The sequence below is a fragment of the Rattus norvegicus genome, chromosome X (assembly GCF_036323735.1).
Source record: "Rattus norvegicus strain BN/NHsdMcwi chromosome X, GRCr8, whole genome shotgun sequence".
NCBI classification, from domain to species: domain Eukaryota; kingdom Metazoa; phylum Chordata; class Mammalia; order Rodentia; family Muridae; genus Rattus; species Rattus norvegicus.
The window spans coordinates 115,766,950-115,888,845 of record NC_086039.1 but is presented as its reverse complement, the minus strand read 5'-3'; the positions used below and the strand labels follow the sequence as shown (position 1 = coordinate 115,888,845).

At 39.0% G+C, this 121,896-nt stretch overlaps 1 protein-coding gene across 4 annotated transcripts; it reads left to right on the top strand.

Annotated features, from left to right (window-relative positions):
* The first annotated feature begins 2,765 nt into the window (after positions 1-2,765).
* Il13ra2 (interleukin 13 receptor subunit alpha 2) lies at positions 2,766-74,226 on the top strand. Of its 4 annotated transcripts, NM_133538.2 has the most exons (14): positions 2,766-2,810; positions 4,446-4,618; positions 47,073-47,236; positions 47,391-47,470; positions 49,105-49,225; positions 59,197-59,311; positions 60,916-61,067; positions 62,018-62,171; positions 62,702-62,822; positions 65,848-66,032; positions 67,949-68,094; positions 69,390-69,534; positions 73,133-73,248; positions 74,025-74,222. In NM_133538.2, the coding sequence occupies exons 6-14, from the start codon at positions 59,230-59,232 to the stop codon at positions 74,079-74,081; spliced, it is 1,158 nt and encodes a 385-aa protein (NP_598222.2). In that variant the 5' UTR covers positions 2,766-2,810; positions 4,446-4,618; positions 47,073-47,236; positions 47,391-47,470; positions 49,105-49,225; positions 59,197-59,229; the 3' UTR covers positions 74,082-74,222. The 4 variants fall into 4 exon arrangements, with proteins under 4 accessions (NP_598222.2, XP_038955364.1, XP_006257489.1 ...); XM_006257427.4 differs by lacking the exons at positions 2,766-2,810; positions 4,446-4,618 and adding an exon at positions 27,720-27,816 and having other exon boundaries at positions 74,025-74,226; XM_039099436.2 differs by lacking the exons at positions 2,766-2,810; positions 4,446-4,618; positions 47,073-47,236 and adding an exon at positions 7,327-7,505 and having other exon boundaries at positions 74,025-74,226.
* The last annotated feature ends 47,670 nt before the right edge of the window (positions 74,227-121,896 follow it).

Sequence of the window (121,896 nt, the reverse complement as noted above, 5' to 3'; positions counted from 1 at the left end):
TGATGTCATTGCATACTTTCCACACAGACGTCAAAGAATCAATCTGGGACTAATCTGGATACCTCTTCTGCAAAGCCTGGACCACACGGTATTAACGTGCTATGCAGTCTGCCAATGGAAGAAAAGCAATCAATAGTCTGCCCCATTTATAAAGCCTTGGAACAGTAACAATGACCACTTTGGTACGGTGTTCACAAGGGTGCAGTAGTAGTACTTATTTCTTTTTTGGGGAGGGGTAATTACCACCCACCTAATTGTACGTAAGGTTCACTCAATAGGAAGGAATCAATTTCTGGTACTGTAAACCCAGTCAACTACCCATGCTATTGAGGCCACGAATCCTAGAGAACAAGATACTACTGCCACTTTGATAATTCATTATGATTAAAAAAACTATTTTCAATTCAGAGAAATCCATCTTGCACCCTTCTTCCAAGAAGCATTTTTTTGTTGCAGCATCTGGAAAACACCATTGAGACACATAACTGGTCAAAATGCCAAGAACTGACCATGATATATCCAGCCTAAACTGGTACATCTCATCTGTAAAACAATCCCTATACCTTAGGCTCTTAGGGCAGAAAGATTTTCACAGCAAGAACATTGGGTAATCTACTGTGAGAAGATATCTCCTTTGTAAGAGAAGTAGCATTAAAAAATGAATTCTCACAAATGTGATCGCCCAAGCAAGATCTGAAATAAGACAACTGTTGACATACCAGTACGGATTGGCAAGTTTCTCAGATCTATTTCATGAAGTGCTGTAGGCAATTAATGACTTCCAAAAGAAGAATACTCAAGTCTTCTCTAAAGAGGAGCCCCTTGATATATTATACAATATCAAGTGATCACCCCTAAATATATACATATATAAATACTAACTGGACTCAATAGCATATACTGAGAAATACCTAGTGTATATTCATGTATATCTGTGTATGTGGGGATGGGAGTGCATATGTAATGAAGAGGTTATGAATTTGAGAGGACATGTGGAAGACAAGGGAGGAATTGGATAGGAGAGAGATGAGTCAAATTATATAAATAAATTACTCATGTATGGTATTTTGACAAAAATCAAATTAAACTATTTCCTTTAATATGTCATGATTGTTGTTCAGATTTCTAAGCTTGAGATTATGAATCAGAGCAAAGAGTAGTCACTTGAAACCGAGTAAATCCCTCAATGAAGTTACCAAGAGTTGTGCAACATTAGTCAACTTGGAACCATGTCCTCTGGCCAGTAACTCATAAACTCCCCTTATATTCTTTCAGTGAGATGCTTAAAAATATAGAGGAAACATGATCAAGCTCCGCTAAACAGCTTGGTGAGTCAAGTTCAGATGCCATGGATACATGAGTTTCTGGTTAAGGAGCAGAAAGTAACGGAAATCCATGTTATAATTCTATCTGATTTATTGTGATGTGTGTGTGCGTGTGTGTGCAGCTAAGAGGACAGTAGTAAAGGTCTGCTATTGCTCTCTACCTCATTGTCCGTAATGGGATTTCTTGGTGAATCTGGGTTATACGGATTTGATTAAAATTTTAGGCCATTCATCCCTGGGGATTTGCATCTGTCTGACTCTTTAGTGCTGAAGTTAGAATTTTGTGCTCCTACACCCTGATTCTTACACTGCTGCTGGGAATCTCAGCTTATGACCTCATGTTGTGGTGCTGGTTATGGTGTTGGTGATGGAACCTGAGGTTTTGCATATGCCAAACAAGGAATTTAAAACTGCACTCTACTTCCAGTTGCTAGTTTTTGAGGAAAACCTTTAAAATTCATAAAATTTTGCTCTGATCACTGAGTAGAGTGGTACAATGGTATTCAAAATTAGACATTTGTGCTGCTCTAAGAGTTGTAGATAGGCATTGACCCTTTAAATAATATAAAGGAATTCCTGTTGTATTATTTTATACAAATAATGAACCCTGATTTTATACATACAATTAAATATGCATAATAAGTCTATACATATATGTATCTAAAAACAAGGTTATTAGAATTTTGTCTATAAGTTGCCAGAAGACCAAAGAGGATGTCATTCAACATAGGTGAAGGAGTATCTTAGAACGAATACAAGGAGGAGGTGTGGACACAAGCATCATTATTAGTTTCGCTTTGATATATTGGAGTATCTTGTATTTATATTTTTAGTTTAATTTCTCAGTGTCATTATTTACTTAGAAATAAATCCTCACACAATTGTTTCAAAAGTACTCATAAAGAATATTGAGAATTGTATCAATACACCATTAGAACAGTTTTACCAATAATGTAATCAGAGAAGGACAACCAATTGACAGTATCCTTGGTCAGCTACAAGATTAGGGTTGTGCCGTGAAGGGTTTGAGAACCCCAAAAGACTACCAAGGAGACATTTCTGATGTAATCACATTAGGGTCTCTTTATTACAAACTCGAATTTGGGCTTACTCACTGCTGGCCCACAGGGCAGTTTGAAGGAGCCCAGAACTCTCACAGAGACAAAATTTTATAGGAAGTGGAAGTAAGTGAGGAGGGGACGCACCTAGCCTGGTAGGCATTTCACTGAATGTCTATTGTAAGCCCACAGGTGGGTGCTCTGAAACAAGACTGTATACAACCACAGTCTGAAAATGCGTCTGAAACGATCGGACTGGTCTTTGATTGGCTGTTACTAGGAAGTAGCTAGGGAGTAACTCTGGCCAAAGACAAGCCGTGGCGTCCTTCTTGGTACTTGGGTTCAGCTGTGGGCCAAATTCACAGGCTTTTTTCTTTTCTTTTAAGATGGAGACCATTTCTAAGACGGAGTAGGTTTGGCCTCTCAGGTAAATAGAAATCATATTTGCAAACCATACCAATTGAATCATACCTGTTAAATTTTTCTACAAATGAAAAGGTTTCCAGGAATTGTTTAATATTTATACTCCATGTCTTAGTTAGGGTTTCCATTGCTGTGATGAAGCACTGTGAGGGAAAGGCAAATTGGGGAGGCAAGGGTTTATTTGCCTTACATTTCCGTATTGCTGTTCATCACTGAAGGAAGTCAGGACAGAAACTAAAATGAGCAGAAACCTGGTGGCAGCATCTGATGCAAAGGCTGTGGAAGAGTGTTGCTTAATGGCTTGCTCCCCATGGCTTGGTTAGTCTGCTTTCTTATAGAACCTAGACTACCAACACAGCGGTGGAAGCACCCACAGTGGGATGGGTTCTCTTCCATTAATTACTAATTAAGAAAAAACCCTTACCGGTCTACCCACAACCCAATCTTCTGGAGGAATTTCTTACTTGAGGTTCCAGTATCTCAGATGACTTGAGTCAATATGACTTGATATAAATATGGCCAACACACTATGTATAATAACAGTAGAATTAATCATAAGTTTTTATGGCTAAAGATATTAATACTCATTATGAAGTAAATGCATGTATATAATGTACAAACTAACATGGATCTCCTACAAGAGTATGTTTTAAAATAACAAACATGTTGTGATGTATTACTGAAAACCTTTGGATGCCATTGGAACCCTTTGCAATGATACAATCCATACTTACATTTCTCTTCTCTTATTCTAAGCGTACACACACACACACACACACACACACACACACACACACACACACCTTGTGAAAGAAACTGTCTTACCATGTTTCTAGAGAATGTAATACTTGATTTTAAAGCAGTAATTGATCTGCTGTGTATACTAAATGGAAATGCAAATGCATAGGCAATATTTTAAAAATACTAAGAAATAGAACATACTGTATAATTTTAGCCAATGGACAATTTGGAGGAATGTTCCATTCCCCTCTCCCCAGCATAGTTGTATGTTTTAGAAAACTGCTAACCTTCTTTTCTTTAACATAGTGGTGCTGTTTGAGCTTAGCCAATGATTTTTTGAAACTAACAAATACAAGTATAAGTATGAAATTTAAAAGCCGTAAGATTTATGATAAATTATCACTACTTAATATTTTCCCTATATAAATTGTTTTGGAGGCATGAGATCATTAAAAAAAAACAATAAGAGAAGAAAACGACAGGGCAGAATGTGGTAGGCGTGTCCTCGATATTAAGATAAGTGACTTTTGGCAAGTTTGGCACATAGATCGCTGACACTTTCCTACCATTGTTCAAGGATATAATTTATTCCTATGAATGTGCTGTTACATGTGTTTTTGAAAGGGGGAGAGAGAGATGTAGGCATTTCTGCATGTTCCTTAGAGTCCAAGTGTCAGCATTGTCTTTGTTCTCCTTTGAGCCAGTTATACTTAAAAGGAACTCACTTAGCGATAAGAAATGATCAAGGAAAGCTTTTACAGGGAAAGCCAGAGGGCAGCTCCCTTGTCCCTGCGTGGCTCATTTCCCAAGAAGTCAAAGCTGATACCCAGGAGGGCTTGAGTCTCCTGCTTCATTTCTGTCTTAAATAAAGTAACTGAACACCTTTCTCCCTTTTTAGTTTCAGGAAATGCACTCTAGCAGTTGTATAAAGGCCAGGGCATGTGAAACCTTGGAAGATAAGTCGTGTTAGCGGATGGGGATCTGAGGAATAGGAATCCAAGGACTGAGCAGTTACTTGATTGAGGCTCAGCTGCCCTACCAGGTCAACCTTAAAGTACACTAGAGATCCAGGTGAGATCTTTTCCTCCTAGCCTTTTGTGTCAACTTTCTCTCGTTTCTTTCCCTAGTTTTTCTTGTACTCTTGCATCAGGTCTCCATTGGGCACTGGCATGTCTAACACTTCACAAGTCACTCATTGTATTTCTGCTTTCCTTCTATGATTTTTCCTTTTCACTTTATACCTTTGCTTTAGATATCCATCTCCTGCTTATAAATAATACATGCGATGCCCTGCATATGAATGGGAATATCTGTATAAATGATGGTGATACGCAGCATGAACATAATGAAGTACTGTTTTTAAATAAAACATGATCCAATGGAAACATGTAACTGCATGAACTATAAATGCATCATCAGCTTATAGCTCTAATGGTGAAGGTTGGATCCAGTAGCTTATGGAAATGAAACGTGTTATAGTATCAATCTAATGTTTTTGGTCTCCTTCATAGTGATATTTTTGTTTCATTAATCCACTCAGAGCATACTTATGAGGCCGTTGATCTGTTGTAGGCACTTGAGATTTAATTAGAGAGTACAGCTATCTGCTTCCCAGAGATAAGAATGTTGAAGAGGGAGACAAGGAAGAAATTACAAACTAGTAACATTTAGCAAAATATCAGCTATTAAGAACAACGATGTGGGATTTCAAATGTAAAAATAGGAATCTGTTAGAAGAGCTGTTACCAGACAGAGAAAAGGTAACTGCTGTTGTAGATGTTGGAGCAAATGGAGCTTTTGTACTATCTTGGTGCACACATTTGTGGAGAATAGCATGGAGATGTCTCAAAATTTGCAGCTAGAACTGTACCAGAGAATACAGTGGAATCCTTACTAGATGATTATTCAAATAAATGTCGAAAGAGAGGAGACATACCAATGTTTATTATAACACTATTCATAATTGCCAAGAAATGTAAATAATTTAAGTGTCCATCAACTAATGAACAGGTAACAAAAATATGGCACATATATACCATGGAGTACTATTTAGTCCAACAGAGAAATGATTCATGTTATTTATAATAGCATTGATATATTAAAGTATATTAGTGTCCTCAACACAAAATTGTTCCTATTGGGGAGTAATGCATTACTTACCTTCATTTAATCATTATACGATACATAAGTATTTGGAAATAAGCCAATGTGTACAATCAATAGATACAATTTTAATGTGTCGATTAAAATTTAAGTCAGGTCTGTCAAGATGGCACCTAGGCACAGTTATTTGGCACCAATCTGAATGACCTGAGTTTGATCCGCAGGGCCTCTAAAAAGAAAGAATCGTCTTCCACAAGTTGTCATCTGATTTTACACACACACCACATGCACACACACACATATAAATACCGTATGTAAGGCATTTTTAAAATTATATATACTGAGGAACAATTGTAGTTGTGCTGCGGGGGGTAACAAGGGGTTGGTAGTCAGCCTGTGTTTAGGGTTTGTTCCTCAACTGTAAGCCATATCACAATTAAATACAGCAAAATCCAGTCACTTCTCTTGCTGAATCAGATTTAGGAGTGGAAGACAGAAGGCTTAAAGAGGCATCAGTTCTCTTTTTATTGAGTAGTATATAAGAAGGCAGCTTTTTATGTTTACAATACCTTCAGAAATTCCAAAAGATCAAATTTCAGATGTATAACATATGACAAGCTTACCATGCAAATGCACCTTGGAGTGCACTGTGAAATTCTCCAAAGCATATAACTTTACAGGCTGCAGTGGCCTGGAAATGAGGACGAGAATCTAATACTCAGCCAAAATATTTTTCTGGTGACATAATAATTGGGGAGCCAAGAACCACATCACACTCCAGCTTTCTGGCTTCTTCCCAGGAGTCTAAACATTTGTTTCCTGAGAAATACCACTTGAATACTTTCTTGGCCTCTGGACAGGATACCACAAGGCTAAAATCTCAATGCTCTTGCTTTTTGTTTGTAAGCTGGAACCAGGAATTTTTAATATTTTAATGTGTATTTCTTACACTTTGGTAATACAATAATAGGTCAGGTAATCTCAGCTAGAGTGCCTAATATTCTGAAAGAGCAGCTCTGTAGATTATAGAAGGTTCTATATGCTGAATATAAAAAGATCAACATTTCTTTAGGGAGATGTTACTAGAGTCCTTGAAGTAAGGCATAGCTATATACATCAGGTCAGTCACAGAACACAAGAGGGGTCTTCAGAGTAGATTGGTGAAGAATGGTATTCATTGATAAGTAAGAGGAGACGCCTGAGGGCTAACCTACTTCTTGCCTTAAAAATATACTGATGACTCAGATGTGGAAGACATTCATTCAGTCCTCTCTTTATTCTTGAATGATGCAATAGACTCAAGAAGAGTCATGAGAGATTTGGGTTAGACTTAAACAGAAATCTTTATTGTGAAACACTGGAAATGGTTCATGAGGAATGTGGAATCTTTCACTAGAGGGGAGTATAAATAGGAGAGTCTTATCTGTTGATGCTATGAGAATCACAGCAAGACCTACTGACCCCAAGCTTTCTTCTGTAGGACTAGAATCTTGTACACTAGTTCTTTGGGAATTGTGCTGTCTTCATATAATAATACATTGCACTGTTTTCATCTCTTGTTGGGTGCTTGTATGAAATAGATATATATCATCCATTTTCTTTTGGAAGAGGAGATTATAATTACAGCATGAGCCATGCCAGTCCACAAACATTCCATTATCTCAAATATTTTAAATTTTGCAAAAAGAAATCAGCATTTATTTGAGTAATTATCCTTTCACAGATATCAGGAAGTTAGCAGACTAGAAATTCTATTCTTGTTAGCTGATTTGTTTTAGTCCTTTATAATAGATCTGCATAACACTTGTAGAAGCGATTTGCAAGAAGTTCCTGGATCCCACCCGTATTTTGAAAGGTAGGTTTACATTTTCTTAAAATTGTAATGAACTCTGTAAGGTGACTGCTTTTGTGGTGAAGGCAAAGATGGTTTAAAGGGCTTTTCTGGTGAGTAATTGGAGTTGACTATGATGTTCAGCACTGCTTCCTCATGATTTTAAAAACTGAAATACTAAAGAAGAAGAAAAGATGTTATCAGGCTTATAGTGGTGACAGAATTTGGGCCAAAATCTAGGTCCCGTACCTAATAACACACACCACCGTGTCTTGCTCTGCTCTGTTACTTATCAGGAGTAGGTGCATGCCTGTTAAATGTGAGAATCTATTGGTCCATTCATTTGTAGCAGCCATGATGAAATGAGACAGAGTGAAGAAGAATGTTTTTAATGAAAGGTGCAGTCAAGGCACCACGGGACAGTGTTGTAATATGTCATATTATTTTAAAGATAGCCTTTACCTTTTGAAAATCTAGGATTGCAGGTAGGTGCTGATTTTTAATGATTGAGAATCAAAACAATTGATAAGTATAGTAAAAAATGCTTTAAATATCACAGACAATAGTTAAGGAAATCAGCAGGATAATTATTGGCTGCAAAAAATCTCATTAAATCTTATGAAAAATTATCATAGCCATTAATTTCTCTAAAATGACCATAGCAAACAACATCATGTGAATTTGAAGCCCCATCTGTGTCATTAGGTATCTGGACAACCTAACAAGTAAGAATTGTGAGGCAGTGTAGTAGTTTGAGAGCCTAGTGATAATGTAAAAGGCCAATATCACTGATAAATAATGTGAACAAAGCTGGTAAGTCATTCCTACACACCAGCAAGTGCTCTGTCCCTTTTCTTTTCCTCCTGTTTCCCTTCCTCTGGCTTTTGGATCTCCAGTAGATATGCACACAAAGATAAAATATGAAATGTGTCTTGTAGTCCTGTTCATGATACAGCCTTATGAATAGAACTTTTAAAATGACTCTGTCTGAATCTATGCTATGGGGTTTCAAACAAGGAATGATGTACGTGATAAATAGGAAGATTCTATTATCTTCTGCTTTGAACATTTTATATATTACTTTACTGGACTTATCATTAGATTGCTTGCCTTCCTACTCTTTGAGGAAGATTCTAGTTCAATGCAATAAGTCATAAGAAAAAGCAATTTAGTACTCATTAACATGTGAAAGGGGTCTGAAACCTTTATAAATACTTCAACACATAGCAAAAATAAGAGTGATGCATTCAAATCCGCAAGCTTTCCTTCATCATGCTGTTGCGTTACACGAGTTAGCAAACCATCAGAAGTCAGTGAAAGTAGTGACTGACTTTTTCTCATTCTATTTATGGAAATCTGTGCTTCTACAGTTCATTCTGGCATGTGGAGCGAATCAATAAACCAGGGAGGAGATCTGTTTATTATTTAGTGTCTGATATTTTAGGAGTTTGAATGATTGTGGATATCTATCCTGAGATACTGTTTTATTCCATTCAGAGGAGTAACCTCATATTTCAGTAGTGAAACTGGAAGAATTTTTGGTAACTATTTACAGAAGTTGATTCCATTATAGATTTATGAAAACAATTGCAGAGTTTTCATTCAGTACAGTCTATTCTGGCAGAAGGTCACTGGTCGTTTAACAGTTCCCATTCTCCCTTCTCATTCTTGTTTGATATTTCATCATTGCTTTATTTTGTCTTGTGAGAGTGCTATTTCACTGATGTATGCATTAATGCATTCAGACACTGCTCCTCACACATCATGAAAACTTAGGATGAGTGTATCTGTATCTCGTGCCCACATTCAAGAAAAGGATTTGCCCTACTGTGCAAACACGCAATTGAAACACTAAACCTACCTGCTCCTTCTCCATGTAGCCTCCTTGAGTACTTCATGTGAATGGCTTATCACGTTGAGCTTCTCAAATGCTGGAATTACAGGAGCATATCATCATACCAAGTATACATGGTACTTAGAAATGAACCCTAGGCTTCATATACACTAGGGAAGCCATCTACGAGATGAACTGCTACTCATCCTCAATTCCATCAGCTGGGTTTTATTAGAACAAATAACTTCAGCTTTGACAGAGAAGTACATTAATATTAAGTACCATAGCTTTCAGAGATGGTGTGGAGTAAGACCTGACAAATTAATGGACAGGGAAATGCTCTTTCGTTCATCATGCTATACGCCTTCAAATAAAAAACTTTCCGCCAAATAATGTCCACATAGTCCAGGAACATCATAGATGCTTTGTAGTAATTAATTTACTCATCTCTCACTAAAACCCCTTTTCATTATATTGTATTGAATTCCTTTTTTGAGGCAGTCTTTTTATGTAAGAACCAAAGCTGGTCTGGAACCCTCTATGTTCTGCTCTCTCTTCCTCCCTCCAGTGCTCGGAATAGAATGCAGGGATTTGAGTATGTTAATAAGGCATTCTGTCATGAACCCAGACACCTATGGTCACTTGATTTTTGACAAAGGAGCCAAAACCATCCAATGGAAAAAAGATAGCATTTTCAGCAAATGGTGCTGGTTCAACTGGAGGGCAACATGTAGAAGAATGCAGATCGATCCATGCTTATCACCCTGTACAAAGCTTAAGTCCAAGTGGATCAAGGACCTCCACATCAAACCAGACACACTCAAACTAATAGAAGAAAAACTAGGGAAGCATCTGGAACACATGGGCACTGGAAAAAATTTCCTGAACAAAACACCAATGGCTTATGCTCTAAGATCAAGAATCGACAAATGGGATCTCATAAAACTGCAAAGCTTCTGCAAGGCAAAGGACACTGTGGTTAGGACAAAACGGCAACCAACAGATTGGGAAAAGATCTTTACCAATCCTACAACAGATAGAGGCCTTATATCCAAAATATACAAAGAACTCAAGAAGTTAGACCGCAGGGAAACAAATAACCCTATTAAAAAATGGGGTTCAGAGCTAAACAAAGAATTCACAGCTGAGGAATGCCGAATGGCTGAGAAACACCTAAAGAAATGTTCAACATCTTTAGTCATAAGGGAAATGCAAATCAAAACAACCCTGAGATTTCACCTCACACCAGTGAGAATGGCTAAGATCAAAAACTCAGGTGACAGCAGATGCTGGCGAGGATGTGGAGAAAGAGGAACACTCCTCCATTGTTGGTGGGATTGCAGACTGGTAAAACCATTCTGGAAATCAGTCTGGAGGTTCCTCAGAAAATTGGACATTGAACTGCCTGAGGATCCAGCTATACCTCTCTTGGGCATATACCCAAAAGATGCCTCAACATATAAAAGAGACACGTGCTCCACTATGTTCATCGCAGCCTTATTTATAATAGCCAGAAGCTGGAAAGAACCCAGATCCCCTTCAACAGAGGAATGGATACAGAAAATGTGGTACATCTACACAATGGAATATTACTCAGCTATCAAAAACAACGAGTTTATGAAATTCGTAGGCAAATGGTTGGAACTGGAAAATATCATCCTGAGTGAGCTAACCCAATCACAGAAAGACATACATGGTATGCACTCATTGATAAGTGGCTATTAGCCCAAATGCTTGAATTACCCTAGATCCCTAGAACAAACGAAACTAAGACGGATGATCAAAATGTGAATGCTTCACTCCTTCTTTAAATGAGGAAAAAGAATACCCTTGGCAGGGAAGGGAGAGGCAAAGATTAAAACAGAGACTGAAGGAACACCCATTCAGAGCCTGCCCCACATGTGGCCCATGCATATACAGCCATCCAATTAGACAAGATGGATGAAGCAAAGAAGTGCAGACCGACAGGAGCCGGATGTAGATCGCTCCTGAGAGACACAGCCAGAATACAGCAAATACAGAGGCGAATGCCAGCAGCAAACCACTGAACTGAGAATAGGTCCCCCGTTGAAGGAATCAGAGAAAGAACTGGAAGAGCTTGAAGGTGCTCGAGACCCCAAAAGTACAACAATGTCAAGCAACCAGAGCTTCCAGGGACTAAGCCACTACCTAAAGACTATACATGGACTGACCCTGAACTCTGACCCCATAGGTAGCAATGAATATCCTAGTAAGAGCACCAGTGGAAGGGGAAGCCCTGGGTCCTGCTAAGACTGAACCCCCAGTGAACTAGACTATGGGGGGAGGGCGGCAATGGGGGGAGGATGGGGAGGGGAACACCCATAAGGAAGGGGACGGGGGGAGGGGGATGTTTGTCCGGAAACCGGGAAAGGGAATAACACTTGAAATATATGTAAGAAATACTCAAGTTAATAAAAAAATAAGGCATTCTGTCACTAAGTAGTGTATTTCAACTTTACCTGAACTTTGAATAAATGATATTATTATTACAAAAATATTTTTGCTTGTTTTATCTTTTTACGATCTATTCTTATTACAGGAATGCAATTTCAATAAATGCATGGGTTTGTCTGTCTCTGGGTTCTAATTGTTTAGCACAGCACTTAATACCTATTCATTGAATAAATGACTGGAAGAACAACTGAATGGTAATAACCAATGAGACAGTAGGTCTTAGTCTGATGAGAGTATTAAAATATGTTTTCAAAGATACACTGCCAGATGTGGCTGGGTGTGGTGACGCATGCCTGTCATCTCAGCAAATTTGGAAGATCCATAGCAAAAACACTGGTAAAAAAGACAATACTCAGTCAAGGCAGCCAGAGACAAAGACAGAGTTAAATAACCAAGCTATACTAGTTCACGCAATCATGGTGTTACTCTAAATGATCAAATCATCCAAATGTTATATTTTCTGGCAGTCTCGCCACCTCAATGTCAGTGTTAATGTATGGTGAATATGATCTATAACATCTGTGATTCTCTTTGAGTTAAATGAAAGTATTCATAAATTATTTTTTTTCAAAACCTTATTTAGCAGCTCATTTAAGCATCTTTAAAACTAATATGCATTGGTAAAATGACAACTTGAAAAAATTAATGCTCATTTTTTTATCATTAGTTTTCTTTGAAATGATAGTATCCCACTGGCTTTTGGGAACTTTCTGTTGCTTGTTCAGTGTCCAGCTGGACGTTCAATCCTAGAACACACATGTGCACACTCGTGTTTCCTGTTAATCATTAAAAACTTGATTATGTGCTCATTTCTGACACTCCATTGTCAAGGAGAAAACAGAAATGATCATAATGCTACGGAAAAGTTTTATATGATTATTTCCCGAAGCTCTTTTGGTTAGTAAACTGTATTTTATAAGACAGTTTAGATATTTGAAAGAGATAAATGAAATGAATTATTTTGTAATTTCTGCTATCCAAAAAAAATTGAAGTAGAAAAGATTTATATCTGGTAAAGCTTAAAAAGTAGCTCAGTTGAGTTAGATGAATTTATAGATTTAATGGTGTGCAAAGTTCCATGCATTAGTTTTAGAGGAGTGCACTAAATGAAAGAGTATTTAGTACCAGGAGGCAATGTGATATAGTTCAAATGCCTACTGAGTTCTTATACGTATAAGGCTTTGTCTCTAACTCCATCTGGTTTCTCCTTTCTGCACAGAGATTTGCTGTCCATTCAAAAAGCAGGTAGACTAAGTTTACAGGTTGGCTTCAGTCTTGTCTAATTAATATTCTATTAATAGGACCCTTCTTGATTTTTGAGGGTAGGCAGGTTAGATCTCATATTATAGCATATTGATAAATATTTTGTTCTTTCATTTTAATCTCAGTAATGAATATATAGGATTTCACTCTATAATGGAATTTCACTTTATAATATATTTTCATTTTTGTTGTGTTTGATGTACAGGACAGAATCCAGCACTCTACCAACTGAGCTCTGTATGTCTCTAGATCTGTGCAATGCCATTGCAGAAATTTATGTTTATGGAGGTGTAGCAACAAACTTAGAAATATAATTAACAAAATACTTTATAGGTAATTTGCTAGATTATAATTGATCTTATAAAATCTATTTCAAGGTTATAATATGTCTTATGTTGTGCTGTGAAATATTTATATTCTTTGGCAGCGTCACTTCCAAGGCAGTTTCCTTGCATTTTAAGTAACTGTTTCAAACTTGAACGATATTGAAGGACATCCCCCCGGTTTTTAAAGTGAAGTCATGCTCTGATTAAGAAAGCAGCTAAACCACTAACCACAGACTCCACATGGACAGACCCATGGCTCCAGCTGCATAGGTAGCAGAGGATGGCCTTGTTGGACACCAATGGGACGGGAGGCTTTGCCATGTGGAGGATTGATGAGCCATGGTAGGGGAATGCTAGGGCACTGAGGCAGTAGTAGGCGGGTGGGTGGGGGAGCACGTTCATAGAGGGAGAGGGGGAGGGGATAAGGACTTGTGGAAGGGAAACTGGGAAGGAGGATGACATTTGTAAAGTAAATAAATAAAATAACCAATAAAAACGAAGAAAAAGATGAATAAAAGAAAGCAGCAATAGGGATGTGATTATGGCTTAGTTAGTAGACTGTTGCCTGCCATGCACAAAGCCCTGAGTTCAACTCCCAGCTCTTCATTAACTGAGTTTGAAGGTGCATACCTATAATCACAGAAATGGGTACCTGGAGACAAGTAGATAAGGATTTCAAGGTCTTCCTTGGCAGCAAAGTGGGTTTAGGCAGCTTAAGTTACATGAGACGCACTGCAAAGAAGTGGTAAAAATTTACTCAGCAAATCTGAGTTGACTTGATTACTTGTAACAAATTCATTTGTTTTTAAGATACAAATGCTATTTTTTCCATTGTCCTTCTGCATGTTGGCAGGCTGTTTCTGGAAGATAGCGTGACTGATTGTGTTGGAGTGAGGAAAGTGCCTTTTGGTGATAAACATTCTTGAGATCTGTTTGTTAAATGTTGAAATTCTGGTACCCTAAAATTCTCTTCTGAGATACTTTCTCTTATCTGGGTAGTGACTTTCCATAAATTCACTAACCTATCATAAACTACTGATAAGAAAATGTGATTAGCCCACACCCGCGGATCCCGGCCCGCAGCAGCTCTCTGCTCCCAGACCCGGTGAGAGAGAGACCCAACCGCCTGGTCAGGTGGGCACTCCTGAGGCTGCAGAGCGGAAGAGACCACCAACACTGCTCACCCCTGCCCACATCCCTGGCCCAAGAGGAAACTGTATAAGGCCTCTGGGCTCCCGTGGGGGAGGGCCCAGGAGCGGCAGGACCCCTGCCGGAGACACCGCCGGACCCTGAAGGAAACAGACCGGATAAACAGTTCTCTGCACCCAAATCCCGTGGGAGGGAGAGCTAAACCTTCAGAGAGGCAGACAGGCCTGAGAAACCAGAAGAGACTGCTCCCTGCACACACATCTCGGACGCCAGAGGAAAAAGCCAAAGACCATCTGGAACCCTGGTGCACTGAAGCTCCCGGAAGGGGCGGCACAGGTCTTCCTGGTTGCTGCCGCTGCAGAGAGCCCCTGGGCAGCACCCCACGAGCGAACTTGAGCCTCGGGACCACAGGTAAGACCAAATTTTCTGCTGCAAGAAAGCTGCCTGGTGAGCTTGGGACACACGGAAGCAGAATTTCTCTAGAACCGGGCACGTTCTGTGTTTACCGGAAGTCCCACACCCGCGGATCCCGGCCCGCAGCAGCTCTCTGCTCCCAGACCCGGTGAGAGAGAGACCCAACCGCCTGGTCAGGTGGGCACTCCTGAGGCTGCAGAGCGGAAGAGACCACCAACACTGCTCACCCCTGCCCACATCCCTGGCCCAAGAGGAAACTGTATAAGGCCTCTGGGCTCCCGTGGGGGAGGGCCCAGGAGCGGCAGGACCCCTGCCGGAGACACCGCCGGACCCTGAAGGAAACAGACCGGATAAACAGTTCTCTGCACCCAAATCCCGTGGGAGGGAGAGCTAAACCTTCAGAGAGGCAGACAGGCCTGGGAAACCAGAAGAGACTGCTCCCTGCACACACATCTCGGACGCCAGAGGAAAAAGCCAAAGACCATCTGGAACCCTGGTGCATTGAAGCTCCCGGAAGGGGCGGCACAGGTCTTCCTGGTTGCTGCCGCTGCAGAGAGCCCCTGGACAGCACCCCACGAGCAAACCTGAGCCTCGGGACCACAGGTAAGACCAAATTTTCTGCTGCAAGAAAGCTGCCTGGTGAACTCAAGACACAGGCCCACAGGAACAGCTGAAGACCTGTAGAGAGGAAAAACTACACGCCCGAAAGCAGAACACTCTGTCCCCATAACTGACTGAAAGAGAGGAAAACAGGTCTACAGCACTCCTGACACACAGGCTTATAGGACAGTCTAGCCACTGTCAGAAATAGCAGAACAAAGTAACACTAGAGATAATCTGATGGCGAGAGGCAAGCGCAGGAACCCAAGCAACAGAAACCAAGACTACATGCCATCATCGGAGCCCAATTCTCCCACCAAAACAAACATGGAATATCCAAACACACCAGAAAAGCAAGATCTAGTTTCAAAATCATATTTGATCATGATGCTGGAGGACTTCAGGAAAGACCTGAACACACTTAGGGAAGCACAGGAAAACATTAATAAACAAGTAAAAGCCTACAGAGAGGAATCGCAAAAATCCCTGAAAGAATTCCAGGAAAACACAACCAAACAGTTGAAGGAATTAAAAATGGAAATAGAAGCAATCAAGAAAGAACACATGGAAACAACCCTGGATATAGAAAACCAAAAGAAGAGACAAGGAGCTGTAGATACAAGCTTCACCAACAGAATACAAGAGATGGAAGAGAGAATCTCAGGAGCAGAAGATTCCATAGAAATCATTGACTCAACTGTCAAAGATAATGTAAAGCGGAAAAAGCTACTGGTCCAAAACATACAGGAAATCCAGGACTCAATGAGAAGATCAAACCTAAGGATAATAGGTATAGAAGAGAGTGAAGACTCCCAGCTCAAAGGACCAGTAAATATCTTCAACAAAATCATAGAAGAAAACTTCCCTAACCTAAAAAAAGAGATACCCATAGACATACAGGAAGCCTACAGAACTCCAAATAGATTGGACCAGAAAAGAAACACCTCCCGTCACATAATTGTCAAAACACCAAACGCACAAAATAAAGAAAGAATATTAAAAGCAGTAAGGGAAAAAGGTCAAGTAACATATAAAGGGAGACCTATCAGAATCACACCAGACTTCTCGCCAGAAACTATGAAGGCCAGAAGATCCTGGACTGATGTTATACAGACCCTAAGAGAACACAAATGCCAGCCCAGATTACTGTATCCAGCAAAACTCTCAATTAACATTGATGGAGAAACCAAGATATTCCATGACAAAACCAAATTTACACAATATCTTTCTACAAATCCAGCACTACAAAGGATAATAAATGGTAAAGCCCAACATAAGGAGGCAAGCTATAACCTAGAAGAAGCAAGAAACTAATCGTCTTGGCAACAAAACAAAGAGAATGAAAGCACACAAACATAACCTCACATCAAATATGAATATAACGGGAAGCAATAATCACTATTCCTTAATATCTCTCAATATCAATGGCCTCAACTCCCCAATAAAAAGACATAGATTAACAAACTGGATACGCAACGAGGACCCTGCATTCTGCTGCCTACAGGAAACACACCTCAGAGACAAAGACAGACACTACCTCAGAGTGAAAGGCTGGAAAACAACTTTCCAAGCAAATGGTCAGAAGAAGCAAGCTGGAGTAGCCATTCTAATATCAAATAAAATCAATTTCCAACTAAAAGTCATCAAAAAAGATAAGGAAGGACACTTCATATTCATCAAAGGAAAAATCAACCAAGATGAACTCTCAATCCTAAATATCTATGCCCCAAATACAAGGGCACCTACTTATGTAAAAGAAACCTTACTAAAGCTCAAAACACACATTGCACCTCACACAATAATAGTGGGAGATTTCAACACCCCACTCTCATCAATGGACAGATCATGGAAACAGAAATTAAACAGTGATGTAGACAGACTAAGAGAAGTCATGAGCCAAATGGACTTAACGGATATTTATAGAACATTCTATCCTAAAGCAAAAGGATATACCTTCTTCTCAGCTCCTCATGGTACTTTCTCCAAAATTGACCATATAATTGGTCAAAAAACGGGCCTCAACAGGTACAGAAAGATAGAAATAATCCCATGCGTGCTATCGGACCACCACGGCCTAAAACTGGTCTTCAATAACAATAAGGGAAGAATGCCCACATATACGTGGAAATTGAACAATGCTCTACTCAATGATAACCTGGTCAAGGAAGAAATAAAGAAAGAAATTAAAAACTTTTTAGAATTTAATGAAAATGAAGATACAACATACTCAAACTTATGGGACACAATGAAAGCTGTGCTAAGAGGAAAACTCATAGCGCTGAGTGCCTGCAGAAAGAAACAGGAAAGAGCATATGTCAGCAGCTTGACAGCACACCTAAAAGCTCTAGAACAAAAAGAAGCAAATACACCCAGGAGGAGTAGAAGGCAGGAAATAATCAAACTCAGAGCTGAAATCAACCAAGTAGAAACAAAAAGGACCATAGAAAGAATCAACAGAACCAAAAGTTGGTTCTTTGAGAAAATCAACAAGATAGATAAACCCTTAGCCAGACTAACGAGAGGACACAGAGAGTGTGTCCAAATTAACAAAATCAGAAATGAAAAGGGAGACATAACTACAGATTCGGAGGAAATTCAAAAAATCATCAGATCTTACTATAAAAACCTATATTCAACAAAATTTGAAAATCTTCAGGAAATGGACAATTTCCTAGACAGATACCAGGTATCGAAGTTAAATCAGGAACAGATAAACCAGTTAAACAACCCCATAACTCCTAAGGAAATAGAAGCAGTCATTAAAGGTCTCCCAACCAAAAAGAGCCCAGGTCCAGACGGGTTTAGTGCAGAATTCTATCAAACCTTCATAGAAGACCTCATACCAATATTATCCAAACTATTCCACAAAATTGAAACAGATGGAGCCCTACCGAATTCCTTCTATGAAGCCACAATTACTCTTATACCTAAACCACACAAAGACACAACAAAGAAAGAGAACTTCAGACCAATTTCCCTTATGAATATCGACGCAAAAATACTCAATAAAATTCTGGCAAACCGAATTCAAGAGCACATCAAAACAATCATCCACCATGATCAAGTAGGCTTCATCCCAGGCATGCAGGGATGGTTTAATATACGGAAAACCATCAACGTGATCCATTATATAAACAAACTGAAAGAACAGAACCACATGATCATTTCATTAGATGCTGAGAAAGCATTTGACAAAATTCAACACCCCTTCATGATAAAAGTCCTGGAAAGAATAGGAATTCAAGGCCCATACCTAAACATAGTAAAAGCCATATACAGCAAACCAGTTGCTAACATTAAACTAAATGGAGAGAAACTTGAAGCAATCCCACTAAAATCAGGGACTAGACAAGGCTGCCCACTCTCTCCCTACTTATTCAATATAGTTCTTGAAGTTCTAGCCAGAGCAATCAGACAACAAAAGGAGATCAAGGGGATACAGATCGGAAAAGAAGAGGTCAAAATATCACTATTTGCAGACGACATGATAGTATATTTAAGTGATCCCAAAAGTTCCACCAGAGAACTACTAAAGCTGATAAACAACTTCAGCAAAGTGGCTGGGTATAAAATTAACTCAAATAAATCAGTTGCCTTCCTCTATACAAAAGAGAAACAAGCCGAGAAAGAAATTAGGGAAACGACACCCTTCATAATAGACCCAAATAATATAACGTACCTCGGTGTGACTTTAACCAAGCAAGTAAAAGATCTGTACAATAAGAACTTCAAGACACTGAGGAAAGAAATTGAAGAAGACCTCAGAAGATGGAAAGATCTCCCATGCTCATGGATTGGCAGGATTAATATGGTAAAAATGGCCATTTTACCAAAAGCAATCTACAGATTCAATGCAATCCCCATCAAAATACCAATCCAATTCTTCAAAGAGTTAGACAGAACAATTTGCAAATTCATCTGGAATAACAAAAAACCCAGGATAGCTAAAGCTATCCTCAACAATAAAAGGACTTCAGGGGGAATCACTATCCCTGAACTCAAGCAGTATTACAGAGCAATAGTGATAAAAACTGCATGGTATTGGTACAGAGACAGACAGATAGACCAATGGAATAGAATTGAAGACCCAGAAATGAACCCACACACCTATGGTCACTTGATTTTTGACAAAGGAGCCAAAACCATCCAATGGAAAAAAGATAGCATTTTCAGCAAATGGTGCTGGTTCAACTGGAGGGCAACATGTAGAAGAATGCAGATCGATCCATCCTTATCACCCTGTACAAAGCTTAAGTCCAAGTGGATCAAGGACCTTCACATCAAACCAGACACACTCAAACTAATAGAAGAAAAACTAGGGAAGCATCTGGAACACATGGGCACTGGAAAAAATTTCCTGAACAAAACACCAATGGCTTATGCTCTAAGATCAAGAATCGACAAATGGGATCTCATAAAACTGCAAAGCTTCTGTAAGGCAAAGGACACTGTGGTTAGGACAAAACGGCAACCAACAGATTGGGAAAAGATCTTTACCAATCCTACAACAGATAGAGGCCTTATTTCCAAAATATACAAAGAACTCAAGAAGTTAGACCGCAGGGAGACAAATAACCCTATTAAAAAATGGGGTTCAGAGCTAAACAAAGAATTCACAGCTGAGGAATGCCGAATGGCTGAGAAACACCTAAAGAAATGTTCAACATCTTTAGTCATAAGGGAAATGCAAATCAAAACAACCCTGAGATTTCACCTCACACCAGTGCGATTGGCTAAGATCAAAAACTCAGGTGACAGCAGATGCTGGCGTGGATGTGGAGAAAGAGGAACACTCCTCCATTGTTGGTGGGATTGCAGACTGGTAAAACCATTCTGGAAATCAGTCTGGAGGTTCCTCAGAAAATTGGACATTGAACTGCCTGATGATCCAGCTATACCTCTCTTGGGCATATACCCAAAAGATGCCTCAACATATAAAAGAGACACGTGCTCCACTATGTTCATCGCAGCCTTATTTATAATAGCCAGAAGCTGGAAAGAACCCAGATGCCCTTCAACAGAGGAATGGATACAGAAAATGTGGTACATCTACACAATGGAATATTACTCAGCTATCAAAAACAACGAGTTTATGAAATTCGTAGGCAAATGGTTGGAACTGGAAAATATCATCCTGAGTGAGCTAACCCAATCACAGAAAGACATACATAGTATGCACTCATTGATAAGTGGCTATTAGCCCAAATGCTTGAATTACCCTAGATCCCTAGAACAAACGAAACTCAAGACGGATGATCAAAATGTGAATGCTTCACTCCTTCTTTAAATGAGGAAAAAGAATACCCTTGGCAGGGAAGGGAGAGGCAAAGATTAAAACAGAGACTGAAGGAACACCCATTCAGAGCCTGCCCCACATGTGGCCCATACATATACAGCCACCCAATTAGACAAGATGGATGAAGCAAAGAAGTGCAGACCGACAGGAGCCGGATGTAGATCGCTCCTGAGAGACACAGCCAGAATACAGCAAATATAGAGGCGAATGCCAGCAGCAAACCACTGAACTGAGAATAGGTCCCCTATTGACGGAATCAGAGAAAGAACTGGAAGAGCTTGAAGGGGCTCGAGACCCCAAAAGTACAACAATGCCAAGCAACCAGAGCTTCCAGGGACTAAGCCACTACCTAAAGACTATACATGGACTGACCCTGGACTCTGACCCCATAGGTAGCAATGAATATCCTAGTAAGAGCACCAGTGGAAGGGGAAGCCCTGGGTCCTGCTAAGACTGAACCCACAGTGAACTAGTCTATGGGGGGAGGGCGGCAATGGGGGGAGGGTTGGGAGGGGAACACCCATAAGGAAGGGGAGGGGGGAGGGGGATGTTTGCCCGGAAACCGGGAAAGGGAATAACGCTCGAAATGTATATAAGAAATACTCAAGTTAATAAAAAAAAAAAAAAAAAAAAAAGAAAATGTGATTAAAGTTTAATATCAGGATATTTTAAGAAGGAAAGTTTATAGTTATTATGTTATTACCGTTAAATCATTCTAATTATTTTGTGTTATTTTTTTCTTTGCTGTACATAATGTATAAATAAAATTTACCATAGATATGTATATATAGGAACATCATACTATTCATAATGTGTTTATACTATTCGTGGTCTCAGTTATTTACTAAGACTCACAGGAGCTACCCTCCTCTACTGACAAGTGGGGTCTATTGTAATACTATTTGTACCTCGAGTTTTTTGTGATGAGCAAAGATCATGATGAATGAAAGAATGTGTCTCATACAAGTGAACTTTGAGTTTAGCTTCTCTTAGTTTGATAAATGGAAATTCTTGTGTGAGCCAATAGTGCATCCCATTCTGTCATTTTTAGTTCTGCTTTGGAGTTATTTGCACCACCAGAATAAACAAACATACAAAAATTAAACAAAAAGCAAAAAGGCCCCCAAAACCAAAAAATACTCCAAAATCCCCAAGAAAACCAAAACAAAAATCTCTTCTACACATGACCTTTGTTTTTTAATGTAGCAAATGTCTGCTCTAGAATTGGGCAGATAGAGGTAAGTGGCACACTACTTCTGCCCATAAGGAAATTATATACCAAATTAAGAGACACAAGGAATCCTGGTTAGGGTCTTATCTACAGAAATAACATACTAGACAATAACTGCTCTGCTAAGTTTAAATGGGAGGTAAAAACAAGGAGCAAAACCAAAAAAGAGAAAAAGAAGAAAAAGAAAAAAGCAAAACAAACCATGACAACAACAACAACAACAAAAAAAAACCCTTAGTGTCACTATGCTTAAAAGTTCATTCCCCTATTCTCCTTTTACATTTTGTGCAGTCTTTGATTTTTGGATTTCATGTGCAAATAACCTTTGGGAAGAGCAATGTCTTAATATTAATACATGTCTTCAACCCAGACATAGTTCAATGTTAGTTAAGGGATGGTAAACATCTAAAATCCAGACACATCAAAGGTAGACCAAAATGTAGGCACACAACACTGCTGTGGGTCAACAAATGTCCAGGGTCATTCTAACTTGTCACTTTGCTGTCTTATAGGATGTTGACCTTATGTATGTGGTCAAATAAGGATCCCATTGTCATATCCATGCCATATCTTGCTGATTGGGTGGAAAGGTGGGAAGAGGATATGTGCTCTTCTTGTTAAAACTTGATGAAAAGATTACACATTTTACCCTTCTGCATATTATTGTCTAAATTACAACCACATATTCACACCTATATGGGAAGGAATTGGAAAATGCAGCCTTAAGTTGAGAAAAATGTGTATTTATATACAACCTGGGGAAGAATCTGTGCCATTGGTGTTTTGTTTCATTTCATTTTTTTGTTTTTGAGGGAGGACTGTACAGCTTGGGTTGGCATTGAACTCACTAAGTAGACAAGGCTGCACTTGATCTCACAGAGATCCACCAGCCTTCCAAATCCTGGTCGTAAAAGTATCTACTACCCATGCCTGGCTTTTACCATAGTTTAAAAGACAGATTTGAATTTTTTCTAAAACACTCAGAACATTAACAAAAGTTTGAAAAGAACTCATTTATATCTTTCATGAAATTCCAAGGGATTTTGTGAGGGCACGGACCTAAAATCTCAGTGCATTTTAAGTGTTTTGCAATTGCTATTTAGTGACACTACCAGGGATCATCCTCCAAAGCCTCTGTGCCTGAAGAGCCCCATCCTCTTCATGACACAGGTAGAGTTACTTGTTTTCTCTTCCAAATTCTTTTAGAAGACAATGGTCTTCTCTGTTACAGTTTATTGGTCTTGTAATGGGGATCTTGTGACCTCTGGTCCTTTTTAATAAGAGACAGGCAGAGTCTAGTGTCAAAGAGAGGTAGAGTAAAGGAAAGCAGTGTCTGAAGCAATGGGAGTCTCCCATGGTCAAAGAGACTATTTTCTTGCCCTACATTTAGGTAGACTTAAAAAAAACTATTATGTATTTTTATGTGCATAGGCATTTTGTCTACATAGACATTTTTTATTATTAACTTGAGTATTTCTTATATACATTTCGAGTGTTATTCTCTTTCCCGGTTTCTGGGCAAACATCCCCCTCCCCCCTCCCCTTCCTTATGGGTGTTCCCCTCCCCATCCTCCCCCCATTGCCGCCCTCCCCCCAACAGTCTAGTTCACTGGGGGTTCAGTCTTAGCAGGACCCAGGGCTTCCCCTTCCACTGGTGCTCTTACTAGGATATTCATTGCTACCTATGAGGTTGGAGCCCAGGGTCAGTCCATGTATAGTCTTTGGGTAATGGCTTAGTCACTGGAAGCTCTGGTTGCTTGGCATTGTTGTTCATAAGGGGTCTCGAGCTCCTTCAAGCTCTTCCAGTTCTTTCTCTGATTCCTTCAATGGGGGACCTATTCTCAGTTCAGTGGTTTGCTGTTGGCATTCGCCTCTGTATTTGCTGTATTCTGGCTGTGTCTCTCAGGAGCGATCTACATCCGGCTCCTGTCTGCCTGCACTTCTTTGCTTCATCCATCTTGTCTAATTGGGTGGCTGTATATGTTACATATACATTTTTATGTCTGCATGGTATGTGTGTTCCTGATGACTGAGGCAAACAGGAGAGGCCATCAGATTCCTGGGACTGAAGTTGCAGACAGTTGATTGCTGCCATGTTTGTGCTGGCAATCAAAACTGAGTCCTCCAGAGCAGCCAGTTCTCTTAATTTCTGAGCCTTCTCTCTAGCACTATTTTAGAAAGACTTTTAAAAGGTAGTTCTAAAGCTTCTAGAACAATAAACCCTAAGGGACATTTTCTTCTCTGAATGACTGACAGACACATTTGCTTTGACAGTTATAAGGAAAGGGGGTGATGTTATGTCCTTGTTCACCATCAGAAACACTCCTGCTAGATAATAATCTTATAAGAGCTTGGGTTTAGATATCAATCTATTAATGGCCTTCAGAATACTTTAGTACTGGGGCAGAGAAATTGTTGGCTTCCATTCCTTCAAGCTGTGATTAGAGCTCTGCAGTACCTGATTTTGGTTTTCCAGGCTATTGGTTCTGAGAGGAGTCCAGCCCCAGGGTCTTCCAGTCCTGGTGATATGTAACTGGCTACCTAATATTCTCATACTGTGGAGTAAACATCCAACAGTTTCTAGTTTCCATTCCTCCAACTTGACTTCAGATAACATGCCATAGCTTTGAACTCATCTGTCTGGTACTTAGAACTTGGATGCCCTGTAGCCAAGCAGTGAGTGGGCGTGAACAGAATCAGGTTGGCACGGCTGACCTCTGCTGTTTGCATTCACACCTGTTTGGTCCTCATTCCTGCTTCTGAAAAGCACCTGAGAACAAGCTCCTTTTGTTGCCAACTGTATATCCCAGGTCAAGGGGTTTTCCGGGTAATGTCAGCTCTGGACTCTTGCTACTGCATCTTGGTAATGGAGGAGATTACAGATTTATTACAGCAAAATAAAACTAGATTTGAGGGGAAGTTAAGCAGCCTTGATAGACTCTGTCTCATATGCTTATATGAATGTTTAGGCATTGTTATTAAATTTTGAATTCTGTTGTAAACCTTGTGTGTACATGTACCCATATTTTGTCCTTTTTTCTTCTTTCTCTTTTTCTGTCTATTTAATACCTCTTAACCTTTAAAAGACAGTAACTCTTTAAAGCATTCGATGTAGTGAAGTCTTGTTTTCTATAGGTTCCATATCTTTGGATTGAATCAAACACAGATATTGAATATGACTAAACATAGAAAGATTTTTCTTGTCATTAACTCTTAAATCGTATAGCATAACATAGTATGTACGTAGCATGTACATAGAATTTTCTTTATATTACTATATATAGCATATAGAAATTACTATATATTACTCTATATAGGTAATACAATTCATCTAGAAATGAATGAAAGTATTTTTAGATGATTCACATAAAGTCTATGTAAACATATCAACCATTTTATGTAAGGTCTGGGCCATCTGAGGACTTTGGTATCCTCAGGGATTCTAGAAACAACTGCCATTTGAATAGTGGTTTAAAATAACCATTTCCTGCTTTGGTGCTCAACAGAGTAATTGGAATTATAGAATACTGCACAAAGAAAGAGATATATTTCCTGCCACTTAACTGTTTAATATAAAATCTACAGCAGTTCAGTAAGTATACAAAGCACAAAAAATAGATGTCAATTTTATGGAAGATGGATTTTAATTAGCCTAATTAAAAATCGTGCGTGTGCTTGCATGTATGACGCATGTGTTCATGCTGCAGCATTGCTATGCATGCATGTGCACAGGCCAGAGATTGACGTCATCTTTGTTCTATTTTTCTCCCCCTGCAAACAAAGCGAAACAACAAAACCAGGATCTCTCACTCATTACTCTTCAGACTTCTTTCTATTTTTTATCTAAAGCAGCTCTCAGGCACTGTGGTTTAATCCTATGTACATCCCTGTCACCAGAAAAGTTTGAGGTAGAATTCTTCCTCACACAAAGCAGTAAAACTTAACATCAAGATAAAAGGGACTATCTAGTACCTCCAACAACAGAAGGATTGTGTATTATTATTTAAAACAGAAGCTCATTAACAAAATTTAATTAATGCTTTCTATATCTATTATGACAGGCACTGAATTATTGAAAGATATTGAACACCACAAAGCTGGTATTGAACATGAGTTATAACATACTTCTCTAACTGTCAAAAGATTTGCAGGAAGCAGGAGGCTTGAAAGAAACTTCCTGGAGTTAATTGAAATTGCAATCTCAGGAAAAAAGAAAGGAAAGGTTGAATCTAGATTTCCTTTTATTTATTTTCCTTGTCAGCAAATTCTGATACTAAACTCTCACACAGAGTTCTGATAAGCAATGTCAGACAAAAATGACTGCAAAACAGACAGATTAGCTGATGTCACGTTCACTCTCTAAGTTGAAGTTTCTTTCTACCTTCCTAACTTCAAACCTGGAGAAACATTAGGCTGGATGTGGTGGCACACATTTTAATCCCAGGATTCTGAGGTCTACAACATGACACTTAATGAATTTTATTTATAGTATCAAACATCATATCAGGACTTTCAGAAACAGAAGGAATGTTGGCCATCCTCTATTATTTTCCATCAATTTAAAGTTGTATGTTTTGTAATGTTGGATTGCAAGACCAGGCTCTTTCAGACACATGTATGGGAGCTCCACCCCCAGCCCATAAAGGACTATTTCTTAGGAAAAGGAAGGGGCAATTTTTGTGTAAATAGAGGTTAAATGGCTTAACAGGAAAATGTGTTTGCTATTATTTACTAATTATACACAACAGTATGTTTCATTATGGCACTCTCATACATGCATGTATTTTGAACATACTTATCCCTATGGCCTTTTCTTGTCTTCGCATTTCCTAACCCTTCCTAACCAGTCCCCCTTCCATGATCAGAAATTTCCTTTTCCTCTTTCTTTGTACCTCCCTTCCTCCTTCCCTCATTCTTTTCTTCCTTCCTTCCTTCTTTCCTCTTCCCTACCTCTCTATTGAGTTTAGAGGACCATGGATAAGTGGTTGTTTTCTGGAGTATGGACACTGTGTCAGTGATTACGACACTGAAGAAAATGTCTCTATTTCCCCTGGGCAACCATAAAATGGATGGCATCTGAGGAGCCATTCAATAATTTTTTTCTTCATTCTTTTTTCTTGGTTCTTGGAAACGAACCTACTGCCATGCACATGTTGAGCATACATCGTACCACTGAGCTACGTCTTCAGCCCCTGAAATACTTATTTCCAGTTTCAAGGGAGCTTAGGAAACTGCACAAAATTCCAGAGCTGACTCTAACGCAAGTCTTCAGAATAGAACCCAGGTTTTGTAATTGCTCTTTTTCTACATAAAGGTATTTAACATTCAAAACAATGATGCCTTTGCACAGTATACACTGAGAAAACATAAACCTATTAACCACATACTTACCTTTAGATTATCATTTGATTTGTGTTATGGCGAGTCACATAGTTCAATAACACTGACATGCTAAGAGGCTATATCGGGAAGTAATCAAATGGAAAAGTCATTCAGATATAATTTCCTCTGAGACTTTTTAAGCAAATATAACTTTGAGGGCTGATTTGCTTTGAATGCAAATTTTCTCATGATGGTTAGTACTTTTTTTTGTGTGTGTGGCTAAAGCTAAAGCTCCTCCTACTTAAACACAAGCTTTAGTTCTAAGGTCATTGAAAACCCATTAAGCTTAGAAGCTCTTCCTTGAGGCAGGCTTCAGTGCTATTTCAGAAGAATTTGATTACATCTGGACACATTATTCACATTGAGTAAGTCTTGAAGTTTCATTTGGGGATGAAATTTGGTAATGAGAAGTAACTTGTTTTGCGTAATTGCTTCTTTGGCTTTAATCTTCTTTGCTTAAAGGCACATGAATCATTTGTGTATATGGCTAAGACTTGATTTAATGGAAAGACTTGGGGAAATACTGCATGTCCGAATTAGTATTAGTATGTCATGAATAATACTGTTACTCAATTTTCATTAACCTGTATTTTTTTATAGAACCTTACCTCTTTAAAGCAACAGTGATCCTTTGAAAAATCTTTGCTTTCCAGAGTCCTCTGAGACAAATTTCTGCGTGATAATTTAGTATAAAAGAGAAGGTTCCATTTTGCAGAAGCATTTCCTTCTTAAGAGACAACCATATATCCTGTCTATGAGAAATGATTTATTTTTGCTGTTTGATTCATTTCAGAGAACATGCACATCCTCTGCATGTGTGCCTTCATCTATTCATATATTCGAATTACATGACTCATAGGGTTTTTAAAAGAAAAGGTCAAGTTTCACCAACTTGGTTTTAAAGTATACTGGCCGGCATCTAATATTTTCCCGAAAGAACAAATTTTAATAGTTAACGCTGAAATATGCCAGTCACTTTCTACACTGCAGTTGTTTTCAATTAGGTTTCTTTTCCATGCTAATTTGGTTTTTTGTAACCAAAAGGGCACAGAAAACCAGAACATCACCACCAAGGGCTTACTCTGCTATTTTATTCCCTCTTTGTTAGCATTTATTATGTGAATGAAACAGTGGGTTTCACTATGATATTTTATACATGTATATACTATACTGAGATCATAGAATATTATAGTGAATTTTGATACTCAAGAATAATACTAATGTATTATTATTATTGGCATTGCTGGGCGTTCTATTAGGGATAGCACTAAACTAAACACTGAAACCACAGGTTTTTGTTTGGATCTTCCTTGAATACGCCTGTTTACTGGCTTTCCTTATCTTAATTTCTTCATTTATAAAGTAAGCCAGATATTCAACCTATCTATGCCTGGTATTATGGAAGGTCATCTAACTGTTGCATATGATTACTTAAATAGCAGGAGAAATCAAAGAAGAGGCAGAAATTCTTATAATGCCAATAATCTACTGGTGAATGAAACCTGCTCTCAGGATAGCTTGTTATTCTTGCTACCTCCTGGTAAGAGTGGAAGTGTCATAGATGCTTCTGGGGTACTTTTTCAAGGAATTCATAGAACGTGGCCCTTGAATATAGAAGAAGCAGAAGGAGAAACAACTGAATTATTATATTGAGTGTTCCAGCATTGTCTTTGTATGTATTGTTCCATTAATCATTCCACAAGCTGTATGGGAACAAATGCTATTGTTTTCCTGTCTGTGTAAGAAAATACAGATGTGGAGAGGTGAAAGACCTTGCTCAGATTTATATGTCTCTTTCCCTTATTCCATTTTGTTAGTGACACTATAACCTCTGCTGGAGAGATGGATAACGTACAGTGTCACATCCAGTGAGAATGTAGATGACTAGACACTCAGAAGATTACTCAGAAGATAGAGGCCGTGTGCATGCTGTGAATATTACCTTCATTGGGTTTTAATTGTAGCTCTGCAAAATATTTTATTTCTGGTCATTCATTTGGATGTAAAGTATGTATTCATTTTGATTTATTTATAAGTAGGGAAGTTAAGACAAACTTATGTAAAAAAGCATATAACCTTAGGAGAGTTCATGTGTCAACTTTTAATTGCCTACTACCTGAGGGCACAGTGCAGAAGTGAAGAGGGAATTCAGATTTCAGATTGATGACTGCCTGGATTGAATTCACATTGTCCTTAGTCTTGAACATGTACATGAAGATTGAGCTCTCAGAGATTCAGTCTCTTGAGTGAAACATATGTGCAGTCACTTAGTACAATACCTGTAAGATGTGGAACAAGTAGCCATAGAGAAGGAGATTACCGTTCTTTATATTTCAGAGATTGGAAACTAAAGGTTAATCTATACAGTGGCAAGTGATCAGATATGGAGTAGATAGTAATCAGACGATCTTGTGAATATTAGTATTAAAGTAAGTCACCACAGGAAAGATAGTCTGGATGTCAAAAGCATGAACCAAAGTGGCCCCGTTGTAGCTTCTGTAGGTGAAACCTCAGCTAAGATCTGAAGAATGAATTCTTACTAATCAGACACAAGCATCTACGATCCTTTTGGACTGTCTCCAGCTCCTTTGCAGCTACTTTGCATCTTATTTGGTGGCTATGGCAAATTCCCTCCTTCCTTCCCTCTGTCCCTCCCTTTTCCCTCCCTCCCACACCATTCTCCTCCAAATTTGTCCTCATCTTGTCAAGATTTCCTTCTCATCTGTGAGACAGATCACATCCCAATCTCTTTAATGCCTCACACTGGACCACAACTCCGAAGATTACATTGAGTACTTACCTGTCCTCTTGGCTTCTAAGTACTTACTACTTACCTGGAATTTTCCATTTTATTTTATAATTAGCCATTGTGTGAGTTTGTGGGACACAAACAAATGTGAGTATAAAGAAACTGCCACTTTAAAATGTTTATCAAGCTATCTTATAGTCAGCATCCTTCCAGGAAAGGAAAATACACAATTTTAGTAAATTGTTGGGGTGACTGCTGTGTTATACAACTATTTTAAGCCTTGGATGATGCTCAAATTCTGGTAAGTCCCCTTTGAATATTGTCACTAATCTCCCAGTATTTTCTTGATATACTCTCTAATCTACCTCTTTGTTTCATATGAGACTTGTTTGTTTTATATTTTCTGCTGCCAGTTCTCTTCTATGTTTATGAGATTGGGTCATTACTGGAACTGTGTTTCTTGTGTCTAAGGTCTACTACATTCAAGGAAAGCCATCTGATTTTACTTGACTTACTAACTCATTGGCATCAAATAGTGAGTGGTCATTTTTTCTGTCTCCATTTACTCTTACTAGACATCTGGATAATTATTGAACTAAGCATATGCCACTTTCTTCCCTCCTAGTATTCTATTTTTTTCTTGACCTTTTCTCTTACTTACATTCAAGCTTGTATTTTTCTTGTGAAGCTTTGATTTTGGCATTGCCAATTTGGGTTCTGGAAATAGAGTATCATGTACCCTGTTTGGTCCAGAACGATGACCCTAGTTTTCTTCTTGAAATGGGAGAATGAGAATTCAACAAACAAAAGCTCTTATCTTTGTATCTTTGTCCCAACATTTAGGTTTATTTTAGATGTATTTAGTTTTGTTTCACATGTGTAAGTGTTTTGGCTGCAAGTCTTGTCCATGGGTGACAGAAGAGGGAGCTGGATCCCCAAACCCGGAGTTGCAGATTATTAGGTACCATGTAAGTACTGGAAATCAAACCCGGGTTCGTTGTAAGAGCAGTCAGTACTCTCAACTACTGAGCCATTATCTCCAAGCTCACATATTTAACATTTGAGAAGGTTGTTCACTTTACTAATGAAGAGCTCCTTTAAAAATATTGTAGAATTCTATTTCTTTATGATTCAGTACAGAATAGAGAGGAGATGATCATACTTCAATCTGGACGAGCCACCTACCCTTAATAGAATAATTAAAAGAGACAAATAATAAAGAACAGAAAAATATTTCTTCACTGATGACTACATTTGCAAGGGGAACAAAAAGATCTGTAACCCTGTCCCACCTCAAGGCTGTCATTAGGGTTCTGACAGTAGGTTTAGCTTTAAATAGAGGCAAATGGTATGTATAACTAAGCAGCAGTTCTGGTCATGGTGTGCTCTTGCCAATTATTGATTGGTCCTTATCTTGGCTTTAGTGACTGACTCCTCAGGATGATCTGAACACCTCCCATAACCCTTATTCCCTCTCAAATTCAAAGCCTCTTCTTTAATCATTATTGTTATGTGCATATATATGTACATTTTATATTATTTTTTGAGAGACAATAGCAGCAGAGTTTAAAGGAATCTCCAAGACACTAATGTAGCATGTTTGTAATTCAAGTTATTCTCAGGCAAATGTGTTTAGATCACCATGTATCCCACAATGCTGTGCTGTAGATTAAGAAAGTCACTGTACTGATAAGGTTAGATTATCAGAAGTATGTAAAGTATCTTTCTGGGAGATAAGTTCCTTCTTTGACTGGCACCAGGCTTTAGCCTTTTCCCTTTTCAAACATGAGATTTCTGGGGAAATTCCAATCCCATGGGACAATTGTTTCCTTATTCCGACATTCAGATGGAGGGCACACAGGTGTGTTCATAATGTCATCATTAACACCAACCCAAAAATTATTCACAAGCTACATTCATTAGTAGTCCATTAACAACTAATTTGGCAAACCACAATTGATCTTTATGACACTACTTGGACAAAGGCTTAGGGACAAAACAGGTCCTATTTTTCAAAACCTCAATACTGAAGATAAGATTGAACTTGTTAGTTTGGAACTAGGAGTAAAAATCATTGATTGCCACGTAGAGGTTTTGTATGTTCCTTTTTAAAATTGTGGATTTTTTTCCGAACTACACACACAGGTATTTAATTCATATTTATACATCTCTCTCCCCTCAAACTCCTCCCATGTCCCTCATTCCATCTCAAATTCAAAGCCTCTTCTTTAATCGTCATTGTTATGTAATATACATGTACCCTGTGTATTCTTTTATGAGAGACAATAGCAGTATAGAGCTTAAAGGCATATTGTCACAAAAGAACCAGGTGACATTGCATCTCATTTCCATCACTTGCTAACTCATGGGACTCCATGCACTGATGTAGCATATTTGTAATTCAAGTTATTTGTTTGTCAAATAGGATTAAATCACTATGCCTCCCACAGTGATGTGCTGCAGATTAAGAAAGTCACCGCAGTGAGATGCTTAGAGAAGCACATCAGATGCAGAGTTCTCATTATAAATCGTTTAGTAAAACAGTGAGACGTCATTAGGAGAGTTTGTACAGAGTTGAGCTTTTCAAAGATTGCAGCAACTACAGTAGGGAGAATGGTCTGAACTTGATGTATCTCAACTTAGAATATGTATCTGCAGTTATAGTAATTGCTCAGGCAAGAGACTCTGAAGGCCAACATCATGGCACTGCAGGAAATATGCCGTGATACAGATAGAATACAGGAGATTAAATAAAAGATTAAAAACTCTTTAGCATGTGTTACATGCTGGTGAAATTGTGGTGAGGGTAAGTGGAAGGAATTTGAACTGACCTGCAGAGTGGTGGCTTGAGAAATTGAAGTATCATAGATTAAAGAGTTAAGTAAAGATGAATTGCTCTCACATTTTGAGTACTCCTAACTCGTGTTTATTGAGGCAGAGAAAATTAGATGACCTCATCCATATGTACTATTAAAATGTATTGATTGTCCTTGTGTTTTAAGATAATCACCATAGAAATTGTTCAGCCCTGCTGTAGGAAATCATGTCCTTTCCTTTCCTCTTCTTTCTTTGATAAGTCTGCTATTCTTTTTTTTTTTTTTATTAACTTGAGTATTTCTTATATACATTTCGAGTGTTATTCCCTTTACCGGTTTCCGGGCAAACATCCCCCTCCCCCCTCCCCTTCCTTATGGGTGTTCCCCTCCCAACCCTCCCACCATTGCCGCCCTCCCCCCATAGACTAGTTCACTGGGGGTTCAGTCTTAGCAGGACCCAGGGCTTCCCCTTCCACTGGTGCTCTTACTAGGATATTCATTGCTACCTATGGGGTCAGAGTCCAGGGTCAGTCCATGTATAGTCTTTAGGTAGTGGCTTAGTCCCTGGAAGCTCTGGTTGCTTGGCATTGTTGTACTTTTGGGGTCTCGAGCCCCTTCAAGCTCTTCCAGTTCTTTCTCTGATTCCTTCAATAGGGGACCTATTCTCAGTTCAGTGGTTTGCTGCTGGCATTCGCCTCTGTATTTGCTGTATTCTGGCTGTGTCTCTCAGGAGCGATCTACATCCGGCTCCTGTCGGTCTGCACTTCTTTGCTTCATCCATCTAGTCCAATTGGGTGGCTGTATATGTATGGGCCAAATGTGGGACAGGCTCTGAATGGGTGTTCCTTCAGTCTCTGTTTTAATCTTTGCCTCTCCCTTCCCTGCCAAGGGTATTCTTTTTCCTCATTTAAAGAAGGAGTGAAGCATTCACATTTTGATCATCCGTCTTGAGTTTCGTTTGTTCTAGGGATCTAGGGTAATTCAAGCATTTGGGCTAATAGCCACTTATCAATGAGTGCATACCATGTATGTCTTTCTGTGATTGGGTTAGTTCACTCAGGAAGTCTGCTATTCTTACAACTGACAAAAAAAAACTTACTGAGAAAAATACTTCTGTAACTGATAATGTGTAAGTATCAAAGATGTAATAATTCATTGGCAACTTTGTCTTACATTGGAAGTCTGATGACTTGCCAAAGAATCTTTGGGAAAACAAAAAATACCATATATAGTACTTATAGTGTGAGCATAGAACACAAGTACACTGGTTCCTATGAAGCAGATGAAGAACCAGCCAGGTCCTGTGATGTTTAGAGCCTTGAGTACAAAACCAAGAATTCTCATTCTTATTCTTGAATGCTAAAATAAGACAGGAATTATGGATATTTCTTAGGTTGGAAGTTACATAACTCAATTGAGATTTTCAAACCAACTGTGTATACTTTCTTACAATGCGTAAAGAGATGACATGAGGCATAGAGTAAATTCAGAGACATAGTAAAAAGGTATTAATCTTTTTATTAATTGGATACTTTTTGTATTTACATTTAAAATGTTATCCTCTCCCCCCCCATGGCACCTCCCCTCCCCCTGCTTCTAAGATGCTCCCCCTCACACCCACCCAATCCCACCTCTATACTCTGGCAATCCCCTTACACTGGGGAATCTAGCCTTCACAGGAACAAGGGCTTCCCCTCCCATTGATGTCAATTAAGGCCATCATCTGCTTCATATGCAGCTGGACCCATGGGTCCCTCCATGTGTACGTTTTGGTGGGTCGTTTAGTCCCTCGGTGCTCTGGGGTCTGGTTGGTTGATACTATTATTCTTCCTATGGAGTTGCAGCCCCTTTAACTCCTTCAGTCCTTTCTTTAACTCCTCCAACAGTGTTCCTGTTCTCAGTTCAATGGTTGGCTGCGAGCCTCCGCCTCTGTGTTTGTCAGACTCTGGCAGAGCCTCTCAGGAGACAGCTAGATCAGGTTCCTGTCAGCATACACTTCCTGGAATCAGCAATATTTCCTGGGTTTGGTGACTGTACGTGGGCTGGATCCCCAGGTGTGGTAGTCTCTGGATGGTCTTTCCTTCATTCCCTGCTCCACTCTCTTTGTCCCTGTATTTCCTCCTTTGAGTGTTTTGTTCTCCATTTTACGAAGGACAGAAGCATCCACACTTTGGTCTTCCTTCTTGAGCTTCATGTGGTCTGTATATTGTATCTTGGGTAAGTCGAGCTTTTGGGCTAATATCCTCTTATCAGTGAGTACATACACATGTGTGTTGTTTTTTTTTTTGTCATTGGGTTACCTTACTCAGGTTGAAGTTCTCTAGTTCCATCATTTGGGTATCTGCCTAGCTCTTTGCTCTCTCTCATTTACTTCCATGACTATGTCCATCTTTTTGTTTGTTTGTTTGTTTTATTAACTTGAGTATTTCTGATTTACATTTCCATTGTTATTCCTTTTCCCGGTTTCTGGGCCAACATCCCCCTAATCCCTCCCCCTCCCCTTATTTATGGGTGTTCCCCTCCCCATCCTCCCCCCCATTGCCGCCCTCCCCCCAACAATCACATTCACTGGGGGTTCAGTCTTAGCAGGACCCAGGGCTTCCCCTTCCACTGGTGCTCTTACTAGGCTATTCATTGCTACCTATGAGGTTGGAGCCCAGGGTCAGTCTATGTATAGTCATTGGGTAGTGGCTTAGTCCCTGGAAACTCTGGTTGCTTGGCATTGTTGTTCATATGGGGTCTCGAGCCCCTTCACGCTCTTCCAGTTCTTTCTCTGATTCCTTCAACGGGAGTCCTGTTCTCAGTTCAGTGGTTTGCTGCTGGCATTCGCCTCTGTATTTGCTGTATTCTGGCTGTGTCTCTCAGGAGAGATCTACATCCGGCTCCTGTCGGCCTGCACTTCTTTGCTTCATCCATCTTGTCTAATTAGGTGGCTGTATATGTATGGGCCACATGTGGGGCAGGCTCTGAATGGGTGTTCCTTCTTTCTCTGTTTTAATCTTTGCCTCTCTATTCCCTCCCAAGGGTATTCTTGTTCCACTTTTAAAAAAAGGGGAATGAAGCATTCACATTTTGATCATCCGTCTTGAGTTTCATGTGTTCTATGCATCTAGGGTAATTCAAGCATTTGGGCTAATAGCCACTTATCAATGAGTGCATACCATGTGTGTTTTTCTGTGATTGGGTTACCTCACTCAGGCTGATATTTTCCAGTTCCAACCATTTGCCTATGAATTTCATAAAGGCATTGTTTTTGATAGCTGAGTAATATTCCATTGTGTAGATGTACCACATTTTCTGTATCCATTCCTCTGTTGAAGGGGATCTGGGTTCTTTCCAGCTTCTGGCTATTATAAATAAGGCTGCTATGAACATAGTGGAGCATGTGTCTTTTTTATATGTTGGGGCATCTTTTGGGTATATGCCCAAGAGAGGTATAGCTGGATCCTCAGGCAATTCAATGTCCAATTTTCTGAGGAACCTCCAGACTGATTTCCAGAATGGTTGTACCAGTCTGCAATCCCACCAACAATGGAGGAGTGTTCCTCTTTCTCCACATCCTCTCCAGCATTTGCTGTCACCTGAGTTTTTGATCTTAGCCATTCTCACTGGTGTGAGGTGAAATCTCAGGGTTGTTTTGATTTGCGACTATGTCCATCTTTTACATGTGCTGGAGATCCAGACTCAGATCTACATGCTCCCACAGCAGGCACTTTACTGAGTCATCTCCTCCACCCTCCATTTTCCTTTCAATGTAAAAATCAAGGGTATATAAGGGGTGAAAGAAAATACATGTATGTAAGAGAATATACAGGTAGTAAGTTTATGAATACTAGAGTGGGCTAGTTTAACCTTGAATGCTATGTCTTGGACCTAACTTACTGTGAAGGTCCTTTAACCAACAATTATTACCTGCTCAGGAGCAAGTCCAGAGAAAATACAAGTCAGATTTACATAGGGATGTAATATATTTTATTTTATTTTAATGAGAGTAGATTCTTCATCAAATACACCGGACCACAGTTTTCCCTTCCTCCACTCCTTCCAGCTCCTCCCAACCTCCCCTCTTCCTCAGATCCATGCCCCCTCTGTTTCCTCTTCCCAAAAAGAGCAGGCCTCCACATTTTTATGTTATGATCAAACAAAGGGGCACCTGAGTTTACAGGGAGGTAAGGCTGTCTGAATAATATAAAGATAGAAATAAGGCAAAATCTGGCTCATGAATTGGGAAAGGAAATATAGGTGTGTGAACTGAAAGTTTCTCCAAGCTGAAAAATGGTGACTGACAATACTGAAAAACACATGCTGGGATGGAAGTATATTGGGAGAAGGCAAGCTTGTGCTAGTAGCTCTGCTTAGGTGCCTCATTGTCTTTCTATACAAAGTTTCAAGAGAATGAGGAGTGCTCAGGATGTCCTGAAGAGTCAGCATCCCACATTCATCTGAGGTGTGCAGTGGTTTGGAGGGGTAGGAGGCACCATTCATTAGAAAAAACTTATTAGCTACTCAGTCAAATAAGATAAGCCATACTCTCTGCAGGTGTAATTCAACTACAAGGGTTGAGACCAATGTCTATCCACTCCTCCCAAAGTTACAATGACAAACCAACATATGATTCCACCAAAATGTTTTCTAGGGAACCCATGAGTTTATCCAACTTACTTACAGATCATAAGTGAAGGTTTATTGACTGGATACTGGTAGCCCCAAAACTGGATAGTCCTCAAACAGCACAGATCATCACATCCCTATAGGAAAATAGATGGAAACCCAATCATCTAGTCTTTCACAGGCTTCTTTCCTGTACCCCTTGATTTATAACAATATCACATAAAAGGTGGCTGGGATACATGTGCAGACACTTAGATTAGGATTCAATGATGCTCCAAGTCCCTTGTAAAAGGAAACACAAACAGTCCGCAGACTGAATTATGGTGGATCTTTTCAACTAAGCTGAGGTGATCTCCTGATGGAACAGGCGCAGCCTTATAAGTAATTCTCTCTCCAAAGACAGTTTGACTTTGGTTATCTAGCATTGATTAAACTGTAGCTATGGAATGAGCTGTTTTTCTTCATCTAGCAATTTTGCAGGAAGAATAGTGTATACCATTGATAGAAAGAGCATTGCTTCACCAAGAGGAAATGAACTTGGGACATTGTGGTAATACGCAAACTACATTGGATAAGCTGAAATCGCCGGGTCATGTGGATGCCACACAGGATTAAGGCTATGTGCATATCATCATAATAACAGAACCTCCAGCAAGCCAGAGAAGCTCCTTCAATATGTATTTCCTCTTGTTTACAAACTCAAGGACTTTAAAAGCCTCTTAAAAAACCACAAAGAGTAACACTGGAGCATTGGAATATTGTCATAATGTGTTTTGTCACTTTCAGATGTTGTAGTTGTATGGTGGAAACTAAGGTTGATGGTTCTGTATGCCTGATGTATATATAGTATGTATGAGACCTTTAACCGAGAGACATGCTGTACAGCCTGATTAGATGAGGCTCTTTGCAAAAATGCTTGGCAAGGTTCAGGCACTAAGGTTATATCGAACACACATGGTAGCACTGTGTATATGATTTCTTCTTAGATTACTTGGATATTTGAGGATAAATACATCAATGTAAACTTTCAAACATTTTTATACACATTGCCAAGTTGACATCTAATTCGACTTTTAAATTACAGGTTCAGTTGAAGTACAAAATTTTGCTTTGATTTCATAGCCTAGGGTTAGTGGGGAAAGAGTTGCACGGAGAGTTCATAGTTTCATTGTCAGAGGTCAACAACTGTCTTGGGCCTCACTGGACTAGTTGTTCTATCATGCTTGAGGTGTTCCACTCATCTGCTTGATCAAAGGAAGCTCTGTACCAAGACCATTCTGTAGTGGGATGAAAAAAAGATGAGAAGGGCAGGAAAGGTATATTCTCTTTAAAGGCCAAATTCAAAGATAAGAGGTAAGCCCGCCATTTGCATCTTCTAGCCAAGAACTTTAGTAACATGGTTCATGGATCTGAAAGGACACTTTGAAATACCATTCTAAAATCTGGGGCTTCTTTTTGCCCGGTTATGTGCCAGCTGAAACTTTGTTTCCTCAATGTCTGAAGCTGATGGCATCACCACCTTAAATATGACTGGTAACAAAGGAATACCACACTTCAAAATAATAGTTTCTCTTCCTCGGCTCCATCAAATAGCACTCAGGACAGTCAATATTACGCTCTAACTGTCTTCAGCATTGAGTACAAAAAGGAAGTTGGGGAAATGACTGAGGAATGACGGTTTGGATCGATGCCCATGTGTGTCAGCAGTAGTATAGTAAGCAAAGGTGAATTTAAGGATAGATTATACAAACAAAACCTTTTGGGTTGATTTTGTTAAGAAAGCTCCCATGACATTTGGGAAAGTTTCAGGCCTAGGTTCAAAACAGCTGTCAAAAGCAGTAATACGTGAGGCATACACACCTATCCCCTAGGACTAAGAGAAGCATTTAGAGACCTTAAGTTAGGGGAGGGTGCACGCAAAACACCAGTACTTTTACATCACTGAATTCATTGCCATGATGGTATTCAGGCTGCTGAGAAATGAGGAAGCTCTTTGTACAAATGAGTAAAAAATAACTCTGAAAGAGAAAACTCCTTGAAATAGAGCTTTAGTCTTCAATTTGTATATGGAGACGATTCTTCGGAAGCCAAGGGATTAATGAAAACTACATGGAAAAGGAACATTGCACTGGGCATGGAGGTTCAGTTCTGTAATCTTAGTAGTCTGCTACCAGAGGCTGCAGGATCATGTGTCTGAAGCCAGGATGGAGTAGGTTGTAGCAAAGTAATGGCTGCTGTGTGCTGCATAGCAAGTTTGAGGACTTAATGCCTGACTGAAAAAGGTAAAACCTGGTCAGACCAATTTTTTTTTTTTTTGAGATTTACTGAAATTTTTTTCAATCTTTTTTTATTAGACCTTTTATTACTTATTTACATTTAAAATGTTATCCCCTTTCTCAAGTTCCCCTCTGGAAATACCCTATCCCATCCCCCTTCCCTCTGCTTCTATGAGGGTGTTCCCCCACCCAACCACTGACCTCTTCCTGCCTCCCTGCCCTGACATTCCTCTACAATGGGGCGGGGGGGGGGGCGGTTCAGCCTTGTCAGGACCAAGGGCTTCTCCTCCCATTGGTGCCCAACAAGGCCATCCTCTGCTACATATGCAACTGAAGCCATGGGTCTGTTCATGTGTACTCTTTGGGTAGTGGTTTAGTCCCTAGGAGTTCTGGTTGGTTGGTATTGCTGTTCTTATGGGGTTGCAAGCCCCTTCAGCTCCTTCAGTCCTTTCTCTAACTCCTCCAATTGGGAACCCATTCTCAGTTCAATGGTTTGCTGCTAGCATTCTCCTCTGTATTTGTCATGCTCTGGCAGAGCTTCTCAGGAGACAGCTATATCAGGCTCCTATCAGCATGCACTTCTTGGCATCAGCAATATTGTCTGGGTTTGGTGGCTGTATGTATATGGGCTGGATCCCGAGATGAGGCAGTCTCTGGATGGCCTTTCCTTCAGTCTCTGCTCCAGAATTTTCTCCTTATTTCCTCCTATGGATATTTTTGTTCGCCCTTTTAAGAAGAACTGAAGCATCCGCAATTTGGTTGTCCTTCTTGAGCTTCATGAGGTCTGTGGATTTTATCTTGGGTAAGTCAAGCTTTTGGGCTAATATCCACTCTTCAGTGAGTGCATACCATGCACGATGTTTGTTTGTTTGTTTGTTTTGTGATTGGGTTACCTCACTCAAAATGAGGTTTTCTAGTGCCATCCATTTGCCTATGAATTTCATGAAGTCATTGTTTTTAATAGCTGAGTAGTCCTCTATTGTGTATATGTACAACATTTTCTGTATACATTCCTCTGTTAAGAGACATCTGGGTTCTTTCCAGCTTCTGGCTGTTTTAAATAAGGCTGCTATGAACATAGTGAAGCATGTGTCCTTGTTGTATGTTGGAACATCTTTGGGTATATGCCTAGGAGAGGTATAGCTGGCTCTTCAGGTAGTACTGTTTTAAATTTTCTGAGGAATATCCAGACTGATTTCCAGAGTGGTTGTACAAGCTTGCAATCCTACCAATAATGGAGGGGTATTCCTCTTTCTCAACATCATTGCCAGCATCTGTTGTCACATGAGATTTGATCTTGGACTGTCTGATTGGTGTGAGATGGAATCTCAGGGTTGTTTTGGTTTGCATTTCCCTGACGACTAAGAATGTTGAGCATGTCTTTAAGTGCTTCTCAGCCATTCAGTTTTCTTTAGTTGACAGTTCTTTGTTTAGCTCTCTACCCTATTTTTAATAGGGCTATTTGGTTCTCTGTAGTTTAACTTCTTAGGTTCTTTGTATATATTGGATATTAGCCCTCTATTGGGTGTAGGATTGGTAAATATATTTTCTCTATCTGTTGCTTGCAGTTTTGTCCTAATGAAAGTGTCCTTTGCCTAACAGAAACTTTGCAATTTTATGAGGTCCCATTTAATCTTAAAGCATAAGCCTTTGGTGTTCGATTCAGGAAGTTTTCCCCAGTCCCATGTGTTCAAGGATCTTCCCCACATTATTTTTTATTAGTTTGAGTTTATCTGGTTTTATGTGGAGGTCCTTGATCTCCTTGAACTTGAGCGGTATACAGGGTGATAAGAATGGATCAATTTGCCTTCTTCTACATGCTCACTGCCTGTTGAACCAGCCCAATTTGTTGAAAATGCTGTCTTTTTCCCACTGCGTAGTTTTAGATCCTTTGTCAAAGATCAATTGACCATAGGTGTGTGAGTTCATTTCTGGGTCTTCAATTCTATTCCATTGATCTACCAGCCTGTCTCTGTACCAATACCATGCAGTTTTTATCACTATTGTTCTGTAATACTGCTTGAGTTCAGGGATAGTGATTCCCCCTGAAGTCCTTTTATTGTTGAAGATAGTTTTAGCTATCCTGGGTTTTTTGTTATTCCAGATGAATTTGCAAATTGTTCTGTCTAACTATTTGAAGAATTGGATTGGTATTTTGATGGGGATTGCATTGAATCTGTAGATTGCTTTTGGCAAGATGGACAATTTTACAATATTAATCCTGCCAATCCATGAGGATGGGAGATCCTTCCAGGTTCTGAAATGTTATTCAAATTTTTCTTCAGAGACTTGAAGTTCTTCTCATACAGACCTTTCACTTGCTTGGTTAGAGTCACACCAAGGTATTTTATATTATTTTTGACTATTGTGAAGGGTATCATTTCCCTTATTTCTTTCTCAGCCTGTTTATCCTTTGAGTAGAGGAAGGCTAGTGATTTGTTTGAGTTAATTTTATACCCAGCCACTTTGCTGAAGTAGTTTATCAGCTTTAGTAGTTCTCTGGTGGAACTTTTGGGGCCACTTAAATATACTATCTCATCATTTGCAAACAGTGATATTTTGACTTCTTCCTTTCCAATTTGTATCCCTTTGACCTCCTTTTGTTGTCTGATTGCTCTGGCTAGGACTTCGAGTACTATATTGAATAGGTAGGGAGAGAGTGGACAGTCTTGTCTAGTCCCGGATTTTAGTGGGATTGCTTCAAGTTTCTGTCCATTTAGTTTAATGTTTGCTACTGGTTTGCTGTATATGGCTTTTACTATGTTTAGGTATGGGCCTTGAATTCCTATTCTTTCCAGGACTTTTATCATGAAGGGGTGTTGAATTTTGTTAAATGTTTCTTCAGTATCTAATGAAATGATCATATGGGTTTTTTTAAAATTTTTTTAATATAGTGGTTTACATTGATAAATTTCCCTATATTGAATCATCCCTGCATGGAAAATGGAACCTACTTGATTATGGTGGACAATCGTTTCAATGTGTTCTTGAAATCGTTTCGTGAGAATTTTATTGAGTATTTTTGCATTTTGTTGGGTCTTTGTGTGGTTTAGGTATAAGTGTAATTGGGCTGCTTAGAAAGAATTGGGTACTGTTCCTTCTGTTTCTATTTTGGGGAATAGTTTGGACAGTATTGGTATGAGGTCTTCTATGAAGCTCTGAAAGAAATCTGTACTAAACCCATCTCGTCTTGGACTTTTTTTGGTTGGGAGACTTATAAAGAATGCCTCTATTTCTTTAGGAGTTATGGGACAGTTTAGTTGGTATATCTTTTCTTGATTTAACTTTGGTACCTAGAATCTTTCTAGAAAACTGTTTATTTCATCCAGATTTTCCAGTTTTGTTGAATATAGGCTTTTGTAGTAGGATCTGATAATTTTTTGAATTTCTTCATATTCTGTTGTCATGTCTCTCTTTATATTTCTGATTTTTTTAAATTTCGATATTCCCTCTGTGCCCTCTGGTTAGTCTGCCTAAGGGTTTATCTTGCTAATTTTCTCAAAGAACCAGCTCTTGATTTTGTTGATTCTTGTATAGTTTTTTTGTTTCTAATTGTTTGATTTCAGCTCTGAGTTTGATTATTTCCTGCTTTCTACTCTTCTTTGGTGTATTTGCTTTTTGTGTTCTAGTGCTTATAAGTGTGCTGTCAAGCTGACAATGTATCCTCTCTCCAGTTTCTTTTTGGAGTCACTCAGAGCTATGTGTTTTCCTTTTAGCACTGCTTTCATTGTATCCCATAAGTTTGGGTATGTTGTGTCTTCATTTTCATTAAATTCTAAAATGTCTTTAATTTCTTTATTTCTTCCTTGACCAGGTTATCATTTAGTAGAGCAGTGTTCAGCTTCCAAGTGTTTGCCAGCTTTCTGTCATTTTTACTGTTATTGAAGACCAACCTTAGTCTGTGGTGATCTGATAAGATGCGTGGTATTATTTCAATTGTCTTGTACATTTTGAGGCCTGTTTTGTGACCATTTATATGGTCAATTTTGGAGTATGTACAATGAGTTGCTCAGGAGAAGGTATATTCTTTTGTTTTAGGATGAAATATTCTATAGGTATCTGTTAAATCCATTTGGTTCATAACTTCTGATAGTTTCTCTGTGTCTGTGCTTAGTTTTGGTTTCCGTAATCTGTCCATTGATGAGAGAGTGGTGTTGAAGTCTCCAAATATTATTGTGCGAGGTACAATGTGTGCTTTGAGCTTTAGCTAGGTTTCTTTTATGAAAGTAGGTGCCCTTTCATTTAGAGCGTTGATATTCAGGATTGAGAGTTCATCTTGGTGGATTTTTCCTTTGATGAATATGATGTGTCCTTCCTTATCCTTTTTGATAACTTTTGGTTGAGTGTTCATTTTATTAAATATTAGAATGGCTACTCCAGCTTGTTTCTTGGGACCATTTTCATGGAAAATTTTCTTCCAGCCTTTCACTCTGAGGTAGTGCTTGTCTTTGTCACTGAAGTATGTTTCCTGTATGCAGCAAAATGCTGGGTCCTCTTTACACATCTAATCTGTTAGTCTATGTCTTTTCATTAGGGAATTGACTCCATTGATATTGAGAGATATTAGGGACAAATGATTGTTGTTTCCTGTTACTTTTGTTGTTAGAGATGTAATTATTTTTGTGTAGCTATCTTCTTCTGGGTTAGTTGACATTAGATTACATTCTTGCTTTTTCTTTGGATTTCTTTCTTTCCTTGCCTTGTAGTTTTCTATCATTATCCATTCTAGGGTTGGGTTTGTGGAAAGATATTGTATAAATTTGGTTTTGTCATGGAATATCTTGATTTCACCATCTATGTTAATTGAGAGTTTTGCTGGATATAAAAGCCTGGGCTGACATTTGAGTTCTCTTAGTGTCTGTGTGACATCTGCCCAGGTTCTTCTGACTTTCATAGTCCCTGTTGAGAAGTCTGGTGTAATTCTGTTAGATCAGCTTTTATATGTTACTTGACCTTTTGCCTTACTGCTTTTAATATTCTTCCTTTGTTTTGTGCATTTGGTGTTTTGAATGTTATGTGATGGGAGGAATTTCTTTTCTGGTCCAATCTATTTGGATTTTTGTAGGCTTCTTGTATGTTTATTGGCACCTCTTTCTTTAGGTTAGGGAAATTTTCTTCTATTATTTTGTTGAAGATATTTACTGGCCCTTTAAGGTGTAATTCTTTGCTCTCTTCTATACTGATTATTCTAGGTTTGATCTTTTCATTGTATCCTGGATTTACTGGATATTTTGGGCTAGTTGCTTTTTGTGTTTTACATTATCTTTGACAGTTGTGTCTATGCTTTTTATGGTTTTTTCTGCCCCTGAGATTCTCACTTCTATCTCTTGTATTCTGTTGGTGATGCTTGTGTCTATGACTCCTGATCTCTTCCCTAGATTTTCTATCTCCAGGTTTGTTTCCTTTTGTATTTTCCTTATTGTTTCTATTTCCATTTTATTATCCTGTACAGTTTTGTTCAATTCCTTCACCCATTTGGTTGTATTTTCCTGTAGTTATTTAACGGATTTTTGTGTTTTCTCTTTAAGGACTTCTATCTGTTTACCTGTGTTGTCTGTATTTCTTTAAGGGAATTACTTATGTCCTTCTTAAAATCATCTATCATCAACAGGAGATGTGATATTAAATCCAAATCTTGCTTTTCCAGGGTTGTGGGTCATCCAGTGTTTGCTGTGGTGGTGGACCTGGGTTCTGATGATCCCAAGTGGCCTTGGTTTCTGTTTCGTAGGTTCTTATACTTGCCTTTCACCATCTGTTTATCTCTGGTGTTATCTGGTCTTGCTCTTTCTGACATTCGTTTGACCCTTTTGTAAGCCTGTTTGTCACCCTTCCTGGAGACTAGCTTTCTCCCAGCAGGAACTGAGTACAGAGAGCTGTGTCACAGGTTCAGCTCTGTGTGCAGTAGGAAAGTGAAAGTATCTTCTCCCATAGTGCTCTTAGCCTCCTGTTTCCTCAGGGTTCCATGCAGCTTCCTCTTGCAGTAGGAATGTGAACAAAAGGGGTTGTCTTTCCTATGCTCTCAGGATTGTCTCCAGTTCTGAGAATCTAGCTCTCTACCTATGGGACCTGTGTACAGATAGTTTTATCTCAGGGTCATCTCTGGACATAGTTAGAAACCCCAAACCAAAATTTTAAAAATTGAAAAGCATCCTTACTTTCTGGAAAATAACAATAACTTATCCAAGCATATATTGGCTTTCAGTGGTGGAAAAAGGAAACATATAATTTTTGAGTACATTCTAGCAACAAAGTTAGGTCAGTGTCTTTACACAATGTCCGATCTCAACGAACGCGAGTAGATTCACAAGGCACGTTGATTTCATGAGCTTTTCTCATTTGAATACTCCTGGTTTCATGTGCATTCATGACAACCAAAAATGCAAATTTTTATTTCATTTTACTTGTTATTGTAGATAACAAATTTTAATGGAGGTTAAAGAAACTATTCGAGTAACAAAGCAAATGAAAGAGTCATTGCAAAGAGTCAATACAGATAGCCAGTAACAAATTAATGAATTTACCACAGATATTAGATTAGGGTCCAAATACACTGGAAGTAAACTGTATTGATCGAGGCTGCAATATGCTGAGCTGAATTTGAACCTAGTTGAGAATTTGTCTCTTGGCAATCTCCTAGACATAGTGTATCTCAATTACATTGATTGAGTGACCCATGGCAAAGGGATTGGTTGGTGTGCTATGGTTCACTCTACAGTGTTTTCTTTTGAAACTGGACCTGTGTATCTCCTGTCATAATTGATGTGTTTTATTTATTTGGTGTGTATAACATCTGGAGATTGTCTTCCTACTGTTTCTCTTTCTGATATATATATATATATATATATATATATATATATATATATGCGCTAAGTTCAAGTGAATCTGATTGTTCATAGCATCTAACTTTTCTAAACAAGGTGTCAAGTCATTTGACCTTGCCATCCACACCCTAAATGGAAAAACTCAAGGCAAGGAACTAATAATAGAGTGACTGATGACAAGTGTCTGCTTTATACACTTAGTAGAAAATGAGGGAAAGATAGAAGAGAAAGGGGGGATCAGAAAGAAGAAAGCAAGAGGAGTGAACCTGGAGATCAAGGGGCAGGAGGAAGAAGCTACCTTTGAGGAACTGAAGTTGTACTACTCTCCATGTTTTGCATTCCAAACAGGCTTCCAGGCTAAAGCAGAATAAGCACAATCCTGTCTAGAGGAAAGCACATACTAGAACTCTTTGGGACTGTGTTCTGCTACATTGTTTTATCCCTGACAGTTTTCAAGATAACAAAAGAAAAGGAAAAGGAAAAGGATATATAAACAGTCTCATAGAACAAAGGTACTCTCTCTTTGTTCTTATTTTATATCTTTAATTCAGAATTTATTTCGGGTGCCTCACTATTTCAGACCTTTAATTATATTTAAATCAGCAAACAGTTTTTAAAAGGATTTCTGTTAAAATATAGTTAAAATTGCTTCTCATTACTTTCTAGAGAAATCATACACAGAAGGCAACAAATGAAACTTCAGAGTGCTTCCAGAAACTAGAGATGTTCAATTTTCTGGAGATGTGGTAGGTTTATTTACTTATTCCCTTGTTTATTTCTCTTTCTATGTCCCTGTGAACACATTTCTGGGTGAATTTAAGTTGCTATGAGATTATACTGAAGGATGTTTAGTTCGTATCACAGGTGCTGTGAGCCACACTCCAGCCCTTACGATTATACAGCAAACACTCCTAAGTGCTGTTTCATTCCTTCACTCGGTTTGTTTTTTTTCTTTCTTTCTTTCTTTCTTTCTTTCTTTCTTTCTTTCTTTCTTTCTTTCCTTCCTTCCTTCCTTCTTCTTTCTTTCTTTCTTCTTTCTTTCTTTCTGTCTGTCTCTATCTATCTATCTATCTATCTATCTATCTATCTATCTATCTATCTATCTATCTATCTATCTGTATTTTGTGTATGTCTAGGTATTATGTGTGACCATAAGTACCATATTTTTATAGGGGTCACAGGGCAACTTTTGGTAATAATTTCATTTGTTCCTCTATATGAATTCTGACTAATTGAACTCTGGTCATTGTATTTGGCAGCAACTAACTTTACTCACTGAGTTATGATTTTGGCCCCAGTTTTTCAAAAATAACACTAATTAGAAATACAATAAGCTAAAAATAGCTTCACAAAAGGATTTTAACAAATGGAAAACAATTGGTAATCATTGGTGAAGCTAAACATTGGTCATTTGTGTGTGTTTGAATGTCTATATGTGTACATAAGTGTAAATACATGAGTGTTCATAATATATGTTTATGAATGATATGTGTGCACTCATGTGAAAGTGTACATGTAAATGCACATTTGCCATGGTACACAGATAGATGTCAGAGGACAAAAATGATTTTGATGCTTTGTCTTCTACCTTATTTGAGATCAGCCAATACAGCAGTCAGGCTAGCTAGCCCAGGAACATCCAGGGATTTTTCTGTCTGTCTTTTTGCAGGAACACTAGAATTAGGGAACACCAATGCCATTTTTAACATGGGTTCTGCTGATTTGATTTGGGGTCCTCATACTTACATGGCAAGCAATTTACCCACTGAGACATCATCAATCCAACCCAAAGTTGAAGAAGATTCCAATTTCCTCAGATGAATGCTTATATTTCTCATAGTTCTCTTTGACATATAAAATTAAATTATCCTGACCTGCATCTCTAAAATGTAACTACCCTGTTACTAAGCATGCATAACAACAATGTAAGGAATGGCAAGATGGGAGTAGGCCTTCCTACAAGACTTCCTATGTCTATATTTTAAAAAGAGTATAAATAAGAGATCTCATCCTATATAAAACTCCTGTAATGGACAGCTAACTTCTCAAAAAAGATATTGTGTAGTTTGAAAATCTGAAAATTTGAGGCACCTTTTCATGGTCTTTGGTCATAATGTGAAGATGGATTGAACTCATTACTTGTGATTCAATGGGACTGTAATAGTTTGGCATTATGTATTTGTCCTCAAATTTTTGTTTCTGTGTATCAATTGTATGTAGTTGTACATTTCATCATGTTACACACATGTGTATAACATGCTTTGATGCAACTCACCCTGTATTTACAATCTTCTATCCTCCCTCCTCTCCCTTTTAGTCCCTTCTATTTAGTTAATAATCATCTTTACTCTTTCATGTCAAATATTTTTTTCTGTTTTAGATTTCACACACGGGAGAAAGCTTGCCTTTCTGACTTATATGATCATTTTGATGTAAAGGATCTTCTTTGTTTGAAGATTTAATTTCTTGCAACACAACTCGTACTTGGGCTTGCCTAAGAGGTAAGCCTCATCTCCTCAAAACACAGACACTCTTGTCTCATGTCTAGGGGAAGGAGGAGAATTTGAAGGTTAAGTTGATTATCAATGGCTAACAATTTAATCATTGTGCCTCTGCACTAACCCTTTCATAATCCAAATATTTGGGTTCAGGATACTGCTGTGTAACTGAGTTTGTGAAGGTGCCTGGAGGAGGACCAGAAGCCCTGTTGCCTGTCTCACGTACCATTCATTCCACTGAATTACTTATCTGCATATTCTGTAATACTATTTATAATAACTGGAGATATTTAAGTGATATATTTCTAAGTTCTGTGAGATATAGAAAATCAGGGTAACTCAAGAAGGAGGTTATTGGAGGCCTGATTTTTAGTTAAGCTGTGCCAGCCCTCAAACTGGTATGCTTTCTGAAATAAATTAGAGGATTTCCAGATAGTGTCTGTTGCAGAATTGGTTGGTTACTGGAAGATAGAAATGCCTACATGTTTGAATGAACAGAGATGAATTTATTTGTATGGTGTTGGCTGTGTGAACATGTCTACAGTATTTTATAAGTAACTTACATTGTGCCTGAATACTTTCAGTGTTCTTGTGGCTCTCAGAATTTCACCTTTAGCAATGGCTTTTCTTTACTCTCTAAAGTCAAGTATCTAACTGCCCCCTTCCACTGCTCACTTTTGGCTATTCATTAGGCACATTAAAGGCAATGATTGCAAAGTGAACTCTTTTTTTTTTTTTTTTTCGGAGCTGGGGACTGAACCCAGGGCCTTGCGCTCCCTAGGCAAGGGCTTTAACTCTGAGCTAAATTCCCAACCCCGCAAAGTGAACTCTTAATCATCAGTCTCAGGCCCCAGAAATAATTATCTGATGCCAAAGCCAAAATTGAGGCATTTTTCTTTGAAACTCAACACCCAGTCCACCAGTGAATTATTCCTGCGTTGCCATTGCTGGCAACCTGCCCCAATTACTGTTTTCCCCCAAGTCATTGTTTCTCTCACTTCCTTTGGTAGGATTGCCTTTTAAAATATACTTTATTAGACAAAGAATGCAGTTCAATCACTGAAATGCTTGCTGCACATGCAAGAAGACTCGAATTCAGATGCCCAGCATCCATGTAAAGGGTTTGGCATGTGGGCATGGGTCTTTAATCCCAGCATTGAGAAAGCAGATAGAGGAAGATCCATAGCTTTTGTTAGACAAATGCCAAGATCCAAATCCAGGTCCAGTGGGAGATCCTGTCTCAAAGAGTACAATAGAGAGTGACTGAGGAAGATAAATGATGCCAACTTCTCTTCTCTACATATCCGTGCATAACCACGCATGTATAACCACGGACATATACACGCTATACTGATACATAAATAAATATGCCCACAGCTGTCATATTTTGCTACAAATAAATGATACATTTACTATGTGACAACCCTGCCATGGTAAATAGATGGAAATATCTTCTAACCTTTTCTGTTCCTAAACCTGGGGTGATGGTAAACAGCTCTGGTTCCAACACTTGGGAGTGGAAACAGGAGGATCACAAGTTCAAGGTTAGCTTCCACTATATAGCAAGTTTAAGCCCAGCTCCAGCTGCATGGACCTTATTTGTAAATGCAAAATGACAAACACACACACACACACACACACACACACACACACACACACACACACACACACACCTCAAATCAAAACACAGTACCCGAACCAGTATTTCCTTTTCTCTGCCTCACTGGCCTTGCTATTCCTGGAACTACTAAGCTTATTACTGCTATAGGGCTTAAGATTGTGCAATTTTTTTCTCCCTGGAAAATTCTTTCCGTGTATCTTACCCTTGTTAATTCCCTCAATGAGAATCTTAGTGTCACTTTCTCTGAAAGGCATTCCCTCATCATTCTATCAAAACTGAGCCACCATCGCTTTCATTCGTGATATTCTGTTTAGCTTTTCTTTGCACAATTTATAATTATTTGATGAGTTCACCATCTGCTTCCAACACAAGAAATGAAGGTAAATACTTTTTATTGCTCACTGTTTTATCTCCAGTACTTATAGCACTATGTGGCAGATAATAGGTTCCTAAATTAATTTCCATATTATAAATGTGCGATGCAAGTACTTATTTGTATTTGTTCACACTTGCTTCTATAACTGAAGATATAATATGATGCAATGTGTTATGAGATAGTAAATACCAGTTCCAGGATCTTCCAGTCTGTATCTTTTAGAGATGGAAGAACAAACTGACAGAATAATTTGCAAGGATTCTAAAAGTCACTGTTGCACATTATGCATTGTGTTTGCAATGAGTATTAAGGGGCTGGACCACAGCCTGTTCCTTGCCTTTGAAGTCGTTTCATGATGTGAATGTTTTGGGTACAGGACACACTATTTACAATCCAGTCTTTGAAAGCATCTGAGGAGTGTGGAGGAGGAGAAGGAGGAGGGGGAGGAAAGGAGGAGGGAAAGATAGAAAGAGAAAGAGAGAGAGAGAGAAAGAAAGATTGCTTGTTACACCGTGAACAGTGATTTCTCTCAAGACAGTGCTTTGCTCTTCTGTTAAAAGGTATATTTAAAATTAACCATTTATTGATTTTAATAATTACTTTCTAATTGATGCCTTATGAAAAAATGTGAAGCCATAATTTTTAGTGGGTTGCTATTAAAAGTGTCTTTTGGGCTTGTTGGTCGGGATTATAAAATCATAAAGATCCGATTTAGCCAAATTCATGACAAGCTTTGAATTGTGTTAACAGAGCACAGATTCTGCAGTGTGTGGGGGGATTGCAAATATATGCTTGCAATGTAGAGCTTACAAGGGAATGTCAAAGGCAAATTCTGTAGCTTTTATAAGAGTTCAGGATATTTGCTTGCTGGATGAACTCAATTACCATAGCAGAGGCCATCTAAAGGAGAAATAAATGATTGGATAAGATTTGTTCAACATATTCTGTAAATATTAGTAAACATTTATATCAGCATGCAATATTTGCATGGATGTAAATATAGTAATGCATTTTAATGATGTTAAAATAACAATCCTGTCTATATTTAATTTATATACAATAACCTTAACTATTCAACATATATATATATGTACATTCCTTATGTGTTATGTTTGATATAAGATTATTTACATGATTTGATTGATGGCAACCTTGATAGATTTGTCTAAAGTTCTTTATTTTAATTTGTGTGAAATCATATTCACAAATCCTTATGCGCTTATCTATGTAGGGCATGTTATTTACATGTTATTATCAAAACTATGTTTGACTCACCACTTGTTCAGGGGCTGATTGCAGTATTAGTGAGGCATGAATCAATCTCAGCCTGCTGTTAGGTCTCAAGACCTGGCAACTTCCAGACGCTCTGATTCTGATGCCGAGTCATGGCCATACTCCAGAAGCTATGAATAGTTTACACTGTTGGATGCTGTCCTTGAAAGATTAGTTATTCAGCAATGTGGTGCTCTTGAGTCACATCCTAAAACCATGACTAGAAACGCTGAAGAAGGATCACCTGATGAAACTGGGAACAATATCCTAGGGATAACTTGACTGGGAGACACCTGACTGTCTCTAGACTAGTTGGAAGATTGTTTTATGTTTAAAAGGTGCCTGCATGGGCTTAAGAATTAGATCAGCATCTTTGCTTCTATAGCCTGCTTGACGTTCAGGAATGTACTTTTTTCTAAACTTCAAACGGCTCATTTGTAATATTGGGGTAATAAAATCACCTATCCATACTTGAGAGATTTAAGTATGGTAATCCATATGATGTTTCTGGTACAGAAATTTACCCCTGGTAAGGGACAACTAAACTACAGTATCTATTTTGTTTTTCTAACGTCAACATCTTCTCAAGTAAACCAAATTGCTTTCTCATTTCATCTACAGAACACAATTAATCAAGGAATCACAGTTCTCTCTCTCCTTCTCCCTTCCTCTCCCTTGCTCCTCTCTCTTCCTTTTCTCATACTAGTATTTTCTTCTTCCCAAGACCTGTTTTTGGCTTATAATTTTAAATGCTTTAAAATGTGAATAGAACGTATAAAATTTTGTAACTCTAATTCTTCTTTATCCTAAAGTATTTTAAATAAACAAGCTACTTATTGACAATGTCAAATTCTATTAGTCAGTTTATTGTAAATAATTATTTGTTTCAGCAACTTAGTCATTTTTTTGTAAGTAAATATGATGAAGAAAAATAGATGGTAGTTTTAGACAGTTCAAACTATTTTTGCCAGCATAGAAAACTGATATTTTCTTTTATCAACAAAAGCACCACACTATATCTTATTAAATTAGAACAATGGATCTCAATCTAGAGGTCATATGGCCATTTCCCAGATGTTGCCCACGACTATTAGAAAACACAGATATTTACCTTAGGATTCAGAGCAGTAGTGAAATTACAGTTCTGAAGTAGCAACGAAAATAATTTCATGGTTGGGGTCACCACAGCATTTGGATCTGTATTAAAGGGTTGCAGCCTCGGGAGAAGGTCAAGAGCAAATGGCTTTGGATATTATTTAGTTTCTTCCTTCTTTCCTCATTTCTTTTCTGTAGATTTGTCATCTCTGGGGCCTTGAACCAGTCACATCACTTTGTTTTTACTTTTTTACAACATTGAGTCTACAAATCTATTGGCTAAAGTGATTCAATAAGCTACTTATAAACTATAGGAAGCTCAACAAGCACAAAAATTATTCTTAAATATTGACAAAGACAGATAATTGATCAGCAAGGGTATTCAAACCTGGAGATTAATTATGAGTGCCTACTTATCAACACTTGCATATAAAAACTTCATTTGTGGGGGAGCCAGATATATAAATAGAAGAAATTTAATTTGAAGTTTTGACAGTAGCAAGATCCTTGTAAGTAAGCCTCTTTCATTTCTATAGAGCAATTTATTATTTTTATCTTCCTTGCATGTTCAGAATCTGATTTTAACAACATGAAATCCCAGGTAGAAACATAACTCATTTCTAAGCCCAGTAGCTTAAGCACCAGTGACATATAGGTAGATATTTAAATTAGTAAACTTCTCAGCTATAAATTTATACTTTCCCAAAATAATATTGTCAGCCTTTAAACTACCTTGTCATAATTAGAAATTTGCCTAAGAAGTCATTTAGCACCACCCATAACCTTTTTTGTGATTTGTAGAATCTTTGTCCTGGCCCTCTAGCTATTTCAGGAACACCTATCTTAAGTTTTCCAGTGTTCTTTATTATCTGGGCAGGAAGGAAAACAGTAGAGGTTCAATTTAGTGTCTAATGTGGAGAAGAGAGGAGAGGACAAAGAGGTTTTGTGATATCTGCCTGTGATAAGACATTTCTTGAGAAACCATATTATTGGTAAGTACCTGGAACTTTTCCAATAATGCAAGGATTATCCAGCCAATTCTTTGTGTGTGTGCAAGTACAAGCATGAATGACTCTGTCTCTCTCTCTCTCTCTCTCTCTCTCTCTCTCTCTCTCTCTCTCTCTCTCTCTCTCTCTGTGTGTGTGTGTGTGTGTGTGTGTGTGTGGTTCCTGGGAATGGAACCAAGAGCTTTTTTTCCCTTTTTTTATGGGATATTTTTATTTACATTTCAAATGTTATTCCCTTTCCCTGTTTCCCATCCATAAGCCCCCTATCCCATCCTCCTCCCCTTCTTCTATGAGGCCACTTCCCCCCAACCACCCTCTTCCTACCTCCTGACATTTCCCTACAATGGGGAGTCCAGCCTTGGCAGGACCAAGGGCTTCTCCTCCCATTGGTGCCCAACATGGCCATCTTCTGCTACGTATGCAGCTGGAGCCATGGGTCTGTGTAATCTTTGGGTGTTGTTCTTATAGGGTTGCAAACCCCTTCAGCTCCTCTAGTCCTTTCTTTAACTCCTCCAATGTGAACTTCATTCTCAGTTCAATGGTTGGCTGCTATCATTCGCCTCTGTATTTGAAATGTTCCGGCAGAGCCTCTCAGGAGACAGCTATATCAGGCTCCTGTCAGCATGCACCTCTTGGCTTCTAGGTTTGGTGGCTGTGTATATATGGGCTGGATCCCATACCAGGGAGACATTCTATCACTGAACAGCCTCAGCCTCAGCAGTATTCACCTTAGAGAGAAGAAGTTTTGTTATTAGTTTGAAGAAGTGGAGAAGAATGGCTGTAAAGAGAAATGAGACTTTCTTTCCATTCCAAAGGAGACTGCCAATGGGAAACTGTGTCCCTAAAGAGCTACATCAAAACAAGTGGGTAGAAACAAGAAGTTGTCTTTCTTATTGCTCTTAGGCTTGGAAAACACCCAGTATTGTTCACTCTCCAGGGCACTGGCTCTACATTATTTAGATTTAAATCCATGTTTCAGCATTTACATTCTGTGTGACCTGAGGCATGTTGTTTTACTTCTTCCTGTCTCAACCTCTGGTTTCTAAGGTATCATAAATGTAGTATACCTGGCCAAAGAGAGTTTTAAATATAGTGTCAAATGATGCTTATAAAGCCAATAGTGCTCAGGATGCATTGTAGGAGATGATGATGATGATGATGATGATGATGATGATGATGATGATGACGATGATGGTGATGATGATGATGATGATTATCTCTTTGAAATTCAGATCTCCACATACCTTGTGAAAAACTACTAGAACCAGTGCACCAATGCCTGTCTCAGTGCTCTAGTGACAGTCCTATAACGAGTAAGCCACTGATAAGAATGTCTTTGTGCTCTTTTGGGAAAGTGCAGGTTGGATCCTGGTTTATATCTCAGAAACATCTGTTGAGAACTTTTCCAAAAAGGGCTCCTAGAGCTATCTATAATATTTTTTATGCCTAAATGTTTTGGATTGATCAAAGAAATTCTAGTTGATAACTAGAGTCTATAGAAGGGAATGAGACCAATGATTTTTAAACCCTCTACTTACATCTGATAATTGGATCCTAAGATTATAATAGTCAATTGTTGAAGCTTACCGATATTAGAATGTTTATGGGGAGTTGGTTGAAGAGGGTGGAATGATAAGAGAAGAACTACACCTTTCACTTAAACTGTGAAGGATAAAAGAAAGATGGTACACATATCTTTAGATGCATAAGTTTTTTAATTTTTTATTAGATATATTTCTTTAATTACGTTTCAAACGTTATTCCCCTTCCTGGTTTCCTGTCCATAAGCCCCCATTCCTTCCCCTGCCCCTGCCCCTCCCCCATACGGGTATTCCCCTTATACATCCCCCTTATTGCCCATCCCCATATAACCCCACACTGGGGGACCAACCTTGGCAGGACCAAGGGCTTCCCCTCCCCATGGTACCCCAACAAGGCTATTCTCTGCTACATATGCAGTTGGAACCCTGGGTCAGTCCATGTATAGTCTTTCGGTCGTGGTTTAGTCCCTGGAAGCTCTGGTTGGTTGGCATTGTTGTTTTTATGGGGTTGCAAGCTCCTTCAACTCTTTCAATACTTCCTCTAATTCCCCCCAAGGGGGTCCTATTCTCAGTTTGGTGGTTTGCTGCTAGCATTGACCTCTGTACTGGACATGTTGTGGATGTGTCTCTCAGGAGAGATCTATATCCAGTCCCTTTCAGCATGCATTTTCTAGCTTCATTCATCTTATCTAATTTTGGTGGCTGTGTATGTATGGGCCACATGTGGGTCAGGCTCTGAATGGCCATTCCTTGAGTCTCTGCTCTAAACTTTGCTTCCATATCCCCTCCTATGGATATTTTTCCCCTTTTAAGAAGGAGTGGGAGCATCCGCATTTTGGTTACCCTTCTTCTGGAGCTTCCTGTGGTCTGTGGATTGCATCTTGGGTAATTTGAGCTTATTGGCTAATATCCATTTATCAATGAATGCATACCAAGCGTGTTTTTCTGTGATTGAATAACCTCACTCAGGATGATATTTTCTAGTTCCATCCATTTGCCTATGAATTTCATGAAGTCATTGTTTTTGATAGCTGAGTAGTACTCCACTGTGTAGATGTACCACAGTTTTTGAATCCCTTCCTCTGTTTAATGGCATCTGGGTTCTTTCCAGCTTACTATAAATAAGGCTGCTATAAACATAGTGGAGCATGTGTCTTTGTTGTATGTTGGAGCATCTTTTGTGTATATGCCTAAGAGAGGTATAGCTGGGTCCTCAGGTAGTTCAATGTCCAATTTTCTGAGGAACCTCCAGACTGATTCCCAGAGCAGTTGTACCAGTTTGCAATCCCACCAACAATGGAGGAGTGTTCCTCTTTCTCCACATCCTCACCAGCATCTGATCTCACCTGAGTTTTTGATCTTAGCCATTCTGACTGGTGTGAGGTTGTTTTGATTTTAGATGTTTAAGTTTTAATTTTCAGAAATGCAGACTCAAAGAAAAATATGTGAATTTAAGTATGATAATCTGTCTTAGAAAAAAATTTAATTTTCTTTTACTTTTGAGATTTTTGATAATTGCATCTTTCCCCACTTCTCTTTATTACAATACAAAATTTTCTATATATCTCTCCTTCTTTTCTTTCAGTTCACAGACTATTTTTTTCATTAATCCTTGTTACATTCATGTATACTTTTAAGAAAGAGTGGAAAGGCTATAGGAGCCAGAATATGGAGAAAGAGCTTTAAAATGTCCTCTGGCTACGACATACCTGAATATGTGACTATCTGCAGCAGACTGGCAAAGATGGGAAGATCAGCTCTTCTTGAGCAGCTCACAACAGTTAATGCTGGTTTGGAAGAATATATTATTTTCCTTGGTAGTGTAGACACTAATAAGTTGTCCGTACTCTGGTAAACAAAGTCTTCCCCATTTTCATTTATACAGCACTAATTAAACTCAGTGGGTCATCAGCAGAATATAGATGGGGGAGTTGTTGAGAAGTGGTGCTTCAGCAGGAGTGAGGGAGGCTAGAAAGGGTAGTGAGGGAGAAAATGACTAAAATTTATTATTATACATGTATAAAATGTACCGACTTGTAGGGGTTAATCTTTAGATTTTGATCATAAAACAGTGTTCTTCAAAGACCACCTTGTGTCCTGTGGCAATGCATGGCTGCCACTGTTTTTTTTTTCTTTCCATCTTTATTAACTTGAGTATTTCTTATTTACATTTCGATTGTTATTCCCGGGCCAACATCCCCCTAACCCCTCCCCCTCCCCTTCGCTATGGGTGTTCCCCTCCCCATCCTCCTCCCATTACCCCCCTCCCCCCAACAATCACGTTCACTGGCAATCTTGGCTGCCACCGTTTTAAAGAGAAAGAAAAGCTCTGATCTTCCCCTGAGAAGTATCAGTCCACTTGAGAGTATTGGGAACCTGGTAATGGAGACAGGGATGGCTGGATATGGGTCTTGATGACAATATCAATAGAGTAAAAATTGTAATGAGGACATTGGATCAAGAGGGAAGAGGTGAGAAACACTTGAAAGCTAGGAGAAGGAAATGATATTTACTGATAGGAAAAATGGGCAAATCCAGAATAGATGTGTGTAGCCAACAATGATTTAATCATTATAAAGTACAAGGATAACGTTTTTAGTTTTCTGTGGTGTTTATGTAGACTTTTGAAAAAAATTTTAAGAGAGATTACTTTCAAATACTATTTTATTCTTAGAAAATAGTAGGTTTCATTTGCTTTTAGGAAAAATGTTTCGTATGAACACAGAACTGTTCAAACTTCTTCTCACAGACATTTTCCTCGGTTTGATTTCAAAAGGAAGGCTTCTAGAGGTCATTTTATCCTTGTCAGGGTCTCAATACATGTGTATGGGCGAGTGTTTCCAGTTTTCTTTGGGTTAGTCTTGATTCTCAGTGGACCAGAATCCTTTTGTTACAATTGCCTTAACTCCAAGGTTCATTTCCACTTCCATGGTTCAAGGGGCACTGTTTTCCTGTCTTGCTAGAAAGTACACAGAGAGCTCCCAGAAATACTATTAGTTACATTTACCCACATGATTATTTGAAGTACCATAAAACCCCACTGTTATCTTCTCTCTTCTTAGAGTGGAACTTTTAGCACACTAAATTTCGGAGAAATGGCTTTGATGGCTGTGAATACCAGATGCTTGTGTCTCTTTCTTCTTTGTACAATAACTGGTCATTCTTTGGAGATAAAAGGTAAATGAATAAATTAAATCTATTTTAATGAAGTTGTCTTCAAGGATATGAACAGAGTTTCCAGCATATATCATGAAAGTGTAAAACCAGTAGATAACATCAGTACTATTGCCATGATATAAAAAAATATATATGTTCTTGGTAGCTACCCATATGGATAGGTAAGGTAAATACTGATCATATTTTCTTGGGTTAAGTGATACATCATATGATAATTGCCAGACCTCTTGTATAGGCTATTTTTAAGAAAATCACTAAAATATTCGAAATTATATTCTCCTAGCACAACTTGAGTCTTACTATGCTTTCCTTTATGACAATCGGAGAAAGCAGGAAATGGACGTTAAACACCTCAGTGTATACTGAAGTATTGCATGCTTCAATACAAATAATGTGAGTTTTTCAGTGTCTAATGAACATTTATTTTGACATGGATTTTTAACTTTAAGGAAGAAAACAACAAAGCTGTTGTGTCATTTTTATTGGGGAGACTCTAGGCTCAGATGTGGAGTCCCTAGGCAAGTTCAAGTATGGAAATGAACAACATTCATCAGAGAGAATTAGGCAAAGGCTAACATGTAGTACTGTAATGCTATTTGATGTGTTACTTAGAAGCTTTGTAGGAAAGGCTTGGTTTTCCAAACTCTGGAGATAGCTCTGAACTTCAGTGAGCTATAGACTTAGTTAACTTTACAGACTGCTCAGAGGACTTATCTGTCCTCCAAATTCTTAAGACGCTTAGGCATCCATCACAATTATTATGCTAATCATAACAAAATACTGAATTAGTATTGAGTGGTTCTTTTTGCTTGAGGCATTTATATAACTATCATTTATATAATATTATACAAATTCTGGTGTATCTGTCCACTAACAATTCTCCATGACAAGTGTACAGCCTTAGTTCCTAAAGAGACACACTTTCCTCACATGTTTTCTTTAAAAAAGGGCAGATACACAGAATATTATGAACTTCAAATTTATTAATATAACAAAAACATTTCTTTATATTTTTCTTGCTGGTGGTAGTGGTTGGGTTTTTTGTGTTCTTGTTTGTTCATTTGTCTTGTTTGGATATTTTTTGTATTTTTGAGACAGGGTTTCTTTGTGTAATATTACTGTGTGTCCTGGATTCACTTTGTAGAACAAGGTGACCTTGAACTTACAGAGATCTTTGTACCTATGCATCCTGAGTATACATCTCCCTTTTCTAATGTAGCATTTTGAGATTATGTTAGTATATCCACAAAGTTATGAAACCACTACGGCTATAAAATTCCAGAAAATGTTTATTCTCTGATGGAGAGATCCCGTGCCTTTGGTGACCACTATTCTTCCATCTCCACGTACAGGATTCTGTATAACTGAAATCATTAGATACATAGTTCTATGAGACAGTTTCGCTTTAGATAGCATATGGTTTCAAGGCTTTTCTATTTATAGCCTCTTATTAGAACTTTATTCAATTTTATAGTAAAATATTATCTCACTGTGCTAGAATTTTTAGCTAGTAATCAGTTGATGCTCATTTGGAAATGATTCACATTCAACGAGCTTCTTCAGAAAATACAGGAAAAAAAGATGTTTTCCTTATTTCATTTCAGTTAATCCTCCTCAGGATTTTGAAATACTGGATCCTGGATTACTGGGTTATCTCTATTTGCAATGGAAACCTCCCGTGGTCATGGACAATTTTAAGGAATGCAAGCTAGAATATGAGTTAAAATACCGAAATGTTGACAGTGACAGTTGGAAAGTAAGTAAAGCATGGCTGGTAACATCAGAGTGATGTGATCATTAGGTGTTTTCTTGCAACCCCCGACTTCAGTAACCATGGCTTTGTGTGCCTTAACAGTTCTAGTGACTATATGAAAAGCTGCCATGTAACCTTCTGTGTTCTTTTCTTCATCTTATTCAATAAGACTACCCAGAAGAACAAGAAAACAAAAAACCTAGAACTCAGAGATATGAACTTGAAGAACATTTATACATTTTGCCACAATTTATGATTTCTCCTTTTACTAGTTTAATTTCTATAATCCTAACAAAACTCTTGGTGTCGAGATAACTCTTTGCATATACATCACAGAACATAGCATTGTTCTTTATATGGATGGCAAGATCTCAGTGAAAGCTTATTGAGTTATTAGATATTAATAAAGCCAACTATTGTGTTCACTTGGAGTTCTGTTGAGAAGGGTATACCTTTAGCTCTGTAATTCTGCTGGGTAGTATTAATGAGTAATTCAAGTTTAATACTTATTGAACAACATTTTAGACAAGATACTCTGCTAGGTTTCCAAAATATAAGACTCTCTCTCATAGATTAATTTTTTCATTTTTGAAATACTTAAAAATTGTTCAATTTTCTCCAGTTGCCTCTGAGACATTTTTATTTTATGGGATTCCTGAAGGTTTTAGAGTATATCTGAAATGATGCATCTTATAACCATGCAATACCCACATTGTTTGTCAAATGATCTATTTAACTCCAAGTTAAGAGTTCATGTTTCTATCATAGACCCTTTTCCTTTACTAAATGTTTTCTGTTTTTGAATGACCTAATTGAATAATAGCATATACAGAGGTTATCATTGAGAGAAATATATCTATTGTCATAGATATTAATTATTGTTTAGTCTTATTAACGTGAATCACCATTCAATGTATTTCTAAACTGGACTTTTTCTTCTTTTTGTCAAACAGACCATAATTACTAGGAATCTAATTTACAAGGATGGGTTTGATCTTAATAAAGGCATTGAAGGAAAGATACGTACGCACTTGTCAGAGCATTGTACAAATGGATCAGAAGTTCAAAGTCCATGGACAGAAGCTTCTTATGGGATAGCAGATGAAGGTTAAATCAGTTTCCTTTTCCCATTTGATATTATCAGAAAATCCATATAGAGAATAAGTTCCTTAACCTCTATGATCATTGACCCATAGAGATGACTTTATGCACAGTAAGTCCTGTGGCAATTAGACATAAATAGACTCTTTCTTAGTAGAAGTGACTTGACCTTTTCTACCTCATTAAATAAACAAAATTTTTAAAAAAAACTAAGTCTACATCTTATTATTAGAGTCCTCAGTATGGAGGTATATTAGTTAGCATGAATGGGGATTTGGTCAATCCTTGAGAGCATCTTTGAATACTTAATTTAATACTTTGACATAACCTAGTGTTAGTAAATGAGCCCTCAATCGTTTTCCAGTTTGCACATACTTCTTTTGGTGAAGTGATTTCTGGTAGCTTCCTTTTGCAATCTTTCTCATTATGCTGATTGCTAAATGAAGGAGCACAGCCAAAGGAAGTCAAATTGCAGTGACTGCATAGATGATCTGTCACCATGTCTCTTAGGTCTTCATAGTTTGCTCATTTCATAGGAAGCCTGGGAACTAAAATTCAGGACATGAAGTGTATATATTATAACTGGCAGTATTTGGTCTGCTCTTGGAAGCCTGGCAAGACAGTACATTCCGATACGAACTATACTATGTTTTTCTGGTAAGTACTTTTATACTTAGAATCTCACACTGGGCGAACATCTGTCAAGATTAGTCCAGAGTACAAACAACCATATCTCTACTGAATTACAGCTGGGTTTATTGTTTTAAAAGTTTGAGTATTTTTTATAACATTTATCTTTTTTAAGTGCAGCAATCTGTTAAACTGGATCCTCTTACTGTTTCTTAATTAACTGTTTCTGAAGCTTTAAAAACATAGAATCTTTTGAAGATTTTATTTTCTATTCAGATTTAATACATTCTAGGCAGACTCACCGCTCTCCTCCCCTGCTTTCTTCCATCCCTCTCAACAAATCCTCTCCAACTATTTTGTCTTTTTGGTTTGTTTTAATTCTCATGCTGTGGTCAGATGAGTTTAACTAGTGCTTGTGTGGGCATGCATGTGGCACATGGCGGGGGGACTGACCACTGGAAACATAGGTTACCCCACATCCCCATCCCCACCAGCAGCCAGCTCCTTAATTGCTTTATGGTAATACAATCACCCACGTTCTGACATTCTTTTGCTAAGTTGCACATCTGTTTTTCATTTCCCGTCTCTACTGTAAGAACCTTCCTTTAGACTCCCCTCGTTCCTCACTTGGACAACTGCCATGACCTCCCAAATGGCGACTGCTCAGATTGTAGCATTTTTTTTCTTCCTGCTCATTTCTGCACCCTGGAGCCACCTTTGTCTTCCTTCTCATTTTTATACACCATCTCATGATCATGTATCCCCCAGTGGCTGCATATTATGCCCAGGATTAAATCTAGGTTGCCTTTCAAGTTCTTACTTCACTGTGTCACTACCTTTCCAAAACTATATAGTATGCTATGGCCAGGATCAGTATGCTACTCTGTATCGATCAATCTTTACATCTTTTCCTTATCCACGGCTTGAGTTTTGTGCATTACAATCTGGAAGGGCTTCTGCCTCACTCTGTAACCATTTTTTCATCCTTTAGGCCCATTTGATATCTAAATTCATTGACTGCTGATCACGCCAGCTTTCGTTCATCTTTGCAATTTATTGCTCAGGTGATACAACAATTTATCACATACGTGTATACTTTGTCTCTTCCAGTTTTTCTTTTAAAGATGGCTGGATGTGAACCAATTCTTACATTTCCCTTAAGTAATCACAGAAGGCCACACTCACAATAGATTAATGCTAAATATTAACTAAATGAATGAAACCAAGGATGGTAACACTGATAAATGGAAAAAAAACAGAGATTGTACATTTACCAAAGAAAGACAAAACAAAAGAAGCCACGCTTGTAGTATTGTGAACTCTAAGTTCATACTCTGGTTGCATCTTTTAAAAGAAAAACACAATATATAAATGACTGGGCGTAAAGGAGTAGTGCCTTTGAGAACTGGGTTTGAAACCCTGCTCTGGCATCATATAGCTGGGTAGCCTTGAGCAAACAATTTCTTGGGGGGAATCTTTCACGTTCCATATCTTAAATTGGACAGACACATTTCTAAATTTTTTGTTATTAAATCAATAAATATTAAACATTTAATAAATGAAACACACTAGCCTAGTTTTAAAACAACAAATCAAAGAGTCAAGGAAGACACTCTTCACATCACAGTTCATGTTTAACCTAACTTATCCTCCCTCCCTCAGTGAAATGGGGAGAAATAAAGATTAACATTTTTACAGAGGGTATGTCAGTTTTCCCAGTCACAAAGTCACACAGTCAACTTTTGTAAACCTAAGCAACAGTTGGGCATATTGATGTGTACTGGTCATCCCAGAATTTGGGAGGCTAATGCAAAACAGTCACGAGATTGACAGCAGACCACTATGCTATACAGTATGTTCCAGGATAATGTATAGTGAAATCCAATGTCAAAGACTCATGAATAAACACAGTCAATCTTGGATATGAAGTCTCCCTCACTGTAAGCAGATAACATAGCCAGAAGATTAAAATTTATAAACACGTCCCTAAAATAGGGTACTCAGAATAAGATGCATTCAATAGAGTCTAGATATGTTCACTAGCTCCTTATCAGCTGCTATGCTGGTCTCATTTCAGAAGGGATTTTTGACTGCTTTTAAAACCAAAATCATATTTTCATTGCAAGCTATTTTTTTTAGAAAACAAGTCAGGATTTACTGATTTAAAATTCAGTTGCTGACAAGGCTTTTTATCCCCATCATACTACTAATAGAAATATTACTAATTCAAAGTTAACTTTAAAATGCCATGGTAAAACCTCTTGCTTAAGACAAAGGGAAAACTACACTTCATTGATAAAAACTCCACACTGCACTTTGCTTTGTTCATTTCACTTCTTCCTCTAGTCATGAGTTTTCAGGCTTATATCACAGTGTTGAAACGTCAGAGAATTTCTTTTTATTTTAGTAAACTAAAATTAAAACCTAGGAAAATTAAATATCTGCTCTTATATCTTATTTCTACTCAGATAATTATCTTAGTCAAATATTAACAAGGCTAAGTATTCTAAAGCTTTAATTCACAAACTTTGATGAGTCAACAAAAACTAAATAGGTGAATAATGGTTAAATTGCTTTGAGATTTCATGAAGATTAACACTGAACTGAATCTCCATGAAATCAACTCTTTCTGTTTTTCCTGCTCTTGAATCTATATCACGCAGCACATAGTAGGTGTGCTAAAGCATGGTATGCTGTTAAAAGATTCTTTTTCATGTTGTCCATTTTAGGACTTGACTTTTTCTATTTATTTGAGAACATTGTACATGGGTAGCATACTTACATCATTTGTACCTCTCCCTCTCCTCCCTCCAACTGGTCTTGCAACATCTCAATTTCTCTCAAAAATCATGACATCTTTTAAAAATAATTATTGTTACATATGTTTATATATGTATATATATATGTGTGTGTGTTTGTGTATGCATAATCTACTGAATGAATATACTGTGCTTATATGTGTATTTCATATAATATAAGATGATTTAAAACTGAGCACCAAGATACAAAAAGATACTACTAAACAATTCCCAAACTGTTTCTTGTGTTACAGGTATGAGGGCTTGGATCATGCCTTACAGTGTGCTGATTACCTCCAGGATAATGAGAAAAACGTTGGATGCAAACTTTCCAACTTGGACTCATCAGATTATAAAGATTTTTTTATTCGTGTTAATGGATCCTCAAAGCTGGAGCCTATCAGATCCAGCTACATGGTTTTTCAACTTCAAAATATAGGTGATCTGAGCAAATGATGTCAACTTAAAACTCGATGATTCTCCTTTAGGCTGATTCTCAGTGAGCAGGAGAGGCAAGAGGAGACAGTGAGATTTATTATAGTGATGGCAGTGCAAAGCTAGAGGCATGAGGCAACCTATAGGCTCTATTAATCATGGCTTTGAATGATAAATGACTGAGAACCAAAACAGTTTTATTTCTTCTGAATTTTAATTTTAATTCTAACAGTTATAAGTGTGAAAGGTTCTAGAATCAAGCAGAACTGGTGCAATGTTAGGTGTATACTGACCACAATATATGTGTTACTTAGAAAGTAGTCAAAATAGTAATTGTAGTAAAAGTGGTTTGGCTGTTTCTAAAGTTGCAAAAATGGGAAAATAATTGCAATGATTTGGGTCTTCTTAGTTTTTTCCCCTTGGCCTTAAATACCAGTGTGGGCTTTATAAAAAATGATAAAATTAGTTTTCCATGCCAGGTGGTGGTGGCACATTCCATTAATTCCAATGCTTGTAAGGCAGAGGCAGGTGGACCTCTTGAATTCAAGGCCAGCCTGGTCTACAAACATCCTGAGTGAACCTTCAGAGGGATTGGTGCCACCAATAATAGACTGAGTCTTTCTAAATCAATTAGCAAAGCAGTCTCTTACAGACAGGATGTTGAAGACAGATTATTTCATTGAGATGTCTTTTTTGGATGAATCTAGGTCATGTCAAACTGAAAAGGCTAGGGAGGTCATATACTTCCTCTATGTCCACAAATGCACACCGATCTGTTTTATACACGGTAGGTTTTTTCAGGAATACATGTTTAATAAATTTAGAAGAAAACTATTAATAACTTTATAGAACTATTACCCTACTTAGAAAATCTCATCATTAGCAATTTTCTGAGGAACCAACACAAGACAAGGGAATTATGGCATTTGAACACACACACACACACACACACACACACACACACACACACACACTACTTGATAATAAAGAGACAAAGTTCTGATTTTTCTCTAGGAAGACACCACTGGATTATATAGAGCTGATTATTATAGTTTATAAGCACAGTCAAATAAATTGGTTTTCCTGAAACTCGTAAAAAAAAAAAAGAAGCAGGTTCTAGGATAGCCAAGCTACACAGAGAAACCCTGGATACACACACACACACACACACACACACACACACACACACACACACACACTACTTGATAATAAAGAGACAAAATTCTGATTTTTCTCTAGGAAGACACCATTGGATTATATAGAGCTGATTATTATAGTTTATAAGCACAGTCAAATAAATTGGTTTTCCTGAAACTCGTAAAAAAAAAAAAGAAGCAGGTTCTAGGATAGCCAAGCTACACAGAGAAACCCTGGATACACACACACACACACACACACACACACACACACACACACACACACACACACTACTTGATAATAAAGAGACAAAATTCTGATTTTTCTCTAGGAAGACACCATTGGATTATATAGAGCTGATTATTATAGTTTATAAGCACAGTCAAATAAATTGGTTTTCCTGAAACTCGTAAAAAAAAAAAGCAGGTTCTAGGATAGCCAAGCTACACAGAGAAACCCTGGATACACACACACACACACACACACACACACACACACACACACACACACAGACAGACACACACAGAGAGAGAGAGAGAGAGAGAGAGAGAGAGAGAGAGAGAGAGAGAGAGAGAGAGAGAGAGAGTTTCTCAAATAACAAAATTTTTCAAAAAGTCCATCTTGATGGCAGGCCACTTTGGTTTTCAGACACATCATGAGAATAATCTTGACCCATGTAGTTTGTCCCCGAAAGTTTTGCTTATGGAGTGTCCCAAGCTTTTGTCAAGGGATGTTGCTAACTTAGCAACTTTCATGTTGAGATAGTTTCCTTTTGCTTTTCAGTTAAACCATTGCCACCAGAATTCCTTCATATTAGTGTGGAGAACTCTATTGACATTAGAATGAAATGGAGCACACCTGGAGGCCCCATTCCACCAAGCTGTTACACTTATGAAATTGTGGTCCGAGAAGATGATATTTCTTGGGAGGTATGGATATTGTATTTATTTGCCAAAATCATAAATATAATTTTTAAAAATGTAATACGATATTGGATAATCAAAATGTGTTGCTGTTCAAAAGACAGTTATACCATGATAAATATTTCAGAAATTCCAAACTTTCCAGAAGGCCAAATCCAGTCAACAAAGGAAATATATGTATATTAAACCAAAGTTGCAAATATCCTGGAGACGATCTAGTCACTTGTTTTCAATTTGTTTTAATAAATGAAATTTATCCAAGAAATTGAAACAGATTGCCAACAAAACACATGTGTGCACGCACCCCCACCCCACACACAAAGCACTTCTTTACGTACAACCATGAGGTCAAATTAAGAGTCCTCAGGTATACAAGAGATTTCCTAGAAAAGAAAGGATTGTAACGAAGGAGATCACTGTGAGACTCCAAACGTCAATGATACATTGATTACTTTAAGCCCACCTTGGTATATCCTGCTTTGATTTGTTTATTTCCTATTTAGAAATTGGTAGAGAGAGGAATGTGAACTATTAGTTTTCAGTGACTCAATTTATATACAGGTGAGAAACATGTCCCAGACTGGTTATTTGACTTGGCAGTCAAATAGTTTGAAGTAGATTCAAAATTTGATTCGCAGTCCACTTAAGTCTATAGTATATATTTTCAGGAGTCTGTACATAAGTTAAATAAATAAAAAGCAATCATCGTGTACAAGAAGAACTCTGCAGCAATTTGAAGTATAAACTGGAAGTAATTTATTTAGTTTTTTTTTCTTTTTGTGGTCCCTGTGAGAACATCTGAGTATTTTGTGGTAGTCCTATATATGAAGTGATAGCTTTGTGTCGTTTCCTGAGCATTATTGCATGAGACTTCAAATGTTAGTCAAACCAAAAAGAGGAGGGGATGCATTTGGAAGATGAATATTTTGATTTCCATAAAATTAGCATTCACTAATTCATTAAGCCTTTTCCCATTTATAAATCCCCAAACATCTGACACTCATCTGGAGATAAAGAACACTAAACTATGTAGTTATGACTTATTACACATGGTGTTTCTTATTACAAGTAACCTATTATTATAACAGGACAAAAGATAAAATTAAATACAGATAAGGAGTGGAAGAAGAATGCCTTTAAAAATTAGTGTAGAGTGGGGAACATTGCTAGGGTTGGACCTTTCTAGTAACTCAATGCTGCTGTTTTATGTCCAAAAAACATTTGGAAGCAGAGAGGTTTTCGAAATCTCTGCAGTTGTCCTGAGTTCAAATAAACACACCACAGTTTTCCTTGGCTTTCAGTCTGCCACAGATAAAAATGATATGAAGCTGAAGAGGAGAGCAAATGAAAGTGAAGACCTGTGCTTTTTTGTAAGATGTAAAATCAATATATATTGTGCAGATGATGGGATTTGGAGTGAATGGAGTGAAGAGGAATGCTGGGAAGGTATGCACTAAAAGGATGAGAACTAAGTAACTGGGGCCATTGGGGAACAAAATGTATTTCCTCTCGCTGCAGTTGTAAATTGGAGACCAAATAATCTCGTACGTTATCTGTAAATGGAGAAAAAGCAACTACTTCAATAGCAGATAGGCTTACTGAAAATCTAACCCTCCTTTGGAACTAGGTATCTTGTTCTGTTTTAATGGGAATAGCTTTTGTTTGTCTTTTATAAGCATTTCATAGTTCTTAGGGCAAAGTCCAGAGTCCATTTTAATCAATACTTTTTTGTGTTTTCAATTTTCACTAGAAATTTTAACAAAAAGGATGTAGCTTGCTCCAATTGTCTAATACTTACCGGTCATTGTTCAAATTGAGATGTTGTCCTGGTTTCATGTCTGTTGCTATGACAAAATATTCTCTACAAAAGCAACTTGGGGAAAGAGAGCTTATTTGGCTTAGAATCCCAGATTAGAGTCAGTCACAGTAAAGAAGAAGTTTAGTTGGCAGAAATTCCAAACTGCTCCTCACATCCACGCTACGAGCAGAAAGCAATAGGTGCATTCACATTGTTACTGCGCAGGCCCCTCTCTCCTCTCTCTTTTTCATTTAAGTCCAGGGCCTATTTCCGGAAATAATGCTGCTGTATTCAGGGTGGGTATTCCCATCTCAGTTAACCCAAATAAGAGAGTGCCTCACAGGCATGTCCACCGGCTAACCTTCTCTATACAGTCTTTCATCTAGATGATCTTTCCAGATGATTCTATAGCATGTCAAGCCGATAAATGAAAACTAACAAGGACAGAGTTTATATTTAGTTAAAAAACATTATTTTCTGTACTAATGGAAAGCGATTTATGGTAAAAATGTTTTCAAATTTCACAGGGATACAAAGCCTAGAAGGTGACACATAGTGTGATTTATTTCAGAATAAATTTATATTATTGTAAATTACTAATAATTATTCAAAATTGAAGAAAAATCCCTTCAACAGTCCTTATGTAGTTATTTATATATGCATGTAAGGATAAAACATAGTGGACTTTCACATGTTTCTGCGATACTGGAGTGGCTGTCTCTACTTCCCTATAAATACAGCAAAATCATTGTTCAATTTTGATAACTGAATCCTTTTAAAGTATCTACTATGTGTCAGATTTCAGAGTTAGATATTCAGCAGCACTTATTACTCTTGTCAAGTCTACATTATTCCCAAGTTGGGAAAATTTAATAATAACAGAGCAAAATATATTATACAACCTGTAGAGATTATGCAGGAAAGTAGTACTGGTAAGCCAGAGTTCAAGCAAAAGATGTATGCATAAATACAAAGAATACTTTTTTGCTTCTACATTTTTTACTTTCTTATGTTTTGAATTATTTATTTATCATGTTTTTCAGCTTTTCTATTTTTCTTTTTTATTAATAATTTTACTCATTTATATTTCAAATGACATCCCCATTGCCGGTTACCTCTCCACCACTCCAGCATCCCCTTACCCCCTCCCGCTTGCCTCTATGAGGGTGCTTCTCCACCGGTTCACCCATTTCTGCCTCAGACCTGTACTATCCCCCTAGGGGAGGTACAACCTGTAGAGATCACGTCCAGCAGAGTGGCAGAGCCCTCAGTTAATCGATGGGGCCTTCCACCTACCTCAGAATTTTAAACCCAGAAGTGTTCCTGTCCAAAGGAACACTGTCGGGACAAAAAATGGAACAGAGACTAAAGGATAGTTCATTGAGAGACCACTCCACCTAGGGATCCATCCCATTTTTTCCTTTTGAAGCCACTTTTGGAAATCTGGAAAACTCTCTCTCTCTCTCTCTCTCTCTCTCTCTCTCTCTCTCTCTCTCTCTTTCTCTCTCTCTCTCTCTCTCTCCCTCTCCCTCTCCCTCTCCCTCTCCCTCTCCCTCTCTGTGTGTTGAGTTATATTTTTGTCATTTGTCTAAAAATTATATCAAGTGGATATGGTGATTTTCTTTACCAGATTATCAAAACATACATCTCATCTCTTTGCATTACATATAATCTCGAACCAGTCATGCAGGGGACCTAGACTTCTTTTTCCTTGACAGGCATCTCCTGGTAGAGTCTTAATTTAGACTTACAAGGTACGAGCAAAGACATTTTGGATTGCTCATAGTTTTAGGTGCTCATTTCTTTTTGAGCACCTCAAGTTATAGAAAATTAAGACAATTACACACACACACACACACACACATTCAGTTTAAACATCACATTCATTTTTCTACAGTTCTTGAGAGTAAAAATCTGAGTTCACTTCACCCACCACACTCAAGTGCTCGTTTAAAAGATGATTTTATTTCTAATACTATTTTGTCTTTTTTGTGACAATTTTATTTGATATATTTTGTTCATATTAACCCCCTCTACTCATCCCATATCCACCCTTGCACCATCACCTTTCTACTCCTCCACCTTTGAGTTGGCATTTGATACACACTGGCAGTAAGAGAATATGCTTTCTTTAATAACATGACCCCTGATCATTTGGCCATGTTCCAGGTCAGGACCCATTTTCATGAACAACTGGGCAACACAAACTGGACTTCATGGGAGAAATATGTAGAACAATAATGTTTTTGCCACAAAATGACTTCTTAGGAATCATCTAGACTAGAGAACATAAATAGAGCCTCAGGAAAGAAACCATCTGCCTTGTTATTGTAAATTCAGCATGTCAGGAGACTTATACTATCTCTTACTTCTCCGGCAATTGCCCCCGTAAATCTTTACTATGTTAAGCATTTAAATTTGGCTCAAAATTTTCTAGAAGAAACTAAGCCCCTAAGGGAATAAGTTAAAGACATATTAAAATGGAGGTCGATGTATAGGTCTGGCTCTAAAATTTAACAGGCTGTGTGTTATTCCAAGACAAGTCTGACATGCTAGACTTGGAAAAGTTTAGTTTAAAAGTATAGTTTAAGTATCTCCTTTGTTCTTTCTATGCAGAACTAAAATTAACACTTCATGCCTTGGTCTGGTGATCTTCTGAAGCTAGAATGCTTGCCTAGCATGCTCAAGGCCTGGTGTTCAACCACTACCACTAATAAAATAGGGAAAAAACTACAAAAAAGGAGAAAAGAGAAGTTATACCTAAAATGCCAAAGAGCAATGTCATGCCTTGTCTTTTAGTTCAGCCTCTAAAGCATGAGACAAATTTTAGTTGGTGACCTTGTGAAGTGAGCTTCATTAGCGTTGGGTGTATCTTTGTAACGATACGTATATCTTAAGACCAGATCTTGTTCTTGAGATTTAAGGAACACATAGGACTTATTTGTTTAATCACTTGACTCATGTGTTACAGGTTTTTAATGAGAAGTATCACAACATGAAATTGTAAGCACAGTTATATCGTATTGGGAGTTATTTTTCTAATTGAAATGGGATAGATATCACACAGTATGTCAAAATAGGTTTTCTGTATGCTAAACTCAGTCCCAACTGTGGCATCTGTAGATTGACAAGTATGTCAGTTTAATTCCATTTCTGTACTATTGACAGTTTGCTTATGTATTAAATGTTTCACAAACCTTTATAAACCTTTAACATTTCTCATTTTGTTGTGTTATTTAATCTTAGGTTACACAGGGCCAGACTCAAAGATTATTTTTATAGTACCAGTTTGTCTTTTCTTTATATTCCTTTTATTACTTCTTTGTCTTATTGTGGAAAAGGAAGACCCTGAACCCACACTGGTAAGTTGTTGAAGGTTATGTCAAACAGTAATATACAAATCAATACATTCAGAATGCATAGGCCTGCATTTCATAGTTTTGACTGCTCACTGTGAGGTACAATTGATACTATATGCATTGTTGTAATATCCTCAGAAAATAGTCATTCAAATTTGATCCTGAAAACCCATGCTTTGGGGAGTGGCATTGAATTCTGTCAAAATAGGAGAAAAATACTTTAGAACATGAAATGCTGCAAATCTTTAGATTAGAAAACTACACAGTGCATGAACCTCCTGGAGAAAAACAGATTGGGAGGGGGGAAAGTGACATGGGGAGCAGAAACCGAAAAAAGCTGGTCACATACATTTATAGTGAAAATGAAAGGGAAATAAATGTATGCACGCTTTACCACTCAACTTCGCTTCTCCATTGTTACCTAGTCCAGGGTACAAGTCAAGGGAGTGGTGCTACTCACAGTGGGTTGGGTCTTCTTATACCCGTTCATGTCATTAAGATTATCCCTCACATAGGTCAACATGACCTGGAAAATCCCTCATTGAGATTCCCCTTCCCAGATGACTTGGAATTGTATCAAGTTGACACTTAAAACTAGCCATGACGTAGGCTCTAAGGAGCCTGTTTGGAGCAAAACATCTTAATACTGTGTTTTGTAAAGATAGAATAAGGCCTGTCCATGGAATGTTTCACTTTTCTGCTCATTGAATTTCTGAATTGTTAATACTAGTGAAATTGTATCATTACTTGCTAGTGACAGAGTTCTTTTTGGATTTCAGAGCCTCCATGTGGATTTGAACAAAGAAATGTATGCTTATGAAGAGACGCTCTGCTAAACTACTCTTTTCCTCACATAGAGTCAGCCAGCAGGAGTCATATTAAACTCAATGTCTCTTCAACTTTCAAATACATCTTCTTGCAAATCAGTGTTTGTCCTAATATTGTTGGTTTTTTGAGTAAAGTGTTGGATATGTATCTCAAGTTGGCTTAGTGTGTGATAGTTCTGAATCAGTCTTTCAAGTACTGGCATAACACATGTGTGATATCATGGTCACCTTCATTATTGCATTTAGGTATACTTTATGGGGCACAAACCCTTAGCAATAGTAAATTTACTATATCCTAGTAATTGCTTTGTTTCCTAATAACTTTGTGGTGAGAGATCTATATGTAGATCCATCAAGAGATGGGTCAGATTTTATTCAATGTTGTATTAATAAGATACTATGTTCTTCCAACTTGAACTAACCTATGGAGATACTGCCAAACCATGAAAAAAGAGATTTAATGGTTTTATGGATGGTTCTTTTAAACTAAATTCTGGGTTAAAGAACTCACCATGAATAAGTATAAAGGAAGCTTTGAATATATTCCCAGTTGTGTGGGTATCACATTTTATAAAAGAAAAAGTTTCTATAAGGGTGAAAACTATGACATGAGTAGGAACTATACTTGAAAATTTCAGAACTCATACTGACAGGAGGCTGATATAGCTGTCTCCTGAGAGACTCTGTCAGAACATGACAAATTCAGAGGCAGATGCTCGCAGCAAACTATTGAACTGAGAATGGGCTCCCCAATGGAGGAGTTATAGAAAAGACTGAAGGAACTGAAGGGTTTTCAGCAACAATAATAAGAACAACAACAATATCAACCATCCAGACCCTCCAGAGCTCCCAGGGACTAAACCACTATCCCAAGAGTGCATAGGGATGGACCCATGGCTGCAGTCACATATGTAGCAGAGGATGGCCTTGCCGGGCATCAATGGGAAGAGAGGCTCTTGGTCCGGTGAAGGCTTGATACCCCAGTGTAGGGGAATGTCAGGGTAGGGTGGTGGGAGGGAGTGGGTGGGTGGGGGAGCACCCTCATAGTAGCAGGGGGACAGAGCGAATTTCTAGATGGGAAATCAGGAAAAGGGATAACATTTGAAATGTAAATAAAAAATGTCCAATAATAAGAAAGATGAAAAGAAAAAAATAGAAAATGTCAGAACTCATACATCATGGTAAGATCCCTATGTTTCTTTATAGGTAGCTTTTCATTTCAAAAATATTAGTATGTGTATAGAAGCACTCACATATGTTAAGAATCTTATGTGGAGGTCCAAGCATAACTTTCAAGAATCAGTTCTCTCTTTCCACCCTGGGTCATGGAGATCATACACTGCTAAGCTTTCTTGTTGCCTTGCCTTTCTTAACATTTGTCAATGTTGTGGGTTTTGGGACGACAAATACAAGACAGGATAGATATGTCAATGATCATAAAAAAACATGTGTCTGAAATTAGTAAGAAGATTTTTTAAATACACACAAATGTTAAATAATGTAGCTACCTGGGTGAAATAATTAGGTTTAAAAATATGTTAGGGAAAATAGACTACAAATTTGAATAAAGAACCAATTGCATTTAGACCATTGACTACTCTCTCAGTATCCTATAAGAGTGATAGAAAGTATAAAGAACTTCTCTGTAAAGAGCTTATCAGGCAGTACCCAGGTCTGATGGTGAGCCTTGAGCAGGTATGAACTTCAAGGGTCTTTGGGAAGGGCGGAAACTGCGAAGAAAATGTATGTGATGCCAAAGAGGGCTAGTGGTTTGGACCCATGACGCATTGCAACTGGGCCACATCCTCCATAAAGCATATGTTCTGATTGAAAATTGCTAACATGACAACTACATATATTTGCTTCATTAAAGAATTTGCAACTATAATTTTAGTTCAAGTTAGTCATATTTATTCACAAAGAGAGAGAAAAGTCTTGTGAAAAAGTTTCCAGTTTTATATTTCTGTAACTTAACGAAAACCAACCTCTAATGGGTGCTTTTTTTATTTACAGTAAGATGGTGGCTTCCTGTTGCCAATTTACAGGCAAATAAATATAATCAGAAAATGTGAGGTTGAAGGTGGTGTGTAGAAACTGAAGACCCATACCCTCAAATATCCAAATTATGATCCAAATTGGATTACAGAAGTCTGAGTAAGGTGTCTGGTAAAGGCCACAATGAGCCTATATCCAAGGTATTTGGCTTACGTGAGTCCAGATACTTAGATAATAAACAGTTCATTTATCTGAAATATTGGTTGACTTTCAGAGCCTCCAAAATAAAGGCCAATTTCTTTTCATTCTGATAGAAATTAGTTAATGGAGACTACTCTGTATCAGGGAAATTCCTAACAGTATTTGTGGTTGATAAAGAGCTCAAAGCTCCAGTCTATTAATTTAAATTTTGTTTATTCTTTCACGTAATACATCCTGAGCACAGCTTTCCCTCCCTCCACTCCTCACATTCCACCACCCCTGCTTTGCTTCTTCCTCAGATCCACAGATCCTGTTTTCCTTCAGAAAAGAGCAGGCCAGACAGGAATGTCATCAGAACATGCCGTAACAAGGTGCAATTAGACAAACTCAAAGCCTTTACATCAAGACTGGACAAGGCAACCCAGGAAGATGAAAATGGTTCCAAGGGGAGGCATAGGAATCAGAGACAGTAGTTTCAGAAGAATGCCAAGCTAAACAACAATAACATATGTGCAGAAGGCCTAGGTCACACCCATGCAGGCTTCCTGATCGTTATTTCTGTCTAAGTGAGCCCTTCCAAGCCCTGCTTAGTTGATTTTGTGAGACATTTTTCTCCTACTGTCTTTGACCCCTCTGGTTCCTACAATCCTTCCTCCTTTCTTCTGTAGGTTTCTCCAAGCTCCAATGTTTCAATGTTTCATTGTAGCTCTCTGTATCTGCTCCTATCACCTGATAGAGGAAGCCTTTTTGATGAGATTGAACGAAGCACTGACCTATGAATATAATAGAACATCATTAATCATTAGGAATCATTTCATTTACTTTTTAAATTTTGTTCTCTCTCTCTCTCTCTCTCTCTCTCTCTCTCTCTCTCTCTCTGTTTCTTTTTTGGCTAGTCATTTTTGGTTCTACTCTAGATCTCTGAGCCATCCAACTTCTGGTTCCTGGCCATCCAGGTAGTGCTAAGCATGAACTCCCTATCGTAGCATGGTCCTCAAGTTAGACCAGTCATTTGTTAGCCAGTCTCACAAACTCTGAGCTACCATTGCTACCACATATTTTGTAGGCAGGACAGGTTGTAGCTAAAAAGGTTTTGTAGCTGAGTTAGTATTCTAGTCACAACACTAGAAGCATTACCTGGTTAGAGAAAATGGCCAGTTCAGTCTCCATGTCCATTTCTAGGGGTCCTTGCTTGAATCATCCTCAAATGTTCCAGGAAGTTTCCATTGCACTAGATTTTCACACTGCCCATTCAAATGCCCCCCTAATAATAACAGTTATTTCTCCCTGTTCTCTCTCTCTCTCTTTGTTACTCTCCCCTCTTCCTGATCCTTCCTGTTCCCACCCCTACCTGCCCTGACCTCCCTCAGAAGGAGAAATAAAATATAATGGATTAGTTTAAATTCTTAATCTTTAGAGAAGAGGTTCCATATCATTTGAAAAACACTTCCGGATTGGCGGCAGGATGACCTCTATTGCCCTACTCTGTCAAACGAAGTAACAGTTGAGAAATATTTAAAAAGTAAATAAAAATTTAAATCCTATGGCCACTTGGGTAAAAGCTCATAAGAAGCTGACAAGAATTTACTCATAAAAATCCTACTGTATCCTAGAATACTTAGAATTCATAACAACTGAACCTTCTTTATTGACTTCTAGAACAGAAGAGTGGGAACTCTGGATAAGTGTACCCTCTAGCATGAGGCTCCACTTTATCCCAGCTGCCAGTAGAATTCTAAGGTTTCTCTCCTTTGAGGCATGGTGGTCAATATTTCTCATCTTCACCTACTGTGGCAGATGCTGTATTACAGGAATTAAAATCTGAGACTTCTTTCTGTACATAGGGTACCACATCTAGAACAGAAACCTTACCCAGTTCTTAGCTGACAAGTAATGCTTTTCCCTTAATCCCTACCTCGGCTTGTTTATAAAGAGATTTCATACTGACAGGAGAAGAGGAGCCAGGAAGTCTATGGATGGCTTTGCTGTGCCAGGTGCAAGAGCTATAGAGGTCTGCCTCCATCTGCAGAGCAGTGATAAACAGTGTCTGTTAATGGTAAGAGTTAACCTATTATAATAGAGACTTCTATAATGCCTCCTAAGAGAACTAACATTATTTTGCAACAAGAATGATAAAATTCAAATAGAAAAACCCTATGAAAATGGAGATCTTGCTAGCAACCAATCAATAGAAGAGCTATATGATAGTGTTGGGAACACATGAGAACAGATGGACAGTTCTTCTTTAGAAATAAAAGCTTCAAGCAGCTAAGAAAACCCCTCTTGTTAGGAGAAAACCAGAAAAAAAATCACCCCTGTAATAGAAAGTATTGAATTGAATTTCTAATTTTGGTTGGTAGTTTCAGTGGCAGCAGTCCATCTATGACAGGAAAGACTAGGTACAATGTTTTGGTGAGAGAATATGTGGCTGAGACACCCAGAATGGGAAGGTATCTCCCAACAGTTCTACCACCTCCTAAAATAGCAGTACAACTAGAAACCAAGTTGTCAAACATATGAGACTGTGTGTGATAGTGGGGAGTGAATTTTGCATCTAAGTCATAACATTCACATTTAGGTATATGATTGTGAATGCATACATATTGATGCTATATTTTTTGTTATAATTCAATACTTCCTTATTGATTCTGTAGTTCACATTCCTGCAATTTGATAGGGACATTTCCTTTGTGGCATACCATAATTTGTGTGTGTGCGTGTGAGTGAGTGTGCATGCGCGAGAACATGTCAATATTTTGTTAAACCATTTCTAAAATGCATTTCTATTAGCAACGAATGCATGTACCTGTTAATTTGCATCTTCACCAGCAACTGATAGTAATTTTAAAGAGTGATCATTTCTGGTTCCCGTGGGGGAGGGCCCAGCAGCGGCAGGACCCCTGCGCCTGAGACACCGCCGAAACCTGAAGGAAACAGACCCGATAAACAGTTCTCTGCACCCAAATCCCGTGGGAGGGAGAGCTAAACCTTCAGAGAGGCAGACACGCCTGGGAAACCAGAAGAGACTGCACTCTGCACACACATCTCGGAGGCCAGAGGAAAAAGCCAAAGACCATCAGGAACCCTAGTGCACTGAAGCTCCCAGAAACAGCAGCGCAGATCTTCCTGGTTGCTGCCACCACAGAGAGCTCGTGGGCAGCACCCCTCCAGCGAACTTGAGCCTTGGGACCACAGGTAAGACCAACTTTTCTGCTGCAAGTGACCTGCCTGGTGAACTCAAGACACAGGCCCACAGGAACAGCTGAAGACCTGTAGAGAGGAAAAACTACACGCCCGAAAGCAGAACACTCTGTCCACATAACAGGCTGAAAGAAAACAGGAAAACAGGTCTACAGCACTCCTGACACACAGGCTTATAGGGCAGTCTAGCCACTGTTAGAAATAGCAGAACAAAGTAACACTAGAGATAATTTGATGGCGAGAGGCAAGCGCAGGAACCCAAGCAACAGAAACACAGACTACATGGCACCATCGGAGCCCAATTCTCCCATCAAAACAAACATGGAATAACCAAACACACCAGAAAAGCAAGATCTAGTTTCAAAATCATATTTGATCATGGTGCTGGAGGACTTCAAGAAAGACATGAAGAACTCCCTTAGAGAACAAGTAGAAGCCTAGAGAGAGGAATCGCAAAAATGCCTGAAAGAATTCCAGGAAAACATAAATAAGCAAGTAGAAGCCCATAGAGAGGAGACACAAAAATCCCTGAAAGAATTCCAGCAAAACACAATCAAACAGTTGAAGGAATTAAAAATGGAAATAGAAGCAATCAAGAAAGAACACATGGAAACAACCCTGGATATAGAAAACCAAAAGAAGAGACAAGGAGCTGTAGATACAAGCTTCACCAACAGAATACAAGAGATGGAAGAGAGAATCTCAGGAGCAGAAGATTCCATAGAAATCATTGACTTAACTGTCAAAAATAATGTAAAGCGGAAAAAGCTACTGGTCCAAAACATACAGGAAATCCAGGACTCAATGAGAAGATCAAACCTAAGGATAATAGGTATAGAAGAGAGTGAAGACTCCCAGCTCAAAGGACCAGTAAATATCTTCAACAAAATCATAGAAGAAAACTTCTCTAACCTAAAAAAAGAGATACCCATAGGCATACAAGAAGCCTACAGAACTCCAAATAGATTGGACCAGAAAAGAAACACCTCCCGTCACATAATAGTCAAAACACCAAACGCACAAAATAAAGAAAGAATATTAAAAGCAGTAAGGGAAAAAGGTCAAGTAACATATAAAGACAGACCTATCAGAATAACACCAGACTTTTTGCCAGAAACTATGAAGGCCAGAAGATCCTGGACTGATGTCATACAGACCCTAAGAGAACACAAATGCCAGCCCAGGTTACTGTATCCTGCAAAACTCTCAATTAACATAGATGGACAAACCAAGATATTCCATGACAAAACCAAATTTACACAATAACTTTCTACAAATCCAGCACTACAAAGGATAATAAATGGTAAAGCCCAACATAAGGAGGCAAGCTATACCCTACAAGAAGCAAGAAACTAATCATCTTGGCAACAAAACAAAGAGAAGAAAAGCACACAAACATAACCTCACATCCAAATATGAATATAACGGGAAGCAATAATCACTATTCCTTAATATCTTTCAATATCAATGGCCTCAACTCCCCAATAAAAAGACATAGATTAACAAACTGGATACGCAACCAGGACCCTGCATTCTGCAGCCCACAGGAAACACACCTCAGAGACAAAGACAGACACTACCTCAGAGTGAAAGGCTGGAAAACAACTTTCCAAGCAAATGGTCAGAAGAAGCAAGCTGGAGTAGCCATTCTAATATCAAATAAAATCAATTTTCAACTAAAAGTTATCAAAAAAGATAAGGAAGGACACTTCATATTCATCAAAGGAAAAATCCACAAAGATGAACTCTCAATCCTCAATATCTATGCCCCAAATACAAGAGCACCTACATACGTAAAAGAAACCTTACTAAAGCTCAAAACACACATTGCACCTCACACAATAATAGTAGGAGATTTTAACACCCCACTCTCATCAATGGACAGATCATGGAAACAGAAATTAAACAGAGACATAGACAGACTAAGAGAAGTCATGAGCCAAATGGACTTAACGGATATTTATAGAACATTCTATCCTAAAGCAAAAGGATATACCTTCTTCTCAGCTCCTCATGGTACTTTCTCCAAAATTGACCATATAATTGGTCAAAAAACCAGCCTCAACAGGTACAGAAAGATAGAAATAATCCCATGCGTGCTATCAGACCACCATGGCCTAAAACTGGTCTTCAATAACAATAAGGGAAGAATGCCCACATACACGTGGAAATTGAACAATGCTCTACTCAATGATAACCTGGTCAAGGAAGAAATAAAGAAAGAAATTAAAAACTTTTTAGAATTTAATGAAAATGAAGATACAACATACCCAAACTTATGGGACACAATGAAAGCTGTGCTAAGAGGAAAACTCATAGCGCTGAGTGCCTGCAGAAAGAAACCCAACCCTCCCCCCATTGCCGCCCTCCCCCCATAGTCTAGTTCACTGGGGGTTCAGTCTTAGCAGGACCCAGGGCTTCCCCTTCCACTGGTGCTCTTACTAGGATATTCATTGCTACCTATGAGGTCAGAGTCCAGGGTCAGTCCATGTATAGTATTTAGGTAGTGGCTTAGTCCCTGGAAGCTCTGGTTGCTTGACATTGTTGTACTTTTGGGGTCTCGAGCCCCTTCAAGCTCTTCCAGTTCTTTCTCTGATTCCTTCAACGGGGGACCTATTCTCAGTTCAGTGGTTTGCTGCTGACATTCGCCTCTGTATTTGCTGTATTCTGGCTGTGTCTCTCAGGAGCGATCTACATCCGGCTCCTGTCGGTCTGCACTTCTTTGCTTCATCCATCTTGTCTAATTGGGTGGCTGTATATGTATGGGCCACATGTGGGGCAGGCTCTGAATGGGTGTTCCTTCAGTCTCTGTTTTAATCTTTGCCTCTCCCTTCCCTGCCAAGGGTATTCTTTTTCCTCATTTAAAGAAGGAGTGAAGCATTCACATTTTGATCATCAGTCTTGAGTTTCGTTTGTTCTAGGGATCTAGGGTAATTCAAGCATTTGGGCTAATAGCCACTTATCAATGAGTGCATAACATGTGTGTCTTTCTGTGATTGGGTTAGCTCACTCAGGATGATATTTTCCAGTTCCAACCATTTGCTTACGAATTTCATAAACTCGTTGTTTTTGATAGCAGAGTAATATTCCACTGTGTAGATGTACCACATTTTCTGTATCCATTCCTCTGTTGAATGGCATCTGGGTTCTTTCCATTTTCTGGCTATTATAAATAAGGCTGCGATGAACATAGTGGAGCACGTGTCTCTTTTATATGTTGAGGCATATTTTGGGTATATGCCCAAGAGAGGTATAGCTGGATCCTCAGGCAGTTCAATGTCCAATTTTCTGAGGAACCTCCAGACTGATTTCCAGAATGGTTTTACCAGTCTGCAATCCCACCAACAATGGAGGAGTGTTCCTCTTTCTCCACATCCTCGCCAGCATCTGCTGTCACCTGAGTTTTTGATCTTAGCCATTCTCACTGGTGTGAGGTGAAATCTAAGGGTTGTTTTGATTTGCATTTCCCTTATGACTAAAGATGTTGAACATTTCTTTAGGTGTTTCTCAGCCATTCGGCATTCCTCAGCTGTGAATTCTTTGTTTAGCTCTGAACCCCATTTTTTAATAGGGTTATTTGTTTCCCTGCGGTCTAACTGCTTGAGTTCTTTGTATATTTTGGATATAAGGCCTCTATCTGTTGTAGGATTGGTAAAGATCTTTTCCCAATCTGTTGGTTGCCGTTTTGTCCTAACCACAGTGTCCTTTGCCTTACAGAAGCTTTGCAGTTTTATGAGATCCCATTTGTTGATTCTTGATCTTAGAGCATAAGCCATTGGTGTTTTGTTCAGGAAATTTTTTCCAGTGCCCATGTGTTCCAGATGCGTCCCTAGTTTTTCTTCTATTAGTTTGAGTGTGTCTGGTATGATGTGGAGGTCCTTGATCCACTTGGACTTAAGCTTTGTACAGGGTGATAAGCATGGATTGATCTGCATTCTTCTACATGTTGCCCTCCAGTTGAACCAGCACCATTTGCTGAAAATGCTATCTTTTTTCCATTGGATGGTTTTGGCTCCTTTGTCAAAAATCAAGTCACCATTGGTGTGTGGGTTCATTTCTGGGTCTTCAATTCTATTCCATTGGTCTATCTGTGTGTCTCTGTACCAATACCATGCAGTTTTTATCACTATTTCTCTGTAATACTGCTTGAGTTCAGGGATAGTGATTCCCCCTGAAGTCCTTTTATTGTTGAGGATAGCTTTAGCTATCCTGGGTTTTTTGTTATTCCAGATGAATTTGCAAATTGTTCTGTCTAACTCTTTGAAGAATTGGATTGGTATTTTGATGGGGATTGCATTGAATCTGTAGATTGCTTTTGGTAAAATGGCCATTTTTACTAAATTAATCCTGCCAATCTATGAGCATGGGAGATCTTTCCATCTTCTGAGGTCTTCTTCAATTTCTTTCCTCAGTGTCTTGAAGTTCTTATTGTACAGATCTTTTACTTGCTTGGTTAACGTCACACCGAGGTACTTTATATTATTTGGGTCTATTATGAAGGGTGTCGTTTCCCTAATTTCTTTCTCGATTTGTTTCTCTTTTGTATAGAGGAAGGCAACTGATTTATTTGAGTTAATTTTATACCCAGCCACTTTGCTGAAGTTGTTTATCAGCTTTAGTAGTTCTCTGGTGGAACTTTTGGGATCACTTAAATATACTATCATGTCATCTGCAAATAGTGATATTTTGACTTCTTCTTTTACGATCTGTATACCCTTGACCTCCTTTTGTTGTCTCATTGCTCTGGCTAGAACTTCAAGAACTATATTGAATAAGTAGGGAGAGAGTGGGCAGCCTTGTCTAGTCCCTGATTTTAGTGGGATTGCTTCAAGTTTCTCTCCATTTAGTTTAATGTTAGCAACTGGTCTGCTGTATATGGCTTTTACTATGTTTAGGTATGGGCCTTGAATTCCTATTCTTTCCAGGACTTTTATCATGAAGGGGTGTTGAATTTTGTCAAATGCTTTCTCAGCATCTAATGAAATGATCATGTGGTTCTGTTCTTTCAGTTTGTTTATATAATGGATCACGTTGATGGTTTTCCGTATATTAAACCATCCCTGCATGCCTCGGATGAAGCCTACTTGATCATGGTGGATGATTGTTTTGATATGCTCTTGAATTCGGTTTGCCAGAATTTTATTGAGTATTTTTGCGTCGATATTCATAAGGGAAATTGGTCTGAAGTTCTCTTTCTTTGTTGTGTCTTTGTGTGGTTTAGGTATAAGAGTAATTGTGGCTTCGTAGAAGGAATTCGGTAGTGCTCCATCTGTTTCAATTTTGTGGAATAGTTTGGATAATATTGGTATGAGGTCTTCTATGAAGGTTTGATAGAATTCTGCACTAAACCCGTCTGGACCTGGGCTCTTTTTGGTTGGGAGACCTTTAATGACTGCTTCTATTTCCTTAGGAGTTATGGGGTTGTTTAACTGGTTTATCTGTTCCTGATTTAACTTCGATACCTGGTATCTGTCTAGGAAATTGTCCATTTCCTGAAGATTTTCGAGTTTTGTTGAATATAGGTTTTTATAGTAAGATCTGATGATTTTTTGAATTTCCTCTGAATCTGTAGTTATGTCTCCCTTTTCATTTCTGATTTTGTTAATTTGGACGCACTCTGTGTCCTCTCGTTAGTCTGGCTAAGGGTTTATCTATCTTGTTGATTTTCTCAAACAACCAACTTTTGGTTCTGTTGATTCTTTCTATGGTCCTTTTTGTTTCTACTTGGTTGATTTCAGCTCTGAGTTTGATTATTTCCTGCCTTCTACTCCTCCTGGGTGTATTTGCTTCTTTTTGTTCTAGAGCTTTTAGGTGTGCTGTCAAGCTGTTGACACATGCTCTTTCCTGTTTCTTTCTGCAGGCACTCAGCGCTATTAGTTTTCCTCTTACCACAGCTTTCATTGTGTCCCATAAGTTTGGGTATGTTGTACCTTCATTTTCATTAAATTCTAAAAAGTTTTTAATTTCTTTCTTTATTTCTTCCTTGACCAGGTTATCATTGAGTAGAGCATTGTTCAATTTCCACGTATATGTGGGCATTCTTCCCTTATTGTTATTGAAGACCAGTTTTAGGCCATGGTGGTCTGATAGCACGCATGGGATTATTTCTATCTTTCTGTACCTGTTGAGGCTGGTTTTTTGACCAATTATATGGTCAATTTTGGAGAAAGTACCATGAGGAGCTGAGAAGAAGGTATATCCTTTTGCTTTAGGATAGAATGTTCTATAAATATCCGTTAAGTCCATTTGGCTCATGACTTCTCTTAGTCTGTCTATGTCTCTGTTTAATTTCTGTTTCCATGATCTGTCCATTGATGAGAGTGGGGTGTTAAAATCTCCTACTATTATTGTGTGAGGTGCAATGTGTGTTTTGAGCTTTAGTAAGGTTTCTTTTACGTATGTAGGTGCTCTTGTATTTGGGGCATAGATATTGAGGATTGAGAGTTCATCTTTGTGGATTTTTCCTTTGATGAATATGAAGTGTCCTTCCTTATCTTTTTTGATAACTTTTAGTTGAAAATTGATTTTATTTGATATTAGAATGGCTACTCCAGCTTGCTTCTTCTGACCATTTGCTTGGAAAGTTGTTTTCCAGCCTTTCACTCTGAGGTAGTGTCTGTCTTTGTCTCTGAGGTGTGTTTCCTGTAGGCAGCAGAATGCAGGGTCCTCGTTGCATATCCAGTTTGTTAATCTATGTCTTTTTATTGGGGAGTTGAGGCCATTGATATTGAAAGATATTAAGGAATAGTGATTATTGCTTCCAGTTATATTCATATTTGGATGTGAGGTTATGTTTGTGTGCTTTCATTCTCTTTGTTTTGTTGCCAAGACGATTAGTTTCTTGCTTCTTCTAGGGTATAGCTTGCCTCCTTATGTTGGGCTTTACCATTTATTATCCTTTGTAGTGCTGGATTTGTAGAAAGTTATTGTGTAAATTTGGTTTTGTCATGGAATATCTTGGTTTCTCCATCAATGTTAATTGAGAGTTTTGCTGGATACAGTAACCTGGGCTGGCATTTGTGTTCTCTTAGGGTCTGTATGACATCATTCCAGGATCTTCTGGCCTTCATAGTTTCTGGCGAGAAGTCTGGTGTGATTCTGATAGGTCTTTCTTTATATTTTACTTGACCTTTTTCCCTTACTGCTTTTAATATTCTTTCTTTATTTTGTGCGTTTGGTGTTTTGACAATTATGTGATGGGAGGTGTTTCTTTTCTGGTCCAATCTATTTGGAGTTCTGTAGGCTTCTTGTATGTCTATGGGTATCTCTTTTTTTAGGTTAGGGAAGTTTTCTTCTATGATTTTGTTGAAGATATTTACTGGTCCTTTGAGCTGGGAGTCTTCACTCTCTTCTATACCTATTATCCTTAGGTTTGATCTTCTCATTGAGTCCTGGATTTCCTGTATGTTTTGGACCAGTAGCTTTTTCCGCTTTACATTATCTTTGACAGTTGAGTCAATGATTTCTATGGAATCTTCTGCTCCTGAGATTCTCTCTTCCATCTCTTGTATTCTGTTGGTGAAGCTTGTATCTACAGCTCCTTGTCTCTTCTTTTGGTTTTCTATATCCAGGGTTGTTTCCATGTGTTCTTTCTTGATTGCTTCTATTTCCATTTTTAATTCCTTCAACTGTTTGATTGTGTTTTCCTGGAATTCTTTCAGGGATTTTTGTGTCTCCTCTCTATGGGCTTCTACTTGTTTATTTATGTTTTCCTGGAATTCTTTCAGGGATTTTTGTGTCTCCTCTCTATGGGCTTCTACTTGTTTTTTTATGTTTTCCTGGAATTCTTTCAGGGATTTTTGCGATTCTTTCAGGCATTTTTGCGATTCCTCTCTGTAGGCTTCTACTTGTTCTCTAAGGGAGTTCTTCACGTCTTTCTTGAAGTCCTCCAGCATCATGATCAAAAATGATTTTGGAACTAGATCTTGCTTTTCTGGTGTGTTTGGATATTCCATGTTTGTTTTGATGGGAGAATTGGGCTCCGATGGTGCCATGTAGTCTTGGTTTCTGTTGCTTGGGTTCCTGCGCTTGCCTCTCGCCATCAGATTATCTCTAGTGTTACTTTGTTCTGCTATTTCTGACAGTGGCTAGACTGTCCTATAAGCCTGTGTGTCAGGAGTGCTGTAGACCTGTTTTCCTCTCTTTCAGTCACTTATGGGGACACAGTGTTCTGCTTTCCGGCGTGTAGTTTTTTCTCTCTACAGGTCTTCAGCTGTTCCTGTGGGCCTGTGTCTTGAGTTCACCAGGCAGCTTTCTTGCAGCAGAAAAGTTGGTCTTACCTGTGGTCCCAAGGCTCACGTTCGCTCGTGGGGTGCTGCTCACGGGCTCTCTGCAGTGGCAGCAACCAGGAAGACCTGTGCCGCCGTTTCCGGGAGCTTCAGTGCACCAGGGTTCCAGATGGTCTTTGGCTTTTTCCTCTGGCCTCCGAGATGTGTGTGCAGAGAGCAGTCTCTTCTGGTTTCCCAGGCTTGTCTGCCTCTCTGAAGGTTCAGCTCTCCCTCCCACGGGATTTGGGTGCAGAGAACTGTTTAATCCGGTCTGTTTCCTTCAGGTTCTGGCGGTGTCTCAGGCAGGGGTCTTGCCGCTCCTGGGCCCTCCCCCACGGGAGCCCAGAGGCCTTATACAGTTTCCTCTTGGGACAGGGATGTGGGCAGGGGTGAGCAGTGTTGGTGGTCTCTTCTGCTCTGCAGCCTCAGGAGTGCCCACCTGACCAGGCGATTGGGTCTCTCTCTCACAGGGTCTCTTGTCTCCAATTTCTTAACTCATCTCCAACATCTTCTCCCCAACTGCCCTCACATCAAAATCCATAACCTTTCTGTCTCCCCTCAGAAAACAGACATCTGAAAATTAATAATAAAATAAAACAAATAACCAAACAAATTGGAATAGAACAAAACAAACAAAGAAACAGAAGAAAAAGAGGTAAAACAAAAGCACGAGAAGCAGATTTGGAGATGTTTGCACACACACAAATTCCATAAAAGCACAAAGCCAGAAACCACAAAATGTACACAAAGGACCTGTAAGCTTTTAAAAATGCTTTGACAAAACATTATGGGACAAAAAAATCTCCAAAAATGCCATTGAGTTCCTTTTCTGTTGGACATCTGTTGAGCATGAGGCCTGACCTTAGTGGTTTGTGTACCTAGTTAGTGTCTTTAGGGAAAAAAAAAACTATTTTTTTTCAGTTTGAGTTGTTTATCAACTGAAGATAACTTCTGGGTTAGAATGGGAGCTCATATCCATGTCCCCTCTCAGGATTGTGACTTTGTCAGTCGCAGACCTATGCAGGTTGTGTGAATGCTGCCTCAGCCTCTGTACATTCATGTGTGGCTCAGTCCTGTTGAGTTTAGAAGACCTTGTGACCTCGGTGTCCTCCATTCCCCCATGGCGCTTACATTTTCATCTTTCACAGATTTTCCTGAATGTTGGAGTGGACTGGTAGCAATATTTCCTTTAGAACTGAGTGTTCTAGGGTCTCTCCCTTTCTGCATATTGTACAGCTGTGTGTCTCTGTATCTATTTTCATCTAGTGCAGGAGTAAGCTTCTCTGATGATGTCTGAGCAAGACACTGATCTCTGGGACAAAGAATGTCTTTGGTAGTTTTTTTTAGTACATTTCTTTAGCTCAACAGTAGCATTTGGTCTTTTACTGTGTCCCTGGTTTTTCTAGCCTCATGACCTTTAATGACGTAATCAGTGTCAGAGAAAGGTCCCATCTCATGGAGTGGGTCTTAAATCCAATCTGATATTTGTTGGTTACACTCACAAGTCTTTGCCAGTGTCACATTAGTGTATCTTCCAGGCAAGTCATCATAGATAGGAGGTTTTGAGCTGGGTTAGTGTTATCTGTAGTGTGCAGAGTAACCTCTAGTCCTGCCAACACCATTCATTAGGGATGAGGGCTCTAGGTAGGCACCAGTTCAATTTCTTCATGTTCAGTGAGTTATGAGGGTCTTGCCTTCAGCTATAGGGCCTCACTATCAGTTTATAGACAGCAAATAATACCCTTGGCAATGGCATGGTTATTTGGAAGTTCCCATAGGCCCCTTTGGCCAACAACTCAATTAGATGTAAACTAGTCCAGAACTGGAGGCTTAAATTGGAGGTGAAGTATCTTCATTATTTGGAAATTTTATTTTGATCTCTTTTATATATGGATTTATTTTAGGAAGCTTCTACTGAATCATCAGCCCCTCAAATAGGCCCTTACTTTTAGCTGCACGTTCTTTCATCTTCCTTCTTCCTCCAATTTAAAATAAGTACTATTATTTAACTTGTGTTCTTTGACAATCACACATATGTATATAATGTATTCTGATTATTGTCAAATATTCACCAGTTTTGCCACTCCTACCCAACCTTTGCCACTCATTCCCTCACCTCAAGTCCTTTTCCACATTTATGCCCTTTTCACCTTTTTGTTTCACTGAGATTCACCAAGACAATCTAGAGGCCATTGGAATGGTGACCTTATGAGTAGCTATACAACTTAAGACAATGATGCCCTTCCCTCAGAATCCCTCAGTAGCCTATAGTTCAGTAGGACATAGAAGTGTTCTCTGACTACCTACCATGTCCATGATTTCCTTCCAGAAGTTCTACCTTTGTATGAAACCAGTATAAACAGTCCTAACTGCTATGAGTTCATGATTGCAGTGTCTATTTTGTGCTCAGAAGAGAGTTTCTGGTACTTTTCACCCTGTATTCCATGTCTTACATTATTGCTACCACCACATCTTTTATGATGTTCCCTGAGCCATATAGGTTTGGTTATGAATGTTTTCTGTAGAGTCAAGAATTCAATTGCTAGTTATATGAGCTATGAGTTTATGGCTTAACTATTTTTACTTCAAATAGAAACTTCTTGACCAAGGCTGAAAGCAACACTAATGTATGAATTTAAGAATAGATATTTAAAAAGAACTTTGTAACATGCCAATTTAGCTATAAAACACTTGTAAATTCTTTCTTGGGCCTAGGATTTCTTTAAATATATTTTTGCCTAGTTTTATAGTACTATGTATAAATTTCCTCCTGCAATGTAGACCTGAAATGTAATCAGAAAATTGGTGCTTACCTCCATAACTTTCATGCCAATATAGTACACATAAGCACATCTTGCTTACCATGTTGGTGTTGAAGTTCATAATTTCTTTTCTCCTTAAGCAGCCTGCATATCACATTCAAACACTAAGGAAACTAGACAATTCTGGAGGAAATTTGCAGTCTGCTAATGGAATTTTTTAAAAAGAATTCTGTACAGTTATGAGTTAATACATGCTGTCTACCAGATAGAGGGTACTGAACTATTTGCATATTTTCCATTAGAATCATCAGTTATGTTTCTATACATGCATGGTGATAAAGAATTTATGGCACCAAAAGTCATCATCAGGTATTGAAGTAATATAGGTCTCATGGAAATTAACTGGGTCAGTGCTCTAATATTAGAGTCTACATTCACTGAGGTGACTCCCTATATACTAAACAATATTATAGTGGATTAGGCATGAGGGTCACTAGAGTTGTTACGTTGCAGTTGTTTCTAGATCATCTAAAAAGCTATAACAATACTTTTCTTTCCTTTACGCCTTATTACAGTAAAGAGAGAAATTCTTCAATTTCTTGGTAAATAACTAATTCCAGAACAGTGATGAATTCAGAGAAATTGAATAAAGATGAAAATAAAAACCCACTTCTTCTTTAATTAGAGAATTACAAACGTCAAGATGTTTTAAAAATAAAGTATTCCCAAGGACACGATTTTCCTACAGAAATACGTTGGAGGTCTTTGTGAAATGTGCTCTCAAGGGGCACTACTGACATCAAGAATTTATGTGGCTTGTATGAATCACTGTGCCATTCTTGTACACTGTGTCTTAATTCCTGAGTGAATTAGATTGTCAGCAGCTCTCCTTAGGCCCTGTACATTAATCATTCAGTAACTAGAATACGCCATGATGCTTAAGATCGCTGAAATTAATTAATAGAAAAATTTAAGCACAATAAAAAACTTCCCTCTATAAAGACGTGTGGATTTCCTCACCATTTTCAACAATAATACTTTTTCTGCAACTCCCTGGCTTAAATGTTTTATTATATTATTACTGTCATAGTTGTGTGTGTGTGTGTGTGTGTGTGTGTGTGTGTGTGTGTGTGTGAATGTAGACTCCCTTCTTGATTTGGTCCGTTTGTAGATTTTCATTATGTTGTTTGCATATGTCTCTACTCATCTCCTTTTTTATCCTTTCTGTGTCTTTCTAACACACAGAATTATTGGTAGTTCGTTATTTGTGATATGACCTTCTCATGCGTATGATCCTTAAATTTCGCTGCTACCTATCCCTGGAACATTTTTCTCCCCCTCTTACTTTGTGATGGATAACTGACCATCATCTACTCTTTGTAAAATGAAATGAAGTTTCTTTCAGACAGCATTATGTAAAGCTGGGTTATTTTTCATTCATAAATGTTTTCATAGTTAGTGATATATACAACCTTTTAAAGGCAATATGCCCTTTAGATAAAGTGCCATTTTCTCTTTGAAATTCAAAACCTCGGCCTTTCTTAATGTACTGTAACATATAACATGTTTTACAAACATTCTGCTCACCCCTGAAATTCTATCAGCATTCCTTCCCAAAGGTGTTTCTTAGCCTCACATTTGTCTGTTTCTAAGCCACTGCTCTAGGAAGGTAAATTTTATTAAAGAAGGAGAGAAGACGAATGTTAGGAGACTGTTTTATGCTTATGTTTGTAATGGCATTTATCCCCAGGGATTAAAGAATCCAAGAGCAGAAGAGAGAGCTCCAGACTTACCACACTGTTGTGGTACTTGAACTGCCAAAGTTACACTTCTGCTACTATGGGGATATTTCACACACTATTTTTAGTCTTTTCTATGCATCTTTGACATGTTTCAGATTCCCTGAAGTATGTTTGAAGTACTAATATTGGCTACATGTTACTTGGGATACATTAGTTGAAACAGCATTCAGAAGGTTTCTTTTACTCACCTTGTACATTCAGATGACACGAACAGTCTTCTAGCAAGGAATTTAGCATGTTTTTTCTTTAACTTGTATTAACTTTGACATCCCTCTGGTTGAAGTTTCTTATAGAATTAGTCTTCTGTTTGTTTGTTTGTTTGTTTGTTTGTTTGTTTGTTTGTTTGTGTTCTGGGAATTAACCCCGGGGCCTTTCAAAAGCTGTGCACACTCTGGCACTGAGCTCCTACCCTATTTGTCCTTTTTAATGAACTAAGTTACCTCTAGAATTGCTTTCCAAATCTAACATGTTTTCATGAAATTGGTGACATTCTGTCCCCATGTACTGTTAGACTCATTTCTAAACAGCCCTGAGCATATATCACTGATTCATCGATGAATCCATTATTGACACACCCTATAAAGCTGTTGGTATATGATTTTCACAATTAAACTCCTTTGTATCTTTCCAAGTGACTCGATAGTTTTGGAATGCAGCATTTGGAGGAGAGTGACTAGCTTTGACTAGTTGTTTCTGTGTTTGTAATTCATTATGCAATCTACGAGTTCATGTTGAAAAACTTTCTGTAGAAAATACTCGGGGAAATCACCTACAGAAGTATGGAAATGTTGACAATGCACATGAACTCCAGTTGCCTGAAGACTTATGTTCCCGTTCTTAGATTTTAGAAAGATTAGGCCCAGAAAAAACAAACAGAGCAGGCTTCCTTCTGAAACACTCGCAGTCTGCCATCAGAAGGGCTGGGTTTAAAGGCTAACAGCTGAGGAAGCGTAGTAAATTTCAAGCATGTGACAAGAGAAGGAGAATCAGACTGGATTGCTTGGTCAGAGGTGTCAGAGAGTGGAGGGCTAAGAAAAACCTACAGAGATTCAGTACTTTCCTGGTAAACTGTACTTACTAGGTCTAATTGAGAAAAAAATCTTAAAAGTAATCTAACGAATCTAGGGAAAGTGTTGTATAGATTTTTTTCCAAATTGTTCTTTATTAGTTCTTTGAGTGTTTCATACAATGTGTTTGGTTCCCATTGACCCTTGCTCCTCAACTCTTTCTAAATTCATCGCTCTACCTCCCTACTCACTTAACTTTGTGTCTTCTTCAAAGGCATTTATTCAAGACCAAAGTCTAGTGCCCAGATATCACTGTACTTCAGCTGGAGAGATAGCAACTTCCCGGATCTACACTCTTAAAAGAAAATTGTCTTGTTCTCTTAGAAAAGTTGTCAATATTTCCCAGGCTTAGAATGGAATTCTGTGCCCAGCTTCAACATCCATGCTGAATTTTCGTCTGAGTTGGGTTTGCAAAGGATTTTTTAAATGTGGTGTTGCAACTGCTGTGAGTTCGTGGATGTATTGGGCCAATTCTATCCAGAAGATGTTTCTTTGTATTTATCCACCATTTCATATTCTTACATTATTCCTTTGCTCTCCTTTTCAATGATCTCTGAGCCTTGGGAGGGGGGAATGGGTGAGGTCCATATGCTCCATTTAAGGCTGTGCATTCTGTTGTCTTTTATTATCTGCACCTTGGCCAGTTATGGGTCACTATGTTAATCACAGTCTACTACATAGGAAGCTTCTTAGATGAAGGACGAGAGATGCATGGTCTGTGGGTTTAATGCTAAGTCATTAGGAGTCAGTCTCATCATGTGTTCATTTAGCAGCATGATAATAGTCTTTTCACCTCTAGGGCCTATGACTGCTAGCTATATGTGCTTGGTCTGATAATTGTGCTAGGTCTGAGTTTCATCTGTGCAGTGGGGCTTAAATCCAATAAGCGATTGTTTTGTTACACATATACTATTTGAGCTACAGTTCCACCCATGGCCATTTCTTATGCTGATCATTGTTGTAGTTTGAAGGGTTCATAGTTTGGTATGAATAACGATAATTCTTCTCCTCTGGTAGACTGCATAGCACCTTCTAGCACTATGAAAACTGGCCAGCAGGATGAAATATTTAAGTCATTACCAACTCGATTTTGTCCTGTTCTATGACTCAAGTATGGGTGTCTTCAGAAATAGACTCAATAAAGATAAGAGAACAAAATGTTATATTTTAGGTCATATTTGGAATCTATACTCAGTTTTAAGTATAACGTTGTAAGGTATCTTTAATGGAATTGAATAGTTTTTAGGAAAGAAATAGTTTTCTTGCATTAAAACTACAGACCATGCATCTCTCATTTGGGGGAAAGGGAAAAAGTCAGTTTGCCCTATTAAATGCTCATCCTTCTGAAAGAACTTTCACTTACCCTACGACACTGGATAAAATTCTTGATTACAGAGGGTTTTGTACTCTTAATTTGTAAGAACTGCCTTTGAAGAGAGTGCTTACAGAGTGAGCTGTTGTGAGCAGCTTCGTTGGTGCACAGTCAGACTCCCTCTATGAGTGAAACTTTTTCCACATTGGCTACAGAGATAGGGTGTCTCTCCCGTGTGGATTTTTCCATGCACAATACAATTCCCCCTGGTGTGAAAGCACAGGGCTTCGGACCCGTGTGAATTCTGATGTGAACAATTAAGCTTTCTTTCTGACTGAAATCTTTTCCACACTAGTCACATCTACAGGGCTTCTCACCACTGTGGACTCTTAGGTGAACAGCAAGGTTACTTTGATTCCTGAAGCTTCTCTGGCAAATGGCACATTCTTAGGGTTTCTGTCCGGTGTGGAGTCTCTCGTGGACAGCTAGACTGCCTCCCTGACCAAAGCTTTTCCCACACTCTCTGCACTGGTAGAGCTTCTCTCCCATGTGTATTCCCTGATATGTAACTAGATTGCCTTTGGCCCTGAAGCTTTTTCCACACTGGGTGCATTCAAAGGGCTTCTGATCAGTATGGATTCTCTCGTGCTATGTTAGACTACCTTTCTGACGGAAAAAATTCCCACACTCCTGGCAATCATAGACCTCCTGTTTCACTCCAGGTGAGTCTTCCTGGAATGCCTTAGAATCTGGGGACTTTTCTTCCAGCTTCTCTCTTCTGAAAGAACTCTGGAAGTCCCAGCTTGAGGATCCTGGGGCCTCTGAAGAATCATATTTGTGGGCTTCTGTCATCACATAGGTTAACTCACAGAGATCCACCTGCCTCTGCCTCATAAATGTGGGGATTAAAGGCATGCACCACCATTGTCCAGCATCAAACTGTTTTCAAGCCTCAAGTTGTTTTGACTCTTCCTTCCAATTCTTTTCCTGCGACCCAAAGAACAGCGAGCTTCACCAAACGAATACATGTTCTTACAGGGTCTCTGAAGTCATTCCAGCAAGCAGCTGGCGCACTCACTAAAAAATGCTACATTCTGGGTGTATCTTCCATGGCAGTCCAGCAGGGTAGCTGTTGGAAACCCAAACATGTCCACTCCTGCTCGATGACTTTGATCACTGCCTCATTGTATGATTCTTCCAATGGCTGGGCTGGAGTACCACAGGGGCACACGCCCATAGCTAATTTTAACTTTTTTAGAAATTGCAATTACATCCTTTCCTCTCCCCTTCCCTTCCCAGCCACATTCTCTACTCCTGATTCCCTTTCAAATTTATGGTCTCTTTCCTTAATTATTGTTGTTACATGCATGAACCACACATACTCTCATGTACACATATGTGCAAACACATAAATGTATAAATACAATTTTCTGAATCTACTTAGCGTTGCTTGCATGTATATGATTTCAGAGCTGGTAACTAATTCACAGTATTGTCCCTCACTCAGCATTCTTCTTTTTTTTTATTTGATTATTTATTCATTTACATTTCAAATGTTGTCCCCCTTTCAGTTCTCCCCTCCATGAACCCCTCACCCCATTCCCCATCCCCTTTGCCTCTAAGCTAGTACTCCCCCACCCAACCACTCCCACTTGAGGGGGTAGCAAGACTCCACAGGCCAAAGTGCCTCCCCTCCCACTGATAGCAAATGAAGCAGTCTTCTTTCTATTGTAGTGGGAGCCACAGACTGGCCCACGTATGCTATTTGGTTGATGGTTTAGTCCCTGGGAACTCTGAGGGGTCCAGTGAGTTGATACTCTTGTTCTTCCTATGGGGTTGCAATTCCCTTCAACTCCTTCAGTCCTTCCCCTAACTCTTCCTTTGGGGTCTCTGGGATCAGTCCAAAGGTAGGCTATAAGTATCTGCATCTGTCTTAGTCAAGTGCTTCCAGACCCTCGCAGAAGACATCCATGCCAGGGTCCTGTCTGCAAGTGTATCTTGGCATCAGCAATAATGTCAGGGTGTGGTGTATGTGGATGTGATGGATCCCAAAGTGGGGTGTTCTCTGGATAGCCTTTTCATCAGTCTCTGCTCCATTTTTTGTTTCCGTGTTTCCTTTAGACAGGAACAATTCCAAGTTAAAATTTTTGAGATGGGTGGGAGGGAGAGCTGAACCTTCAGAGAGGCAGACAAGCCTGGGAAACCAGAAGAGACTGCTCTCTGCACACACATCTCGGAGGCCAGAGGAAAAAGCCAAAGACCATCTGGAACCCTGGTGCACTGAAGCTACCGGAAACGGCGGCACAGGTCTTCCTGGTTGCTGCCACTGCAGAGAGCCCGTGGGCAGCACCCCACGAGCGAACTTGAGCCCCGGGACCACAGGTAAGACCAACTTTTCTGCTGCAAGAAAGCTGCCTGGTGAACTCAAGACACAGGCCCACAGGAACAGCTGAAGACCTGTAGAGAGGAAAAACCACACGCCGGAAAGCAGAACACTCTGTGCCCATAACTGACTGAAAGAGAGGAAAACAGGTCTACAGCACTCCTGACACACAGGCTTATAGGACAGTCTAGCCACTGTCAGAAATAGCAGAACAAAGTAACACTAGAGATAATCTGATGGCAAGAGGCAAGCGCAGGAACCCAAGCAACAGAAACCAAGACTACATGGCACCATCGGAGCCCAATTATCCCATCAAAATAAACATGGAATATCCAAACACACCAGAAAAGCAAGATCTAGTTCCAAAATCATTTTTGATCATGATGCTGGAGGACTTCAAGAAAGACGTGAAGAACTCCCTTAGAGAACAAGTAGAAGCCTACAGAGAGGAATCGCAAAAATGCCTGAAAGAATCGCAAAAATCCCTGAAAGAATTCCAGGAAAACATAAATAAACAAGTAGAAGTCCATAGAGAGGAGACACAAAAATCCCTGAAAGAATTCCAGGAAAACACAATCAAACAGTTGAAGGAATTAAAAATGGAAATAGAAGCAATCAAGAAAGAACACATGGAAACAACCCTGGATATAGAAAACCAAAAGAAGAGACAAGGAGCTGTAGATACAAGCTTCACCATCAGAATACAAGAGATGGAAGAGAGAATCTCAGGAGCAGAAGATTCCATAGAAATCATTGACTCAACTGTCAAAGATAATGTAAAGCGGAAAAAGCTACTGGTCCAAAACATACAGGAAATCCAGGACTCAATGAGAAGATCAAACCTAAGGATAATAGGTATAGAAGAGAGTGAAGACTCCCAGCTCAAAGGACCAGTAAATATCTTCAACAAAATCATAGAAGAAAACTTCCCTAACCTAAAAAAAGGGATACCCATAGACATACAAGAAGCCTACAGAACTCCAAATAGATTGAACCAGAAAAGAAACACCTCCCGTCACATAATTGTCAAAACACCAAACGCACAAAATAAAGAAAGAATATTAAAAGCAGTAAGGGAAAAAGGTCAAGTAACATATAAAGGCAGACCTATCAGAATCACACCAGACTTCTCACCAGAAACTATGAAGGCCAGAAGATCCTGGACTGATGTCATACAGACCCTAAGAGAACACAAATGCCAGCCCAGGTTACTGTATCCAGCAAAACTCTCAATTAACATTGATGGAGAAACCAAGATATTCCATGACAAAACCAAATTTACACAATATCTTTCCACAAATACAGCACTACAAAGGATAATAAATGGTAAAGCCCAACATAAGGAGGCAAGCTATACCCTAGAAGAAGCAAGAAACTAATCGTCTTGGCAACAAAACAAAGAGAATGAAAGCACACAAACATAACCTCACATCCAAATATGAATATAACGGGAAGCAATAATCACTATTCCTTAATATCTCTCAATATCAATGGCCTCAACTCCCCAATAAAAAGACATAGATTAACAAACTGGATACACAATGAGGACCCTGCATTCTGCTGCCTACAGGAAACACACCTCAGAGACAAAGACAGACACTACCTCAGAGTGAAAGGCTGGAAAACAACTTTCCAAGCAAATGGTCAGAAGAAGCAAGCTGGAATAGCCATTCTAATATCAAATAAAATCAATTTCCAACTAAAAGTCATCAAAAAAGATAAGGAAGGACACTTCTTATTCATCAAAGGAAAAATCCACCAAGATGAACTCTCAATCTTAAATATCTATGCCCCAAATACAGGGGCATCTACATACGTAAAAGAAACCTTACTAAAGCTCAAAGCACACATTGCACCTCGCACAATAATAGTGGGAGATTTCAACACACCACTCTCATCAATGGACAGATCATGGAAACAGAAATTAAACAGTGATGTCGACAGACTAAGAGAAGTCATGAGCCAAATGGACTTAACGGATATTTATAGAACATTCTATCCTAAAGCAAAAGATATACCTTCTTCTCAGCTCCTCATGGTACTTTCTCCAAAATTGACCATATAATTGGTCAAAAAACGGGCCTCAACAGGTACAGAAAGATAGAAATAATCCCATGCGTGCTATCGGACCACCACAGCCTAAAACTGGTCTTCAATAACAATAAGGGAAGAATGCCTACATATACGTGGAAATTAAACAATGCTCTACTCAATGATAACCTGGTCAAGGAAGAATTAAAGAAATTAAAAACTTTTTAGAATTTAATGAAAATGAAGGTACAACATACCCAAACTTATGGGACACAATGAAAGCTGTGGTAAGAGGAAAACTCATAGCGCTGAGTGCCTGCAGAAAGAAACAGGAAAGAGCATATGTCAGCAGCTTGACAGCACACCTAAAAGCTCTAGAACAAAAAGAAGCAAATACACCCAGGAGGAGTAGAAGGCAGGAAATAATCACACTCAGAGCTGAAATCAACCAAGTAGAAACAAAAAGGACCATAGAAAGAATCAACAGAACCAAAAGTTGGTTCTTTGAGAAAATCAACAAGATAGATAAACCCTTAGCCAGACTAACGAGAGGACACAGAGAGTGCGTCCAAATTAACAAAATCAGAAATGAAAAGGGAGACATAACTACAGATTCAGAGGAAATTCAAAAAATCATCAGATCTTACTATAAAAACCTATATTCAACAAAACTTGAAAATCTTCAGGAAATGGACAATTTCCTAGACAGATACCAGGTATCGAAGTTAAATCAGGAACAGATAAACCAGTTAAACAACCCCATAACTCCTAAGGAAATAGAAGCAGTCATTAAAGGTCTCCCAACCAAAAAGAGCCCAGGTCCAGACGGGTTTAGTGCAGAATTCTATCAAACCTTCATAGAAGACCTCATACCAATATTATCCAAACTATTCCACAAAATTGAAACAGATGGAGCACTACTGAATTCCTTCTAGGAAGCCACAATTACTCTTATACCTAAACCACACAAAGACACAACAAAGAAAGAGAACTTCAGACCAATTTCCTTTATGACTATCGATGCAAAAATACTCAATAAAATTCTGGCAAACCGAATTCAAGAGCACATCAAAACAATCATCCACCATGATCAAGTAGGCTTCATCCCAGGCATGCAGGGATGGTTTAATATACGGAAAACCATCAACGTGATCCATTATATAAACAAACTGAAAGAACAGAATCACATGATCATTTCATTAGATGCTGGGAAACCATTTGACAAAATTCAACACCCCTTCATGATAAAAGTCCTGGAAAGAATAGGAATTCAAGGCCCATACCTAAACATAGTAAAAGCCATATACAGCAAACCAGTTGCTAACATTAACCTAAATGGAGAGAAACTTGAAGCAATCCCACTAAAATCAGGGACTAGACAAGGCTGCCCACTCTCTCCCTACTTATTCAATATAGTTCTTGAAGTTCTAGCCAGAGCAATCAGACAACAAAAGGAGATCAAGGGGATACAGATCAGAAAAGAAGAGGTCAAAATATCACTATTTGCAGATGACATGATAGTATATTTAAGTGATCCCAAAAGTTCCACCAGAGAACTACTAAAGCTGATAAACAACTTCAGCAAAGTGGCTGGGTATAAAATTAACTCAAATAAATCAGTTGCCTTCCTCTATACAAAAGAGAAACAAGCCGAGAAAGAAATTAGGGAAATGACACCCTTCATAATAGACCCAAATAATATAAAGTACCTCGGTGTGACTTTAACCAAGCAAGTAAAAGATCAGTACAATAAGAACTTCAAGACACTGAGGAAAGAAATTGAAGAAGACCTCAGAAGATGGAAAGATCTCCCATGCTCATGGATTGGCAGGATTAATTTAGTAAAAATGGCCATTTTACCAAAAGCAATCTACAGATTCAATGCAATCCCCATCAAAATACCAATCCAATTCTTCAAAGAGTTAGACAGAACAATTTGCAAATTCATCTGGAATAACAAAAAACCCAGGATAGCTAAAGCTATCCTCAACAATAAAAGGACTTCAGGGGGAATCACTATCCCTGAACTCAAGCAGTATTACAGAGCAATAGTGATAAAAACTGCATGGTATTGGTACAGAGACACACAGATAGACCAATGGAATAGAATTGAAGACCCAGAAATGAACCCACACACCTATGGTCACTTGATTTTTGACAAAGGAGCCAAAACCATCCAATGGAAAAAAGATAGCATTTTCAGCAAATGGTGCTGGTTCAACTGGAGGGCAACATGTAGAAGAATGCAGATCGATCCATGCTTATCACCCTGTACAAAGCTTAAGTCCAAGTGGATCAAGGACCTCCACATCAAACCAGACACACTCAAACTAATAGAAGAAAAACTAGGGAAGCATCTGGAACACATGGGCACTGGAAAAAATTTCCTGAACAAAACACCAATGGCTTATGCTCTAAGATCAAGAATCAACAAATGGGATCTCATAAAACTGCAAAGCTTCTGTAAGGCAAAGGACACTGTGGTTAGGACAAAACGGCAACCAACAGATTGGGAAAAGATCTTTACCAATCCTACAACAGATAGAGGCCTTATATCCAAAATATACAAAGAATTCAAGAAGTTAGACCACAGGGAAACAAATGACCCTATTAAAAATGGGGTTCAGAGCTAAACAAAGAATTCACAGCTGAGGAATGCCAAATGGCTGAGAAACACCTAAAGAAATGTTCAACATCTTTAGTCATAAGGGAAATGCAAATCAAAACAACCCTGAGATTTCACCTCACACCAGTGAGAATGGCTAAGATCAAAAACTCAGGTGACAGCAGATGCTGGCGAGGATGTGGAGAAAGAGGAACACTCCTCCATTGTTTGTGGGATTGCAGACTGGTACAACCATTCTGGAAATCAGTCTGGAGGTTCCTCAGAAAATTGGACATTGAACTGCCTGAGGATCCAGCTATACGTCTCTTGGGCATATACCCAAAAGATGCCTCAACATATAAAAGAGACACGTGCTCCCCTATGTTCATCGCAGCCTTATTTATAATAGCCAGAAAATGGAAAGAACCCAGATGCCCTTCAACAGAGGAATGGATACAGAAAATGTGGTACATCTACACAATGGAATATTACTCTGCTATCAAAAACAACGAGTTTATGAAATTCATAGGCAAATGGTTGGAACTGGAAAATATCATCCTGAGTGAGCTAACCCAATCACAGAAAGACATACATGGTATGCACTCATTGATAAGTGGCTATTAGCCCAAATGCTTGAATTACCCTAGATCCCTAGAACAAACGAAACTCAAGACGGATGATCAAAATGTGAATGCTTCACTCCTTCTTTAAAAGGGGAACAAGAATACCCTTGGCAGGGAAGGGAGAGGCAAAGATTAAAACAGAGACTGAAGGAACACCCATTCAGAGCCTGCCCCTCAGGTGGCCCATACATATACAGCCACCCAATTGGACAAGATGGATGAAGCAAAGAAGTGCAGACCGACAGGAGCCGGATGTAGATCGCTCCTGAGAGACACAGCCAGAATACAGCAAATACAGAGGCGAATGCCAGCAGCAAACCACTGAACTGAGAATAGGTCCCCCGTTGAAGGAATCAGAGAAAGAACTGGAAGTGCTTGAAGGGGCTCGAGACCCCAAAAGTACAACAATGCCAAGCAACCAGAGCTTCCAGGGACTAAGCCACTACCTAAAGACTATACATGGACTGACCCTGGACTCTGACCTCATAGGTAGCAATGAATATCCTAGTAAGAGCACCAGTGGAAGGGGAAGCCCTGGGTCCTGCTAAGACTGAACCCCCAGTGAACTAGACTATGGGGGGAGGGCGGCAATGGGGGGAGGGTTGGGAGGGGGGCACCCATAAGGAAGGGGAGGGGGGAGGGGAATGTTTGCCCGGAAACCGGGAAAGGGAATAACACTTGAAATGTATATAAGAAATACTCAAGTTAATAAAAAAAAATTTGAGATGGGTGGGTGGCCCCTTCCCTCAACTGGGGAGCAGGCCTGTCTACTGGAGGTGCTCTCTCCAGGTTCCATGTCCCCTTTGTTGGATATTTCGGCTAAAGTCATTCCTGAGAGTCTCCTGAATCCCTGGAGTCTGGGTCTATTTAGTGATTATTCCCTTTCCCTACCCCCCCTACATATTTTTATTCATTTTTCTGGCCTTCTGGATTCTCTCCTCTCTCTTCCCATACTTGAACCTGCCCTCCCTCCCCCCACTCTGCTCTCCCACCCAGGACCTTCCCTCCTTCTGCCTCCAGTGATTCTTTGTTTAGAGGTGAAACCCTGTGAGATTTTTCCCTTCCAAGTTAGCATATTGATTGGCATTGTGGCTGTTCAGTTCTTGATTAGGCAGTTTCATTTTGGAAGTGTAATGTGTGATGCTTACCTTTCTTTTCTAGGGGACTTACACAGAGTTTCACAGCAGATTTCTTGGTCCTCTGGCTTTTACAGTCCCTCCTCCTCCTACCCGAAGCTCTCTGAGCCTAAGGTACAAGAGTCATGCTGTGGATGTATACTTTGGGGCCAGACACTGCATGGTCAATTATTCTCTGAATTGTGACTGACTGGCTTTTTAGATGGGGTATGAAGGCTACCTTTGTTTGTAGATAGAAAGTTAAGTAGAATTCATGTAGAAATTGTGCTGAGTTATTATTGTTCAAAATATGTTCTCCTCTAATGATGTGTGACCTCACCCTCCTTGGGTAGTGACCTACATTTCTAGTGCCAGGTACAATCTCCCTCCTGGTTAAGCAGGCATTAAATCTAATTAGAGGGCTGTTGGTTATAGCTAGGACAAAAGTTCTTCTGTTCCACACTTAGCAATATTTTTCCAAGCTTGTCATTGTGGTACAGAGATATCACAGCTGTGTAGGCATAAATATTTTACAACCTCCTTTTAATAAGAGTTCAACCTCTACTTTAGTCCACCAACAATCAGAGCATGTAGGGTGATATCATCATGCAGCACGATGGGTCCAAGATAAGATGTAGCCTATTATCATTGGATGAGGAAGAAGGGTAGGCGCAGGAAAAGTCTAGGAAGGACGGGGGAGGAAGAGGCTCGAGGGAAGTCACGATGGAGACAACAGAGCAGAATGACCCAGGTCCATGTGGACTGGGTCGATTTTGTTTTGTCTAGGTGAGCGGTTGAAATCTTTATTAATTGGCAGCGAATTTATTGTGTGGCTGTATTGTGGACTGGGAATTTAACATGTAAATCTAATTGCTAAATTGTAAGCTTCTGGAACTTTGATTGACCAGGCTGAAGAGGATAGTGTGTGAAAGAAATAACTGAGAGGCAGTTGGAGCATGCTGACCTGGTTCCCTTGGCCACGTGGAGTGAGAATGAGCAAGGGCCTGCAGAACGAGGTGTGTGTGTGTGTGTGTGTGTGTGTGTGTGTGTGTGTGTGTGTGTGTGTGCATATGCCAGGCACGGTGACTACCGCCTAGGGAACCCTGTGGAGAGGGGAGACAGGCAGGAGAGGGTGGCTTACATACTACGTGGTAGAGTAACAGCTAGAATGAGTGGATCTGGCTCGCGGGAACTCATAGGAAACGTTCCTTTTTAATCTACTGCAACAGAGCTAGTAGAAGAGAAAAGTTATTAGGATAGAGGGGAAGTGGACGTAGTCAGCAATAGTTCTTTGGGGGTGAACTCGATGTTCTTGGGCAGCAGTTCAGTCCCATAGCAAACACTGGAATGTTTGCTTAATATGATTCAACAGATGCAGACCAGTCCTCTAGGCAGGCATGAACCAGCAGCTATGATCCAGTCTTTTCAGCAAGCAGACACCAGGCAGCTGGAGTGCAATCCTGAGGAAATTACCAGACTTGCCAAGCAGCCTGAAGTGAGGGCGCAAAAGAAGCAAGCTGCTGAGGGAACCTCAGGAGCAGTTCTTAGGCGACTTTCTCTCAAGTTGAACTCAACAATGAAATGCAAGATGAACCCCATTAATGAAGCTTAGCGAGGCAGTACAAACCAAACCAAAGCTCAGGGCTCGTCTCCCACTGTCTGTGGGCTCCTTCAGTAAGTGTTGTTTCATGTGTCTGCTATATCACAACATCCTTTCACCAGTGTCTGCTTCGGGGAAATATTCTTTCATGTGTTTACTTTAGCAAGACATCCTTTCACCTGTACTCCAGCAAAACATCATTTGACCTAACTAACTTTCCAAAGAACTGGAAGTTTCCACTTCGCAGCTGGGTACAACTGTTTGTTACTTCCTTCCCTTGGAGACTAGCCTAGCACCTTTCTGTTACTATGAAAACTAGTCTTCAAGGTGGAGGCCTTTCAGGTCACATCCTACTTGGGTCCTTCAAATCCTGTGTCTGAACTACATGGTCTCTTTTGCAAGAAGAACTTACCATCAACTTCTTTGAGGAAGCCAAGGGTAATATCAATATCACATGTCATTATGGGACTCTCTTGGACTCCTCTTATCAACAACACAGTAGGGAGTCTCTCTCTCTCGCTCTCTCTTCTCTCTCTCTCTCTCTCCTCTCTCCCCTCTCCCCTCTCTCCCCTCTCTCCTCTCCCCTCTCTCCCCTCTCTCCCCTCTCCCCTCTCCCCTCTCCCCGCTCCCCTCTCCCCTCTCTCCTCTCTCCTCTCTCCTCTCTCCTCTCTCCTCTCTCCTCCCTAGGCTCTCTTGTCTCTCCCATTTCAATTTCAGGTAAATAATATGAATCATTTTTATAGTTAGGGATCACAGTGTCAAGGAAATAGCATGACCAAATATCAAGTTGGGGAGGAAAGGGTTTATTTGGCTTACACATCCACATTTCTGTATTGTCTTTATTGGTAATTATATCCTTTATAATATTAAGGAAGAATCGATTTTCTCACAGAGATGCAAAAACTAGGAGGATCTGAACTCAATCATAATTGGCCATTGAAGTAAAGTGCAGTGTACATGTAGAGATTAACCTTTGATCTGTTAGCTGAGGACTTAGGGAACTTTTCTTCTTAAAGTCCAGCCATGTCCTAGGGCTTTGCTTCCAGATAAATGAGTGCACAAGCATATTCATTTCTTAACTGTTATGACTAAGAAATGACAGACATCATTTACACTCATGTTTTCTTACTGAAATTTAGATTCATAATTCCACCTAATTGTGAGGTTACTGGGAAATTGCTACACTATGAAAAGGAAGCATAAATATTTCTCAATAGCACACCAGCAAGCAGTAGGTTACTGTGAGTACTAGCAGTATCCTTCTTATTTCCTTTCTGTTTTCTTACATTTTGACCTGATGACTTTTATTTTTGTTTGTTTTCTATGACTTGCTCGTTATATGTATGATGAAAGCAGCAAAAAGAGTATTGTTGTTTTCTTCTTTATTTTAAAGGAAACATTCAGAATTGTATTTCTTATAGGGTATGATAGATGACTTTATTGGGTTAGCAAAGTTCTTTTATTTGGTAAGATTTTAAAATCATTTCTGCCACACACACACACACACACACACACACACACACACACACACACACACACACATATATATTCTACCTCCCTTTTCTCCTTCAAAATCTCCCATGTACCCCTCCTAGTTCCCTTTCAAGTTCTTGGCCTCTTGTAACACATATATCTATATAAACCTATTTCTAAATATAATGTGTTCAATGTGGATAATGTTACTTTAAAGTATGTTTTCAGGGATGAGCGTTTGGCATCTGCTAGCCAATTGGTGTGTTCTTCCCTTGGGAAGACTATTTCTCTTGCTTTTAGCATCCCTTAGCCACTTGTATTTTTTGGTATAGGATTGATTCCTCCTGAATTTCCCCTTTCAGTAAGATTTTAAATAAGACATATCTGATGAAATGATCATTATGTCTATTTTGTCTTTAATGTCCCAAAAGGATGAATTCTATTTATAGGTTTGGTCACATTAAGCCAGTTTGGCTTTGCTAAGACAAATCTGACTTTAGTGATGTATTTTTATGTATAGTTAGTTTCTATTTCCTTTTTTCAAATTTTATGTATTTGGCACATTTATAAAGGGGTGTTTTGTCTGCATGTGTGTCTATGCACTAAGTGGGTGTCTTGGGTCCTTGGAGGCCAATAGATGGTGTTATATCCCTGGGATTGGAGATATTGATGATTTTGAACCTCCAAGTGGGTACTGGGAATTGAACCCTGGTCCTCTGGAAGACCAGCTTGTGCTCTAGGTACTGAGCAATATCTCATATGGGCTAGTTGCTAATTTATCTGTGTTCATTCATGACACTTGTCTATAAAGTGTCTTTTACATCAAGCTGTCTTGTTTTAAGCTTAGGATTAAATTAATCTTTTGTTCTCTGGTATCTGGAAATATGAAATGATATTTCAGTAATTCTCCCCTGGTTAGTGGGACATTAGATATCAAAAACAATCTAAGTCCACTATTTCCTTTATATGAAAAATTCAAAAGTGTTTCAAGCTTTTGATAATTATAGGACAATTCAGGCTTTCTATAGCATACTAAATTGTTTTGGTGAATTATAGGTTTGTATGTAATTAACAACTGAGTCATCAACAATACTGGAATAGGATGATTTATTCTATTACTTTTTAAGTTTCTTTTTTAAAACAAATGTTAAATATATTTAAACAAATTATACTGATAAAGTTTGCATAAAGGGCTGGGGAGATGGTTCAGAGAGTAGGAGCACTGGATGCGTTTACACAAGACGTGCATTCTTTTCCCAGCTCCCAAACAGTGGGTCTCAACCACCTTTAACACTAGTGTCAGGGGATCCAGTGCCTCCTTCTGGACTTGATGGCCATTGCATGAAGATGACTACAGACGTACTTTGAGGTAGGCAGTCATGTAAAATAAAAATCTCGAAAAATTTATATAAACAGCACAGATAAAGATCACTAATTCAAAGTGTATAGTTCAATAGCTTTTGGTGTATGACCTCAGTATTCAGACATTGCAGTAAATTCTATAACATTTGCATCATGCCAAAAGTAAATTAGCAGCCATTCCTATTTTTTCGGTCCCATATGCCTATCACTCTACACATTGTCTCTGTGATTTATCTACTGCAGACATGTCATGTAAATGCTATTATACAGCATGTTGCCTTTTGGGCTGGACAGATTTCACTTATAATGAAACTTGCAAAATACATCTGAGTCGTAGCATGAATCAATACTTCATTCCTTTCATAAGTGATTAATATTCCATTGTCCATTGTTTGCATTTACTACATTTTGTTTATCTGCTCATCAAATGATGAACGTTTGAGTCATTTTCAGTTGTTTATTAGAAATAACTATGCCTTCTATAAACAAGTTTTCACTTGAATGCTTGTTTGCAGTGCTCAAAGGTGTGTACAGATTTGTATTCTGTATCAGTACCATATTGCGTTAACCTCTGTAGGTTTGTAGCAAGTTTTAAAATCAGAGATATGTGTCTTCCAATGTTGTTTTACATTTTTGTTTACTCTTTGGTAACTCAAATCTGCTGTGGTACCACTTTGTGACTTTTCCATTTAAAGTATTTTCTTACTGCTAGATTTCATAGGATCTCTTTGTCTTAACTTCTTTAAAATAATTTGTACCTAATTTTCAGAGCACAATATCCTCTAATTCTTTGACCATATTTGACGTGGCTTGTTGTAACAGTTTTAGCAAGTATGTCTAGCATTTGTCTTCGTTAGGAATAATTCCAATAATTTCTTTTTTTTCTTGAATATGGGCTATTCAGCTTTTGCTGTTGTTTCTTTGCACCTTGCATATATTATTCACCCCAAAATGGACATGTTAGCTAATATTAATGAATGTGTCAACACCAGAAATTAGATTTATATTCAGCTATAGTATTTGTCTGTTTTGATTTTTCCTGTCCTTGCTGACTCTTTCTGAAGAGTGTGTATTCTTTGCTGTATGTAGTCTCTAGAGTCTGTTCTCACTGAGCTATAAACTGACAGACAGAAATTTCCTTAAGTTCCTGGAACCAATTATTTAGCCAGTTGTTACTGAGCATCTCTGTTTGCATTTTGCTGGAACGCTTAAACATTACTCAGACAGAAATCAGAAGATATTGCTCAAATTTTTTACTTCTTGTTTGTGACTTTTTCAATTCCTATGAATGTGCTGTAACTTTTCAAATCCCTTATGGGGACATCACGAATTTTCAGCTCAATATTTGCACCAACAATTTTCAACCTTCTTGGGCAACCTAAAATGCAAACAACTACTCCGGAATGCTTTCATTTGACTTCCTTGGGAGAAAAGTTTTAGCTGTAGGCAAGCCCTGAACATGGTCCAATAAATAATGCAATTTTCAACAGGGTGTTCTGGAGAACTACCAGTCACATAAAGCCAGGACATTTCTTGGGGAATGAGGCTTTAAAGTACTTTCAGTCCTACGTTGTTTACTCAGTGGTTGCCAGGCTGTTGGTTTCCAACATGACAGCTAACTATTAAAAAAGGGGTGGGGATAGAAATACTGTAAGTAAAAAAGTACTTTTCACAGGAGCCAACTTGAAACCCTCTCCTGAATGGCTGTCCATCTGCGATTTTGCAAGAGATCTGAAAATGCTGATTTTCATTTTTGACAGTTTTCTTATTGCTTTACAGATAATTTTTTTCATGGTGTTCACATCTAGTTATGTTTTCTAAATATTTTTCTACATTGTATCTTTGATTATTTTAGTCCTTTAATTATGGAGTTTTTATTGGATGTTTTTCTTTTTTATTGGATATTTTTAAATTTGCACTTCAAATTTTATTCCCTTTCCTGATTTCCTGTCCATAAGCCCCCTATCCCATCCCCACTCATCCTTTTGTGAGGGTGTTCTGCCATCCAACCACCCATCCCTTTTGGCCTCCCCTCCCTGACATTCCCCTACACTGGGGGTGGGGGTACAGCCTTGGCAGAAGCAAGGGTTTCTCCTCCCATTAGTGCCCAACAAGCACATCCTCTGCTACATATGCACCTGGAGCCATGGGTCTGTCCATGTGTAGTCTTTGGGTAGTGGTTTAGTCCCTGGGAGCTCTGGTTGGTTGGTATTGTTGTACTTGTGGGGTTGCAAGCCCCTTCAGCTCTTTCAATCCTTTCTCTAACTCCCCCAATGGGAACCCTGTTCTCAGTTCAATGGGTGACTGCAAGCATTTGCCTCTGTATTTGTCATGCTCTGGCAGAGCCACTCAGGAGACAGCTATATCAGGCTCCTGTCAGCATGTACTTCTTGGCATCAGCAGTAGTGTCTGGGTTAGGTGACTGTATGTATATGAGCTGGATTCTCAGGTGGAGCAGTCTCTAGGTGGCCATTCCTTCAGCCTCAGCTCCAAATTTTGTCTCCATATCTCCTCCTATTAATATTTTTGTTCCCCCTTCTAAGGACTGAAGCATCCACACTTTGGCCGTCCTTCTTCTCAAGCTTCATGAGGTCTGTGGATTGTATTTTGAGTAATCCCAGCTATTGGGCTAATATCCACTTATCAGTGAGTGCATACCATGTGTGGGTTTTTTTTTTTTTTTGATTGGGTACTTCAGTCAGGATGAGGTTTTCTAGTTCCATCCATTTGTCTATGGATTTCATGAAGTCATTGTTTTTAATAGCTGAGTATGTTATCCCCTTTCCTGGTTTCCCTTCCATAACTCCCCAATCCTCCCTCCCTTTTCTTCTATGAAGGTGTTCCCCCACCCATCCACCCACCCCTTCTCGCCTCCTGGCCCTGACATTCCCCGACACTGTGGGGTCCAGCCTTGGCAGGACAAAGGTTAATTGTGCATCTTTTAAATAGCTGAGGTTTGCAATTTTCAAAGGCCGATTCTGAACTGAGGGACAGGTATGCACTGTTTTGTACTTAACAGTGTCTTTGTGAAACAGTTATATTTTTAGTATTGAAATATATTTTTTATTCTCTTGCATTGAATATTTTACCATTAATTAAATCGCATTCAATAGAAAAATTCATTAGTTATTTCAATCTCTTTTACATGTTGCTATTGACCTTTAAAAATTGGCTTTGTAAAGTTTAATTTACATCCCTTTGCAATGTGTACTTTGAAAAATACAATTAGATAAGGCTTAAAATATTCCCACTCATGTTAGTGCATTATGGTAATCTTAGCACTTGGGAGACTGAAGCAGGAGGATGGCCGTGAGTCTGAGGCAAGTAGTCTTGGTTTGGTAATCTTAAACCCTTTCATCCAAATGTTTGCACCTGTGGAAATGCCATTACACTGACAATATATTTGTTTTCATTATCCTTAAATGATTCATTTTGATCTTTTGCATTCAGACTCTTACACCTTCGTGAACCAGTGGTACCCATGAATCTATATTCCCAGTTCCATTATTTTTCTTTTCAAAAAAGTTGTTATAATGGACTGTGTGAACACACATTCTTTTGGATCTGATAAGTATAACTTTTCTTGCTGAGTTAGAGATCGATCTACATTATCAATGTACTAATAGTTTTTAAAAGTAATTTCCCATTGCTAATATGCTGTTATGCTGTGTTATTTTTTTTTTTTGGTGTAAGAAAACACTTCAGTTATTCTTATAATTGTTGGTTTGGGCTCATTGTATTGAGGGGTTCAATCCACGACTGGCATCTTGATTTAGACCTATGGTGGCACCTTGTGACAGTAAAACATAGTGAAAAAGTCCATTTACCTCATGGCACGGGATACAGTAAAGAAAAAGAAAATTAAGAAACCAAGCCCCGACACCCTCGGATCCCGGCCTGCAGCAGCTCTCTGCTCCCAGACCCTGTGGGAGAGAGACCTCACCGACTGGTCAGGTGGGCACTCCTGAGGCTGCAGAGCGGAAGAGACCACCAACACGGCCCACCCCTGCCCACATCCCTGGCCCAAGAGGAAACTGTATAAGGCCTCTGGGCTCCCATGGGGGAGGGCCCAGGAGCGGCAGGACCCCTGCCTGAGACACCGCCGGAACCTGAAGGAAACAGACCAGATAAACAGTTCTCTGCACCCAAACCCCGTGGGAGGGAGAGCTAAACCTTCAGAGAGGCATGCAAGCCTGGGAAACCAGAAGAGACTGCTCTCTGCACATACATCTCAGACGCCAGAGGAAAACACCAAAGGCCATCTGGAACCCTGATGCACTGAAGCTCCTGGGAAGGGCAGCGCAGGTCTTCCTGGTTGCTGCCGCCACAGAGAGCCCGAGGGCAGCACCCCGCGAGCGAACTTGAACCTCAGGACCACAGGTAAGACCAACTTTTCTGCTGCAAGTGACCTGCCTGGTGAACTCAAGACACAGGCCCACAGGAACAGCTGAAGACCTGTAGAGAGGAAAAACTACACGCCCGAAAGCAGAACACTCTGTCCCCATAACTGACTGAAAGAGAGGAAAACAGGTCTACAGCACTCCTGACACACAGGCTTATAGGACAGTCTAGCCACTGTCAGAAATAGCAGAACAAAGTAACACTAGAGATAATCTGATGGCGAGAGGCAAGCGCAGGAACCCAAGCAACAGAAATCAAGACTACATGGCATCATCGAAGCCCAATTCCCCCACCAAAACAAACATAGAATATCCAAACACACCAGAAAAGCAAGATCTAGTTTCAAAATCATATTTGATCATGATGCTGGAGGACTTCAAGAAAGAAGTGAAGAACTCCCTTAGAGAAACACAGGAAAACATTAATAAACAAGTAGAAGCCTACAGAAAGGAATCGCAAAAATCCCTGAAAGAATTCCAGGAAAACATAAATAAACAAGTAGAAGCCCATAGAGAAGAGACACAAAAATCCCTGAAAGAATTCCAGGAAAACACAATCAAACAGTTGAAGGAATTAAAAATGGAAATAGAAGCACTCAAGAAAGAACACATGGAAACAACCCTGGATATAGAAAACCAAAAGAAGAGACAAGGAGCTGTAGATACGAGCTTCACCAACAGAATACAAGAGATGGAAGAGAGAATCTCAGGAGCAGAAGATTCCATAGAAATCATTGACTCAACTGTCAAAAATAATGTAAAGCAGAAAAAGCTACTGGTCCAAAACATACAGGAAATCCAGGACTCAATGAGAAGATCAAACCTAAGGATTATAGGTATAGAAGAGAGTGAAGACTCCCAGCTCAAAGGACCAGTAAATATCTTCAACAAAATCATAGAAGAAAACTTCCCTAACCTAAAAAAAGAGATACCCATAGGCATACAAGAAGCCTACAGAACTCCAAATAGATTGGACCAGAAAAGAAACACCTCCCATCACAAAATAGTCAAAACACCAAACGCACAAAATAAAGAAAGAATATTAAAAGCAGTAAGGGAAAAAGGTCAAGTAACATATAAAGGCAGACCTATCAGAATCACACCAGACTTCTCGCCAGAAACTATGAAAGCCAGAAGATCCTGGACAGATGTCATACAGACCCTAAGAGAACACAAATGCCAGCCCAGGTTACTGTATCCTGCAAAACTCTCAATTAACATAGATGGAGAAACCAAGATATTCCATGACAAACCAAATTTACACAATATCTTTCTACAAATCCAGCACTACAAAGGATAATAGATGGTAAAGCCCAACATAAGGAGGCAAGCTATACCCTAGAAGAAGCAAGAAACTAATCGTCTTGGCAACAAAACAAAGAGAATGAAAGCACACAAACATAACCTCACATCCAAATATGAATATAAAGGGAAGCAATAATCACTATTCCTTAATATCTCTCAACATCAATGGCCTCAACTCCCCAATAAAAAGACATAGATTAACAAACTGGATACGCAACGAGGACCCTGCATTCTGCTGCCTACAGGAAACACACCTCAGAGACAAAGACAGACACTACCTCAGAGTGAAAGGCTGGAAAACAACTTTCCAAGCAAATGGTCAGAAGAAGCAAGCTGGAGTAGCCATTCTAATATCAAATAAAATCAATTTTCAACTAAAAGTCATCAAAAAAGATAAGGAAAGACAGTTCATATTCATCAAAGGAAAAATCCACCAAGATGAACTCTCAATCCTAAATATCTATGCCCCAAATACAAGGGCACCTACATACGTAAAAGAAACCTTACTAAAGCTCAAAACACACATTGCACCTCACACAATAATAGTGTGAGATTTCAACACCCCACTCTCATCAATGGACAGATCATGGAAACACAAATTAAACAGAGATGTAGACAGACTAAGAGAAGTCATGAGCCAAATGGACTTAACGGATATTTATAGACCATTCTATCCTAAAGCAAAAGATATACCTTCTTCTCAGCTCCTCATGGTACTTTCTCCAAAATTGACCATATAATTGGTCAAAAAACGGGCCTCAACAGGTACAGAAAGATAGAAATAATCCCATGCGTGCTATCGGACCACCACGGCCTAAAACTGGTCTTCAATAACAATAAGGGAAGAATGCCCACATATACGTGGAAATTGAACAATGCTCTACTCAATGATAACCTGGTCAAGGAAGAAATAAAGAAAGAAATTAAAAACTTTTTAGAATTTAATGAAAATGAAGATACAACATACTCAAACTTATGGGACACAATGAAAGCTGTGCTAAGAGGAAAACTCATAGCGCTGAGTGCCTGCAGAAAGAAACAGGAAAGAGCATATGTCAGCAGCTTGACAGCACACCTAAAAGCTCTAGAACAAAAAGAAGCAAATACACCCAGGAGGAGTAGAAGGCAGGAAATAATCAAACTCAGAGCTGAAATCAACCAAGTAGAAACAAAAAGGACCATAGAAAGAATCAACAGAACCTAAAGTTGGTTCTTTGAGAAAATCAACAAGATAGATAAACCCTTAGCCAGACTAAGGAGAGGACACAGAGAGTGCGTCCAAATTAAAAAAATCAAATGAAAAGGGAGACATAACTACAGATTCAGAGGAAATTCAAAATTTCATCAGATCTTACTATAAAAACCTATATTCAACAAAACTTGAAAATCTTCAGGAAATGGACAATTTCCTAGACAGATAGCAGGTACCGAAGTTAAATCAGGAACAGGGGAAGTCCCCGACCCGCGGATCCCGGCCCGCAGCAGCTCTCTGCTCCCAGACCCGGTGAGAGAGAGACCCAACCGCCTGGTCAGGTGGGCACTCCTGAGGCTGCAGAGCGGAAGAGACCACCAACACTGCTCACCCCTGCCCACATCCCTGGCCCAAGAGGAAACTGTATAAGGCCTCTGGGCTCCCGTGGGGGAGGGCCCAGGAGCGGCAGGACCCCGCCGGACCCTGAAGGAAACAGACCAGATAAACAGTTCTCTGCACCCAAATCCCGTGGGAGGGAGAGCTAAACCTTCAGAGAGGCGGACAAGCCTGGGAAACCAGAAGAGACTGCTCCCTGCACACACATCTCGGACGCCAGAGGAAAAAGCCAAAGACCATCTGGAACCCTGGTGCACTGAAGCTCCCGGAAGGGGCGGCACAGGTCTTCCTGGTTGCTGCTGCTGCAGAGAGCCCCTGGGCAGTACCCCACGAGCAAACCTGAGCCTCGGGACCACAGGTAAGACCAAATTTTCTGCTGCAAGAAAGCTGCCTGGTGACCTCAAGACACAGGCCCACAGGAACAGCTGAAGACCTGTAGAGAGGAAAAACTACACGCCCGAAAGCAGAACACTCTGTCCCCATAACTGACTGAAAGAGAGGAAAACAGGTCTACAGCACTCCTGACACACAGGCTTATAGGACAGTCTAGCCACTGTCAGAAACAGCAGAACAAAGTAACACTAGAGATAATCTGATGGCGAGAGGCAAGCGCAGGAACCCAAGCAACAGAAACCAAGACTACATGCCATCATCGGAGCCCAATTCTCCCACCAAAACAAACATGGAATATCCAAACACACCAGAAAAGCAAGATCTAGTTTCAAAATCATATTTGATCATGATGCTGGAGGACTTCAAGAAAGACATGAACACACTTAGGGAAGCACAGGAAAACATTAATAAACAAGTAAAAGCCTACAGAGAGGAATCGCAAAAATCCCTGAAAGAATTCCAGGAAAACACAATCAAACAGTTGAAGGAATTAAAAATGGAAATAGAAGCAATCAAGAAAGAACACATGGAAACAACCCTGGATATAGAAAACCAAAAGAAGAGACAAGGAGCTGTAGATACAAGCTTCACCAACAGAATACAAGAGATGGAAGAGAGAATCTCAGGAGCAGAAGATTCCATAGAAATCATTGACTCAACTGTCAAAGATAATGTAAAGCGGAAAAAGCTACTGGTCCAAAACATACAGGAAATCCAGGACTCAATGAGAAGATCAAACCTAAGGATAATAGGTATAGAAGAGAGTGAAGACTCCCAGCTCAAAGGACCAGTAAATATCTTCAACAAAATCATAGAAGAAAACTTCCCTAACCTAAAAAAAGAGATACCCATAGACATACAAGAAGCCTACAGAACTCCAAATAGATTGGACCAGAAAAGAAACACCTCCCGTCACATAATTGTCAAAACACCAAACGCACAAAATAAAGAAAGAATATTAAAAGCAGTAAGGGAAAAAGGTCAAGTAACATATAAAGGGAGACCTATCAGAATCACACCAGACTTCTCGCCAGAAACTATGAAGGCCAGAAGATCCTGGACTGATGTCATACAGACACTAAGAGAACACAAATGCCAGCCCAGGTTACTGTATCCAGCAAAACTCTCAATTAACATTGATGGAGAAACCAAGATATTCCATGACAAAACCAAATTTACACAATATATTTCTACAAATCCAGCACTACAAAGGATAATAAATGGTAAAGCCCAACATAAGGAGGCAAGCTATACCCTAGAAGAAGCAAGAAACTAATCGTCTTGGCAACAAAACAAAGAGAATGAAAGCACACAAACATAACCTCACATCCAAATATGAATATAACGGGAAGCAATAATCACTATTCCTTAATATCTCTCAATATCAATGGCCTCAACTCCCCAATAAAAAGACATAGATTAACAAACTGGATACGCAACGAGGACCCTGCATTCTGCTGCCTACAGGAAACACACCTCAGAGACAAAGACAGACACTACCTCAGAGTGAAAAGCTGGAAAACAACTTTCCAAGCAAATGGTCAGAAGAAGCAAGCTGGAGTAGCCATTCTAATATCAAATAAAATCAATTTTCAACTAAAAGTCATCAAAAAAGATAAGGAAGGACACTTCATATTCATCAAAGGAAAAATCAACCAAGATGAACTCTCAATCCTAAATATCTATGCCCCAAATACAAGGGCACCTACATACGTAAAAGAAACCTTACTAAAGCTCAAAACACACATTGCACCTCACACAATAATAGTGGGAGATTTCAACACCCCACTTTCATGAATGGACAGATCATGGAAACAGAAATTAAACAGTGATGTAGACAGACTAAGAGAAGTCATGAGCCAAATGGACTTAACGGATATTTATAGACCATTCTATCCTAAAGCAAAAGATATACCTTCTTCTCAGCTCCTCATGGTACTTTCTCCAAAATTGACCATATAATTGGTCAAAAAACGGGCCTCAACAGGTACAGAAAGATAGAAATAATCCCATGCGTGCTATCGGACCACCACGGCCTAAAACTGGTCTTCAATAACAATAAGGGAAGAATGCCCACATATACGTGGAAATTGAACAATGCTCTACTCAATGATAACCTGGTCAAGGAAGAAATAAAGAAAGAAATTAAAAACTTTTTAGAATTTAATGAAAATGAAGATACAACATACTCAAACTTATGGGACACAATGAAAGCTGTGCTAAGAGGAAAACTCATAGCGCTGAGTGCCTGCAGAAAGAAACAGGAAAGAGCATATGTCAGCAGCTTGACAGCACACCTAAAAGCTCTAGAACAAAAAGAAGCAAATACACCCAGGAGGAGTAGAAGGCAGGAAATAATCAAACTCAGAGCTGAAATCAACCAAGTAGAAACAAAAAGGACCATAGAAAGAATCAACAGAACCTAAAGTTGGTTCTTTGAGAAAATCAACAAGATAGATAAACCCTTAGCCAGACTAAGGAGAGGACACAGAGAGTGCGTCCAAATTAAAAAAATCAAATGAAAAGGGAGACATAACTACAGATTCAGAGGAAATTCAAAATTTCATCAGATCTTACTATAAAAACCTATATTCAACAAAACTTGAAAATCTTCAGGAAATGGACAATTTCCTAGACAGATAGCAGGTACCGAAGTTAAATCAGGAACAGGGGAAGTCCCCGACCCGCGGATCCCGGCCCGCAGCAGCTCTCTGCTCCCAGACCCGGTGAGAGAGAGACCCAACCGCCTGGTCAGGTGGGCACTCCTGAGGCTGCAGAGCGGAAGAGACCACCAACACTGCTCACCCCTGCCCACATCCCTGGCCCAAGAGGAAACTGTATAAGGCCTCTGGGCTCCCGTGGGGGAGGGCCCAGGAGCGGCAGGACCCCGCCGGACCCTGAAGGAAACAGACCAGATAAACAGTTCTCTGCACCCAAATCCCGTGGGAGGGAGAGCTAAACCTTCAGAGAGGCGGACAAGCCTGGGAAACCAGAAGAGACTGCTCCCTGCACACACATCTCGGACGCCAGAGGAAAAAGCCAAAGACCATCTGGAACCCTGGTGCACTGAAGCTCCCGGAAGGGGCGGCACAGGTCTTCCTGGTTGCTGCTGCTGCAGAGAGCCCCTGGGCAGTACCCCACGAGCAAACCTGAGCCTCGGGACCACAGGTAAGACCAAATTTTCTGCTGCAAGAAAGCTGCCTGGTGACCTCAAGACACAGGCCCACAGGAACAGCTGAAGACCTGTAGAGAGGAAAAACTACACGCCCGAAAGCAGAACACTCTGTCCCCATAACTGACTGAAAGAGAGGAAAACAGGTCTACAGCACTCCTGACACACAGGCTTATAGGACAGTCTAGCCACTGTCAGAAACAGCAGAACAAAGTAACACTAGAGATAATCTGATGGCGAGAGGCAAGCGCAGGAACCCAAGCAACAGAAACCAAGACTACATGCCATCATCGGAGCCCAATTCTCCCACCAAAACAAACATGGAATATCCAAACACACCAGAAAAGCAAGATCTAGTTTCAAAATCATATTTGATCATGATGCTGGAGGACTTCAAGAAAGACATGAACACACTTAGGGAAGCACAGGAAAACATTAATAAACAAGTAAAAGCCTACAGAGAGGAATCGCAAAAATCCCTGAAAGAATTCCAGGAAAACACAATCAAACAGTTGAAGGAATTAAAAATGGAAATAGAAGCAATCAAGAAAGAACACATGGAAACAACCCTGGATATAGAAAACCAAAAGAAGAGACAAGGAGCTGTAGATACAAGCTTCACCAACAGAATACAAGAGATGGAAGAGAGAATCTCAGGAGCAGAAGATTCCATAGAAATCATTGACTCAACTGTCAAAGATAATGTAAAGCGGAAAAAGCTACTGGTCCAAAACATACAGGAAATCCAGGACTCAATGAGAAGATCAAACCTAAGGATAATAGGTATAGAAGAGAGTGAAGACTCCCAGCTCAAAGGACCAGTAAATATCTTCAACAAAATCATAGAAGTAAACTTCCCTAACCTAAAAAAAGACATACCCATAGACATACAAGAAGCCTACAGAACTCCAAATAGATTGGACCAGAAAAGAAACACCTCCCGTCACATAATTGTCAAAACACCAAACGCACAAAATAAAGAAAGAATATTAAAAGCAGTAAGGGAAAAAGGTCAAGTAACATATAAAGGGAGACCTATCAGAATCACACCAGACTTCTCGCCAGAAACTATGAAGGCCAGAAGATCCTGGACTGATGTCATACAGACACTAAGAGAACACAAATGCCAGCCCAGGTTACTGTATCCAGCAAAACTCTCAATTAACATTGATGGAGAAACCAAGATATTCCATGACAAAACCAAATTTACACAATAACTTTCTACAAATCCAGCACTACAAAGGATAATAAATGGTAAAGCCCAACATAAGGAGGCAAGCTATACCCTAGAAGAAGCAAGAAACTAATCGTCTTGGCAACAAAACAAAGAGAATGAAAGCACACAAACATAACCTCACATCCAAATATGAATATAACGGGAAGCAATAATCACTATTCCTTAATATCTCTGAATATCAATGGCCTCAACTCCCCAATAAAAAGACATAGATTAACAAACTGGATACGCAACGAGGACCCTGCATTCTGCTGCCTACAGGAAACACACCTCAGAGACAAAGACAGACACTACCTCAGAGTGAAAGGCTGGAAAACAACTTTCCAAGCAAATGGTCAGAAGAAGCAAGCTGGAGTAGCCATTCTAATATCAAATAAAATCAATTTTCAACTAAAAGTCATCAAAAAAGATAAGGAAGGACACTTCATATTCATCAAAGGAAAAATCAACCAAGATGAACTCTCAATCCTAAATATCTATGCCCCAAATACAAGGGCACCTACATACGTAAAAGAAACCTTACTAAAGCTCAAAACACACATTGCACCTCACACAATAATAGTGGGAGATTTCAACACCCCACTTTCATGAATGGACAGATCATGGAAACAGAAATTAAACAGTGATGTAGACAGACTAAGAGAAGTCATGAGCCAAATGGACTTAACAGATATTTATAGACCATTCTATCCTAAAGCAAAAGGATATACCTTCTTCTCAGCTCCTCATGGTACTTTCTCCAAAATTGACCATATAATTGGTCAAAAAACGGGCCTCAACAGGTACAGAAAGATAGAAATAATCCCATGCGTGCTATCGGACCACCACGGCCTAAAACTGGTCTTCAATAACAATAAGGGAAGAATGCCCACATATACGTGGAAATTGAACAATGCTCTACTCAATGATAACCTGGTCAAGGAAGAAATAAAGAAAGAAATTAAAAACTTTTTAGAATTTAATGAAAATGAAGATACAACATACTCAAACTTATGGGACACAATGAAAGCTGTGCTAAGAGGAAAACTCATAGCGCTGAGTGCCTGCAGAAGAAACAGGAAAGAGCATATGTCAGCAGCTTGACAGCACACCTAAAAGCTCTAGAACAAAAAGAAGCAAATACACCCAGGCGGAGTAGAAGGCAGGAAGTAATCAAACTCAGAGCTGAAATCAACCGAGTAGAAACAAAAAGGACCATAGAAAGAATCAACAGAACCAAAAGTTGGTTCTTTGAGAAAATCAACAAGATAGATAAACCCTTAGCCAGACTAACGAGAGGACAGAGAGAGTGTGTCCAAATTAACAAAATCAGAAATGAGAAGGGAGACATAACTACAGATTCGGAGGAAATTCAAAAAATCATCAGATCTTACTATAAAAACCTATATTCAAAAAAATTTGAAAATCTTCAGGAAATGGACAATTTCCTAGACAGATACCAGGTATGGAAGTTAAATCAGGAACAGATAAACCAGTTAAACAAGCCCATAACTCCTAAGGAAATAGAAGCAGTCATTAAAGGTCTCCCAACCAAAAGGGGCCAAGGTCCAGACGGGTTTAGTGCAGAATTCTATCAAACCTTCATAGAAGACCTCATACCAATATTATCCAAACTATTCCACAAAATTGAAACAGATGGAGCCCTACCGAATTCCTTCTACGAAGCCACAATTACTCTTATACATAAACCACACAAAGACACAAGAAAGAAAGAGAACTTCAGACCAATTTCCCTTATGAATATCGACGCAAAAATACTCAATAAAATTCTGGCAAACCGAATTCAAGAGCACATCAAAACAATCATCCATCATGATCAAGTAGGCTTCATCCCAGGCATGCAGGAATGGTTTAATATACGGAAAACCATCAACGTGATCCATTATATAAACAACCTGAAAGAACAGAACCACATGATCATTTCATTAGA

Coding starts and splice junctions, on each gene's coding strand:
- Il13ra2 (XM_039099436.2), top strand. CDS start 59,230: ATGGCTTTGATGGCTGTGAATACCAGATGCTTGTGTCTCTTTCTTCTT. Junction 61,068..62,017: donor TTGACAGTGACAGTTGGAAA/GTAAGTAAAGCA, acceptor TTTGTCAAACAG/ACCATAATTACTAGGAATCT. Junction 73,249..74,024: donor AAGACCCTGAACCCACACTG/GTAAGTTGTTGA, acceptor TTTGGATTTCAG/AGCCTCCATGTGGATTTGAA.